Source organism: Platalea leucorodia (assembly GCF_965183815.1).
Source record: "Platalea leucorodia genome assembly, chromosome: 4".
NCBI classification, from domain to species: domain Eukaryota; kingdom Metazoa; phylum Chordata; class Aves; order Pelecaniformes; family Threskiornithidae; genus Platalea; species Platalea leucorodia.
The window spans coordinates 21,915,160-22,035,323 of NC_138826.1; the positions used below are offsets into that span (position 1 = coordinate 21,915,160).

At 41.8% G+C, this 120,164-nt stretch overlaps 5 protein-coding genes and 1 pseudogene across 9 annotated transcripts; 3 read left to right on the top strand and 3 right to left on the bottom strand.

Annotated features, from left to right (window-relative positions):
• Positions 1 to 882: 882 nt before the first annotated feature.
• On the bottom strand, positions 883 to 2,016 carry LOC309590131 (neuropeptide Y receptor type 4-2-like; the record flags this gene model as incomplete). Its single annotated transcript, XM_082311100.1, has 1 exon — positions 883 to 2,016. One exon carries the CDS (start codon positions 2,014 to 2,016, stop codon positions 883 to 885), a length of 1,134 nt encoding a protein of 377 aa, XP_082167226.1.
• A 19,838-nt stretch (positions 2,017 to 21,854) lies between these two features.
• On the top strand, positions 21,855 to 22,220 carry LOC309590213 (elongin-B-like; the record flags this gene model as incomplete). Its single annotated transcript, XM_082311267.1, has 1 exon — positions 21,855 to 22,220. The coding sequence occupies one exon, from the start codon at positions 21,855 to 21,857 to the stop codon at positions 22,218 to 22,220; it is 366 nt and encodes a 121-aa protein (XP_082167393.1).
• Positions 22,221 to 30,373: 8,153 nt separating this feature from the next.
• LOC309588941 (beta-microseminoprotein-like) lies at positions 30,374 to 34,992 on the bottom strand (annotated as a pseudogene). The gene is made up of 4 exons: positions 34,912 to 34,992; positions 33,456 to 33,552; positions 31,219 to 31,324; positions 30,374 to 30,503 (listed from the first exon to the last, which is right to left on the bottom strand). The product of its transcript is annotated as a beta-microseminoprotein-like (transcript).
• A 6,907-nt stretch (positions 34,993 to 41,899) lies between these two features.
• On the bottom strand, positions 41,900 to 43,677 carry LOC309589046 (beta-microseminoprotein-like; the record flags this gene model as incomplete). Its single annotated transcript, XM_082308897.1, has 3 exons — positions 41,900 to 42,029; positions 42,914 to 43,016; positions 43,554 to 43,677. 3 exons carry the CDS (start codon positions 43,675 to 43,677, stop codon positions 41,900 to 41,902), a joined length of 357 nt encoding a protein of 118 aa, XP_082165023.1.
• A 13,079-nt stretch (positions 43,678 to 56,756) lies between these two features.
• On the top strand, positions 56,757 to 95,105 carry WASHC2C (WASH complex subunit 2C). The gene is made up of 31 exons (XM_082310257.1): positions 56,757 to 56,808; positions 56,895 to 57,008; positions 57,536 to 57,700; positions 59,316 to 59,381; positions 60,059 to 60,232; positions 60,909 to 61,002; positions 61,406 to 61,464; positions 62,282 to 62,329; positions 63,682 to 63,786; positions 64,324 to 64,411; positions 65,641 to 65,709; positions 66,078 to 66,190; positions 68,421 to 68,493; positions 69,295 to 69,351; positions 71,396 to 71,557; positions 72,169 to 72,302; positions 73,768 to 73,860; positions 74,378 to 74,482; positions 76,403 to 76,519; positions 77,978 to 78,141; positions 78,584 to 78,695; positions 79,627 to 79,803; positions 80,873 to 81,055; positions 83,432 to 83,560; positions 83,765 to 83,860; positions 84,937 to 85,056; positions 86,674 to 86,736; positions 87,429 to 87,635; positions 89,966 to 90,577; positions 91,177 to 91,351; positions 94,610 to 95,105. The coding sequence occupies exons 1-31, from the start codon at positions 56,764 to 56,766 to the stop codon at positions 94,744 to 94,746; spliced, it is 4,056 nt and encodes a 1,351-aa protein (XP_082166383.1). The 5' UTR covers positions 56,757 to 56,763; the 3' UTR covers positions 94,747 to 95,105.
• A 2,454-nt stretch (positions 95,106 to 97,559) lies between these two features.
• On the top strand, positions 97,560 to 119,930 carry ZFAND4 (zinc finger AN1-type containing 4). 4 transcript variants are annotated; one of them, XM_082310258.1, is made up of 10 exons: positions 97,560 to 97,964; positions 98,761 to 99,063; positions 106,550 to 106,625; positions 106,720 to 106,787; positions 107,333 to 107,519; positions 111,668 to 111,815; positions 112,643 to 113,824; positions 114,448 to 114,502; positions 116,860 to 116,977; positions 119,064 to 119,930. In XM_082310258.1, the coding sequence occupies exons 2-10, from the start codon at positions 98,880 to 98,882 to the stop codon at positions 119,197 to 119,199; spliced, it is 2,154 nt and encodes a 717-aa protein (XP_082166384.1). In that variant the 5' UTR covers positions 97,560 to 97,964; positions 98,761 to 98,879; the 3' UTR covers positions 119,200 to 119,930. The 4 variants fall into 4 exon arrangements, with proteins under 4 accessions (XP_082166384.1, XP_082166387.1, XP_082166385.1 ...); XM_082310261.1 differs by having other exon boundaries at positions 116,863 to 116,977; XM_082310259.1 differs by having other exon boundaries at positions 97,560 to 97,769.
• Positions 119,931 to 120,164: the final 234 nt, after the last annotated feature.

A 120,164-nucleotide genomic window follows, 5' to 3' on the forward strand; every position in this document is an offset into this window, starting at 1 on the left:
CCCAAGACCTGGAACAACTCCAGTAATCCAGCCACCTTGCGCCATCATGGCATGCAGTTTTAGCATTGCAGAGCTTTGTGACTGACAGCATCAGGAATTGCAAAGTTGACCAGACTTGTTTCCATGTAGATCTACAACTGTTTTTCATTTGCTTGAAGATAGTGCTCAGCATCCTCTTAATGTGTTTTAAGAATTTAAATTCATTTTCATTTGCCACCATCCCTCAATAAGTAACGGTCTTTTTCATAGCAGGGTCATTGTTCTGTGTCCCTACTCTCAGAGGCAATGCCTATTCCCAAGCCTATATGATAGCGAGTGAACTTTCATACAAACATCCAGTTGTTTGATGTGAACTAGATCTGCTGAAAGATTACTGTTACCTAATGGGCTGGGAGGGTTGGTAAAGCACAAAAAATCATGTATTTACATATTTCTGTTCCACTGGTGTGTCAGCCATGTGTAAAAAGCTTACTAATACTGAAAAAACTGAGAGAGTCTTCTCTTATGCAGCTTTTAGCAGCCTGCAGTGCTGAAACTGGAAATCTGGGTTTCTACTGCAGCCATGGTAGAGATGTGAGCTTAGCTGACGAACCCCATGTCAGTCTATGTGCGGCCACAGCTTAGTTATTGATCTGTTAGAGCAGCCGTGTATACATCAGGCTAGTCTCCTCAATGTCTGTACCATCTCAATGACATGAACAACTTGTGTACCATAGGAGCTACTGTATACATTTATGACCTTCCCTGCCTGTTCTTCCAAAAATCAGGCAGTAATGGGTTCCTGTTCACATCCCAGCTATGGCATCACCAGGTTTTTTTTATACCTACAGGTAGTAATTGGTGTGTGGTGTCAGTGCACCCCTCTGAAATGTTTTCTACTAGCTAGATAGAGTTATGTCTGCAGTTCAACCCCAGTGAGCCCTTAGAGATTTCAGTCTGCATGGTGGATAAAGGCAAATGATCATATTCTTCCATTGATGCAGTTACTGAATTATGCTGGCAGCTCAGAATCAGTGACTTCACTTCTTTTTTGAAGTTGCTGTTTAGGAAACCATAGATAACGGGGTTGACACAGGTGGAAGCCATAGCTACCAGGTGGCACAATGAGAAGATCAGATTGTGGTGGCAAGGAGAAATTATTTTGTAATTCCAGTCCACAATGGTGTTGAAAACATGCAGTGGTAGCCAGCAAACAGCAAAAGCAGCAACCATGGATGCTAACAAAATATTTATCCTTTTCAGCTGAACTGCTCGGTTGCTGTATTCACTCTTCTCAAACATGTCCTTTCTCTTTTGTAGACGCAAGTAGATGCGCAGGTAGCAAAGTATGATGAAGAACAGTGGGATGCAATATTGCAAGAGCAGTAAAGTGGTAGTGTAGATAAGTCTGTGCTGCTCAGAAGGCCACGAGTCGATGCATATGACTTTGTCGGTGGAAAAATTCATGATGTGTGAGAGTTGCTCATATAAATCATTAGACAAGATAGATGTGGTCAAGAAGGGCAGGGACATGAGACATGCTAAAGTCCAAATTACTCCAATTCCTAGATAGGCTTGGGAGATACTTGGCCTCCAGCCAGTCGGGTTTATGATGAGCTGGTGTCTTTCCAGAGCGATAAGGACAAGGGAAAGAATTGACACTGTCACAGATGTGCACTGAGTGAAAGAGGTCATTTTGCACATGACTTCCCCAAATATCCAGTAGTCCATCATGGTGTAAACAACGGTGAAAGGCAGACAGACAAGACACATAAACATGTCTGAAATTATTAAGTTTGAAATTAGGATATTGGTGACATTGGCCTTTTCCTTCTGTCTGGCGATGACAGCAATCAGACAGATGTTTCCCACAATGCCTAGGACAGTCTCCAAGCTGTAAGAGGTGGCCAGAAAGACAGTAAGGTCAGTGATGTTCCTGCACTGATTAGAAATGTGCACAGGGAAACTTCGGTTTGAGCTCCAGTTCTTACTGTTCAGGAAAGGAAGACCATCATTAACAGCCCTTGTCTTATTCATCCTGAACCCCAAAATATTTATCCAAAAAGGTGATAGTCAAACAGAACCTGGGTCTTCTGGAGCCGGCCTAAAAATGGTTTTATCTGTTCTGTTTGGCTGTGGAAGGTCTGGGTATATCTGCAAAGGAAAGGAAAAAAGATTTCTTAGTTATGCTACAAGAAATCAGTCAAAAGGGGGGGCGGGGGGAGCAGCAAGACAGGGAAGCAAATGCCAGGGATTCTGTGTATATTCTGCAGCTCCCTTTTATACAGTTTATTAGATCAGAAAATGGAAGCCTTTGCTAAACTGTGGTATGGAAGTCTGTGCAACTCTGTTGAATGATGACTGTGTTTAATTGTGTGTAATTCTGGTTTTACAAGGTTCTGATCCAAAACTGAGCAGAAGACACATCATGGGGTTGCATTTATCTTCAGTTGAGCTAAACATCAATGTGAAAAGCAATGCATATTAGGTGCATAAAGCCAACACTAAAATATCATATATATGTGAGTTAATCTGTGAAATGCATTTGTAATTGCAGCCAGAACCCACATTTGCTTGAGATAATCACCATGCAAAAATTCAGGCTCATATCCTTAGAAGCGATAACATGGGACAATTTTGAAAAAGTCTAAAATAATTCAAAATCATTTCAACAATTTTCAGCTTCTATACAGCTGTGATAGGTGATGGGAACTGCAGTCCAAATTCCCTGCTTCCCCATTCTGGATGAACTCCAGTGCCCATGAGGCATTGATGTCTCCCACTGGGTGGCCATTGTGGCCATCACAGGGTTTACCAGAAATATAATCCAGTCTCCTGATTTTGGCTTTAAGAGAGTGATTTTGACAACCTCTCTTAATTCCTTATGAGAAGCTTCCTATTGATTCTTCCTCAGCATAATTTTGCTTTCTTTAACCAAGAGAATTCAAGTGTTGTAACGGTATGTGCTATCTCCTGGATACTGTTTCTGCACAGGCAGATGGGTCTGCTTCTTAGCCACTACTGCAAGCCCTGAGCTGGGATTTTCAATGGGGTTTCAGGGAGCTGAACCCATGGAGGTAATTGGGGCTGCACACTTTTGGAAATCTCATCCATAGGACTGCCTAGACTCTACCCAATGGCTCCTGGGAGGCTGTCGTGATCTGCCGTAGCAGAGCTTGTTTTATAATCCTGGTTCTGGAGTCCAAATCCTCTATGTTCAGGAGTCAAAGAAAAAAAAATTTCACTCTGCTGGGAGTTCTCTTCAGGCCAGAGGCATTTACATGCTCTACAAAGGCTTGTAAAGTAAATTCGAGACAGCCAGCACGGCTTCACCAAGAGCAAGTCCTGTCTGACCAACCTAGTGGCCTTCTATGATGGAGTGATTGCATCAGTGGACAAAGGAAGAGCTATGGATGTCATCTATCTGAAATTCTGCAAGGCCTTTGACACAGTCCCCCACAATATCCTTCACTCTAAATTGGAAGGATATGGATTTGATGGGTGGACTGTACAGTGGATAGCAAACTGGCTGGATGGTCGCAGCCAGAAGGTAGTGGTCAATGGCTCGATGTCCAGATGGAGATCAGTGACAAGTGGTGTCCCTCAGGGGTCCTTACTGGGGCCAGTGCTGTTTAATATCTTCGTCAATGACATAGACAGCGGGATCAAGTGCACCCTCAGCAAGTTTGCAGATGAAACCAAGCTGAGTGGTGCAGTTGACACGCCTGAGGGACGGGATGCCATCCAGAGGGACCTGGACAAGCTGGAGAAATGGGCCTGTGTGAACCTCATGAGGTTCAACAAGGCTAAGTGCCAGTTCCTGCACCTGGGTTGGGGCAATCTCCGGTATCAATACAGGCTGGGGGATGAGGGGATTGAGTGCAGCCCTGAGGAGAAGGACTCAGGGGTACTGGTGGATGAAAAGCTGGACGTGAGCTGGCAATGTGCCCTTGCAGCCCAGAAAGCCAACCATATCCTGGGCTGCATCAAAAGAAGTGTGGCCAGCAGGTCGAGGGAGGTGATTCATAGAATCATAGAATGCTTTGGGATGGAAGGGACCTTTAAAGGTCATCTAGTCCATCCCCCCTGCAATTGGCAGGGACATCTACAACTAGATCAGGTTGCTCAGAGCCCCAACCAGCCTGGCCTTGAATGTTTCCAAGGATGGGGCATCTACCACCTCTCTGGGCAACCCATTCCAGTGTTTCACTACCCTCGTAAAAAATTTCTTCCTTATATCTAGTCTGAATCTGCCCTCTTTTAGTTTAAAACCATTACCCCTTGTCCTATCACTGTTGGCCCTGCTAAAAAGTCTGTCCCCATCTTTCTTATAATCCGCCTTTAAGTACTGGAAGGCTGCAATAAGGTCTCCACGTAGCCTTCTCTTCTCCAGGCTGAACAACCACAACTCTCTCAGCCTTTCCTCATAGCAGAGGTGTTCCATCCCTCTGATCATTTTTGTGGCAGAATCACCTCCCTCGACCTACTGACCATGCTTCTTCTGATGAAGCCCAGGATACGGCTGGCCTTCTGGGCTGCGAGAGCACATTGCCGGCTCATGTCTAGCTTTTCATCTATCAGTACCCCCAAGTCCTTCTTGGCAGGGCTGCACTCTACTCTGCTCTGGTGAGACCCCACCTGGAGTACTGCGTCCAGCTCTGGAGTCCTCAGTACAGGAAAGACATGGACCTGTTGGAGCCGGTACTGAATAAAAAAGTGTCAACCATGCTACAATTTTTTGTTTGCCTTGTCTTTCTCCTTACGAATTGTATTTTATGTTTCTTGAGATGTTGTCTCTCGGGAACTAACAAAAGCAATAGTGTACAGTAAATAAAAAGATGTTTTTGGATTGTTGTTCTGCTTGATTATCAAAAATTAGTACAGTCAATTCTTTTGTTGCTTTGCTAGATCTGTTGATTTATCTATCTGTATCTATTATCCGAGACAGTCAAGACAGTCACATGAGTAAAATACAGTAACCTTTTCTTCCTCTTGTTCTCTCATTTCCTTAGTAGTTTAAATCTTCATTAAAGAGGGTAAAGGAAATTTTCCAAATTGTGGACATAGCTATGACTCTTTCTGCTTGCTCACTTTTGTGTTGTTACTCAACTTGTGTGAACAGATTGCTTTATTTTCTGGAAGTAAGAGAAGAGGTAATGATGATGATGTATGGACTGATCTGAAGGGTTTGTCTTGCTGAAAAACACAGCCTTCCAAACTAAACAAGTATCACTCAGGTTGTCTCAAAGAAAGGAAACCAACTATCACTAGTCAGCTTGAAAGCCTTGTCCTGGAGGGCTATCTTGTATTTCCTGGAAAATATTCCTCAAAGGAAAGGGAATTCTCCAGAGATGAGTCACGGAAGAAAAAGAGACCCTCAGTGGGTTCCAAGGAGACTGTTAGACAATAAGTGGCCCCAAGCAGTTAATGCATAAATGCCCTTTTGAGAGACCTCTGGACTTGAAAACATCCCATGAAAACCTCTATAAAAACTGTATTCCTGGAGGCAGGATAAAGCAAGGCACTACTACTGATGCTGTTCTCTTACATGCTAACCAGAAAAGGGTGGGTCATTCTCACAAAGCTAATCATGATCGTTCCCTCCCTGTAATCAAAAAGCAGTCTCAATAAAGAGGTTTTTGTGATGGAAAGTGTGGATCAATTTCCACATCAGACATAAGCTGAAGAAAAAAAATGTTTGCAGTGTTTGGCTTCATTATCTGGTACTCAGAAGCAATTGCTTATCTAGCTCAGAACGTAATTAGTTGCTCAAGCCATGTTTGCTGCTTTCAGTCCGTAAGTCTTCCTGGGAGAAACAATTCCTAAAGACATGAAGTGATTGTATTATTTAAAGAGTAAATTATCTGGAATAAAGCAGCTATCATCTGCATCTTATAAACTAGAAACAAATGAGCAGTGGAAAGGTTTAACAGAACTCTGAAATTCATATTGCAGATACTAATTGAGGTGGTGGTGACAGACTAACAGTGGTATCCCCTTTTTGCTGGCAGTGACATTATCTCAGTAAAATAGATTTGTCCAGTTTAACCTTACATCTTGAAGAAAGGTTAAAAATCAGTTGGCTATTTTTACAGGTTCCCAGGAAGGCAATACTTAACTAGAAGAAGAAATCTGCCACTGAGTATGCACAGACATCCCACAGCAATGGTAAGTCTATAAGGGATTTGGTACAATGAAATTTAATACTGGACTCTTCATCTTTGTTTAACTCTGTGTTGCAAAAATATTGGGAGCAACTATCTTAGGTCATCGAAGAAGTTATATATGTTAAAAATTTCTAAAACCTGCATAATTAGGGTATAGCACAAGTTGTGTGTATTAATATGTAACAAGTCTATAACATTGGGAGATGGTATAAATTCCCAGGAAAGTGAATATTTTTCTCTCCTCTCACATCTACATGTTTTCAGAAGGAAACCTTTTAGGGGGTATGAACTTACATTATGAGTTAACCTTCTCTGATCCTGCAGAAATCAGGGAAGTTTTATAAAAGCACCTACTCTGCCTTTTTATTTTCTGGTTAAATTCATAACAACCTTACCAAAGACACAGAGCCAGCTCACAAAGGAGGTGGGTAATCCATAAATTATTGTAATGAGCAGCTTAGCAGACAGCCAGCTAGGATACCTGGAGAGTGGCGTAATGTGTACTGCCAGAAACTGCATGGGTTGGATGACAAGGACATAAGAAGTGTTTTTCTGTGACCAGTGGTAACCAGGAAGGCTTTTTGTCACGTCACAAGATGGCAGGGAGCACACCTGAATCCTGAAGATCCCCCAAGAAGTTGCCATCTCCCTCTTGCACCCTGAATAAAAGTAGTCACCTGAGTGGTGGAAAATGCTGGTTCAGTGTACCCACACTCTGTGAACATTCCATAGAGCTGAGAGATGTCCCTTCAAATGCTTTTTCTGAATCTGATGGAGGAGGAAGAACCCAGATAATAATTGGGCTCCATTGGGTTAAACACCAGGTTTTGTATCATCATCTCCTGTACAGTGGCTCAAGCCCTTCGGTTTATTAAAAAAAAGCTTAGGAATTTGTTTCCAATGAAACAATATGTTGCATTCATACCAAACTCACTTTTTTGCATCTGAAAATGACTTCTTTCCCTGTTTCAAAACTATACTTTTAATGTTTTAGCTCAGGCACTGACTGATAAAAGCAATTGTTTGCACAGCCTTAATCAAAGCTGAATGTTAAACAGCAAAGGCCTCCCTTGTTTTTATAACCCTTCTTGCTAAATTATTACCATTAATAATTATATTAATGTTTGTTATGGTGGTATTAAAAAGCTAATTGAGAATAAGTCCTTTTGTGTTTGGTGCTGTACAGGTCTAGAGGAGCAGACAAGTCTCTCTTGACAGAGATGGACAAGAGCTTAAAAAGCATACAAAGAGAACAAAGTATTTATTACTGATTTTTCTTGCCTTGTGACTGAATTCAGAGCATGTTGATTATAGTGGACTTTGGATAAGGTTCACTTAATATTTCTGCCCTTGTTTCTGTATTGTTCTAAAACCATAAAGAAATCTACAACATTTTCATGGAACTGAAGGATGGTGCTAGAATTCTTTGCTTTTAGGAATCCAATATGCACAAAGCCTTTCAATCCATGGCTTCTCTTGAACTTGAATTTCATGTCCCTGTCAATATCAATGGATCGATTTTAGAGTTTAAATGCTAATTGAATTGTTTTCATTATCTCCTGTTTACCTTAATAGTTAAATTATCTGAACTGTTTGTAATCCATATTCTCATGTTCTTGTAAAACTTGTTTCTTTAAATGTTATTAATGTAGCAACTACTCAGTAACTCTCCCTTAAAAATTTCTGATATACAACTCTTGCCTCAGATCTCAGGTTAAATTTCATGTGAATCCTTACTTAACATTTTCTGATTAGAAATCAGGCATTATCCAAACCAGAGGAAGATTTGAGCAGAAAGGGAATTAGCAATGATGGCATCAGCTGTCAGTCACTCAAGTGAAAAGTTGAATGAATTTTTACAATCAAAAGGAATAACTTTAATAAAGACATCTTAGCTCTTATCAGTCTGAAACAGATAATTTAGAAAATTCTTACCTGTTACTGATTAAGAAAATTACTGCTGTTGCTGTACATTTCTGTCTTGGAAGAAAGAAGGAATGTCATAGCAGCAAAGTAAGGTCTTCTGTGTCCTAGCAATCCAGAAAGAAAGCTCTCCTCACTGTTTCTGTAGGTAATTTGGATGGCATCTCTCTCTCTCCCCCCCTCTCTCTTCCCCCCTCCTTCCTTCCCTCCCTTCAGCTTAGCCAATAAATTCTGCTTTATGGTTATGATCTGACTTTGAAATTCTGGCTCCCTCTGCTGTTACATAAATATAGAAATTCTACATATACTGGAGAGGAATAGCAACTTCAGGAAGGAGCTATGAAGCTATGAGAAGCATGACATGCACCCATGCTGTACGCAAGTGTGTACTTGAGTGGAAGCACACTGAAGCAAAGGGGCAAAATGCAGGAACAGAGCCTAATCCTGTTCTCCTTGCTGAGGCAAGGTTTCTGTAAGGCTCAAAGAGAATTTTGCCTCGTACATATGAAAATGTTGCCAGTATCAGCTTTCTCAATTTTTCCTTTCCATCACAGACTGATATTGATATTTTATTTTAGAAGGATCCAGGCTGCAAGACCTTAAATTGTTAAAGGGGAAGAGGTACACTGTTACTCAGGCAAAAAACTCAGAAATGTAAGAGCACAGCGAAAGCTGAAAATAGAGGAAAAGAAGGATTTGCAGAAGTGCCAGTTTTTATTGATTTTTCCCAGGTCTTTCTCATGAAAAAACAAGGCAGAAATCAGAGTTGCAAATTTTCCTCTTGCACTGGGAAAATGCATAGAGTATTTCCAAGGGCTACATCAGAATAACCTAATTTTGGTCTTTACTTAAAGTGGGTTTTAAGCTATGGTCAACTACTTAACTAGTCCTGGGGCCCTTCTCAAGGTGTGATATGTAGTGGTAGCTAATATATGTTTTTGTTTGTAAGCATGTAGTATGTTAACAGAAATCAAACTTTTCAAAATCAAAATAAGTCCAAGCTCTTATCAACTAAACTAACTGTGAAAATAGTTTTTCATTTGTACCATATTCTTTCTTTCATTTTTTCTGGTACCAGCTATTACAGACATGCTCATCAACTTCAAGCACTTAGCTGATATCTTTCATCATTAGAGAAATAATCAAAGCAGAAGCAGGAATGTTTAAGGTCTTTCCAGGGTATTTTGGCATTTCTTATGTCTTATGATGCTGAGAAGCGTAAAACTGGAATCTGTGTAATGAATGGTGTAAGCTGGATTGTTGTCCGTAGTTACTGGTTCTTTCTTCAGGGCATTCCTGAGTTGCTTCTTATTTTGTATTACTTATTTTTCCCAGCCTCCTTTTCAGGAGTTTTATTTACCAGCTAGATTGAACCAGCACCCCACATCCCAGCATTTCCCTTTTACCCAGATGCCTCAGAAGGAGATGACCTCTCTGATCTGGTGAGGGAAGGGGACATGAAGTCTGTGCTCCAGCTGAGAAGGCATCAGCCCACACAGATCTTGAGTCTCTTGCCAGCTCCTTAGGAAGTAGAGGCTTCCTATCTTACTGGAGCCAGAAAAGATGAAATTATTTGTCTAGCTGGCCTGTTCACTTCTGTTTCTTCCTTAATTTACTTATCATATGTTTATTTGTTCTGCTGTACAAAGCATTAAAGAAAGGGGAGGAAAACCACTAGGAAACAGACAGTCCTTTTACTGGGGAATATTTTGATTTGTGAAGCTGTTGTTCTTGTCCCCCTTGGCTTGCAGCATTCCTCAGCCAGCCTTATCTCCACACCTTCCAAGCATTTAAAGATATTCTGTGTCACTTTCATTCTCTCAATTCAGACCTTTGGGCATAGCCTGCAAACTAGCAAATTAGCATCTGCACTCTTCTTAAAGTCAACAGAGAACAGCTGCAGCACTGTTCCTGAAATACTGCTCAGGGCTCTGCCACCCAGGGATCAGGAAATGACTTAAGCACCAATATTTTGCTATGGCATCTGGGGCTTCCTGACAGATTTTTAGGATGAACTGCTGTATCAAGGTTCTGGCCATTTTTTGATGAGGTGAATGGGGCTGCATTAGGGTCCTATTACATGTGTATTCCTTCCACATGGTGTCCAAACTGCAGGGTGAAAATGCTCACTATTAACAAGCTAATGTGGGAGCAGAACTTGGGTCATTCCAATCCGGCACTAGTTCATGTAGCTGGGACTTACAGGCACACAGCAGCCACTGAGTGTAAGCCAAGAGATGTGCTGGGGCTGGAGCTGCCATGCAGTAGCTGTCCAGACTGTAGCATAGAGGGGACAACACTGGAGCTAGCTTGGAGTGAGAACAGCAGCAGCAAGACAAAGATGCTCCTCTCATCCCAAGTGGGTCTTGTAGGCTTGGTTCAGCATCTTGCTGAAAGGGATGCTGGTACCTGAGCAGGCTGGTTTGAATTTGGCCTTGTTTAATTTCACTGTACAATGGGGACTACCGAGCATGTATCTGTGGAGAGTCTCTGTGAGGATCCTGACCCATTTGCTTTTGCAAAATGCACAAGCAGTACTTGTACAAGGGTGCATAAGGGTGGAAATTCCTCTATACACAGGACACTTGCTGGTGGGAAGCAATGTGGAAGTACTGTAGTCCCAACTGTTGCTAGTCATATGCTGGTCAGACTGGCTGTTTCTATTCATATCAGTAGGTTTGCATTGACTCTAGCAACAGACGGACCAGCCGTTTGCTGTTTGTAGGGAATGGAGTAAAGAAACTGTAGCTGGCATGGCATGGGGCTATCCTACTACCCATAGAGCAATAAGAAGGCTTCCTCCCATTCTCTGTCCACAGCATGTGCTCCCGTTACAGGAAGGCACTGGGGAACTGTCCTGTTTTCTCTGCAGTTGATTACATAGGACAGTTGGACTCCACGGAGACAACCTGTTTCAAGGGGGTACAGATGCATGGGGAAATAGTCCTCTCTGCACTGGCCAAATAACTCCTTTCTGCAGATGGTTATGGTGACAGCAAGGCTTCTACTGAGAAACATTCATTGGGTGCAATTAAGCATTTCCCTGGGAGTGACAGGATTGTCACAGCAGTGGGATTACAACTGCACTCTGGATGCTTTGAGGGTCTCTTCCAGTGTGTCAGATATTCAGCCATATCAGCCTTCACTGACAGAGCCCTGAAGCTCTGTCTCTTTCTTTCCTCTGAGCATGCAATTTCAGAGGCCAATTCTCCTACAGTACATTTAGCAAATCTAATTGTGGTCCAGCATCTGGAGTCCTGCTCTCTCTGGCACTGTTAAACAGTAAGCAGTGTCCACAAAGAATAGTACTAGGTATTCAATGACAAAAGCATATGGAGAAAACGTACCATGGAAAAGTACATAGTCCATGTGTATGCCTAGCTTAGCAGGTCTAATACCTTGTAGGTATTTTGCACAAGTTTGGTTTGCTTTGTTTTGTCAGAATCTCTACCTCTCTCTGAAGCAGAATTGATATTTTAAACATTTTCAGCCTTCTCCAATTTGTTCACACCCCTTCTTCCATGGCAGGGAGCTAGTGCAACTGATGTATCTTCCCAGGGATTTTTCTGAACTGCTTAAATGACGTTCACGCCTTCAGGAAAGCCCTGTTACTTCTGCTCTCCTAAGCAGGCCCTTATAAATGCATCTGGTATATAGGAAGCTAATAGCATGATCCCTTTTATATATATATATATGTGTGTGTATATATATATCTATATCTCTCCTTATATAGAGTGCTCAGGTGGCCAAGAGGGCCAATAGCATCCTGGCTTGTATCAGGAATAGTGTGGCCAGCAGGACCAGGGAGGTGATAGTGTCCCTGTACTCGGCACTGGTGAGGCCGCACCTCGAGTACTGTGTTCAGTTTTGGGCCCCTCACTACAAGAAGGACATTGAGGTACTGGAGCGTGTCCAGAGAAGGGCAACGAAGCTGGTGAAGGGTTTAGAGAACAAGGCTTATGAGGAGCGGCTGAGGGAGCTGGGGTTGTTTAGTTTGGAGAAGAGGAGGCTGAGGGGAGACCTTATTGCTCTCTACAACTACCTGAGAGGAGGTTGTAGCGAGGTGGGGATCGGTCTCTTCTCCCTAGTAACAAGCGATAGGATGAGAGGAAATGGCCTGAAGTTGCACCAGGGGAGGTTTAGGTTAGATATTAGTAAAAATTTCTTCACGGAGAGAGTGGTTAGGCATCGGAACAGACTGTCCAGGGAAGTGGTGCAATCACAGTCCCTGGAAGTGTTCAAAAAACCTGTGGATGTGGTGCTTAGGAACACGGTTTAGAGGTGGACCAGGCAGTTAGGTTAACAGGTTGGACTCGATGATCTCAGACATCCTTTCCAACCTTAACGATTCTATGATTCTATGATTCTATGATTCTATATGTATATATGGGTGAAATCCTCTTATTCACCCTCTGCAAGTAGAAAAGTGAGGGCCCCTCTAGCATCTGCTACTTGCAGGTTGGAAGGGTCATAGCCAGCTCCAGTGATGTTCACTCCATTACTCCCGAGAAGGCACAGGTGGATATCGTCAAAGGGAGCTGCTACTAAGCAGTTCTAACTAACCCTGAGGGCCAAAGATTTAAGAAGCTACAACTCCATTTCTCATTTTACCTGCTTCCTGGAATGACCTTAATGACTTTCTGGTAGTACCTGGAGCCACGAATGGGTTTTCTTTTAACCACTGGTAAGCTGTTTTCCTTAGTATGTGCAGGTTTTCTACTCATATACACTCAGCACTGCACTTGAAAACAGCCCATGTGACTGCGGTATTCCACAACAGATATTAAAAAGAAGTTGTTTCCATCAGCTGAAATATTTCATTCTAATACACTTCAGCAAGGTAGAAGAAAGGCAGATGAAGAAAAAACCTATGATCTCAGTGCTGAATAAACTGAACATAATCAAATGATTTATCTGGGCCTTTTAAGCTGTACAGTGCTCTTGTTATAATTGCTCTTAATATTGTCTAAATATGTTTTATAGGATATTTGTCGTATAAATCACCTTCATGGACTTTGTACCAGGCACAGTGTAGTGCCTGAAGTCTACTGGCTAAACATGTTTTATAGTCTAGGTTTTCTGTACAAACAGCTTTCATGGGGTTGTTTGTCAGTGGACTTTGATTCAAACAAGATTATTGCAGGAAATTCTACCTTGGTATGGAAGGCTACAGAGCTATTTATATGGCATTTCTTTGCAGTAGGTTGGACTCTGAGGTATGGGCTTGCTTTTTTTGTAATATACCAGTCATCTCCTGGAGAATATATTCCCTCATGCATCTGCACTAATGTATTGACCTACACAGGGCACCAGGGTAGGGGGAGGCTTTCAAAGGGCTGTTTTCTGCTTTGTTTCATCCCATTCTTCTAGTATACGTGTCCTTGGGGGAATGTCAATGAGCTTAATAGCATAATGAATCTGTTTGCCTGGCAACAATTTATATAACACCTGTTACTCTAAAAGCTAGATGATTTCCAAATCAATAATTAGATTTACAAACACTTACAGACACCGTTAATTCTTCTGTTTTCAACAAGACCAATCAGTGACTACTTAGAAGGAAAAGCAGTGATTTGATGTATGTGAAAATTTATTTAAATCTGGATCCCAACAGGAAAACACTCACAAAATTATCTGTGGTAAAGCTTGGTTACAAATGTGCATGTTATAAGACAAACCACCTAGTGTCAGAAATAAGACAGATGTGTCACAATTAGAGCTGTGAAAGGCATGAGGCGAACCCATTCCTCCTGAAACCATGTTGCTTTGCTGCTTTCCTCTAAAGGAGAGATCCAGAGCATGTTCAATTTCTATGATGGCAGGCACAGAAGAAGAGAAACACATCATGTGGTCTTAACCAACTCCATTGTAGACTTTGCAGCTTATGTCAGGATTAGTCTTCTTCACCACTCGGATGGAACAGCTTTTCTTGTGGAATAGGCCAACACAGTTCACCCTGTCATAGTTCTTGGGGATTAAAACCCTGTCATTGAGAAAGGCAAAGAGAAAATCAGCAGCCAAACATGGACTGAGATAAGGATGCTTACTGAGCCACAGCCATCCTGGAGCGAGCTACATCATGGATTGATTTGGCTCATGGTTTCCATTAATACAAGCGCTATGGATTATCATCGGAGGAATACAGAGCCCTGATCATGGCTGTTAACAGATTAAGTGATTTCCCAATGTTTGTTCTGGTTTAAATGAAGTTCTCACTGGCCATTCTGTTAGGGATTGGTATAAATTCCTGCACGGAGACAAAGTGGGGATTAATTGCCAACTCCCTCCCTGCTATGACTGAGGACAGCCAGGAACATTCCTCACCAACGGTTCCTTGAGTTGTATCCTTCCTCACAGACCCTTTATGGGACTCTTTCTCCATCATCTCAAGAAGAAATTTCCCAGCCTTCTGGGGAGATAATCAGTTCACACCATTATATTCGGGAAGACACAGCTCTCTCTGATGTGTCACCTGCCATCCATGAGACAGGAACACACAAGATTTAGAAAGCAAATTATCAGAGCAGGGCATGTGTGTCTTGTTTTGATAAGCAGGAAGGGTGGGCTCTTGGCAGCATGGAAAGGATGTGGAGCAGCTCTGGCCTGATTAGATGCTTGCAGGCAGGCCACTGGTCTGGTGCAGAGCTGCAGAAGCACCCACGTATTTGTGTTGTGGGGTGTTTAGGTATCTAGAGACAAGCTGCTGAATAGAAGGAGAAAGAAAACTGAGGTTAAAGGGAGTCATACACCCAGTTAGTGTCTGAGTCAAAAGAATGACTAGGTGATGAGGAAGAGCTGTCTGCTTGAAAGACCCTAGCTGTGTTTCATTTTGTTTCTTCTCAAAGAAGTCTATGTGATTGCCAGATTATTCTGCTTGGTCATGATTAGAGCTAACTGGGAAACAGGAAGAGGAATTTTGCTCATGCGAGTATGAAACTCCAATGCACGCTTTCAACGAGTTTTTTTAAGTCTGAACATTTCAACCAGTTCCTGAATAAGCAAAGAATGATTTGGGGGAACTTACAAGCTGCAGCAAATCATTGCAGTCATCTTACACCTGCATTGGTAGCAATCTGCAGTCTTCCACACCGCACCAAAAACATAGAGGTTTCTGTTTGAAAGGCACCCTGCATGCACACACCAGAAAATGATAGTCAGTAGGTCAGTATGAACAGGTATCAATAGACATAGACCACAGTCTTATGTTTGTGGACTGGCAATCAAAGCACTGATTTCCGTTGAGTCACACCAGGGAAGAATCTGACCCAGTGCTCTGCAGAAAGGATACCATGTCTTTGCTCCTGAAGTGTGCATGAGTGTATGATAAGACATGATAAAGTGGTAGCAACCACATACCAGAGAATTACTATTCTGCTATTGCAATGGATCTGAGAAATGCCTTAGCTTATGGCTACGGTAGGATCTTTCTGCCCTTTCTCATATCCAAAATACAGGTCTAGACTTTAATTTCTCCGTCCTCCCTTTTCCCCAGTTCTTGTTAGACTTCAACTCACTCTGCTAAACTGAATTTAAACACCAGTTGTGTTGCCTTTGCTTTGATTTCAGTGTCATGTACCTCACACAGGTTAGTCAACGCTGCTTAAAAGTACATGTTTTTTGCCACATGGGCAAGGACTTCAGCTATACATCAGCCCAGAGGCTAACTATTGAAGAGGATAGCATCTCCCTCTGTGTGTCCAGAGGTGCCCCTAGGTGGGTTGACTCCTGAGTATACAGCTGTTTGGATCATTCCTCAACAAAGAATATGTTATTATATTCCAACATTTCCAAGAAAATAAGGCTTTGAATCTCTGAATTAAAGCTTCAGGGATGTCTGTATATTTGCCTTTCTTACCATATTTGCTGGCTGGTCTAAAGTAACAGCGAGCATCACACAGAGTCCTTGAGAAGAGAAGGATCAAGCAAAAGACCAGCAAGAATTTCTAGAAAAGAAACAAGAATCTTTCTTTAAAATTAGGTGCGTTTTTTCAAAAGTCTAGCAGACTAACTTGCACAGAATTAAGGATGAGTCCTACTACTCCCAATAAAGTCAAATTAAAACACACTTCTAGCGTACATACACACACACATTATAAGCTGCTGACTTACCATACTTGCATGGGCTGCTCACATTTCATAATGAGGAGTAGTGTGTATTTATATACAGTGAGGAAACAATGGTCAGTGCAAAGGGAGGTGATGTAAATGTGAGCACCCTGGGTGCCAATGGACACTCTAACCTGTTCAGATCATCAATCAGAAGGTGACACCTCAAAAAGTCTTGCAACGGCTTTTTTTGTGCACTGACATACATTGGCATCTTGATCTCCATTGTGCTGGTGTAAATCTGAAAAAACTCCAGTAGATACACCAGTTACTCCACATCAGCATTGGTGTCAGTGGACGAGTCTGACCCCCAGAAAACTATGCCTCCAGAACTGGCAGGCCATCAAGGAACAGCAGGGAAAGGGCACATGCTAAGCAAGGCAGCAGGGCACTATTGTTCCGCTGACCTGCCAGAAGGAGATCGCCCCCTGGTATGGAACAGGCCATTCATACAGTGCAGTGGTGTGGAGAGTCCACTGTTCTCAGACTGATTTATTATAATTCAAATTATTTTATATGAGACATGTTATTTTTGTCCATATGTAGGGACCTGCAGGGACTAGCTGTAGTTTTGTGCATCTCAGTTGCTGAAGCAAAGCCAGGCCTACAGGATAGAGGCAGATCACCATGACCAGATAGCACCTTTTTGGCAGCAAAAGTGAGATGAGCTGTGCATTGTCTTAGTCCAGAAGCGAACCTAACAGTCAGGGTGATTGTCACTCATGGATCTCTTCCTGACAGAAACAACAGTGATGCTAAGGACTGGGGGAGGCAAAGAAAGCAAAAGTTCCAGTTTTCTTTCACCATATACATGCCTGCCTCTAACACAGCTGGAATCGGACACAAACAGCGGTGGTGTTTCTGCAACACTAAAATGAGGACATTTGTTTCAATACACATCTTGCGCAGGTGTCCTGATCTTTGTGCAATTAGACTGTTGCAACACATGGTATGTGAGGCTGCATCTCAAAACCAGCCAGGAAAACTAGCACAGATCCCTGTGGCTGCATCAGGGGCTGTAGGGATCCAATGCTTTACTGAATTGGAACACAGGCACAACAAGTTTTAAAAGTTACCAGAGGATTCCCAGCATAATGAGTTGCATTAATTCCATTAGCTTGGCTCTTTCAGCACACCTGGGTTTAATTAGACACCTTGATTGGTATGGCTGAACTTGTTAGCTGCCACTGATTGACAAACAGCTAAGGAAGCAAAGTTGCACTGGAAGTGGTTTGCTGGGTAAAAGGGGCAGTAGCAGAATGAGCTTGGTCTCTTGAGGGATCTGGAGTAAAAGGGCAGTTGTGAAGGAAGTGGCTGCTGTTTGTTGTGACAGAAGATTTGATTTATGTAAGTTCCTTTTGTTTATTTGTTTGTGTGTACTTAGTGAGAAGCTTTAGAGCTTCTGCTGTAGTTTGCTTTTAACTTTGCAGTGCAGCCATCAAGTTTTGTGTTAAGCTTGTGATTTGGGTAGATTATGCTCTCTGTGTGTGGTTCTGCTGCAGGAAACAGTTGTGGTATCTAATGAAGTGCTTTGAGGAAAAACTTCTCCTCTGGTAATACTTAAATAAATGAACTTCTATCTGAAGAGAATAATTTCCTCAAAATGACTTCTTTAACTATGAGAAGCAATAAGGTGAAAATGTAATGTATCTCTTATGCTACTAAGCCTTTAAGTATGTGATATGAATTTGTTCTTATTTTAATTGAAACTATTTGATTAAGGTCTAGTATAACTGGAGGGCTGACCCACTTTTGGCCTGTCCCTGCTGTAACTCTTGACAAATCTTGTGCTATTTGAGGAGGAGTAAGTGTTACGGTGTATGATATCGCTAATAGTTCCATAGTTCCAAGGAAATGTAACAAGTAACTTCTGACTTGAAGGTCATAGTGGATTCTAAATTATTCTCTTACTTAAGATGATTAATTTACTTAATTAGTTAATCATCCTTTCTTCCTTGGAGAGAAATAATTACATTAATAACTTTCTTATAATTCTTGCTGTTTCTCAGATAGACAAATCTATAAAATATACATATAATAATAGGAAAGTGAAGTGTAGTGTGATCAAGGCTATTGCTGCCAGAAATGCCTGGTAGCTCTGCCTCCTTAACCTGAGCTATATATTAAGTATGCTGTGTGCATTTTTTCCTTAAAAAAAAAAAAAAAAGGCAGCTTTTAAAGTATCTTGGATTGCAGACTTGAGAATGAAGAAACCAAATGCTTATGGAAGCCTGTAATATTGAGTGAGTTGTCTCTGGGATCTGTAGTGACACAGAGGCTGAACCTGTCTCCTGCTGACCTGCTTGGACCTCTCCTCTTGAGACAGACAGGGTTTTCCAGGTCAAATGGGTGACAAAGGAGTAGAGAGTATTCTCTGTTGTGCAGATGTAAATGAAGTTACCTTCTGGGGCTACAGTGTTAAGTAAGTGTCCTCTGGGGGTTCCTGGTGTTTAGGGAAGGTTAAGTTGCACTAGCCTAGCTGATGGCTGTGACGGGTGAGAAGGTTGATTACATCTAAGACATGGAGACCATGGCAGCTTGCTGCTTTCCCTCTATACCTTCTCCTTGGGGTCTGTTGTGCTGGAAGGGCTTGCAGCCCAGCTCCAGACATACTGACTTAAGTAAAACAACTTCCTTCACTGGCTGCAGGGGTGTGGCAGCAGTTAATGTATGGGTCTCCTCAGCCTGAGGTCTGTGAAGCGATGAGAGGAACATCCAGCACTGCCTTTCCCTGTTTATCTAGCTCCTGTGTCTGTCAGGAAAGTTGCCAAACTAAACTGGTCAAGTAATGTAGCAACTTGACTAAAATAGTGACTCTGTGCCAACCTAAGGAGGCAATTCTGCCTTGGAAAGCTTTTGCCAATTAGAAGGATTTTGAGTTTTCTGAGGAAATGCCTGGAGTTGGAGGGTCTAGGCTGTGGTCCTTCCTCAAACCAGAGGGGTGCTGGGATGGTGGCTCCAGGTCACCAAGGTTCTGACTAGGGTATCAATTCCATAATTGGATTAAAACTTGCTCACATTGGAAATGTCTCTTTGGCAGCCTTTAGTGGCTTTAGACATGGTCTGCTGGTTGTCTGTTGCTTCACCTGTGTTTCCTGATTCAAAACTATGTCAATATACTGCTTAATTACTAAACACTGTGGTGGGCTTCAAAATTGGATTAAAGCACATGAATAAATCTGACCTGACTTCAAAACTGTTCATGTCCATCTCCTTTAAAGAGAAGCTAGGAAGGGAAACTGATGTTCCTTCCAGCCCTGACAATTAATTGCCTCCCTTTTTAGCTGAACGCATGAGAGTGAGCCTTTAGGTAGGCCCTTAGCTGCATTCATGTGTGTGCAACTCTTGGGAAATCAAATGGACTTCATGAAATTTGATATTTTCCCCAAAAGCACTACCTGTGTGACCTGGCCCTTGTCAGTGAGAATATAGTTTGCTACTTATCAGAAGTGCAGCAGCATCTGTGTGGCCACCACTTGCGGTGGGTAGTACTGTCTTCTCTCTGCAGGAAGGATTCAAGATTGACTTCTTCATGCAAATGCACCCTGCCCACATCTTCTCCCTAATATAAATTTTAAAAAGATATTTCTCTATTAACTCTCCGTTTCTTTCCCCACTTGTCTGGGGCAGATCGCAGTTGGGTCTTCTGTATGTGTGGGGTTTTGTTTATTTTGAACTTGAACTACTGCGAGTTGTTTAGCCTATGTGCATGCTCCCCTTTGTCCAGCTTGGCTGTCTCTGAACACGCTCCCTTTGAGACAAAAATTGAGTTCTCTAACTGCTGGTCATGCAGAAGGCCTGACTTTTTCTTTAAACTGTTCAGTAAAATGACATAACACAAACAGTTTAACATCTCCACTACCTTGAAGAGAGGTAAACATTGCTTTTTCCTTCCTTCAGTACTAGGATTGCGGAGGGGATAGTTTTGGTCTCAATCCACAAATTTATTTAGATCCCAGGATCCTACTTGCCTTCAGCAGGAATTAGCCCTTCTATAAACCCTGAGTCCAGAGCAGGTCCCTCTTGTTTTGCTGGTTATGCTGCACTCGTGACATCTCTCTGCTCCTTTCTTCCCCTCTCCTGGAGAACACACTGCAAAACACAGGGAACTCCAGCTGGAACGGGCATACATGCATGTCTGAGCTGGCATGACATGAAGAGACAGTTAATGGCCATACTTAGACGACAGTGCCCCTGGGTCATGGCTCAGGGATTGATGAACTGGGCTCTGCCAGGCTGGAATAGCAGTGTCTGTCTTCCTGTTAGACAGGAAAAAAATAGTGGAAGAACAGAGTTAATGCATCTGTTACTATCTTTGGTGTAATCTAGCTTGAATGACCATACAAGGGATTAACTCTAGCCTAGGTTTGTCATGGAAAGCTTAGATTTGCCAGTGATATCAAAGTGCAGATGGCAGAGAAAAACAAGGTTAATTTTTTTTTTTTTTCTTTTCCCCCTCTCTCTGACCTAGTGAGCAAGAGCTCTGCCTTCTTTCAGCAGTGCAGGCCTGCAGGTAGCTGACCACTGCTGCTGCTTGCCTTCATCCACAGGAGTGTCTGGCTCCACTTGTTGAATAAGGTCCTGATTGGGGGATAGGGGGAGCAGTAACTGCTCATGAATGTCTGGACCTTGCCCTTCTCATCCCAAAGACAAGAGCAGCCCAAATTCCTGAAGTGCAGATGTTCTTCCAGGGGGGTGGGAATAGGGCTTGGTGTCTGTGGGTACAGGTGGAGCCAGCCCCATGCTGGCCTTGAACTTCTCTGTGGGAACCAATAATGGCAGCTCTGGGAAGATGTTCTTGACTCTCTTGAGCATTTCAGAGCTGAAGTGAGCCTTTAGCCTCTTGGGTGTGTCTTGTTCCACATGTGACAAGTGATGACACTAGCACTACCATAAAGTACCCCTAAAATGGCTGGGCTTTCAACACCTCCCTTTTAAGCTGATGCTACCAGCCCTAATTTCCCCTCCCGCTCTGCTCCTGTGTGAGTGTCTTCCACTCTAGCAAAACTCTGAGAGAGAAGTTACTCCTACGCTGAGTCTCTGCTCTCAGCATTGATGCTAGGCAATGAGCTATTTTGACAACTAACTTTGTGAAACTGGAGTAGGAGGCTAAAATATCTTAACACTATCCATTAGTTTGACTACTCTTGACAGGAAAGTTGATAAATACAAACTGAACCTGTGAAGGAGCCAGGGAAGTTCTTGTGTCTTGCCTGACTAGAAACCAACAAAGCCCAACCACTTTATGTGCTGCATTCTCCTGTGCTCCATCCTTTCTGTACTGAGTGCAGAGTTGCATGTTTGGCTCCTCCTGGGATCTTGGGTAGATGTATGTGGCCCAAAGCAAACTGGGGATGAAACCCTTTCAGGCAAGAAGCTGAAGTAACACAAATGCTCATTAACAGTGTTAAAAGCTCTCTGTTAGATGATATCTAGCTAGGAAGATGAAAGTCATTATGTACTTAATAGCTCTGCTTGTGTAGAGCACGAGGATCTTTGTCTAGCAGAGAAGCTCCCTGTAGGTATTCTTTTTTCCTACCTTCTGGTCCCCATGGGATCGATTCATCTAATGACAGTTCTGTCTTGACTTCAGCTATTCCTGAAAATACAGGTTTCTCACTAAGAGGACTGAAATATCTTTTCCAGTGAAAGAGGACTGCAGGAAGCCCTAGGGTAGTAATGGATGTCTACTTGATGATTTGCCATCACAAGACAACAATCTTCATTGAGGCCAAAGAGATGACAACTGTGCATGAGTTGAAAAAGGTGGTGGAGGGAATACTGAAGAGGTCACTGGAGGAACAGCAGCTCTACAAAGATGACCAGCTGCTGGATGATGATGATAGGACTTTGCTAGACTATGGCTTAAGCAGCCAAAGCTGCTGTCCTCACGTTCCTGCCACAGCGGGCTTGGCTTTATTCAGACCTGGCAATGGAACCTTTGAACCATTGCATATTGACCCCTTCTCAAGCACCCCAGAGCTGCCTGATGTTATGAAGAAACAACAGTCTGGTAGCAGCTCCAGTGAGCAAGCCTTGCACTAAAACCAGTATCTGCTGTTTTGCCTCTTGCAGACAGGGTGCTGGTCTTGCATATGTATCCTGTGTCCGTCCGCACCCTTCCAAATGTGTCTATCTGACCAATAAAGCGTTGCAATTCAATTACATTTTGTCAGTGTGCTGTAGAGTTCAGGCAGCCAACAGAACTGTTTCCTGGGATCCCTCTCTCAAATTAGTGCAAGAGGAGAAGGGTGGTAGCAGCTACATGTGTGCCTCCTGAATTATGAATGGCGTGTTCTGCCACTTGTGTTTCTTCCAGCCAATGCCCATGACCTTATCAGCTCTGAGCTGCTGGGTTTTTTTTTGGGGGGAAGAAGCATTGCCCAGTCTAACTTTGTATACAAGCATTTGTTTCTCTGTCTTCATCTTGACTTCTGACAGTAGTGCCTCTGAGGAGTTTGGCTGGAAATCTTGGGGGACAAGGGTGCAGAAGGAACTTCTAGTCCTGCCTGTAGCAAAATCTTCAGGAAGACTATAACCTTAAGATCTGAGCAGAGGCAAGGTTAGCAAATGGAGCTTATTACCTCCAAAGTTAAGGGACACTGCACTAATACAATGCACAACCATTAATTTCTAGATTTGACATGAAGTATGGTTACTGGCATGGACTGTTGGAAACCTCTATCAACTGGGCAAAGTTGTTTGGTTTGGTTTTTTTTTTTTCCTTCAAATTATTAAGAGTTTACTTTCTGGCATCTGCTCTCTCCATTCTTGAAAGGCAAGAAAAATGCAGTGGAAGAAGGGCAGTATAGCCAGAAACTGATGTAATAAAACTGCAGTTTGAGAGGTCTGTAAGAAAGAAGTTGGTTGCCATAGGCATGAGATCAGTCCTATCAATGCTTCTACTGTTAAGAAAGCTTATGAAGTCACTTCTCTTCCCAAACAGAATTGACCTCAGCGCTATTTTTTTTTTCTATGAACCAGATTCTGTATTTCAGAATTGGTATTAGACTTTCTCTTTCATCCCTAGTGATGATTTCACAAGTCATCACATCTGACTCGACTCACTCTGTGCTGCAAGGGGCAAACTCCTGGTTTTGCTCTGTGTTAACAATTGGGGGTGCTAATGCATCTATTCCCCCAATGAAACTCTGAACTAGTGTTAATGTTAAGTTTTCATTGTCCTGTATCAAGGGTAATTCAGGCAGGCCAGTCTACGTCCAAGTTCAAAAATCACTCTTAAAAGTACTTAGTCCTGTCCATGATATCTCCTTGGAGGTTTCTTTTTGTAGTGATAGACTAAAGACACTTCTAAAATGCTGCTTATATTCTTAAACCTCACTGGAGCAAAAATGGAGCTCAGGTCTGCCAGTTCAATTAGGATCTAGGTTTTTGTGTTCTCTGTAGTGCTGACTTGTCCACGCTCTCCTTCCAGCACAGGAGCACTGTGGCAGAACTAGGATGCCATCTAGTGATTGTAGTGAATTTATGGGAGAGAAAAAAGAACGATACAAACAAACTTCAGCAACAACAGAAGAAAAGTTTCAGAGCTGTCACATGTATAGATGAATACGCTGTGCTAATGTAGCTGGGCTGTATTTAGAGCAATCTGCTTGATCAAGCTTCTGATAATTCCCAATAGGCTTGCTGAAAAACTTAGGTCCTCTCTGAAATTCTTGGCTGGCAGTGAGTACCAAGCAAAGAATACTGGTATGCCACTCTCCATTTCTCATACAATTTTGATTTTTCTAACTTTTAAACTCCTTCTTACTGAAAAAGATAGTCCCCCATTCAGAAGAGATACTTGGAAGAAAGTGAAGGGAGATGTTAATGAGGAATATTGGCTGCTCAACAGAAATTATATCCTAAAAATATAGGCCTGAGGCCACCCATGTAGCCAAACCAGATGCTGAACTTCTGGGTGTTATGCTCACAAATATCTCTGCCAGGATTCATAATAATGCTAGAGTTGACCTTTTATCTAATCCATTTGTATAATTTGCTGTTAATATTAGAGAACAATACTCTATGCTTTGAGTGTACCTGTTCAACAGTCTGCCTTACACACTCAAATACTACAAATAGGAACAAACATCTAAGCTGGAAAAAAGACTTTTATTAAATAATCCAGTCTATGACTTCAGAAGTCTAAAGAATTTTGAGTGAATACTGCACCAAACCAGACCCCTGCTCACCTCTCCTTGACCATCACCTTTGGTGCACAGGACAGCAACCCTTTGTCCAGGAGCAGGGCAAGAGCGGGAGAGCACCCCAATAAAATAAGATCTTGCAGCCCCCAGGAAGCTTCCTCCCTGTGCAGGACCTAGGGAGATTAAGGGATAGCACTGTTAGGAGAGATCAAACAAGTCCCAAAATGGGAACTGAAAAGGGGAGGCAAAGTGCCTCAGGGAGCTGTTGTACTCTAATAAGACTGTAACTTGGCTCAATATAGTGCTTTAGGGAAGCTACATGGTCCCAAGCTGATATTTCAGCCCAGTCCAGCTACCGTGCCCTTTGTACAGTGGACTGGAATGACTTCTGTGTTATACAGTTTAGGGAATGAATTCTTGCACGGTGTCTGAGCCATTATAGTTAGCTGTTAAACAAAACTGCTTGTTTCTGTCTCTGTAGATTTGTCCCATCTTTGGTAGGCCAGGGCAGCAATGGGAGAAACCTCTAGAATTACAGTAGAGAAAATACTGGGATATTTTGAAGGAGGTTATTGTCTCGTGGTGGCAAAGGACTGCAGTTTATCAGTGCTCCATAATAGAGACCTGCTTGAAGTATTGACTATGCAAAAGCACTGAAGCCCTGGAGAAGTGTAAAAAGCACGGGTCAGTGATTGAGACTTACATGCTGAAAGAAATAAAATGTGAAAACAGAATTTTTGGGGGTGGGGAGAAGTGTTAAAGTAACCTGGTCTTGCTGAGTATTTTAGATTGGTCATATGACTTGTGTGTTCCAGAGTTTCATGTAAATACCTATTGTAAAGCCAACCGGTTTGCCCTAAAATAAACCACAGCTTAGTCCAGGGAAACATGCACACAACAATAGATTTCAATAGAAACATTCAGGCTTTCAGAAGGTGCCAAGGCAAACTTTCCTGCATACCAATAGACAAGTTAACTAAGAGCAATGTGAACAAGTGGAATTGTCATTAATTGAATTTATCTAAGTTTTTTAAATTGGCCTGAAGTAGAATGTGAACTGCAAATATCTAGCTTCTTTGGTATGCACAATGTAAATGAGATATGCACTTTCCTTGATTATGATTGTTTAAGTTGGACTTTATTTTTAAGATTGGAGCAAAAATCTTAATGGAAACAAAACATGAATGGGTACTAAACCATTAGATTTTAGGTGATAAACATTGTTTGATAGGAAAACTTCCATCAGATTCATGACATGTGTGTTCTGGTGTTTGGTTTAAAAGAGTTGGTAGTTGGTAAGCTAAGAACTAGATTTTATTTTTAGGGCAAGAACACATTTCCAGTACTCAAAAGACTTGCCTTGAAAAGAATTACTGGGAGTAGAGGGACCAGGGCCAGCTATCTGAAACTGCCTCTCTTTCTAGCAGGGCTAGTGGAAGAGCTGTGTGCTACCAGGTAGAGAAAAGGAAACTGGGGGGAAGAGAGCACACAACCTCTTCTGCTCTGCCCAGGCTGTGTTGCCTCCTAAGGTTCTGTAGAGTCTCTCAAACCTTTAACATGTCAGGATAATTGAGGAAACTCTTATGTGAATGTTGTCCTTCCATTATGTGGAGCTAGTGGTGTTATGATCTAAGGCTTTGGGGGTGTGTGTGTATTCTTTGTATGGGACTGGAGCTGTGTGTGTTGAAATAGTGAAATGCCAAGACAAAACATCACTTAGCAAAAGTGGGAAGAGCAAAGCAGAGCTTTGTATGCTCTGTCTCTGCTTTCTCGACTTTGAAAGTTTTGCCACCCTCCCACAGCTAGACCCCTTGCTACAGAAGGGAGTCAAGTCCCTGCTGTGCTTCTGGTATTCCAAAACTAGATGCACTAGGTAACATCACCTGTTTCCATGTTGAAATTTGGAGCAGACAAGAAGAGCAGACTGCTCCCTGGAGGATTTTTGGATTAGACATGAAATTAATCATTCCTACCTCTGCATAGCAGACAGGGTATATCCACATGTTGTAACAAGACTTGGCAGATGGTAGAGAAAGGTGCTTGGATGGATTTAAAATGTGGTTAAATAGGTCTGGATCATGTAGGAGTGCTGGTAACTCCAGCTTTTCTGGAATTTGGGTGCATAGGTCTGCTTAGCCTTAAAAAGTAAAGTAAATCTTTGGTCACAGCTAAATTAAGACTTCGTGTTCTCTATGGACACGACTTACAATTGAACCTGGAAGTCTCTTGCAGACAGAAAGACATCCATAAATGGTTTGAGTTGGAAGGGCCCTTTAAAGATCATCTAGTTCTGCCCCCCCTGCCATGGGCAGGTACATCTTCCACTAGACCAGGTTGCTCAAAGCCCTGTCCAACCTGACCTTGAACACTTCCAGGGATGGGGCATCCACAACTTCTCTGGGCAACCTGTTCCAGTGTCTCAGGACTCAGCACCCTCATAGTAAATAATTCTTTCCTTGTATCTAATCTGAATGTACCCTCTTTTAGTTTAAAATCTTTACCCTTTGTCCTACCATTACAGGCCTTGGTAAAAAGTCTCCCTCCATCTATGCTGCTACCCTTCTTGTGTCATCTCCTTCGGTGGAAACTAGAAATAGCAACCCTAAAATTCCAATGTATCATGGTGCTGCAGCTTCTCAGAAAGTATTTTCAAGTCCTCTAGCCTCAACCCTGAAGTGCTGGAGTCTGTGCTAGGCATAATGTCATTAGAAGACGCCTTCAAATACACTTTCTTTTAGCATAGGCATGCAAAGGACAGTAAACAGGCTCATGGCCTAGCTGCTAATGGGGATGGTGTCTCCCAAGAAATGTCACTGAATGTAGATAGATTGTTTTGAGAATGGTAAGTCTTGAGCTTTCCAAGCAGGTGAGAGTGGGAAGCAGAAGAAGGAAGGTAGTATTTCTGCTTGCAGTTATGCTGTCAGCCAGTTTTCCCAAGAAACACATGTACTTTGTACTAGGTTAATTGTGATTGTGTGTGCAAGTATGCGGGTGCAGTCCCAAAAGGATTCTAACCCAACTTCAGCATCCTTGGCAGGTGCTGGCAGGGCTGGGTCTGGTCATCCAGAACAATGAGTTGGACCAGAACACTGGAAAACAAAATTTTGGTGCTGGAATAAGGAAGGTGGTAGCTAGAGGCAAGCAGGAAACTAACAGCCTGAACATACACTGGATTAAACTAATTAGGGAGCTGGAGTCTGAGGTAAAGGCAGTTTATTACTGCAGGAACAAATCTAGTAAGAAGATGGGCTCTTTGTGGGTGGGGCTCAAATTGTATTTGCTGCCAGGATGGCAATAACACAGAGAAAAATCTCTCCTTTGTGCGGTATAAAAAAGGCTGCAGACTATTACACAAGCTCCAAAATGATCTGTCCACACTCCATTCCACTACAGCAAATCTTGGCAGGCAAACTTTTTTGCTGCTCTTCATTGGATATTGGGGCAGGCTGTGAATCTGAATGTTCTGCCTGCTGTAAACAGCAAAATTCATGTTTGACAACGTGAATCCTGGCTGTACACGGAAGGCACCTCTAAGATATGGGATAGAATAATGGCTTGTTTTTTAAACTTCCTCTCATGGCCTTGATGGTAGAGTCCATCTGAAATGACTCAGGAGTTGTAACACTCCCAGTCTTTGAACAATTTTCAGACAGTACATAATGGGATGCCTCACCTGCTCTGTCCGAGACTACTCAAACTGGCAAACTTAAGCACACAGCAAGGAGCTCAGGGTAAATGGACTTCAGTGGATTTCACTCCGCTTCAGAGATCAGACTGTGATCTGTAGTAGAAGAGAAAAGATTGGTGCCCTCAGAACAACTGGAGAAAAAGAAATTAGCAGACTTTAGTGATGCAGAAAAGGAATCAACTGAGGAGGGGAGGAAAATGGCAGGAAGAAAAAAAAAAAATAGCCTCCTCTTTTGGAAGATTGCGCAGAACTTGACCTCTTGTATACAGAGACCATAAACGCCAGGCTCAACTTCAGTCAAATGCAGGTCACAATTCCAGACACACACTGTTATGTTCTTAGTCTTTGTATTCTCTAGCTTGTAGTCTTCCTGAATATAATTATGAAGTCTGGATTTTATTTTTGACTGGTTCTATGAAATAGTTCCTTATCACTAAGGGACACCTGATCAAGACAGATACTAGTCATGTGCCTAAATAGTTGGTTACAAAACTTGTTCCATAATGAATTATAATTGACTATCTGCATAAATAAACCATAAGCGGGTCCCAGTAGCTTCCAGATATGGGTAGATGTTGGGGGGGGGGGGGGGACGGACACATGACACCAAACACAAAAAAACCACAAACCCACAAACTAATTCAGCAGTCAGTTTCAGGTGAGTTTAGAGGTAAACTGCATAATAAACAGGTGTTTTAACAGGCAAATTGTCAAGCTAGTTCTGGTAAGTACATGATCAAAATCCCACTGCCTAAAGACAATAAGGGAAGAGGTATTCTTTGTTCTCAAACTAAGGTACTTTGGGTGTTACGGTCTGAACTTCTACATACAGCATCTACCTGGGCTTTTCAGGAACATCAGTTCAGTTACAACCTAATCTTGTGTGTGCTTCTGGGCAGCCTGTTGACACCTGTGTCTTATCTGATGTGGAGCACAAGACCTCAACCAGTGTTGCACATTTTTTGGTAGCCTAGAAAGCAGAAAGTGGGACAGATGCAGCTCAAATCATGCAGAACCCTCTTACCTTTTTCCCAGCAGATGTAATTGTTACCGCTGTTGATGTGCGTGCCTTATGGGCTTTGTGACACCTTTAGTCTATTTGCACAGTGACATTAGCAGCTTTGGCTTGCAAACTGTTGTATAAAGTACATTACTATGGGCCCTCTTCCAAGAGGGCATGTGGCAGGTAATTTAGAAAAAGTGTAACCAACAGGGTTGCCTTCCTGGGGAAGGAGAAAGGGAAGCAGAGGTGGAATAAATCACTGGGGTATAATTCCTAGGGTCCTCTGTTACTGGAGCACATGTGGTCAAGGCTGACAGAAGCTGAGGTTTGCCTTGCCCCTGCAGACAGCAAGACTGAGCCCTGCTGAGAAGGTGTGTGCTTATTCCATAATTTGAAATGTGGAACTATGGAAGCTCTGACACACTCTTTCTGTCACAAGGAAATAGAGCATGGAGACATAGGATGCTCATAGTCACTTGTGGAAAGAGACAACTGAACAAACGTACCCATAAAGATTATGAAGCACCGCCCTGAAGGAGAGCTTATACCAGCATGTGCATCCCTCTCAGTTATTGTTTGTGGATTTGCTGGGCTGCTTCCTTGTTTGAGCCCAGTCCAGATCAGTCTCTCCATCCAGCCACAATTCTGCCCATTGGCCAATTTAGTAACTTGAATTTCTTAAGGGTTAATCTGAATAAAGGACCCTTTCTTTTACCCAAACCCCGGGTTAAAGACTGAGTCTGCTGTGCTCTGGGTGCAATGGAAGTATAGTGCTGGGTTAGACTGGGTAGCTGGTGGCTCTCGCAGTCTATAGGCTGGGGAGGCTCCAGGGAACCATATAAGATAAAAGATTATCATATAAGACAGTGTCTTAGAAAAGAGAGTGTTCAGAAAGATTTTTAAGCTGCTTTTCATTTCTTTCCCATGGTTTTTTGGAATGTTAATCCTTTAGGTTTCCATCTTCAAAGAAAATAAGTCACGTGAATTTCTGATGCTTCATCTGATTTTATTTTAGCTTTAAGATACAGCTGTGCACAGATAACAAAATATACTCCCTGGCACTGAAGTGTGACTGGAGAAGAATTAAAATTAGCAGCTACTGAGGATGCTTAAAAATGTTGGCTTTAATTTCTGCTCTCAAGGAAGGAACAAGTCAGTTCTTTCTTCATAAGGAAGCAGAAGGCAGAGAAACCAAGGGAGTCTTTTGTGAGTAGATATTCAGTTCTATTGTGTGTTAGGTTTTATGAGTAGGTTTCACTCAACAGCTGTATTTTCCAGTGTTTTTTTAATTTGTGAGAGAGAGAACCCTTAAAACGGACAAAAAAGAAATATCCTCCAAATCCAAAATCCTTCTCTTTTAGCCCACCCACCCACGGACTGGGCATTCTTTTGAGTGATCATCTTTCTCCACTACTTTATAAGTGCAGGTCTCCTTGTTGAAAATGCTTACACACTTCTCTTTATCGTAGTCAACTGGTGTTACAAAGCTGTCATTGGGAAAAGAAAGACAAAGAGGTGATGAGACCAAGAAGTAAATGGCTTCCATTTCAGATGGTATCTACACTTTCAATATGAAGAGGCTACACTGAGGAGGTGTTCAGGAGCAGAAAAGGGAGCTCACACAAAGCTCTTGGCTCAAAAGTTACTTAGCCTGCTGCTTAGAGCAGGATTAGGGGACAGTTGTTGTTTACTGATCTGATTTATACCCAAGGGATGTTTGTTGTGTTTATTTACTACTCAAATATTATTGATCTTTCTTTTCAGCCACAACATGGAACAAGAATTGCACCAGTGGTTGGGTGTTGCTATAATAAAAATTACAAGCAGACCAGTGTATCTTGAGCTGCTTCTCAGAGGGCTATGTGTGGCTTTGGGAAGATCTCGATTACGAGCAGTAGAAAATTCTTAAGTAACTATGTGTTGTCTCTTGAATCAGTATCTTGCCTGAAATTTTAGCCCCAAGAAGAATTAAGTACTTTTAAATAAAGAACCTTTTTTTCTTTTTTTAAACATGAGCTATATTGGTCAGAGGAACTTATTGAATGCTCAGTAATGATGGTGTTGGGTTAATGTATAACTTTGTGATATGAAGTGAGTGACAGAAGGGTTGCGGTCATTTCTCAGGAACCCCTGTGTGAAGGGAAGTGCTTTGTGCTGTATCATGGCAGTGGAGAAAAACTCCCACTGCTTCTTTGAACTCACCTGGAGCAGCAGCTGATTGCGTCCCTGGAACAGGAGCAATCATTGCAGTCTGCGCTCCTCCAGCTGGAACCAAATTCATGCAGTTCTCCATTCGAGTCAAGGCAGCCTGAAAACATAGTGCGCAAGCAGCCCTCAGTGTCAGACCTATTGCACTAACAATGCTACTGCTTGTACAAAACGGATATCTTTTTTGGCATTTTACATTGACATCCCTATCTGGCAAACACTGAGGGTCCCCAACAGAGCAGGACTGCTACTATTCTAATGCATGGAGAAGGATATCCTAGGTCCCTCTGTTTACTGTGGTTCTTGGCAGCATCGGGTTTCCCGGAGTAGTTAATCTTTAAGTACAGGAATCGGAACACCCAGCAGAAAGACAACTAGGCACAGACCTGGTCAGAATCAAGAAAAGGCTTTGACTTCCTCCCTTATTAACACCAACTATTGTTGACTCCTCATTTAGAGCAAGACTAAATCTGCCTGGAAAACTTTTCCCAATCCTCAGCTGCAGCAAAGTTCCTGTCCAACAGTCATGGAATTGCAGATGACACCAAGCTGAGTGGTGCAGTTGACACACCTGAGGGACAGGATGCCATCCAGAGGAACCCGGACAAGCTCAAAAAGCAGGCCCATGTGAACTTCATGAGATTCAACAAGGCCAGGTGCAAGGTCCTGCACCTGGGTCAGTGCAACCCCTGTTATCAATACAGGCTGGGGCATGAAAGGATTGAGAGCAACCCTGCAGAGAAGTGGGGTACTGGTGGATGAAAAGCTGAACACGAGCCGGCAATGTGTGCTCACAGCCCAGAAAGTCAACCATATCCTGGGCTGCATCAAAAGAAGCGTGGCCAGCAGGTCGAGGGAGGTGATTCTGCCCCTCTACTCCACTCTGGCGAGACCCCACCTGGGGTCCTGCGTCCAGCTCTTGGGTCCTGCATCCAGCTCTGGGGTCCTCAGCACAGGAAGGACATGGACCTGTTGGAGCAGGTCCAGAGGAGGGCCACAAAAATTATCAGAGACGGAACACCTCTCTTCTGAAGAAAAGCTGAGAGATTTGGGGTTCTTCAGCCTGGAGAAGACAAGGCTCTGGGAAGACCTAATTGCAGCCTTCAGGTACTGGAAGGGGGTTTATAAGAAAGATGGGGACAAACCTTTTAGTAGGGCCTGTTGTCATAGGACAAGGGGTAATGGTTTTAAACTAAAAGAGGGCAGATTTAGACTAGATATAAGGAAGACATTTTTTCACGGTGAGGGTGGTGAAACACTGGAACAGGTTGCCCAGAGAGGTGGTAGATGCCCCATCCCTGGAAACATTCAAGGTCAGGTTGGATGGGGCTCTGAGCAAGCTGATCTAGCTGAAGATGTCAGGTGACCTTTAAAGGTCCCTTCCAACCTGAGCTATTCCGTGATTCTATGAATAGGCTTCCTAAATGAGTGATCTGGAAAGCAGGATTTTATGAGGACAGGACAAGAGAGTGGAGGAATTTGAGGTTCTAGGTTGCATCTTTGCCTATAAATATGTTCTGTTTCTTTGGCAATGCTAACTCATTTTTCTAGTAGGAGCACTAGCTTTCCCAGAAAAAGCTCTATTTTGGGGCACGCGGTTCATTTTTCATACTGGCACGCATCAGTGCTTCTTGTGTCCAAATAATTGCATGTTTCTTTTGAGCACTTATTTTCCTGTAGCTCCACTCATCTGCAGACTGATAGACTACCTGTGTTCAGGAAGAGTAGTCCCAGACTCAAGGGGACAGCCTTTCTGTTCTTAAGAACTGTCCTTGGGATAGGGAAACAACTAATCAGTAAACTGACCAGTGTGCTGAACATCTGTTAATCTGTTTCCTGCTTTATACTGACCACCCGTATAGAGAAAGGTCCTTCTCCTACCTTTTCTGTATTTCTAAACATGCTGCCATAGTAAAAACATTCATTATTACTTCATGCAGATTTATAAACGAATCCCATGTTATTTCCCTGGACAAAATTAATTTGTAATTTGGCCTGTGTGATGCTCCTCAGATTAAACTTTTTTTTTTTATAACATATTATAAATTCCCTGTTCTCCATACTGCATCCCCCCCCCCCCCCCCCCCCCCATTTCCTAGTGCTTTCTCTCCACCGTTTCCACTTATCTCTAAATTGTGATAAATTGCACTGAATGGACAAACCAAATCAGGCACTGTTTGTGGTGATGTCTGTCAAGTTGAGGACAGTCAACTTCTTATTTACAATCTTACCATCAGACATCCCTGGCTTCAATGGCTGCACGAAGCAAGCAGCATTGGACAGTGTCACGCTAATGGCAAGAACAAGAAGGCAGGCCAAGACGGTTTTCTAAACAAGAAAGCAGAATTAATATGAATACTTAAGTAAAGATTAAGATGTCTTGATGATAAATAATACCATTAGAAATAGGAAGATACATTGTGGTTTCAAAATAAACTCCATTGTCTTTTGCAGTTTAGACACTTTAACACACAGTCAGGAATACTGAGCCATTTAGAAGGAGCAGAGGCAGAGCATCATTTGGGAGGGGGGAAAGAAGAGTCTGTCTTTCCAAGCTCTTAAAATCAAGCATTGCCTAATACAAGACTGATAGATACTGTCTGTGAAAGGACAGTGTTATACGCCTTTCTCCTCCCCAGTCATTTTTCTTGTCATTATTTTCTCCATAGGGTTGGTCACTGACCATCTCTGCCACTAACCTCACTCATAGTTGTAAAAACAACTTTTTCACTGGAGTCTGAAGAACCCACTGGATGTTTCACCCTAATATTGAAGGATTAGGAACAAGCTTAAGAACTTTAGCTGAAGTTGAACCCTCAAGATTTGGCCCTGCTTTGGGCAGGAGGTTGGACCAAATGACCTGCAGGTGTCCTCTCCAACCTAGATAATTCTACATTTTGACATTTGTCAGCAGCTTTTTCTGAAAGTTCAGCTTAAATTCCTCAGTGAGTCCCCTATTCTTCAATATTAGTTTGAAATGTTTGAAGGGCTTTCACTGGGGATATGATAAAAATAAGTACAAGAACTCTAGGGTGGAATTAGCTGTGATGTTGGTAAGAGAGGAAAGGTAGACCAGGAATGAACAATGACATATACTCACATGTATATTGTATTTACCATGAGTTTTTTTGACAGAGTAGAACTGGTGACTTATAAAAAGTCCCATCTGAGAGATGGGATGAGGAAAAACTAGCATTTAATTTTGCAGAGGAGAGGTTAAAACCCACAGAATTGCAACAGAGCTGCAAACGAGTAAAAATTAAGATAATGTTTTTGAGTTTAACTAAATGTTCAGACATTATCCAGACTTTTCACAAAAATGAAGGCCAGTTCTAGGTTGAGGCACAACAGAGCTGCTTTCTGCCAGAAAAGAAATTACCTCCAAAAATTATAGGTGAAAACAGGTTATAATAAAAAGCCTTAGCTGGAGTCCTATTAGACCTCTCCTGCCATGTACATGCTGATGTCTTTTACCCAAGGTTCTTACCTGCCTGTGTCTATCTGTCTGACTTTAGCTCAAAACACAGAATTTCTACTTTCTCCAAGTTGCTTAGATCTCTGAGTACTGAGATGAATCCTATAGAACCTCCTTTAAAATGTGTAGCAAAATACCATGGTCTTTCACAGTATAAGATGAAAAGACTTACCATTCTTGCAGAATTATGAGGCCTCTAGTAAGGAGACAACCTGTAAGAAACTCATCTTCTCAGAGAACTTATATAGAGAGGGAATTCATGATACCAGTCCTTGAGCAAACTGAACATGCATGAATAACTCCAATGAGGTTTCTGCAAAATGACCTTATGGGGTGGACATTATTAAAATAAGCCGATTATATACAGGAAGGTTTGGTTCTGAAAGGCATTGAATAAATAGGTGTGGCTTTTGTGCCACACCAGATCTGGAATGCAGTTATGGGAGGTACTTCAAAAGGAATTTCAAGCCTGGAAGGAATATTTAGCACTTGCCCTGAGAAACCCATTAGAGAAGCTGTGGTTGTCACTCACAACAAAATCTGCATGGTTAGTTTGAACCATCTAGGTTTTAAAAGCGAGGAACTTTGAACAATTATTCAGCTCTCTTGTTCATCAACTGAAGATGAAAGAAGGCTCTTGTGGAAAAGGAGTGCTGGTTGGAAGGGTTACATGTAAAGCAGAGTTTCTGTGGAGAGTGCCTGGCATCTGTAGGCCCTTAGAAAAGGGTCCTAGACAACCATTTTCTTCCTTTTTCTGTTTTCCATCATGTAGAAGACCCATACACTCAGGTCCTCTGTGAGCGAGGGAAAAATAGGCATCATGTATTTTCATCCCTGTAGCCAGGGAGAAATGGTCCCCTTTCTGCAGAGGTTGTACATGTCAGGGACAGACATGCTTTCCAAATGCTTAGAACAGTAATTTGATAGCAAAGGAGTCAAGTACAGTCCCGTTTTGCTTAGCTTTGATCTAGTTGGTTCAAACATTGCAAACTGTGTAGCCCTGGTAATAAGGGGAAGACTTCTTCCCTTACCAGGGCTACACAGTTTGCAATGTTTGAACCAACCACCCTGGCTGCCTAATTGCATTGCCTCATTGTGTGGGTTTGAGATGAGGCTGAACCCCAAGCCGGGGAGGCTCTTTGTAACCTTCATGTGCTGAGAAGTAAATATTTCACTTTGGCTGAAAATACCATGGGAAGCACCACAGAGTCCTGTTCAAGGTACTAGCTCCTTCATGTCCTCAGAGGTAGTCTGGAGAAAGTATTCCACGGTAGTTTGGAAGAAAAGGACCTTGACATTACATTGTATTAATTATGTTAATATTACTGAGCCATTTAATTTTTTTCTTCTTGCATGTTGTGGACTTTGCATGCAATATTTTTCTTGACAGGCACCCTGCAGCAGTTTTTATATGTGAACAAATGTCACCAGACACACAGCAATTTGTGATGCTGGTGTACTGGAGTGAGACTTGTGGAATTCGTTACAGTCAAAACCCAGTCAACTTGCTGGTTTGGTGCTGAGTGACAGAGAACACATTTGTTGCTCAACTCCAAAAAAAAAAAAAAAAAAAAAAAAAAAAAAAAATCCAACCAATGCACATGTGTGTTCTCTTAACTTTTCAGACATGCAGTGACTGCCCAGCTATTCCCACTGCAGGACCCTCCCTGTTTTCTAGATGCAAGCTATGCCGGGTATGGAGAGAAGTTCTTGCAAGCAGCTTGCTTTGGAACCCAGCAGGGAGCAACCTGTCTAAGCATGGGCAGTGTCTAGGGACAGCAAAGAAGCTCTTTTTGTGATCTGTGAACTCAGGGGACCCTAACAATGTTCTGTGGTGCTGAAACCACTCAGAACAGGAAACTTTATGTAGATAGCCCATTCATATATTGATGACTGAAGTCATTTGTGGCCCATATTATGTTGTGTTTCTTCACATTTTTTGTGTACAGGATGACAGGTGCCTTACATGTTTCCCACACAAGTATCTCCAACAGACATTGCTCTGTTGAAATTTTGTGTTGCCTTCCCAACTGGTTTATTTCTTACTACAAACATTCTAAGAATATCAGTGCCCTGCCCAGTTCTGTGCCCTCTTTCCACTTACGCTGTTGAACAGAATATTCTATTACTTCCTAAACTGGGGAAAAATCTTGGGGACTTTCTTGAAGATTTAGCTCACTATTTTACTTAGTCATTCTTCAGCTGGGATTTCTGGTTACATCTCACTGATGACCACAGAGATAATGAGAGTAATGCAAGATTATTGGCCTTGGTTTTTTCTGTATCTTTCAGTGCTAGGCAATCAACAGAAATAGAGCGTGATTTCAGAGCAGTAATATTATTTTAAACCAACAAACTACATAATACCTATCAAAAGCATTACTCTATAAACAACTTAAAGCTAGAAGAGATGCACTAGAATGAAAGCAGTCCAGGAACCTTGTTTCTTAACCCAGCATTTCAGTACTACCCTCACATTCTTGAGAGCGATCTGCTTTCAGCAGGAGAGAATAAGTGCAGGAATCCTTATGGAAGGTAAGTTCACGTATCCAGTCATTAAAACTAGTAGGTTGACTGGTACTGCGATTGAGAGGGGGGAAAACAAGAAGAAGCATGAGACCTATCAGCTCACACATCATAAGTAAACACAATTTTATAAATAAATTCCTCTTGACCTTAAACCAACAATGCTGCGTATAATGTACATTGGTTTTACAGTTGTTAAAGTCTGCCAAATTTGCATGTGAGGAAAGGGCAACTGTTTTAAGAAAAAGCACAAGCAAACAGCATTAAAATATATGGTGCACTGCTTGCACAGAAACACGTTGTAAATGTGGTAGAAGGAAGTTTTATCTTGGTGGGAATGTTTTTGTTAACTCTGAGGGTCATATACCCACAAACCTCAAAGCCTATGACCTCAGATCTCTCCTGGTATAGAGGTTAGCAAAGAATTGTATTAATTTTACAGGCAAGGGGCACAGATGGTGTGAGTGACTTGTCCCAGGTAACATGTGGCATAGCAGAAATTTGAATCAAGGTCTCAATTTAAGCTGGGAGGCCCAAGCTGGAGACAACAATGTCATTTCTCCCCTGAGCTGAACACCCCTGTCTCCTTCCGTATGTAGCAGAGTCCCTGGGCCAAATTTCAGTTTTAATTCAGTTCAATTTCAGTGGGATGAGAAACACTTCATTGTTATTTCCCTGTTTAGTTCTGTGGATAAGCAAAGATCCCTCTTCCTAAGGCACAAATGCATTCTTTTAAAGCACATGCTAATTCCTCAGCTAGTCTGGAAAATCCTGTCAGGTCATGATCTCCAAATGAAGGCTCAGTGCTAAGCAAGGGACATAGAGACAGGCAGAAAGATCTAAAGAATCAACCACAAATGCCAGGCTGTGTTTGCAAGGAGGAGACCTCCATCTCTGCAGTGTGGGTAGCACTGAGGAAGATAGCCACAAATGCTGTAGCAGAAAGGGCAAAAGTCCAGAGGCAGTAAAACAGAACGGATAGGAGTGACAGAGCTAGCCAAAAAGAGATCTCCAATTTATAGGAAACACAATATTTCCTACACTTCTAACTTTCAACTCAAGCCACATGGTAACAAAAAGAGCTTAGAAATCCTCAGTGAATCAGAAAATGCCAGAAAAGTTTATTCCAGAAATGAGAGAACACAGTGATTTCAAACACAGCTTGTTATCCTGACCCTGCAGCTGGTTAAGCAAATGAATATCATAAGTCTATGAAAAATAAAATACTTTTTCTGGAGGTGTGACTTAAGGAGTTCGCTATAGGAAGGGTGGCAGATGAGAGCATTGCTGTAGTTCTTGCCACTAGTGCCTCTGGCGTGGTGGAACTTACATGGTGCGACAGTGGACCCTGCTCTGGCTGCACTGATATTGGAAGCACGCCTTTGGTCCTCCAGGTGGTACCAAATTTGTGCAGTCTTCCATCTTTAATACAACCTGTACATGCATGCACAAAATGAAAGGAAGCTTAACTTCAGTTTTATACTGTTGGTTACTTAGTTCAGTGACCTCTGGGCTTTTTTTTTGGGGGGGGGAAGCTCAGTTAATCCTTAGTATACCCCACCTACACTGTATTTCAGCTCTATTTAGAGAGCATGAGCTTGTTTCCATTTTCTGAACTTGTTAGTCACTGATTCCATGAAGATAAAACTTAGCAGTTGTATATTATTGCTGCATGGACTCAGAACAGACTGGGGTGGGGAGGGCAGCCACAGAATGCCCTAGCCAAATCCATGGAATACCTTGGCTGTTGGGATCTTTTCTCTTTTTTCTTCTCTGCTCTTTTCCACTGTAATGTATAAAATCCTGCTTCCTCCCATTTCTGGTTCTACATGCTTCTTGTCTGTTCCTGATGGGCAGCAACTAGAACAGAACAACATAAAGACACTTGTTGTGGCTCTGTCTTGGTTTCGGCTGGGATAGAGTTAATTTTCTTCCTAGTGACTGGTATAGTGCTGTGCTTTGGATTTAGTATGGGAATAATGTTGATAACACACTGATGTTTTAGTTGTTGCTAAGTAGTGCTTACACTAGTCAAGGACTTTTCAGCTTCCCATGCTCTGCCAGGTGCACAAGAAGCTGGGAGGGGGCACAGCCAGGACAGCTGACCCAGACTGGCCAAAGGGCTGTTCCATACCGTATGATGACATGCTCAGTATATAAACTCAGGGGAGTTGGCTGCGGGGGGGCAGTGGTTGCTCCTTGGTGACAGGCTGGGCATCGGTCGGCGGGTGGTGAGTGGTTGCATCACTTGTTTTTCCTGGGTTTTGTTCTTCTTTGTTGTCGTTCTTTTCCTTTTCATTATTATTGTTATCATTATTATTTTATTTTATTTCAATTATTTAACTGTTCTTATCTCAACCCACAAGTTTTCTCACTTTTACCCTTCCAATTCTCTCCCCCATCCCACCAGGAGGGGAGGGTGAGGGTGAGCGAGCAAGCAGCTGTGTGGTGCTTAGTTGCCAGCTGGGATTAAACCATGACAGGCAGGTTTCACCAGAATTACACCTGGCCTGTTTAGTTCATAATAACAGTATGCATTGCATAGCGGTGTCCAAAAGGAAGCCCAGGAAACCCTGCTGTAAAAACCCCACAATGTCTGTGACTACTTCTTGAAAGTATTTTAACAGTTACCGAGAGCATACTTGTGCTAGAAGAATTGCTTTCCCCCTGTTTGAGAAAGCAAACAGGAATCACAGCGCCTGAGAGCAACATCGCCACAAAGGATGAGGAGAAGGCTGAGGTACTTAATGCCTTCTTTGCCTCAGTCTTTAATAGTCAGGCTGGTTATCCTCAGGGTATTCAGCCCCCTGAGCTGGGAGATGGAGATGGGAAGCAGAATAAAGCCCCAATAACCCAAGAGGTAACAGATAGCAACCTGCTACTCCACCTAGATGCCCACAAGTCTATGGGACCAGATGGGATCCACCCGAGGATACTGAGGGAGCTGGTGAAGGAGCTTGCCAAACCACTTTCCATCATTTACCAGCAGTTGTGCTTAACTGGGGAGGTCCCAGCTGAGTGGAAGTTAGCTAATGTGACACCCATCTACAAGAAGGGCCAGAAGGAGGATTCAGGGAACCACAGGCCTGTCAGCCTGACCTGCTGGGGAAGGTCATGGAGCAGATCATCCTGAGGGCCATCACGTGGCACGTGTGGGACAATCAGGGGATCAGGCCCAGCCCGCATGGGTTCATGAAGGGCAGGTCCTGCTTGACCAACCTGATCTCCTTCTATGACAAGGTGACCCACTTAGTGGATGAGGGAAAGGCTGTGGTTGTTGTCTGCCTGGACTTTAGTATGGACTTTAACACTCTTTCCCAGAGCATTCTCCTGGAGAAACTGGCTGCTCGTGGCTTGGATGAGTGCACTCTTCACTGGGTAAAAAACTGGCTGAATAGCCAAGCCCAGAGAGTGGTGGTGAATGAAGTCAAATCCAGTTGGTGACCAGTCACAAGTGGTGTTCCCCAGGGCTCAATACTGGGGCCAGTCCTGTTTATTATATTTATCAATGGTCTGGATGAGGGGATTGAGTGCGCCCTCGGTAAGTTTGCAGACTACACCAAGTTGGGTGGGCGTGTTGATCTGCCTGAAGGTAGAAAGGCTCTACAGAGGGATCTGGACAGGCTGGATCGATGGGCCTAAGCCAACTGTATGAGATTTAACAAGGCTAAGTGCCAGGTCCTGCACTTGGGCCACGACAGCCCCATGCAACGCTACAGGCTTGGGGAAGAGTGGCTGGAGAGCTGCCTGGAAGAAAAGGACCTGGGGGTGTTTGTCAGCAGCCACCTGAATATGAGCCATCAGTGTGCCCAGGTGGCCAAGAAGGCCAATAGCGTCTTGGCTTGTATCAGGAATAGTGTGGCCAGCAGGACCAGGGACGTGATAGTGCCCCTGTACTCGGCACTGGTGAGGTCTCACCTCGAGTACTGTGTTTGATTTTAGGCCCCTCACTACAAGAAGGACATCGAGGTGCTGGAGCGTGTCCAAAGAAGGACAATGAAGCTGGTGAAGGGTCTAGAGAACAAGGCTTATGAGGAGCAGCTGAGGGAGCTGGGGTTGTTTAGTCTGGAGAAGAGAAGGCTGAGGGGAGACCTTATCACTCTCTACAAGTACGTGAAAGGAGGTTGGAGCAACGTGGGTGTTGGTCTCATCTCCCAAGTAAAAAGTGATAGGATGAGAAGAAATGGCCTGAAGTTGCACCAGGGGAGGTTTAGTTTGGATATTAGGAAAACTTCTTCACTGAAAGGGTAGTCAGGCATTGGAACAGGCTGCCCAGGGAAGCAGTTGAGTTCCCATCCCTGGAGGTATTTAAAAGATGTGTAGATGTGGTGCTTAGGGACATGGTTTAGGGGTGGACTTGATGATTTTACAAGTCTTTTCCAACCTAAAAATTCTATGGTTCTATCGTTATTAAGCATTTCTGGATGTTTCATCTGGATTTATTGTATTCAGATAAGCTCAGTGATATCAATGCAAGTAATGACAGAAATGAGACATTGTATCTGATTATACATCTTGTATACTGAATTAGAACAATTAGGAGATTAAAAGTGAGCTGCTGAAGTACTCTCTTTTACAAGACCTCCCACCTCTTTGAGCTTCTCTGTGATGACAAAACATCTGTAGGAAAGGGAGGAATTCCACGGGGCAAAGAGGTTTGGAGCAGGTGGGTTGTTAGCCCACACGAGAATAGACAGGGCACTCCTTTGAGGGGTCACTCTTCTGCACCACGTCATAGTCGCAGCTTTTCTTGTTGAAAACGACTTTACAGTTCTCTTTGTCATAACCAACAGGAGTATGAAAGCTGCAATTGGCAAAGAGAAATCAAATGTTAGACTGAGAGAAATAAAAGATTCAGTGCTATAGTGGTTCAGTGATTATAGCTTGAACTAGTGCTGAGTGGGATACCTCTAAAACTATGGCTAAGACCAGCCTAGCTAGCTTGAGTGCCACACAGCTACAGCTTCCAGGGCCTCAAATGATGCCTTGCTGGACTGCGCTGTGTAGATGCACCATTACGCTCAGCACTAGCATAGGATTTCTAGCACAGCACTCTACAGTGTGACATAAGCATGATCTTCACATGTTTTATCTCTTTTCCATTAATTTTTCATTATTGCCAGTTTGCTTAGAATGTGGTAGATGTTTCCTGACAGATTGAGTGTCACTTGAGCAAAGGCTATGATCTTAATCAAGGCATTTTGGCCCTTTGAGAAGGTTGGATAAGAGGAAAGGAGGATGTTGGAGATAGATACTTCAGAGCAGAGGCTTCTCACTCTAGGCTCAGCATGTTCCCTGGAGAAAAGCATCTCCTGAAATGGATTCAGATCATCACAAACCCTGTAAAGGAGCTTCACTTGTGGAATGAATTCCTTCCTGCCCCCACTTTCCCTGCTAAGGAAAGACTTAACTGCAGTGTAAGAGGGGTCCACAGGTTGCGCAAAATAAAGGCAAGCACCAACTGGATGTGTCTGGAAGGGCTTGTGTCCACTCCCAGTCAGCAGAAAGTGAGCTCAGGTAAACACAGCCAAGGATCCAAATGATCAAGAGCTGTATATGGCTTGCCCTAGCTCTGTGACAGGGGTCAGGAAAGGATCTCTTGTGCCCTTAGGAACTCATTTATTCCCAGTAAATGCAAAGCTGTGGTCTTCCTATGGGCAATGATGCTACCAAAAAGTTAAAACTTACAGGGAGCAGCAACGCATTGATTCTAGGTTGCAGCTGCATCTGAAGCAATTATCTGTCCTTGCGATCTCTCCAAAGGGGTATAGTTTTCCATCCAGGACACAGCCTGCGTAAGACAGCAGCAAAAGAAAACATGTTCTTTAAGCCTCCACATAAGGGCTAAAAAGTTTAAAAGTGATTGCAAGTTTTCTGAAAATGTTTTTCTTGGCAATAGTAAAGTAGAAGTAATTTTGTTCTCCAGGTTATTACCTGGACTATTTTGAGAGCCTGAGCTTGCTTCTTATTCACTTGTTAGACACTGTTTCAGTGTGACAGATCTGGGGTGAACGTGAGCAACCAAAGAGCCAGGTCTGCCGCCTGGCACCACACTTTATTCAAAACTACCCTCAACTCCAGCATCAGCTCCGTATGCTGGAGTAGCAATAGTAACCCACCACCAATAGCAATAATATTGCTGCAACCATACCCAGTCCAGGGGAAGACTTGGTTTTTCCCTACTTTTGGAAACTTGGTGCTGGAACCTCCTATTTGCCTCTTTCTGACATCTCCCGCCCTCCCTTGTATTTTGAGCCCTTCCTGGCAGCTCCACATAGAGCCAAGCTGCCACAGAACACTCAAGTGAGAGGACCTTCCCTGTTCTTACCTTTGCTAGCCTCTCCTGGCTTGCGCATTTTAGAAAAGCAGTATGCATCACCCAGCGTCACTATGATGCCCATTGCAACAAGGAAAGCCAGAAAGCTCTTCTGTAAAAAAGACACAGAGCCCATGGAATGAATTCACTTCCACTTTGATTATCTTTGTTTTCAAAACCTAAATCACTGAACCTGAAGAAAAATTAGAAATAAGCTTATGTGTACATGAAAATGTTGGAAAAGGGCACGCCAGATACTTCACTGCATTGATGACTTTTTCCTTTAGGTTGGAAGAGACAAAATGGTATGACAGAAATGTGTCAGCAGCATCACACTCTGCTGAAGTCCAATCTCTAGAAATCACAAAAAGCTTCAATAGTATTATACACTTGAAAGCCCTGTCAGACTCTTATTAGTGCTTTATTTATTGCCTTTGAGACAGATTTAGCTATTTCTCCAGCAAATCACTGTCTGTTTAGCATCCTATTGCTTCACTTTTGGGTACAGCAATTTCTCCAAATTTGGCAGTGGAGTGGAGATCTCAGACCTAACTATACTCCAGTAAATTTTTTGAAATAGGTGGCTGGGTAGAGAAGAGAGACACAAATTAGCATCTTAGGGGAAAATTCCAGTGCTGTATATTCTGCTTAGCAGCACATGAGCCATCTTGTCAAACTATGCACACACAGGTCTGGACATGTCACTGTACACCTTTCCTTTTGTCTAGTGGTGGCAACAGCTTTTGCCTAGTGGTGACAACAGCTAATCATCTGTAAGAGCTCTTCAGAGATGTCTGTTGGGACCTGCTGAACAACCAGGACTTTTTTTAAAAAGCCTGCATAACGTTGTAATGGCAGTTATACTGGGGTAGAAGAACTGGAGAAGCATGAGAGCACACGGTTATTTTTATGGGTTGCTCAAGCTGGATAACTTAAGGCAAAAGTTTAGGAATGGCCAGAGACTGAGAAGCAGTGGAGGAAGTTATTTAAATTTTCATGATAGCACTTGCAGATTAACATGAAAGGATCATAAAATGAGTAGACCTTTCCAAATTACTGTTCTGAACTCCAGAGGCTCTTGCTACTTGAAACTAGGGTTTAAAATAGCAGTAAGAGGCTTTGTTTTTAGGCAGCTCTGCTGTCTACCTTGGGTTACTTGAATCATGAATGTCAAGACACTGAAAGGTGCTGAACCTTAGGCAGATGGTGAGCCAAGGGGAATCTATGCTGCTGTGGAAAACACTTGCTATTTTAATCCTTGATGTGCTGCTTTCTTACAGGGCTTGGGGACATTTATGGTGTAGTGAAAGAGAGGAGGAGGGTCTATGGAGTGGTCTGGGAAGGGTATAATGCTTAATTTCCATAGTGGTTCTGTGATTTGGAGTTCCTGAGGCTTTGGTGTAGAATAAAGCCAGTGGCCATGCTGAGGACCATGGCCAGAATGAGAAGTTAAGACTGAAACTCTTAAACTGTGCTGTTCTGTAGTCCCTGGCCAAAGGAAAAATTGTCCAAGCAACTCCTGTTCCATGAAGTTGTAGGATGTAACATTGCAGCTGGTCTCTGCTGAGGCTCCATGTGCATTTGGCATGGATCTGTGGGGCTATCTGTGCTGTGCAGCTGTCCGGGGCTTTGTGAGCTCAGAGAATCATGGCTTTCCACAGAGGATCTCAACATGCTTGGGGTATTGCTTGCTGTGTATTAGTCATCCATCTTGAGTTTGGTGGTGGCTTGCCTCCTAACTGGTTCAGGTGTTTGCAACAGCACAGGCCAGTTCTACCAGAGGTCTTACTGCTGTCACCCATGTCTTTATGGAAAGACTAAAATCCTTCTTTTGCTGTGCTGTCTTCTGTGAATTTTTATCCTTTGTTTGCTACAACATTTGTCCTTATCTTGCTATTCCTAGAAATGCCAGTCAGATGAACTTGGGCATGCCCCTCTCTCTAAAGACCAAAGTTCTGGACCTTCCACTGAATCTAAACAGAAATAAAAGGGGAAGTCTGTGTTGTCTAATTGCTGTCTGAACTGGCCCTACGCTGTAACAACCAAAGGATAGGTCAGCTAAGCAACAGATAGCAGTAAAGGGCCCACACATAAGCAGAAGTAGGCTGAGCACAGAGGGTATCAAACAGGTAAGAAAGCACTGGTAGAAACGTAGCCTTTATTAGAAACGGCAGAGATTATTACTGTTATGCTGATGCCAAGGGCTTAGTCAAACATCAGTTGTTTTTCTGGGTGGTCTGTAAGCAAGGCACTTCAAGGAAACTTTTTTTTTTTTTTTCCACTTGGTCATAGAACCGTTAAGGTTGAAAAAGACCTTTGAGATTGTCAAGTCCAACCGTTAACCTAGCACTGCCAAGTCCACCACTAAACCATGTCCCTAAGCACCACATCTACATGTCTTTTAAATACCTCAAGGGATGGGGACTCAACCACTTCCCTGGGCAGCCTGTTCCAGTGTCTGACTACCCTTTCAGTGAAGAATTTTTTCCTAATAATCAACCTAAACTTCCCCTGGTGCAGTTTGAGGCCATTTCCTCTCGTCCTACCGCTTGTTACTTGGGAGAAGAGACCGACCCCCACCTCACTCCAACCTCCTTTCAGGTAGTTGTAGAGAGTGATAAGGTCTCCCCTCAGCCGCCTCTTCTCCAGACTAAACAACCCTTCTCTCATATAGGAGATGCCACCAGCCATCTTGCAGAACAGAATCTTCCAAACTGGATTTAATGGCCTTTGAAAGTGGAATGAGGTACCAGATTGTTTTGTTCAACTAAGTCTTGTCTGGGTGCAGACAAGCCCTCAGGAAAGCTTAGGCAGAGAAAGAAGCAGATGATAATTTCTCCTTTTATTTATGAATCTGCATATATTACAGAAACTACTGCCTCTTCTGCAAAATTTATGCCATTCCTGAGATTCTCATCAAAGGTAGTAATTGATGGCTGTACCTTTGGGGACTACATGAGCGTATATTAGAGGAAAACTGGTCCATAGGGCTTTGTCTATCTATTTAGCATTACCTAACTGCTGATTCAGATTCTGCAAACACATTTGGAAGCTTGAAGAGCTGAAACAGGACACACTTGGTAGATCAAAAGAGAAATGCAGACAGAATACACTGTGTATTACACTTTTAATTGTAAAGGGACTATATTTTAAACTGTTTCACATCTATAGTTTTGAAAGCATGGTCCTAAATGTTCACAAACTTCTGAATATTTTCACAAACGTTTCTGAGAAAAGGATAAGAGCAAGTGAAAGACCAAGAGATATGTGTGTATGGTTTCTTGCAAAGAATTACAAAACAAAGAACAAAATTCACAATAATCTTCACAAAGATGTCTTACTTTCTTTGCATCTTGCAGGTTTTTTTTAATAGAATATATACACATTTAAAAATGCATAACTAGGTGATTCTCTTAAGTATCCTTCTTTTGTAGTTTTAAAGTAAATAACTATCTGTATCCTCATTTAAAAAAAAAAAAAAAAAAAAATCTAGACCTTTGACTTACCATTGTGGAATGCTTGGCTTCCAAAGAGTTCCAAGCCCCCAGAAGAACTCTGCAAGTGCTTTATGTGGAATCTGAGAGCAACTATTTTATGGTGCCTTTATGTTGAGCAATTCAAGTCTAGGGAAAAAAAAGCTTACTCAACTCAAATGCAGTTATGTTGAAATTTCTGAAGAAATCACTGAAATTTCACCAGCTGGCAATGAGAAAATGTTTGATTCTGTAGAGAACTGACCTAGGTAAAAGGTTAACCCGGAACTTTGTATTCCTTGGAAGCATTATGATTAGAAGAAATGCCTTTCTGATGAAATACAAGTATTGATAGCTAAGCTGTAGGCAATATCATGGTTAGGCGATTTTTAGCTGTGGCAGGAAACCACATTGACCATTTCAGCTATCAGTGGGCTGGAATAAGCTTAGAGTAGGGAACTAGGTATTAATAGTTTAGGGAGATTTTGCCAGATCTTTGCATACTCATGTTTAATGCTGCAGTGTGCACTGTAAGATAACCAAAAGTACTTGGACATTACCAGTATTAAAACCTCTTAACATTCAGATCTTAGTCAAAGCTGGATCACATTACAACATTTTTCTTTCCCTTCACCTAAAATAAGGATTTCCTCTCAAATCAAAAGCCTGCTGTTGCTCCTGTGGGACTGTTCAGGCTTTGACCCGAATAACTGTGATAGAGTATATGATCACTTTTACATGCGCAAAATACTTTCACAAGCAGTGACAAATTTCAGAGTGCTAATCAAATACTCTACTTTCTCTTGTTCCTGCAACCTCTTTTTTCAGAATTAAGTAACAGACTGTGGCCCTACCTATGTTTCAAAAAGAAATACTTTGTTACAGATGCTGGCAAGCAATTTGAAACTCGTTCCTGTGGGAGATTTATCACCAGCTACAGGAAATTTGGCTTATGATGTTAAGATTATATTTAGAAACTTTGGACAAATAAATCCAATAAAATTTGGCTCTACTATGAGCTAAATAATTTTGGGCTTATTATTTTTTTAGAGTAAATTAAACAGAGTTGTAAATATTTTGGAATGGTGGCAAGAAAAGTTGTTATTCATTTCCTCCTATGCACTATGTATTCCTGAGTACTAATAATAATTAATTCAGATTTTGGATGTATTCAATCCAAAGAATTCAGCAGGAGTAAAAAAATTTAAATACGTCACATGACATAATTCCATGACCTTCTTGGAAGAAACACTGAAGTTGAAGTCTGTGCAGGTTTGATAATCTTTTAGTAAGAAATACATAATTTATGAAAAGTTACTAAGCATTCAGTTTTACAGACTATACACCTGACTTTTTTTTTTTTGTTCTGATATAACCACTACATGTTTTAAAACTTTCATTTCATGAAAATCATGTTTATGTCATTGAGAAAATTCAATAAATTTCCTTTCTCATCCTTTGTTTACAGCATACTACATAATAGTACTTTATCATCGAAATGTTTCTTTTTTCTGTGTTTACAGAGTGTCAAGTCAGCTTATAACTTCTCTCCGGTGAGTACAGTGTTTTTGGTCTTCAGTTGTGTAGCACAGATTTCCTTTCATTCCTGTAACCCATTTCTGAACAGTCTACAACCTGACAGTATCTCATTTCAAATCTGAGTATAGAACAAGGTATGAAAGCTTGTAAGTGTTGTGGAAATGACCCGATACTATGAAGGACACGATGCCTTTCCTGTACATATATCCAGGGATCACATCTACTGTCTTAAGCACCATATTGTTCTAGATACAAAACATTTGCTTTCCATCCCTAAATTCTTCTCAGGGGCACTGTTGTTAATATCAATTTTATGTTTTACAGACTTCTAAAAAAATTCCTATTCCTACAAAATTTAAAAAAAAAAAATCTAAAGCATGGATCAAGTAAGCACAGTTTATTTCACCATGAAGACGACCTGACTTAGTCATTATTTGTCACATTAAGCGTTGTTTACAAACTCTTTCAGCAATGATTTTACATTTTCTCCCAGATTACTTGATATATGGGTTTCAAACAAGTGTAGAGAAATTATAGATGATGTGCACTAACTGATGGCTTGCACCAGTTTTACAGCATTCCCTTCCTTTCACCTACCATGCCGAGGCTTTCCTATCCCCAGGTCACCCTGGGCTTGACAGGAAATTTTATGCCAGTCCTTTTGTGGTTTTTGATAGAGAGCTCAAAGCAAGAGTGGTTTTGCTTTCAAAGCACTTATTAGGCAGAACACCATATTCTTCTGCCAATGAGTTCTTGAAAAAGATGCTGGAGCCCTGCCAGCTCTGCTGCTGATTGTCTGCTGGTCGGCTGACACTCCTCTGAGTGCCTTTGAACCTCCTGCTTCAGGATATGCAGATCTTGCTTTAAAAGAATTTAATCTCTTCCTAAAGTCTGAGATCTAGCTACATCTCCAGTGAGTTGCTTTTTTAATACACTTATTTTCAAGAATGATTGATTCCATAGCACTGCACTAATTCACTTTTCACCACTTGTCATATAGCATGAAGAGAGACAAAACTGCCTGGCAAGCCCTCCCATGAAAATTGTATCATCCTTGTGATCCGCCCAGCCATTTCTGATCATTTTCAATATTACTATGAAGTTGATAGCTGAATTATGAAAACACACAGCATTGAACGTCTGCCTTTTCTGAATGCAAGACTATTAAAAAGCAGGAAACATTTTAAGGCTTTGTTGGTAGGACAGCGGCTAAGGATTTCATACTTAGACCTTTCCTAGTTTCCCTGTTGATGCTGCTAAATATGTCTGGTCTCTTTCAGCTTCTCAGGAAGCATTTTCCCTGAATTGTTGACACCTGGAGAAATCTCTGAAAAGGTTATCCTGTCCAGCTATTATGGTATTATTTTTGTAGTGGTTAGAAGTACTTTTCTTGGACCTTCTGAAAGGCAGGTTGATTTGCAGTGATGGAAAGGAAGGTGATGCCTTTTACCCTTGTCTTGTCCCCACAATCCCGCTTCATGACCCACTGGCAATTTGCAGCTCAAGGTTATTGTTACCAGGCCATTTGTCAAGTGTGTTTTTAGAGCTGGAGAGAGAAAGAAAAGCCTCATTCCTCTGGCTTCACTTCCAGGTTATTTAAAAATCTTCTGGTTAAATTAATGTAAAACCTAGCAGATGCTCTTCCTTTATTTTAAGCATAGTAAACTTTATGTCAATTTTAAACCTTGCAATAGGTTTAAGTAGTAGTTTGGTAATAGTAGTTTAAGTAAATTCCCTCTCAGCTAAAGATAAACTGCTAGAGAGACTCATTTTAAGTGCAACTAAATGTTTTTGCATTGGCTTAAATAAACCAATTTAAACTCATTACTGTTAAGGAACTCTGGAGTATAAGCAAGAGTTTAGAATAATGTTCTTGGAGAGAAGCACTGTATCATGATCTGCTAGACTAGATTTGCCACTGTTGTCATCAGGAGAGGCTGCTTCTGTGTATCAGGATTGATGGATACTCTGGAGCAGCAGTCCATCAGCAGCAATTAAAGTCATGATCCTTTAATAGCTTTAGAGGCAGTGTTGCTCTTACGGGAATGAATTCTCCGAGCATGAATAAGCATACACAGGACTTAGCAAGAATTCTTTGGTACACCTCTAGAACTGCCCTGCAGCTTTCTTCCCTTTGTAGCTGCCTTCAGCTATTCACCTAAGTATGTATAATTCTGATTTATCCAGTTTCACATAAAAAGGAACATGCTTTTCCTTCCTTTTTAAATGTTCATGTTCAACCACACCAAGCTGAGTGCTGCGGTTGATACTCTAGAGGGAAGGGATGCCGTTTAGATGGCCTATCACAGGCTAGAGAGGTGGGCGCATGCGAACCTCATGAAGTTCAACAAGGCCAAGTGTAAGGTCCTGCACCTGGGTTGGGGCAATCCCAAACATGGGTACAGGCTGTGTGATAAGTGGATTGAAAGCAACCCTGTGGAGAAGGACTTGGGGGTATTTATGGATGAAAAACTGAATATGAGCTGGCAATGTGCACTAGCAGCCCAGAAAGCCAATCGCATCCTGAGCTGAGTCAAAGAAAGTGTGGCCAGCAGGTCGAGGCAGGTGACTCTCCTCCTCTACTCCACTCTTGTGAGACCCCCACCTGGAGTACTGTGTTCAGCTCTGGGTCTCCCAGCATAAGAAAGAGATGGACCTGCTCGAGCAGGTCCAGAGGAGGGCCACAAAGATGATCAGGGGGCTGGAGCACCTCCTGTATGAGGACAGGCTGAGAGAGCTGGGGTTGTTTAGCCTAGAGAAGAAAAGGCTCCATGGAGACCGTACAGCAGCCTTCCAGTACTCAAAGGGGGCCTAGAGGAAAGATGAGGAGGGACCCTTTATCAGGGAGTGTAGTGATAGGACGAGGGGTAACGGTACTAAACTGAGAGAGGGTAGATTTAGATTAGATATAAGGAAGAAATTCTTTACTGTGAGGGTGGTGAGGCACTGGAACAGATTGCCCAGTGAAGTTGTTGATGCCCCCTCCCTGGAAGTATTCAATGCCAGGTTGGACAGGGCTTTGATCAACCTGATCTAGTGGACGGTGTCGCTGCCCATGGCAGGGGGGTTGGAACTAGATGATCTTTAAGGTCCCTTCCAACCCAAATCATTCTATGATTCTATGTTCTTACTTCCCATCAAAAAAGCTTTGCCTTTCAGATCCTGCACAGCCAGAGGGCAGATGACCTCGTGGTGGGTTAATGCTCGATGAGAGAACAAGTATTCTGCAAAGTTCACTCCTGATTCCGCAGAACATACATATATCATGCAGATAAATATTTGCACATAAGTCACGCAGATAACTAAAGCTCACATACATTGGAAATATAATCTTTAGCTTAAATAGATTCGAAGCCTACTGAGGGAAGTTGGAAAGCTCCCATTAATTTCTGCAGCCTTCAGATTAGATCTTAGGGCTTGGATCAAGAAAAGAACTTAATTATGTCCTTAGCTTTAGCCATGTGGGTAGTTCCATTGTCTCCAGTGTACCTGGAGGCTACTTCTGCGGGCTTCAGGCTCCTGTGCTGGTCCAGTGACAGCATGTGTACTTATTTCTAGCTATAGGCACTCTTTTCTACACTGTGTGCCAGAGACTGAGGCATCTTCAAGCCCTGACTTCACTTGTCACCCCCAAATCCTTTTGCAGCCTGTAGAAAATGCAGGAGCTGGGACTACCTCTTGGAAGCTGGGGGGCTCTGATAATTGCAGGTTTTGGACAACCACATCTCTCCATGTCTGTACCAAGCCATAAACACAACCTGGGCATGAGAACAAGGAGTGGCAGGGAAAATGAAGAACAATGCACAAACTGCGTTGAGGTTCTTTCTTGTGATACAGAAGTTTATCTTTTAATTGTAACTTGACTTTTTCTTTTGTTTGCATCCTGTTCTAAAGTTACAAAAACTTATTTACTTTCTGTTAGCTATTGGGGAAAGGTGGCTGTGGTACTCTCTTTAATGTTTTACCTTGTAAATATTTGTGAGTTTAACCAAGTGCTGTGTCTAAGCTTTTGTTAGCACTTCCAGTGTAATGCAACAGAAAGCAGTACTGCTGCCAAAGTTTTTACCCACAGGGAAAAAAAAATTACCCAGGCTAGCTATATGGCATATCATTACCGAAATTATCAAGAAGAGAGAATTATATTTAGATTTATATTGAATGTCATGTCAAGACTCTAAGTCTTTGTCCACTGTAAGCTGTAATTTCTTCACGGACAAATGCTAGTAGGAACTTACTAGCCACTTCACAAAAACAGTTTAAAAAAAAAAAAGTAAAAGAGAAAAATCAGATCCCCCTAATAATCCTGTATGAATAAAGAATATCTCTTGTTATTTCATAATCTGTGTACGTGTGTTAGAAATCATTCTGTCTTTAAGAGAGTTGCATATGGCCTACCAATGAATGGGTACAGCAAACACAATACCTCCCTTAAAGCTGGTCATGTTGTTTATAGGGATATTTTCTGGACAAAACAATCTACTGCTTGGTTTGAGAGTAGTCAGGATCCACTCCAAATGAAAATGTTTGCTTTCAGCTCTGTAGAAGTTATGAAGAGACAGTAAGCTGTGACCATACATAACACGCACACAATACTGGCCTCCAAATTACTTTCAAGGTTGCACCATCTTGCCTTTAGCCTTCTACAGCCATTCTTCAGCTGCTAAAAGTTCTGTGCAGTCCTATGGGCCTGTGGAAATTATTGTGCGTACCCACTGGGGACCAGGTCCATGGAAAGGAATAGGTGTCAGCTTGTGCATGAGTGTAAATACTGGATTTCCTCCTTTGCTTTGAATTGCTTCTTTTGCCGATGTTCACAGATGTTTCTTTGTGGACATAAAGAACCAGCTTTGAGGCTAACACAACCTATGCTTAAACTGATGCATTAAGGAGTCCTACTGTGCTCTTCTGTCTGGATAACTCCAACTGTTCGTAGTACCCCTCCCACCACTTTTTGTCCCTGTTCCATGCCTTGGTTTTACAGTAAGGAAGCTTAGGGATCTAAGCCAAGAGAAAGCCATCCAGATTGCTATAGCACAGAATCCCTAAGTGTGCCAGGATCAGCCCCCACTGCTCAATCCAAACTCTGCTAATTTCATTACCACATTGAGGAGACAAACTACAGACACACATTTATGTCTGTATCCCCAGCTCAGTTGGGAAATCCCAGAGCCAGCTGTAATTTCAGGCACATCCCTGATGCCAGGTCTGTATTTCTGTATTGCAAGCTTTCACACTAGAGCAACAAATTTTCATCACTATTGTCTCCAGTTTTAAGTGTGGGATTATCAGAACTAACCAGAGGATTTATGGTCTGGCAGCAGTCTAGGGTAGTAAATTTTTAGACAGAGCTAACAAGCAATTTCAGGAGAGGCAGTGGCTTTTTCCACCATGGAGCAACACTGCAGAAAATAGACTGAAGTAGGACCAGGAAGAGATCCATAAAGGTTTGTTTCCTCTTGCACCATGTCTGCATAACTATGGCATCCCATTATATTGTGGTAGTTCTTCTCCAGAAACTGGAGGCAGAAGAAAGCAGCAACTGGAGTATGTGCTGTTTCTCAAATCTGTCTTGTGTACATTTTCTTGGGTATAATTACTCTGGCCCACCTCTGCAATCCACAGGGGCCTCCCAATAACGTCCTGACTGCCTGACCCCACCTTAAACACTTTCACTGCAGCCTTTCAGGGCCCTGTCAAAAGACCTCTAGCTCATTTCACGCTGCTGCAAATGCACAAGGCTGAGCAGTTGCATGGGACTGGCAGAATTACAAGGAACACCAGTCTGCTGTAACTTCTGTCTTTGTGGCCATGCAGGAAAGAACTTGTCCCCCAGACTGGAGGACTCTGGAAGGTTCTAGGGAATATGAGCTGCACAGGCACAGATCTCAGGGCCACATGCAAGTAGCAAGTGATGCCACAGAGTTAAGGCGTGCCTGTGAGCATGGATATCAGAGAGCTCAGCTCTATGCAGTCTTACACGTTCTGTTTCTTAATATGCAAATTAGTCCCCGATGAATTATGGGATTTTTGATACCTTTACATTCCATATTCATTTGGAAAGTTCTGAGGGGAACAGCAAGTGATTTTTCTTGTTGCTATCTTCTCTCTAACCTTTAAAAGGAACCTGTCTAAATTCCTCTCTAAAAGGAATTTTAGGACTGAAATGCTTTTTTGGGACCCTGACAGTAATGTTTAGGTTGGGACTTCTAGAAAGCAGATTTTTATTGTGCCATTCATAGTCCTCTCTGCTCAGAGACTGGCATATGTACCACAAATAAACAATTTCCCCTAAGGGAACATTCGGGTTCCATGTTACTGTCTTTTTTTATTTTTTTTAATGGAAACTAATCTGCAAGACCCCCAGACCTGAAGCTGCCTGATGGTAAGACTCCATATTTTTCAGCATCAGTACACATAGAGCATATAGACCTCACATTTTGTAATGCACGAAGTTCTGTGCCAGTAGAACTTTGTATTGTCAACAAAGGACTTGTTGGATTTTTTTTTCCACACGTCAGTGAATATGTAAAGCAACTAAAGGCAAATTTTTCTGGTTTTTGCAGTGTTGCAGAGGAAGGAACTATGGCAAAACGCTAAAAGCCTAGGGGAATAATTTTAGATTAATCCCATCTGTGTGTTTTTTAACAATCTTGTTCAAGACATTGTTGTGAAACTAGCCTAGGCTAATGTTTTTCTACTTGTACTTCATTAGTTTCTGCTTTATTATCGGTATATTAAAATTCTTTAAATTCTACTAGGGTTGAAGGTCTGAGCCAGTTCAGTAATGGTACCTGGTTACAGAATCACAGAAAAATAGAATCGAAAGGAATACGATGATACTTTGCTTTTAGAAGTTCCTATGGCCCTAATCTAGCAATATCCTTCAGGTATCTGGATGTAGACATTAAAATCAATATATGAGAACTTGGAGATCTTGGGCATTTTTTCTTATTTAAACTGAGAAGCCACATAAGAAGTAAATGACCCAGTGCCCTGGTTCCTCACAAGGTCTTCTGTAGTATCAGTGTAGCCAAGTGCAATAAATAAATAAACTCCATGTGCTCATATCAAGGGTTGATCTAAATTGACTGTTTCCAATGAATTATTTAGTTACCAGCTGAAAGAACACATGATTTTATTGTCATTTCCTGTGTTGTTGATTCACTTGTAATAAAGAACATACGAAATACGGCGGTATGACAACGTTTCTTAATCCATTGGAAAAAAATTACTTAGAAAGTGGGAAGTTAGAGTGGGTGCTTGACCTGTAAAGGCCCAGGAATAATTGGCTGTGAATCTCAGTTTGGCAATTTGCACTGTATATTTATTTATTTATGTTAGCGTATATAGTATTTTCTTCTATCAAATCCTGGAATTCCGCTGTGGGTTTATTAAGACTAATCCAGTTTAAATCAAAGGAGATTTTACCTGACTTGTAAGGTAAGTCTTACACTTACTTTTGTAAGAAAAATAGGAGGAAGGGGTCCCTCTCTATTTGTAAGGCCAGTCATTGGCATACCCCGTTGCAGTGCTGCAGCGGGGAATGCTGCTGTGCTGCAGACGTGCTGCCATGACCTGCTACTCCTGCCACCCTCGACTTTGTTCCTGGTGCAGAGTAGGGCCCCTCTGTGCACGCGTCCCTTACAAGCCATGAACGGTCTCTCAGTCAAGGGTGTCAGACCCCTGCAGCAGCTGCCGTGGTCGAAGCCATCTCCCGTCTGGTTCTTCATCCCCCTCGCCTGGGAGATACGGTCCTCACAACCCGCAGAAAGGATGGCGCGAGCATCCCTCACCCAGCTGGGAGCAAGCTCAGCCAGCTCAGCCCAGCCGCCCCCCGGGCGGTAGGCGGTGGCGGCTGGTTCAGGGCCGGGTGGGTGCCCGGGTGGGTCCTCTGCCCCTCCCGGGCCGCCGGGCTGGGCTGTTCCCGGCAGGGGTTGGCCTCCGGCGGCCACAGCCCCGTACAGAAGGCGTCGCGCGTCTCTGCCTTCGGGTCTGCGCTCGGCCAGCCGCGGCCTTGGCGTCCGCCCGAGGCGCGGGAACGGCCCGGCCGCGCGCGCGCTTGCCTGCGTCGCCTCGCGCTCTGCCCGGCCTTCCGCGCGCGGCGGCGCCCCCTGCCGCCCTGCCCGCAGGGACGCCGCGCGGGGCGGGGCCGGCCGGTGGGTCACGTGACGGCGCTCAGCTGACCGGCGGGCGGGCGGGCGGCGCGGCGGATGGCGCCGGTGGGCGCGGGGGGAGCAGCGCGGCCCGCGGTCACGGTGAGCGCCGGGGCGGCCGGGCGGGAGGGCCCGGAGCGGGTACGGCTGCGGCACCGGCTTCGCGGCTCACTGCCCTTCTCCCGCAGATGAACGGGGCCCCGCGGGACGCGGCGGAGCCGGCGCCGGTGTGGGAGCGGCCCTGGTCGCTGGAGGAGATCCGTAAGGGCAGCCAGAGCTGGTCCTTGGCCTCGGACGCCGGGGTGAGCGGCGCGGCCGGGACCGGGCCTGGGTCTGGAGGGTGAGCGGGCCGCGGCTGCCCCAGCCCCCCCGGGGGCCCCCTGACCCCCGCGGGGCTTGGGGGGCGTCGGGCGGGGCCGTGTGCGGGGCGCTGCTGCCGCCCGCTGGCCCGAGCAGTGGCCGGGGGTCGGCCTGCCTGCCTGCCTCGGGAAGGGCGCCGCGGTAGCAGCCCTCCGGGGCGTCGCCGGGCGGAAGGCGGGGAGGGCAGCCCCAGCCAGGGCCCGGCGCTCGGCAGGCTCTCCTGTTGCTGTAGTCCTCCGGTCCGGGCGAGAAAACTAAAATGAGGAGTTGGCCCGAAAAGAAATGCAGAATCAAGTGTAAACACAGAAGGATGAGACTGGGTCCCGGGCATGCGTGCGGGTGCTTTAGTCTAAACTGTGTTTATTTTGATGCTCGGTTGAAGTGTATGATCAACTCTCCCTGTCTCGTTAACGGTGCCAAAAGAAAAAGGACTTGGGTGCTGACTATTGCTTTCCTCTGTTGTAAACAGCTTCTGCATTTTCTACAAGAATTCTCACAGCAAACCATTTCCAGGACTCATGAAATCAAAAAGCAAGTAGATGGATTGATTAGTGAAACAAAAGCTACAGACTGTCGCCTTCATAATGTCTTCAATGACTTTCTTATGTTGTCCAATACACAGTTCATAGAGAACGTGAGTATGTTCTTGTATGCATCAAGCTTGTACTTCAAACAACAATGGTGTTGTCCCTTACTGTCATGTGGAGAAGCGATTTGACTTTTTGGCAAGTCTGATGTTAATTTAGAGATGAAGTGGCTTTTAATCAGTTTCTGTTAAATAGCATCCTAATTCTTTTCTGAGTGATTTACTATCCAATATCAGCAGATTCCCTTTTGCCTCTTCTAAGGTACCTTCCTTCTTTGATTATATGTGACATGGAGATCAGAGTTTCATTTTTAGGACTATGAATGAGTAGGGATCTCTGGGATGTCTTGATATATCTTTACAGGTAGCATGAATGTAGCATTTGGCTGTCTAAATACGAAGAATGTTATATGATGCTGTAAATTTGCTCAGTGGTGTCATTTTACACTAAAAGCAGTTGGTATTAAAGGTGTTGGACTGCAGGCAGTTGTCTGTTATGTTTGGTCATGATGAGCATATTTGTTAGTTAATGTTCCCAATTTATGAATATTACTATTTTAGAAAGGTAAAAGCTAGACTTAAAAGCCTGTTACAATATTGTATTGCTAGGAGCATGTGTATAAGTAAAATGTAGAGCTTTAAAAGTCTTTCAGATTTGTGGAGGGTTATTTAGTACTGTGAGTTTTATTGGGTATTTTGCTTTGATCAACATTGTTCTCAGGCCATGCATGTCTCACCTGAAGCCATGATGCTATTATTGGAAAGATGCTGGCAGAGGACAAGATGATGGAAATCTGGATTTCTGTTGTGAGAGTTTTTGGTGGTGGTGGTGGTTTTGTTTCAGAGCTGCAATGTCTTTTCTGGCCTACCTTTGCTGTTCAGCGTAATGATTCTCCTGAGAACAGTTTGTACCAAATGTCTTAAATCTTGGATGCTTGAAGCTGTTTGTTCCCAAATTTAAGTGCACAGAAATAGGTCCTCATTTCTAGTTCTCAATTTAGTTAATGTGAGAGATCTGTCTCTTCCCAGGGGATAACTGCAGCTGTGTTTGAGAGATGTGGATTTAGGTTTGCAGGTTCAAGGGAGACTTTTTATTCTCCTGTGTCTCCTTGTAGCTGATCTTACAAAAGAGTTCTAAAAGAGCTGGATGGGAAGGATCATGAGAACAAACTGAAGGCTGAGGGAGGATGTGAACCTTCTCTGTAAGTGCAGGGGAAGCATAAATGCTAAAGAAGGAAAGCTACTAAATGACAGAAAACAAAAGGAAAATAGACAGCCCATGAGTAAACTTAGGTTCGACTTTGAAGCTTTCTAGAATAGCTTTATGTTAGGGGGGGTTAAAACAGTGCTTTTTTTTAACATATTCAGGTCAATCTGGGAACAGGGTCGACTTTTCTTAATACTGCAGTGACATTTGCAGTCTTGAATTACCTCAGTTGGGTTGAGAGGCTGCCTGATGGCTTCAGGATGATGACTTCAATGCATGAAGGAGGCTATGAAGATGTTTGACATCATCCATGGCTTCTTTTTTTAAATGTATAATGAATTAATGTGTAATTAATTACACATTAACGGTGTATTTTATTTTGTTGGTGGTGCCTATGGTTTAGTCCCTGCAGCAGTACGTTGTTCTTACTTGAATTAATTTTGCTTGACTTTTTAGAGAGTATATGATGAAGAAGTGGAAGAGCCTATTCCCAAAGCTGACGTTGGAGACAAAACAGAGCAGGTAGTTAACTTAAGCTGCCTTGAGTGCTGGCAATATGTTTGCAGCTGTGGTCTACCTTCTCATTTTCAAACTTAGTTTGCAGACATTTACAGCATACAAACCAAACTGTTTCCTTTCTCCTTGAAGTCTCTCTGTTGGATAGCATATGTCATTCAAACATAAAGTTCACAGTAACATTGGAGGCTGCTACAGTATATGATAATCTGTTAGGGCCTCCCCAAGTTCAATACTATGTCCAGTAGACAAGACTTATGCATTGATTTTTAAAATGGCTATGCATGTTTTTTCAGCAAGAGAACTGAGGCCTTGGGCCTTCTTTACTGGATTCAGAGGTAGTGAATTGAGGAAGCAGAATCTAACTGCAATTCCCAGGGATAAAAACTCAGCTTTTTATATATCTTACAGTCTAGGTGTATTATACCATAAATGTTCCCTTGATGGGCCAGGAGCACAAATAAGATAGTAGTGTGCTGGCGTGGATGTTTAGAACATTTCTGTTTCTGGCAGTGATAAAGATGAATTAAGTCAAGCAAAAAAGGGTTCTGAAGGTCTTTCTCTTACATATAGTGAAAAAGCTTTCATTGTACTAATTTGAAGTTAAAATTTTGCATGCGTGTTGCAGTGAGATTGAGTCTTTGGTAAAATGCAATGAGAATGTGTTGTTCCTGTTACTAAAGGAAAAGACACGGGAACAGAAAGAAGCTGATCTGATCCCCAAAATCCAAGAAGCAGTGAATTATGGGTTGCAAGTTCTGGACAGTGCGTTTGAACAGCTAGACATCAAAGCAGGCAACTCTGACTCAGAAGAGGAAGAAAGTAATGAAAGGGTGGAACTGATACTTGAGCCAAAGGTACAGACATGTGTTCTTGCTGGGAGCATGCGTTTGTGTTTGGCTTCGTCGGGCTTGCTCTTTGCTTCTGTCAGCACTATCGCTGTGTTGGTATAAAATTGGTATTCGTTACCTAAAAAGAGGATTTGATGACTATATCTGAAGGAGGAGTGCTCCTTGCTGACATATTCCTTGTGTAAGCTGCTTGTCTTGCAGTTGGGTTAGTATTAAGGTATGGCATCCTAAAAGGAGTTAGTTTAATGGCAGTGAACTTGGAAAGGGAAGCCTCAATTCTGGATGGAGTGGAACCTTCAAATTTCATGCTTTTTAGGTACAAACCGTATCTTCATAGGTGGTTTTTACTCTTCCGGTAATTAAGAACCCTAGATGCAGGATTTGGGATAAGACTGATGCCTGGAAGTCTTTGCAAGGATATTCTTCTGTTAGATGACACCTAGAAAACAAGCTGGGACCACACAAATAGAAGTAGCCCCCTTCTTTGACAGTATTAAAAAGGAATAAACCTCAGATGGCCCACCCAGTTGCATGCTGACTTGAAGGATGTGTCTGGTAGGACTCTGTTTAAACAAGCTTGTATCTTCCTTGAGTTAAAACAAGGGCTGTAAGTCTTCTGTCTTCATCAGCAGTGTAGAGCTGTTCCTAAATGTCAGAAAGACCTGATGTTGTCTCTTTCCAGGATCTCTATATTGACAGGCCGTTGCCTTACTTGATTGGCTCTCAGCAGTTTATGGAACAAGATGATGTTGGCCTTGGAGACCTCTCTAGTGAAGGTATGTGCTGGCATGACCTTTTATTCCTATGTGAGTAACTAGTTCCTAATCTGAGACTTTGGTGTGTTTTAACTCACAGCTTGGGTTATACTGTGTAGCATTCTTGCATGTTTAGATGCATGCTGTAACTACCTGGCGAAAAAAATGTGCATCATGCTGTAACAACCACTTTTCTGGTATGCAAGGCAGTAACTTCTGAGTAACTTGTGCTCTGTGTATTAGAAACGCAAAGTGCTGAAATTTCAGCAGCCTTCAAAGCTCTTGCAAACCACTCTCTTTTCCACCTGATTTTTAGTTCTCTTCACAAAGCCTTTAAAGTTGCTGTCGATGTGTCTAGTGACCACATTGCTCTGCATACAGATATCATGTCTGATCTTAACTTTTCTGTTTTCATTTAAAATAGAAGGATCAGTAGACAGCGATCGTGGAAGTGTAATTGACAGTGAAGAGAAGGATGAAGAGGTAAGTGACAAGTGACAGAGTACCAACTACTTTGCAGAAGCATTCATGTGTCTTTGGTTGTGTGTAAGGCCATTAACTACTTTGCTTTTTCATGTGGGGTCTCAAGATAATATTGCACAATGTCTGTTCCCTATGTCGGTGGTGGTAAATGTGCTTTTCATTATTATTCTTATGCAGTAGTTTCCTTGGCAGCTTTTCAGAGGAGCAATAAAGTGGTACTGGCTCTAGCTGCGATTATAGTAGAATATTTCAAACTGAATTATTTTATTCCAGTCGAATTTCACTTTGTGAAGCAAATCAGATTCGTTTCAAGAATTGCATTTATGGAGAACAAATCTGTTGTAAATTACAGTTACAAAGAATGGGATGGAGACAACCAGGAGCAAGTTTAAAGGTTAAGTAGGTGTCAGTAATGCACCTCCAGGCTTTGCCTCATAAATCTGCTGCATTGGACTATCAATTTCTGATATGTTTTACTTGCCTTTGCTGGGATGTCTCTGCTTTGTAACTGTGCTATGGAAGCACTCCCTTTTTGCTGAGGAGTTTGCTTTTGGTATCTTTGCTCAGTTAGAGTTAAATCCCTTTTGAGTTACTCAAACGCACTGTCAGATGGAGCTTGCTGTCTTTGCTAAATTAATGACTTTCTAGTGAGCTCTGTTCATAAAGATGGTCAATGGTGGGGAAACAATTCCTTGGTCAGGTCATGGTGAGGAGATTTGTATGTCCAAATGTAAGCAAGTCCAGAGCTTCTGAACTCTCTCTTGACCACTGGACAAAAATAATGTGTGATAATTGTCTTGGGTCTCTTGTGTTCTAGGAATCAGATGATGAATTTGGAAACCCTAGTGAAGATGACCAAAAGACGGTATGGTTATACACCCTGGTACAACCTGAAATACTTTCCATTTGTGATACAGTGAGGATGCAAGAAAGAGGAGATAAGAGCTCTAGACGATTAACTATTAAAAACTTTGGTTAAGCCTGATTTGTAAAATTTTGAATGGGAAGGTTGTCCTGGCCAGATGGCACCGTGTTGTGAAAGTGAACCTGGATTGGGTTTAAAGGCATGCTTGCAAGCCATCATTAGATGCAAAGCATATGTGGGATGGCATTGCCTGATATGTGTTTTCCCCAGGAATAATTTTGGAGTCATGAGAGTTCAAAGAATCTACCCCAGGAAAATGAGGCTCCTGTAGGATAATTTGGTCTGTAATTAAAATTCTAAACTTGCTATGCAGGAAGTGAGGAACAGTGCAGTTTGGGTATGACATGAAATCAAAGATATGAATGGTATTTAACGTTTGAAAAGTATGTCCATTTGGATAATGAATGAAAAGGGAAAAGAAACGTTTAGATTGAAAAATTCGAGCCTGACTTTAGTCATTGGTAGAAGGTGGTAGCAGGAGAAGGAATCTTACCCACGTTTAGGTGTGCCACTGCAAAAGACATTTATGCTGGGGATCCTCAGTCTGAAATGGTTTAGTGCCAAAAGAACAATGTTTCAAAAAGCAACCCTTATTTTAATCTATGGGTTGATAAAACAATGTTACAAAAGCACTCAGATGTTACATTAAGCTGTACTGACCTTCATAGGGTAACTTTGTATGCCTGATGTATTTTAAGATGAGCAAGCATCTTTGGGTTGTTCGTGATTTAGCTCACTTATGGGCACTTGTCTGTGCCAGCCCCCAGCTCACAATTCACTTCATATTTTTCATCCTCTTTTTCTTATTGACGTGACTGAAGCAAAGATGTGGGCATGTATTGTCTGTCATTCTGCTATCCACCTTAGGAATAGCTCAAGATGATATAATTATTTACTAGCTGATCACAATGTTCCTGAGTTAAGGCTAAATACTAGGTCTTTAATGGAGAGGAGTTCGTAAACTAAGGGAAGCAGCACAGCCAAAAAGTTCAGGCTTGTGTATAGTAGTGGTACACTCCTTGTGAGGAGAGCCTTGGTGTCCTCAGTTCCGTCTCTGGTCAGGAAATGTTTGGTGACACAGCACAGGGGTGTACTAGAGAATGCAGCAACTTGCTTGGAGCTACAGGCACTCCTTCCTTACCTCTCAAAAGCTGTGAAGTACCCCAAACTGGCTGAATGTTTCCCTCCTTTCAGTAAGTTTGCTTTGAATATTTTATCTAAGCAGGTGTAGTTTTGTGCTTGTTTTGTATGCCAACTTCAGGAGAACACAACGGGGTATTATTGTTTTTTAGAGAACAGCACAGATGAGTGATGATGATGATGATGATGGCTGTGATCTCTTTGACTCTGAAAAAGAGGAAGATGAGGATGGAGACTTAGATGAAAGCACAAGGCCTGTAAGTAATTGTTACCTCCCTGGAGAGAGAGATTTGACATCCCTCATGAAAAATCTGTCCTTACAGAGATCATAATGGTAGCTCTTAATTACCTGGTATGGGATCTGTAGAGAGAGCCTCTAAAAATCCCGAATGGTTTTTCAATATGATTGTTCAGGCTTTAACTCTTTAAACTAGGGGACTCCTGCACCCTAAGCTACATCAAAGCTGTCTTTGAAGGTCATTGAGAAATTACTTGTTGCATTTGAGTGTGGTAAATGCTTTTTCTTGTCCTGCTTCCAGAACGAGGTGACGTTAAAAAATTATGTGATCATAAGGGACTAGAAATGGCTTTTTTTTCCTCTTGATGCACACACAATCTCTTAATTGCTTTCTTAATAGAAAGCTGCATTGCCTCTTCTGAGCACTTCAGTCAAAGTCTAGACAGGATATTGTACAAGTGAGGCTGTAGAATACAGTATTTATAATTGCAATTGCATCAAGTTGGTAACCGGATTGTATATAAGGAATATGTTGTTGTTTGTCCCTACTCCTCAGAAAAAGAAGAGGCCAACATCATTTGCAGATGAGCTGGCAGCCCGAATCAAAGGAGAAGTACCAGTCAAACAGGACGAAGAGCGTTCGTGTAAGTTAATTCTTTAGCTTTGATAAGCACTTGTGAGATAGTGGGGGGACTCGTGAGAGAGTTGGACAGGGGATTCTGTGTAACAGAAGTTTTGCAGATCTGTTATTTGAATATGTATTAGGTGAAAGCTCAATAAGAGGAATTAAAGATGCTATTTTGTGTTCTGAGAAACTTTTTGACGATAACTTACAGGAATGAATAGGAATCCACTGATTGTTGTAGTGGAAAACGCATTGCTTTCAGGTGAGACAGGTCACTCTCCAAGCACACAAATTATTGGAAAGGTTTTCTCTCCAATCTGATTCTCCCTCTGCTTGTAAAACTGCATGTTTGACCACATGTTCTTCCCCCTGTTTCAGGTAAGAATGCAGAAGCCACTGGTTGCTGTAGTCTTGCTGTGAGCTCTACAGAAGAAAACCCCTCAAGCAGTAGATTTGTTTTCGGGGGGTGTAGGTTGTTTGTTTTTTCCTCTCTGTGGCTTAAATATGCTCTGTTTTGAGGAACTTTTTCCTTGCTACTGTTTTCAGTGATATTTTAGACTAAATACTGCATTTACTTTTGCATCGCTTTCAAAGGGAGAGACCTCTCAAGTAGTTATTCTTGCAGCAAAGCAGCAGTTGAAAATAGCTGACTGAAATTGAGGTGGCAAGTGCTTGTGAGCCTGCTTTTGTCCTGTAATTCTGAGAGGATGAACTGACACGAACAGTGTGTGTGTGTCCTTGTGTGGTTCAAACAATCAAGCTAGGTCTATGGGTATCAGAGTATAAAACCTACCAGCTTACCTTGTTCAGTTGCAGGGAAATCTTCTTTTCATTGAGATAACCTTGAGATAGTAAGGCCAGAGGGAATAAAACTCTGGCTTTGCCTTAGGTAACTGAATCAAGGATAATATCTGGAGCCATTTGAGATGCTCAGGTTCTGCATGCTCTGTGTGGGATCTGCACCATCTGGAATGCTGTGTTGCTCTCTGGCATCCCAGGTGACACTAGTCTGTGTGTGGGCAACTGTGTTGAACCCACAGTATCTGACAGAATGATGCTATTACAATTTTAAGTGCCATTTTTAGAACCTGTACTTCATAGAATTACTTCAGTGGGCTGATTCATATGAAAACGTATAGGTCAGCTTGGTTAGCTTATTTTTTTTACGTTCTCTTTATCATAGATTGATCACAGGCTACAAGTAAAGATGGATTATTTTATTTATGCTTTGAAATTTTCTTCTTAAAGCCCTGTCACCAGAGACCAAACCAAGGAAAACTCTGAAAGAGAAGAAAGAAGTGAGAATTTCATCGGATGGTAGGATTTCCTCCTCTCTTGTTTCTAAATTGTGGGCTGGAATGTAAGACACTGCTTAGGAAACCGCAGCAACTACTCTAGAAACTGGGTGGGATATCAGTGAGCATCCTTCAAGGTGAGTGTGTACACAAATCTAGGTTGTGATGTGCATGTAAAATAAGGCTAGAAACAGGCCTAGTGAGAGTTCCTCCTTAAATGCGGTCTTGTGGAGCAACCATATGCAACCCAATCTGACTACAGCAGCTTCTCTGTATGTGTCATGAGAGAAACAGGATGGAATCAAACCAGTTTTTATTTTGGCTCTCTTTAATTCCCTTTCCTGAAACTTGGTCAGTTGCATCACAGCTCTTGGCTCTTGTGCTTTCTAGATGAAGATGATGACATCTTCAAGCCTCCTAAGTTGACTGATGAAGACTTCACACCCTTTGGGTCTAGGGGTGGCCTCTTCAGTGGTGGAACAGGTCTCTTTGACGATGAAGAGGTGAGAATGCTGGAGAGGAGAGAAATGGAGTGTGTGTGTGTGTCCCTTGTGAAAACAAAACAAAAGATCCTGACAAATTCTCACCTCTGGAAGGCAGGGAGGGGAAACACTACTTTGTTCCTTGGTAACATTCAAGCATAGTGGAACAGTGTAGCTTTCCAGTGGAGAAAGAGAACTACACAAGTGAGGTACTTGGGTTCCCCGTGGCACAAAGCACTCTCTTCTGCAGTAGTGCTTCTAGAGATGCAAGTGGGGTCCTATCATTACATTAGACAGGTTCTAATTCCATCAGAGCTTACTCAGCACCTACCTCACTTTTATCTGTGGAGATAAACCAAATGCCATACAGTTTGTTATTTTGAAACAGATTTCTAGTAAGATGCCTGTGAGAATACTGAATTTTGTCATTCTCACTTTCTCCCTGGGTATGGGAGAAGTTTGAGAGGAAAGAACATGATGTCCTTCCCATTTTATTTTTCACAAACCATATCCGGACAGTGGTGCTGTTGGGTTTCTCTGTCTCTGTGCTGTTAAAATTTCCCTATTGCAATTATGTTATGTTCTTTCATCTAGTTATTGTACAATTCCTGGTACCTGCACTGGCAAGAAAAGTTCACCTTAAGTTTTCTCTTGTGCTATGTACCTATAGCTGACTTAATGAAGAAATGGCACAAAGTGCATTTCTGACCTATTTTAGCATCATTTATGCACGTGAAGGGGGAGAGAACCCCAATGTCAGGGATACTCAAGATTTAAGAATCTCACAGTGCAGCTGTGATGATTGCCTCTGATTTTATCACGTAGCTGATACTGGTAACAGTCAAGCATAGTCTAGAATAGTAGCCAAACTATTGCCTTTGTGGAATGTTGTGTTCCTCATTGCAACTAGAACAAAAGTAGGTGTTCCTTGGAGCTGAGGACGCTATTAGACTGAAATTTGGAAGGAGACCTCATGTACAGCTGACCTCGAGCTTACCATGCCAATCTGGTAGAATATAGCCAACAAGCACCAGACAGGGGCATTGTGTGAAGGGAAGAGGATAGTTCCGTGCAGTGCTTTCCACTCAAACGCAGCCTTTATTGGAAAAATATTAATGTGCTTTAAGAGGCAGCCAACAGCTTTAAAAAAAAAAATTAAGAAAAAATCCGATAGTGCAAGCCAGCTTTGTGTCAGTGCAAATTCAGATGAAGCTATCATTAGAGCTTCTTGGTTACTTATTGCTAAGACTACTTTCCTCATCCTGTAGACACAGGACAGCCAAGCAGATTTGTCTGATTGTTGCCTGCCTGCATACATTTGTTCTTGGCTTTCTGTTACCTGAAAGTTAATCACCTGGGAAGGGTAACTTATCTTCACTTATCTTGCGCAATGGAGGAGGCCTTACTGTACCACAAGGCAGCTGCAGTAGATCAACAGGCAAATAGTAACTGACAAATGTGCAATAACTTACTGACATTCCTCCTGCAGCCCTGTGCTCCCCTACTCTTTCCTAAGTATTGCTGCCTTCTTTCCACAAAGCTTTATACAAAGACCATGCATTTTGAGTCTCTAGGGAGGCAACCTCTAATACCCAACTTCCTGGAAGAGGGAGGCTTTCAAGAAATTAAGTGGTCAGTACTCACAAGATCTAGAGGTTTCCTGGAAATATAGGCTGTGACTCTTGGGGAGGATTGGCACAGGGCAACTACAGCCTGGACAGGACTTTTGTTGGAGTGTCCTGCAATGCTTTTGAACTATATCTCTGCACCATACTGGTGTCTTAGAGTCTCCTTAGCAACAATATAAGTTGTTCACCTTAACCATGTGAAGTTCAGGAGTATTTTTATGCTTGTCTGACTTGAATTCTTCCTTCAAACCTTACTGTACAAGCTTCAATAGGAAAGCTTAGAAGGGTGTAATCAGGACCTAAACAGCTGTAGATTAATTAGTATAAGCCCTTGAAGATGTGCAAATAAAAGGCCATTCCTTCTCTTCAGTAAACAGACTGATAATTAGTGTAAATTAAGTTTTAGAAGACAGCTGCTCTTCTGAATGTATGCACTCAAGTTAACACTTGAGTACCTAGGTTTAAGTCTATATGTGCAGACATCTTTTTGAGAAGGGAGTGGTGTTTACCTCCTCTGTCTTGACTTAGAAGTGGATATTCCACATGGAAAAATCAGCAGCTGTCTTTTGCTACAAAAAACAAATTCACCACTTCTTCCCCTTTGTATTTGCATCTACAATCAGAGTGATCTTTTTGCTGAAGCACCAAAAGGAGAAGAATCAAACGAGAGAGAGGAGAGAGTCCCAGTAAGTGAAGGTAAGAACCAATTGTTCCCTCCTGTAGTCCTGTCTATGCTGTGATTTATCACCACTAGCAGCTAGACTGTTTTGTTTCCAAACTAGGAAGTCTAGAGTAGCAATTGCTGGCAAATCTCTTCTCCTCCCCAGTCTTAATAGAGAACAGCTGTGTTTTCCTTGAATTTTAAACGTGTTTGTTCACTACGATCTCTTACATGTACCTACCCTCCTGGAGCTGAAAGAATGTCTTTACTGATGTTGGCAGAGCTCTCTGCATGTACGGGGTTCCTGCTGCTGAAGAGTACTTTGCAGGATCCAGTTGTGGGTTTGAGTGGAGTAAAGATTTCTTGCAGATTAATGCACGTCTGAGTTTCCCATTAGCTGCTAGAAGTCTGAGCACACATTCTGTACTAGAGCAGTTTTTACTGAAGTGGTGTATTTGATGAATTTTCAGATACAAGTTGGGAGGCTAAGCCATTTTGTTTTGAGTGTATTGTATGGAAGTGGTTTTGAGTGTGTGAATGTAAACTCTTGTAAATAATGCTATGTGTAAATGTATATAATGTTCAAAAGCTTCAGTTTAGCAGAGCTGTTTTGTGGAGTTTTAATGGAGAAAAAATAGCTAGAGTGTTTTATATATATTATACCTGCAAAAAACCTAGAAGTTCAAAGAGAACGTCTAAAGAGTTCTAAGTTGTTGAGGGGAAAAAAAATGGAGCTCAGAAGACTTCTCAGATTCCTATTTCTATGGTAGAGTTCTGAAGACTTTGACAGCATAAAACAAGTGCATCCATTTGTATTGTACTTCCTATGATTTCAGTGTCCTCTACAAAGTCCTTAAGGAAAGTTCCTGCAGGTGCAGTATCTCTGTTCCCAGGTATGATTCATTCAATAGCAAATTGCTTCGTGCACAAAATGCTCTTTTCTTTAAAACCTACTGGGGAGGTTTTAAAGAAGAAAACGATCCAAATACAGCAGCACTGCATTGCTTGATCATGTGCTTAATGACACATACAGGTGCTTCTACCATGCTAAGCCTAAACTGCAGCATGCTTTATGGATAATCAAGATTCTATAGGAGCTCTGAAGGTAAATATCATTGATGGCAGATATTAACAGCTGTCAGCTTCCAGTGTTGTGCTATGCACTTTTAAGGATGTGTGTTACTTTAACTGATATTATACAGTTTAAGTCTGCAGTGCATGCAGTCACACCTTCCCTCTATACTCTGAGAAGGAAATGCATTTTGAACTTGCAGGTTTGATCATGTTCCTTTAGGTTAGCAGAACAGTTTAAACATCAAGTTCCTATATTTTTGTGGCACAGGTAAATCTTGTTCTCTGGTTTTGTTTAGGAGTATCTGCATACATGGGGAAGGACCAGGTCTGTAACTCAGAGCTAGAAAAAAAAGAATTGTATTAAGATCCCTGTTCCATATCAGACTTCAAGCTGAGCAATGAAAAGAAATGTATGTCACCAGTCGCTTTGAGTCAACTGACTTTGATTTCTGTCTCTGTATAGGGTCTTCACCTGATTGAGTTACCTTAATTTTAAGTTTTGCCCTTTATTAAGACAGGCCTATTTTAAGACTATGGCTTCAGTTAACTGAGCCCTCAGTCAGCATGATTTTTAGAGTAGGACGGATGCAAATACAGCCTTTTTACTCCAGGATCAAAGATATACATCAGCAATGGTCATTCTACATAATTATAAGGCTTGGTAGCAAAGTTTAAAACAGCAGATTGAGGTTTTCTTTATCCTTCAATCTTTCTTGGAGGTACTGTTGCGTAAGCAGTGAACTTCCCATCATTCTAACAGTGTCCCATTCTAGTTCATCAGGAATTAAGTTATATGTAGCATTTATTCAAAGTCTTCTGTTGCTCCCCCTCAGTAACTTGTAGACAGGCTAAAATCACCAGAGAAAAACCAAGATTGAGGCTCCTTTGCTGTTCACAATTGCTTGATGAACACATTCCCAGTGAACAGTTTGTTTAGGAACTTGAGAATGTTTAAAAATTAATTCAACTTTGTGGCTGTATTCCTGTCAATCCTGTGGCACTTTCTAATGGTGTGATACACATTTTTTTATAATAAGCTGCTGTTGTGCTGGTTAAAATTCATGCAGTCTGCTGACTTTTAACCAAATAGCAGGTGTTCTACTTTCTGCCAACCTTTCAATTAAAGTATCTTCCCCCCTCCCCCCCAACTGTTTCCAAGCATCTATATATAAGGAACAAAAAGACAGGCTTAGAACCAGGCTGCCTATTTTTACCAAAAACGCTAAAAGTGTTTGCAGACAATCTATTGACATGCACGTATCGCTGAAGCAGGATGTTTCCACACCAGACGTAGAAGAAACAGTTGTTACCAGCTTATTCTAGTTGATCACTGCCATAGCTGAAGGACACAGGAATCTCAGGACCAAACTCAGCCTCATACTGCAGTACTCCTGCTGGTCTTGCATGACAAGAGAACCGGGAGAACTCAGTCACCTGTCCTCCCCTCTTCTCAAGCATCTTCCTACTTTTATTTGTCCATAGTGGTGTGGCTTACTGGTTAGTAAAGTAGGATTCTGGTTTGGGAAGTCCATAGGGACAACAGTGTGGGACTGCTGGGTTTTCTAGCTTTAACATGGAACCTAGCTGCTCTTCCCAGGGGAGATGAGCAGGTTTGAGGAAGAAGTGATTGCAGTGAGAGTGAGTGGCCATCTGTCTGCGACTTGGCTTTATCAGGAAGTTTCTAGCTAATGCTTTTCATGTGGCATTGTTGCAGGAGCGCATTAAAAGTTGCTGTGATGGAAACTCTGCCTGCCTAATATGGCACAAGTTCAGCTTTTTGGTAACTCTGGCAATGATCTCTATGTGGTTTTTTTTTTTTTGTTTCCCTCCTTCCTTCCCTGCTGCCCCCCATCTGACCTGCAGGAGGAAGTGATGTGTTTAGTTCTGCAGTAATTGTGGAAAAAGACAAGAAACCTGCAGCACAGAGCACAGAGAAAACTCCTAAACAGCCTGGGAAAGTTGTTCTGTTTGATGATGATGATGATGACTTCTTTGTGGGAGTAACTAAAAAGCCTCCAGATTCAGGTACCTCTATATGTGTGCAGTGGAAGATTAAACATTAAAGGTCATCAAAATTCAAGCTGGTAGGAACCAATGAGTTACAAAATTCAAACCTGCATCACTGTTACTTCTGCATGGTTTTTTGGGGTTTGGGTTTGGGTTTTTTTTTTTTTGTATTGGCATTTCTTTTCCTCAGAGTGGTGTGGGACTGGTTTATTTGTACATGCTCTCCACTGACTTCCCTCTCTTAGGATGCTCCTTCTACTGCTAGGGCAGTATCTAGACTTCAATCAGGGAAACGGTACAGATTTTATTTACACAGTCTGGAGTCCCTGTGCCCAACACTCCCTATTGGCAGGCTCTAGGCGTTAGAGGTGCCAAGCCAACATAAAACACTGCCTTTAGAGGTGCTAACTGACTCTACCCCAATGCTTGTTGACTGCACACTTACCAGTGCTCTCAGGGAAGTGGTATTTCACTTTGAGAGCTTGTCTAGCTTTTTCTCTTAAAGACTCCTGATGTTGGTCATCTTTAAAAAGGAAGCATGGTATCTTTTGAGACTCTGGTATCTTCTCTTGTTCAGTAGTGACTGTTCTGTTCTCATCATCCTGTGTTTGTTTTGTCTCTTAATGCAGTCAAGTCCACAGCTGACCTATTTGATGATGATGAAGAAGGTGACTTATTCAAGGAAAAACCTGCCATTCCTCCTGTGGTTGCTGGCACAACTAAAGAAACAGAAAGCCGAAGGGAGACAGTCATGGAAAAAAAGGTAATGGCATACATCTATCGTATGGCTAAGGTTTTAGGAAAAAGTTACTACTGCAGCTGAAGTAGTCTTTCCATGTACAATACTATGGAAGTGCCATATTTGTGAAACAGAACTAGGTTCATAGGGTCTTCCATGACCTGAGTGCTTTGGGTGTCCTTAAATGCCTTTTGCCTCTCAAACTTCGGGCTTATTTGAGGTTTGGTTTTGTGTGGGCAGTGACTGGGAGAATCTTATTATGGCAGGACTGAAATGAGAGCAAAATGAGAAGCCTCTGATAATAAAAAATATTTATGAAGTTCATGGCTGAAATGAAACCAGCCTGACTTAAGAACCTTTGATGTCATAGTTCTGTGCTGCAGAGTTTGCACTTATACCAACTGCTGATAGCAACTTAACTGGTAACCCATTGCTTGTGTATGTTGTGGGAGAGGAAGGTGGATGTCACAGTTCTGCCTAAGCATATACAATACTTGGAGTGTTTAAAAAGCTGTTTTTCAGCTGAAAACTCTTAAGTTTTAGAAAGCTCTAAATGCTGTCCTGAGGACACATGTACAGAGTTATGAGAGCATCCTAATGCCCACTCCACTTTCGTTTTCAGAGCAGTGTCTTGAGGAAAGTAGTAATGCTCTTTGTTTCTATGGCAGAGATTGTATATATTAATTTTATACATATTCGCTCTCCAAGGAGTATTTGAACATAATGAGCTACAGTGGCTCTTCTCCCCTCTGGACTGAGAGGCGTACAGTGTTGGGGACGTCTCATGCAAATTGCTGTAGGACTTTCTCCATATTGCCTTATGAGAAGCACCTGAGCATAAGGGCCAAAGCCAGCTTCTATTTCTGGTGCAGTGCAAGAGTATCCACGGTCAGTGGAGCAGGAGTGGTGGTGGGAGGTCATCCAATGCCATTGCTCTGAGCTCATAGCACTTGGCTTTTCTGGAGGAGAGTATGAGAACTGCTTCAGCAGCACCATTCCTGCTGTCAGGAAGTGAGGGCTCTTTTATACCCCAAGCTTGCTGACAGTAGTGCTTGGGTCTGGACTAATTCCGAGTTTAATGGCAATATAGCTGGTGACAGGCTGGGGCTGTGCTGTGCTAATGCAGGAAATAATGGCTGGTGCAAACTGCCCTCCTTTACGAAACACAGCTTGTTAAAAAAAACATTTTTGTTTAACTCATGAGGGGGTCTGGCATGAGTTGCTACATACATTTTTCTGCTGAGAAGGATGGTGGTGGGAGGGGAGGCCTGTGGTAAGACCTGCAAGTTACTCGTGCATAGCTCTGGATGCACATGAGGAACTCAGCACATGAGTTTTGGACTTCAGCCGATGGGTGACAAGCTTGTGTTCTGTCCCTTCAGCTGCTGGGACGCTGCCAGCAGCATGCCTCTTAGAAAGGGTCATATGATGTGCATGCCCATACTGAATCTAAATGGGTGCTGATGCACTGTCTTTATTTGTCCTAAAGAGTCAACCATCTGCAGGTGAGGACTTCAAGCCTTTGTCTGAAACGCCTCCAAGAAAACAGAGGGGCCTGTTCTCTGATGAGGAGGATTCTGAAGTGAGTATCTCTTTAATAAATCCCTACAGAAATCCTTGGGATCTGAATCACCCTGACTTCAGCCCACTCGTATCTGGAGACTACTTATTTATCTGTAGGATTAGGAACTCTGATATCCGTGCATCTACTCCAAGCCATCCTGAAAGTACCTTCTTGGTCCAAGAGTGAAATCTCTGGGAATGTTTTCCCTGTCTTCAGAGAGTTAAACTTGTGTGGTATGCACAGGCATAAATTGAAAGCCTGAAGAGGGGAAAGATCAGCAAATCAAGAGCAAGAATCATGAAAGACTGCATATGTTTAATCTTGTGTCCTCAGCTTCCAGATAGCAATTAATCTGTAAAGCTGAGGGAAATCCCTGTGAAGTTGCAGGTTATTGGTACATCTGAGTAAGACAATCTTTCCCTACTTCACAGGCACACTAAACACTTTTTTTAAAAGGAAAAACATGAATTTCCAATTTAGAGTTCTTAAACGTATAGCATTGCTTTGCAAAGTAATGTTTTTTTGGTTTGCACAGGACTTGTTTTCATCAAGTAAAACTGTGAAGTCCAAAGCTACATCTCTCCCCACCAGCAAGTCCATGACAAAAGCTCCACTCTCCTTGTTTGATGATGATGAAGAGGTAAGTACCACTTCCTGATACCGCCTGTGTATGGGAAACCTCCTGCACAGCCTGTTGCAAATGCAGCAGTAAATATTCAGCTTACAACACTAAGCTTGTAAATGGAGCACTAAATTAGAGCACTAAATCGGTCTTGCATTGTGTAGCAGTTCTGAGCATGTAGACAGCATCATGGAGGAGAATGGTAGCAGGGACTTTTGAGAGTTCTTGGTGTTTGTTTAGTATTTTGCAGTCAGTACATATCATCTCTGAACCTAAACATGAAGGACGTTATCCCTCTGATTGATAGGACTAGAGAACACTGAGCAATAGAATGGTGTCCTGGTTTCAGCTGGGATAGAGTTAATTTTCTTCCTAGTAGCTGTTATAGTGCTGTGCTTTGGATTTAGTATGGGAATAATGTTGATAACACACTGATGTTTTAGTTGTTGCTAAGCAGTGCTTACACTAGTCAAGGACTTTTCAGCTTCCCATGCTCTGCCAGGTGCACAAGAAGCTGGGAGGGGGCACAGCCAGGACAGCTGACCCAGACTGGCCAAAGGGCTGTTCCATGCCATATGATGTCATGCTCAATATATAAACTGGGGGGAGTTGGCCATGGGGCAGCAGTCACTGCTCGGGGGAAGGCTGGGCATCGGTTAGTGAATGGTGAGCGGTTGCATCGTGCATCACTTTTGTATATTCTTTCATCGTTATTATTTTCTCTTCCTCTGCTGTCCTATTAAACTGTCTTTATCTCAGCCCACAGGTTTTACTTTTTTTTTTCTGACTCTCTCCCCCATCCCACTGCAGGGTCAGGGAGAATGAGCAAGCAGCTGTGTGGTGCTCAGTTGCTGACTGGGGTTAAACCACAACAAACAGATATGAGCTTCAAGAAGCTGTTTTATCTTGGCCTGTGGTATTTAGCCACATGGATGGCTTCTTGCTTCTCTTGTGTCATGGATGGTGAATTCCTTTTTTCTTGCCTTTCAGTGTGTAAGAATTGTGGCTGCTAGTGTAGAAACTGAGATCAGAGCACTGTTTGTGCAAGAAACTTAACAAAATTGAATTAGTGTGTGCTTTTCTTATCTTTTTTTTTAACCCTCTTGCCTTCCCACACACCCTCCAAAGAGCTTTCAACTCTGGGCCTGCAGCCTTCATGGTGAGTTAACTTACCTCATAGTCTTAACCTGAGGCAAATAGGAGGCCTGCTCAGAGCCATAAGATAGGGGACTTCTGTGAACTCAAGATAAAGGTTTGCTGTTCAAGAGGGGGCTGCCTCCAGCTCACCTTTCTGAATAGGGGCTGTTCAGAAGCAACTGTCAGGATAGTGAAACATTTTGTAATGTGGTAAGGTCTCTGGTATTTGCCATGAAGGTTGTGTTATGGAACTGAAGTTCAAGTTGAGTGGAGAAAAGCATAAATAAGTGTTAGGTGGTGAAGTCAACATATGCTTTTGTATTTTCTGGTGCCTATGTAATAATCTGCATGAGTGTCTTCAGGTCTTGGTTCTTGCCCAGTAGTAGTGGTTCAGCTTGCCTATTGCCTGTCCTCTCAGAATAGGACTCATTCTCTATTTCATTATGTAGATGTAGAAACAGTGCCCTATTGTGTTAGCTGCTGTGCAACAGAATTGCCGTGTGGTGGTTTTTGGCTGCCAGTCAAGCCTTATGGTGGAGAATCTGTGGGCCAAAAGCAGGCTGTGTGCTTACAAGTTTCTGGTCTATCAAGTGCTGTGTGCATAGCATTCCCTGTACCAGAATACTGTATCGCACTTGAAATTGTCTTCAAAAAGGGCTTACAAAACACCATTTCTCTATCCTACTCATCTGAGAAGTGGATGGCAACAGTGTCTTGCATGCTGATGACTTCTCTGTGAGCTTTTCATTGTGGTTTTGGCTTTTGATTTTTTTGAATATTCTTTTTCTTATTTATTTTAAGGATCTCTTTGCTGTGGTACCTGCCAAGAAGCAACAGGAAAAACCCCTGGAAGAGAAAGCAAAACAGTCAGAGCCACTCAAGAAAGCCTCCAGCTTATTGTTCAGCAGTGATGAGGAGGTACTGAGGAGTAAGATTTGTTTGAAAGGAGTTACTGGGCTTTATGCTGGGCAAAGCATAAAATTGTTGAGATGGGAACCACAGTTAAACTCTGCTGTGTCTACATGCCATGCCTACCCCAATCCTGCGACTTGTTTGCAGCTGAGGAAGCTGTCTGATACTTGGCTCAAATTATCTCAGGACCTAAGTAACAGAAGTCATGTGGAAGAGAAAAGTCAGTATTTTCAATGTAATATACAGAAAGATTGATAGCAAATGGAGGCTGCTGCCAACAAATCTGACTTAAAAATACTAAAACAGAAAAATAAGTTTGCTCTTACTGCTTTGATTGTTATAAGGAAAATTTAGCAGTTCTAGATAGATATGTGGTGAGTTTTTCTTTGTTTTGGGTTGGGCTTTTTTTTGTGTGTGGTGGTGGTTGTTGGGATTTTTTGTTTGCTTGGGGGAGGTGTTTATTGTTTGTTTTTTAAAATCTAGAGGTGGGAAAAATGAAACATAAATGACTAGGCTTCCCAGAGAGCAGCTGTCTTCTAGGGATGGAGTAGGTGTTGTCCTGCATCTTAAATGAAAGCCAGAGATACTAAGCAAATTAAAAACTTGTGTGGAAAGTCTCTGAATTAACTCACATGAATAGGATCCAGACTCTTCTTAGCCCTCCCACCTCCCAAAATTACTCTTTTGTGTAGACTTGATTTTTTTACTTGTCCTGTAATTGCTTGTTTGGTGGATACTAGCAATATCTGTAGATGCATTTTTATCTTAATGTAGAATAAACCAAGTTCATACTTCAACATGCCTGTAGTCCCTTTCAGAAAGAGGATGAACAGAGGTGAGGAACAGGGCAAACCACTTGAAATGCTTGGAATAACAAAACACACAAGCCAGAAAACTCTCCCAACACTAGAAATGTTTCCGTCTAATGTAGAGCTTTGACTTGTTCAATGGGTAGGCTTGATTAAATGCCAGCTCTGGGGTGGGGGGGAAAGTACTGTGGTTGAAAGTTGAGGAAATAAGAAATGCAACATCATGCACTCTAGTAATGAGGTGTCTTGGGTGTGGGTGTTGTGGTTTTTCTTGTTGTTTGTTTATTTTTTTGTCTTTTGGTTTTTGCCCTGTGCATCAAACTTGCTAATTATTTAAGTGGCTCAAATCACATTCTACTGGGTGACCTTACTCCTGTGACTACAGTCGACACTGACCTCAGTTGTCAAGAGTAACTATAATAGTAAAGTGTGTGTACCCTATTTTGCTGGGTAAATACTGTATGCCAAAAGGTGGCCAGGCCCTGTGCAAAGCCTGAGCAATGTCAGATTACAGTGGCTAACACAAAGGCAGGAAAATAAACTAGTAGAGAGACGCAAGGACTGCCAAGATGCTGAGGTGTTTCTGCTTATAAAGAAGATGGGAAAGTGGCTTTGACCAAGACAAAAGAAAACTTAACCATTCCTTATTTTTAAGGAACACTGGAACGTCTCCAAGCCAGCTAAACTTCCTTCTGAAGATGACAGAAAAGAGGACCCTGCAAAAGCAGCTAGTGCTGTCAGTCAGGCTAAATCTGTGAAGAAGACGAGCCTCTTTGAGGAAGAGGATGAGGAGGATTTATTTGCAATCACTAAAGAGAGGTGACCGTCCTGGGAGGGGAGAGGGGGGGCAGAACAGCCCAGCAGTGCCCTCAAAACCAGATGGACTCAGGCATATTGCAAATGGTGTCCCTTGCTACTGCTGCTGAGGAGGAAGTAGAGGTGTGTGAGTGGGAATGGGCAGGGCTGGGCTTTACCTCATTTGTATCTGTGGCGGATGATTCTCTTTGCCACCACTGAACTGGGCATTTCCCTGCCAGCAATATAAAATCCTCTTGACCTCTTTTTATCTTCACTTCTGCAGAAAGCTGTGCAGACAAAAAGGGAGGGTGGTAGAATTGTTGAGACAGTGAGGAAGCCAAGTCCTGTATCTGGGACCACTTGCTGCAGATGACGATCCTAAGTTATACTTTCAAACAGATGCAGTGCATGGCCTCTGAAACTTTGCACTGAATCTTCCACTTTCTCCTCTCTCTCATTGCAGCCAAAGAAAGCCACAGAAGGTATCGTTGTTATTTGAAGATGATGCTATTAATGGAGAATCGCTCTTCAGCCCCCAATCAACGCTACTTCCTTCAGCTGCTAAGGCTGCAGTGGTACCTCCTTTTTCTTTTAAAACTAACGTGGAACACTTAGTCTTTTTATAGTGATCTTCCTTGTTAGGTACTGAATGTAAATCTAACTTGTTTTAGGCAATGGTAGTTCTAGCAAATTGGGAATGGGAACAGGGTGGATTAAACTCTTACATGTAAAACGTCTTACTACCATCAGCCTAATAGAGATTTCAAAATTTTCTTGACCACTAACCCTAAATTTGTTTGGTTTATCCTAAAAGCCCTTCCTGAGGATGTTTTGAGAGCTCTCAACCATAAAATACCGTTAAAAGGAACAGATGGCTTACTGCTGACTGTGAAGTTAGTGCTTCACTCTCTGTGTCACCTCAACCCAAGCTGGTTCAGATGCGTCTACAGGCTTCTTACTGGCCCTCTGTTGAGGCTGCTTATGCCATCCTCTGTCTTATGAGCTTAGTCCATAGTGTTCTGCCTGTCTGGTTGTCCTTTGGAATTGAGAATAGGAGTTGCAAAAGCTTAACACAGCTGTGTCTGTAGTGGGAATGCCTGCACATGTGTGTGTGCCACCGTCGCTCCCCCCCTTGCCTTTCTGCTTACCAGGAAAGCAGTTTTCATGGCCCATAAAGACAATAGGCTTAGCAATAGAAGAAGAAACAGGCAAGCCACAGTCTAGCTGCTGGCAGTCACAGGAAACGGTGCACCAACCAGACAAGATTCCCAGGCCGTCTGCTCTAAGCTTGCACCCGCTTCCTGGCACTCTTCAGCCAGACTCTATACTAAAAATCGAAAGTCACAAACCAGAATGTCCCATGGAAGGACAGTAGGAGAAGTCAAGCATGTTGCCAGTGTCCTAGTCCACTGCAGAAGGCAAACTGAGACTCTGCTATCCCACAGCAGCGTATGCTTCTTATATACCCACCAATTTTGTGTCAATAACATTCTCTTAACTTTGCAGGAGAAAGTAAAACCAGTACCAGCACCACCTTTCTTTAATGAAGAAGAAAAGGAAGATCTGCCAGATAGAGCAGCAAGGTCTAACCAGGTAGAAGATACATTGTGGTGTTTAGAAGAACCTGGAGCAGTTCCTGTGCCTAGAGGAACAGATGTTGCAGGGCAGCAAACAAAGGAAAAAGTGAGGAATTTTCTTACATTAATCGGAAGTTTGGTAAAGGTTCAGTTTAAAAACAAACAATCAATCAATCAAACAGTGCTGCTGCTCTGGGACAGAATTCTTTTTCTGGATTTCCTCTTCTATTGCCAAGGAGAGAATAACTGTCTCCATTTAGCAAAATACTTGTCAGTCAAACAGCAAATTGATTAAATGGCATTTAAAGGTGTTTTAAACTGACATACATAAGGCATTTATACTGAAATACATGAGAGAATTGTTTGGGGTTTTTTTGGGGGGGCGAGGGGAGGAATCTGTTTCGTTTTTCCTCCAGAGTGGGTTGGGTAATCTTTATTCACATGAACAGAGCTTTCCTATAAAAGATAGCCTATACTAATGTGTAGGCTTTGCTTCAAGCTCAGTAACTTTGTTTTAACATACTCTGAGTTATAAATGGTGTTGGTAGTTGTGGCTTTCAGGATTGTGAATTTCTACTGGGCAGCACAGTTACAGAACAGTATTGGCATGTATTATTGAAGGAGCTTCAGCAGAACTTAATCTTGGCCATGGTCTTACTGAGTGATTGTTGGGGAATTACCAGCTGATGAATTTTCAGAGTAGTTATCATGCTCTGCACTTTCCTGAGCACATTCAAGGTTCAGGTAGTGCTGCCCACTCTGAAGAATCCCAAGTTGCATGAACTAGCTACCTCAGAGATAATGGCAAAGCTGTTTAATAAAGCCTTGTGGTGCACATGCAACCTGACATATGGTTGAGAAGGAAACTTTATGCAGGAAGCAGCTTATCAACAGCGCTACAGTGTAGGGCACAGGAGGAAACTTGTGTTCCCTTCAGAGCCATGAATTGTGTTCTTTATTTTTTTTTTTTAATCTACTGTCTCTTGCTAATCTGCATGTTGCTATTCTGTCTACTTAGGAAGGATGTGTTGAATAGAGTTGTCTGCTTGGTAATGGATTGCAGAACTGTGACCACTGCTGGCATTTAACCAAGAAAGCTTAGTGAGTTTTTGGGCAAACCTGAACTAAATAACAGGCTGATATGTTGGTGTTTTTTTTTTTTTTTTTTTGTGGAGCCTTTTGCAGCAGCATCCTCAGAACCAGCCAGCAGTTCAGATCTGTTTGCAACATCACCACCAGCTCTGGAGAAGGATGTCAAGACCCAAGCTAAGAAAGTGTTAAGCTTGTTTGAGGAGGAGGAAGAGGAGAGACTGGAAGATGATGATAGCATTAAAAATGCACAGAAAGGCATTGGTGTGGTGAGTCTAGGGAAGTTCTTGAACACTAGGAAATAGTATTTCTACCTTTCTACCTCTACTATTCTAGCCAAGGTTTTGATTTTACCCTTCCCTCTCTTCATGTCATGGAGGCTAATCTTTCTCTATTTCTAAACTTCCAGATTCTTGGGTGAGAAGTTATTCCTGCTCTTCCCCATGATTCTGAACTTCTTTGTAAATTTTTTCCATCCCACTAACTCAAAAGCAATTGCCTGCATGCTAGTATGAAAAGAAATGCTGTACAGATGTTTTGGTGAAGCTATTTGATGTCTGCTGTACAGAACTGATTCCTCAGTTACCCCTCAAGGTCAGAGGTACTAGGAAGTAGAAGGATGTGGAATTTGAAGTCTTGTGGTTTATCCCTTTATTTTCTTTATATTGTTGCAGTTTGCTTGGTGGATATATGCCTGCAGACTTAGCTTCAGCAAGAATCATCTTAATTATATGTTTACTTCTGGTTTTCAAGCATGTGTGTTCACTTTTTTAAAGAAGCCTCCAGTTGCCATATTCTTGCTGTCTGGCTTTCCTGATACAGCATATACCATCAAGAGGCAGACTTTGGATCTTCAGCAGCAATATCATTGAATCCATGGCAATGTTCTTGTTTCTACTTGGTACAGATGTAGCAAAGTCTTTTTCTATAAACTTGAAGTCATGTCAGGAAGTACATACTGTATACTACAGTATATCACAAGGTTTTGTCATCTTAGTGTGACCATGTAAAGTAAGTTGTCAATCCTAAAGGCTATACACACCTTATTCGGAAGTCCTTGGAGCTGAATGAAATAGATGGCTCTTGGAGAAAAATCCCTGTTTGTAGCTGCTTCTGAGTTAAAATGCTTATTTATCTGTTGTAAATGTATCCTGTGTTTGTTTCTGGGTTTTTTTGGGGGGGGGGGGGGGGAACGACAGGAAATGACATTGTGAGATGATTGCAAGAAGCCACATCTTTCCTATGAATTTGGGAAGATATAAATCCTTTCAAATCTTTCGTTCAAAGCCCTCAGCTGTCAGCATGTAACAGTCACGAAGTGATTAAGGTGCTGAAATGCATATTCATGCAAAAATCAGAATAGGTAATTTAGGAACTTAATCTTTTTGATAGGCAAATCTGAAAGGCGCTACTATTTTCCTTGCTTATCTCGGCTTAATATGCATTTCATGTGTGGATACCACTAGATGTGCATTAGGTTTTCATGTATCTGGGCATAAACAGCAGTTCTAGTGCTCTAAGAATGTGACCTGGCTTTTGATATCAAATTAAAGCTGGTGCACAGAGAGACTGAGAATGGAGCAGTAATAAAAATCATAGGACAGAGTGTATGGACCAAAAATGGTGTACTGCAAACTAGCTTAAGTAGGCAGCCCTTTGGGGCTCCTGGAGACTTGGGAAAGGGAGAATCAGGCTTTATTCTTATGACTACTGCTCCTGCTGCTTGGATTTGGAGTCTGATGTTACGCTACTGGACATTCAGTCATGCTCTTAAGAGGCATCCTTTCATTGGCGTAGGTCCTGAAGAGACAGCTGGATGGTGAAACATAGATACTGGCCTTTTCCTAGACCTTCAGTGGGGCCTTTGCCTTTTGAAAGACAGACCTGGGTGCATACAGTGACCATGACTATAGAAAGGCATTGGTTTTGGTGTCCAAGCAGCTGATACTGGTTGGTTTGCCAGATAGTGGAGGGCTGATAAAGTGATATGTTTCACTGTCAACTTTCCCCACCACCAGCAAATTTGAAAGTACAAGTTCTTGCCAAAGGCAGACAATATGTTCTGTTCTTCATTGTGGGAGTGTGTTTGCTTTAACAGGAGGAGAACAGGGAATCTAGCAACACTAATAGCTTTACAGGCCTTCAACTTTGGGTTTTTTGTGTTTTGTTTTTTTTTTTTTTTTTTATTGTTTTATTATTCTCTAAAAGGTAGCTTAGGAAGATAATTAACCAGATTCTCTTCCTCTCACTTCTCTGTCCTCAGCTGAAAAATTCAAGGCATAAAAGTCTTACTAAAATATAAACCTTACTGTACACTCATGATAACATAGTGAAAACTTTTTTTTTTTTTCCTTCCTCCTAAGGAAGCCTTACAGGTAAATAGTAGCATCTGGATCTCAGGTCAGCAGACACATACATTTTGGTTAATATCTTCTCATCAAATTGAACTGTGAATACAAATATTTACATTGTAAGTTTTGCAAATTTGGTCAAAGTGAAATATGTAACTGGCAGTTAAAGTTGTATTTTTGTTACCAGGGTTGTCGTGTAGCCTCAGGTGAATTGTAACCTCTCTTATCACTAGGCAAATAACCTCCTTAAGGAGGGAGTTTCTCACTGTGTGGACCTTTCTCCTGTCCTTCCAGGCTTCTGAGAAAAGTACTCGGCCCAAAAGCACCGGAGTCTTTCAAGACGAAGAGCTCCTCTTCAGTCACAAACTTCAGAAGGACAATGATCCAGATGTCGACCTCTTTGCCAGCCCCAAGAAGTCAATGGTGAGTTAAAAGTCCTTTTCTGAACCTGCTATTTAAAAACGGTCTTTAAAGTGTGCGCCTTACCAGTGTTCCTTGTTTGAACACAGCTTAGGATTCACTGATTTCCAGGGAGGGCCAAGTGCTAATATCAGTTCAGGCATCACGGGCCAAAGGAGATGTGCTTTTATCTGTGATACATCTTTTCTTTATTCTTTGTCTCTTTAGTCTGCAAACCGTATCCTGAAGCCATCATCTGGAGGAGGGCTTTTTGGGGATGACGATGAGGATGATCTCTTCAGTACTGCCAAAACAAACCTTCCGGTATCTGTTCCTTTACAGTAAATGGCTTATATAAAAGACATTGGAAAGAAGCGTATGGAAGGGATTTTTTCCATATGTATTCCAGCAAGAAATGAAGTGACTTCTCAGATCTTTTTGAGAGAATAGAAATGGCCATTGTGACCCCGAAGACACAGGGAACAAACACATCCATTAAGTATCCCAAAATTGGGATGAGAGGATTGCATTCTTTTTCTTTTTTGTGTACCACTGGGACTGGCTTAGATGTAAGAGAACACACCTGAGCAGAAATCAGAGTAGTAGAGTTTGTATTGTTTAATTGTTTTATCATTTAACTTGCTAATATTACTTCCCTGTAGTTCATGCATGACTGTTGAGTCTTGCTCTATGACTTATGTAATTGAAGTCTCTGCAGGTTGGTTTGATTTAAGGTAATGAATGTGGTATTAAAATCCTTGTGATTACTGGATTGTTTTTAGAGGGTGAGCAGCTGCAGTATTGAACAAGACTGCATTACAGGTGGTCTGAGGTCAAAGTCCTAACATGCATTCTAAACTGCTACTCTAAATGTATTTAGCTTAATTAAATTGAAGCCGTCTTTTACTTTAGTGTATTTTCACATCTATAGCTGGAAGTTAGGCTAGAAAACTGGCAATAGTTCCTGGAAACAGTTTCTTTGAGGACTGCAGAAGAGGTGGTCTTAAGTAATTAGCGCTTGGCAGCTATATATGGAGCCTGTTTGCTTGAAAACATAAAAATAGCAGTGTTCCTTAGCTAGCTTTGTGCTTTTATTTTCCCTGCTGTCCTGTTCATGAGGAAATACATATGCATTTGGAAGTTTATTGAAACTCTCGTTATTTATCGTTAGTGTAGACAGCAAAGGCTGAGGTAGGTTAAAGGAATGGAGTGGAAGGCCCTTGGCATTGCAGAGCCAAAAGGCAATGCCTGCAATGCATTGCAGAGTCAAAAGACATGGCAGGTTTTCTGTTCAGATAGAAGCAAGATTTTTAAAAGCTTTGCTTGTTTTAGTTTGTTTTTAATCTGCAGACCATGCTTTTTACCCAATTCATGTTGACTTGTGCTCTTAATGCTTTCAGAAAATAGCTGAGAAGAAAACACTTAAGGCCAGTACTGGCCCTTCCTCGGAGAGCAGTAACCTTCTAGAACATGGTTTAAGTGCCAAACAAGATGAAGCTCTGAAGGCAGTAACTACAGAGGCAAGTACCTAAATCTTATGCCTTGAACAGCATGCAAAGAAAAAGGAGATGCATCATTTTATTTTAAATAAGTCTCTTGAAAAGATCAAAACTAATGTCTGGATTCACTGTCTGCAAAGCAGCAACGGGTGGCCAAACTTTTCTCTGCTTATCAGCAGTGCACTGTTACTAGCAAGAAGTTTAAATGCTATTGATACAGTGTTTTATTCATTACCCACACACTTAAAAGGGCAAAGTACAAGGCAGTGAAGAACTACACTTCAGGTCCAGTTGGATTGAAAATGGGTTGTTGTTCATTCTTCTCTGAAGTGCCAGTATCTGTTGGAGTGAATGTGATCTTTAAAGTAGAGGTAGGCTTTCTCAGAAAGGAGATCAGGGCATGCAGCACAAATCTGTAGCTGTTGAGAATCTTAGGTTGGAGACTTTATGATGAGCAAACAAGACTCCTACTCCTGTCCTTAATCTTGCAGAACCAAGGGTCTCTGGGAGAGGCAGTCTGGATCTGAATTCTGGCTTGTGCCTCACCAGAGCTGCTTGTTGGATTTCCATCTGCAGGAGATTAGCTTTTCATTGTGGGGGTGGGTGTTGGTTTTTTTCCCCTGGGCTGAGGAACACAGAGCAAGTCTGTAGGGCTAGTAATTAGCTTGTCTTCCCTTATGGTGAAGTATTCCTTGAAGTGTAGAACCATGCTCATCTTCCCTTTTTTGTAGCTACTGACAGCCTGGTATAGGAATGATCTCAGCCTGTCTGAGGTTCAGCTGAACACCACATGCATTTAAGTGGAGAACGATCTCCTCAGACACTGGGATTCCTCTGTCATGCTATGAAGACCCCCAAACCAGTGTCCTAACCCTTGCAAACCCTTAGTTACTTCAACCTAGCTGAAGGGGCTCTGACTGCCTGGTCACACCAACAGTAGTACAGCCTAGCTCACAGAACCATGGTAGACTACAAACTTGTGGAGAGCAAGCCCTGGGAAGAGCACCTTAGCTGGTTTGGTTCATCCTTGAGTCCTAGAATTGACCCAAGTCTTCAGACCAAAAAGGTGCTCTTGCTCTTTTAGTCTAGTCTTATTTCTGGCACTGATGGCCTGCTTTCTGTAGAGGAGCACTCACTTCTCTGAAGCTCTTTTCCTTGCAGGCTGAGAGGTACAATGTTATAGCCCTCTTGGCTTCCATGTGGGCTTCATTGAAGTCTGTGGCCCTATTATATCACAAAGAGAAAAGTTAGTTACATCATGATCTTGCAACATGGCTTCAGAGGGTCTTAGGGGAGGGAATAAGCAAGGAGGGAGGGTAGCTGTCACAGTTTGATTTGACTGGTGGTGTGTGTGACCCGGAGAAGATGCAAGTTGTTGGGTTACTATGGCAAAGTATAATATTGGGTAGAAGGAGGGTGGAATGGAATGTGATAATGAAGATGGGGCTATGGTATGTGGGGAACTGAAGCTGAAAATGGAGTGACTGTAGCTCTGATGGTAGAATGTGATGATAACAAGGTATCTTCCGAATAAATTGTTAAGCAGTGAGCTGCTTTCTATAGATGTATTAAAATGAAAACTATGGTCTGGTTGACAACAACTTGTCCACTTGTTTAATCCAGTGTAATTTTGTGCAGAAATCTACAGGTCCTGTTCCCATTAAAACCAAAGAGCCCTCATCTCGGATTGGAAAGCTACAAGTAATTAACTTTACTGGCATTTTGACTTTCAAAAAAAAAAAAATCTTCCTTGCCTCACTGATGGCTCTCCCTGAAACAAAATCTTTTTACTTCCTTACCTTACTCTTGCAATTTTATTTTTTTTTTCAGATGGCGCATTTTCTATTACTTTTTTCTGTATTGCATGTTTAATATTATTTCCCCCTCCCTTTTCACACTTGATTCTGAGCAGCACTATTTACCCTATTTGGGGGGCAGAGGGTGGGCTCGTCTTTGACCTCTTATTCTTCTCAGCCCTACTTTAAGTATGTTCAGAGACTCTTAGGGGTTTGGGGTTTTGGTTATGTCCCTCTTCTGACATGAAATGACTAATAACGGTCTATATTACAGTATCACTCTTAATGTCAGAACCATTGTTGTCCTCAGACAGGATACTGAGCTACATAGGCGTTTGGTCTGACATAATGTGGCTGTGCTGTTCCTGAAGCTTTTGCACAGAATAATAGTGTTAAGCACTCCACAGGTTTAGTGAGACAAAGGATGTGGGAGATACAGAAGTGTGTAGGTGTGAGAAAGGCCAGGCACTTGCAGAAGTAGAACTTGAATGCCTACATACACTAGTTCTCACTGCTTCTCTGGAGCCATGCTTGCTCTTGAGCAGTATTAACGTGATCTTTTTTTGTGTGTATGTTTTTGTTTTCTTTGTTTTGTAGGCTAACTTGGCTATTAACCCTGCAGCCTTACTACCTGGTGCAATGCCTAAGGTCTCCAATGTAAAGTCCCCCTTACCAGTTCTGGACTTGCATGAGCCCAAGGATGTACAGAACAGCGAAGCCTTCTCTGCCGCAGGAAACAATGAAGAATTAGGTGTAAGCTTTGATCAGCCTATGCAGGCGGATACCTTGCACAGCGCCAATAAGGTAACCTTGGTATTTAGGAGGATAGAAAGGGGGATTAAAAATGCAGCCTGTCCTCATACGGGAATTTGTGGTTTGGTATGCAAGTTCTGCTAACAGTGTGATCTATGTGAATCTAAGTGGAGATGTGGAAATCTAATCCCCTCTCACTTCCATGGACCACTGAAGAGGAAGTCAAGCCTACTACGTTCTTAGCTCTGTAAGGGGCTTATGCATATGCCTAATTCTGTGCCTTTTTAAGGTACATGTGTACGTTCCCCAAATACAGTGGTTTTCCCTATAGGTTAAAGGTATTTTAGCATAACATCTTGTCCTGTCTCAGGAGATGCCAGAAACCTGAAAACCAGAAAAAAGGTATCTCTCTAGGCTAACTATAAAATACGTTATGGACAGCTGCTGTGGCAAGATATTAAGAACACATCACTGCTGTATGTTGACCTTTACCTCCTCTGTGGATAAAAATGTCATGTTGTTCTGAACTGTCACTCCTAATTCTTTTTCAAACAAAAACTTTGTTTTTAAAGAAAAAACCCACACAAAACCAAAACAAAAAAAGTGTTACAGCTTTTGACATGGTAGATCTCTGCCTTCTGACTCACTTGTTTTTTATTCATACCTTTTACTTTATGGACTGCAAAAGGCATATTCTAATTAAAGATTTAGTGGTTCTTTTTGTTAAAAAAAAAAAAGCTTGAACCATGTAGTTAAGATTTGGCCTGGGTGCTTATGATTTTATAAGTCTCTTGGGTCTTCTGAGAGCAGCGATTTGAATAAGATAACTGAGGATCTTAGCTTTGATTCTTTGCTTAATGCTGCTGGGGCTGTTCGTTACTAGATGAGCAGCAGAGATGACTTAGGAAGATGTAGCAGTTATCACCACAATGGCTGACATGACCCCTTAGTGTCAAATGGGTTTGAAGCTTGTACATCAGACTAATGCATTACCATGTAGGCATAGTTGTTTCCAATAGCAGCGTGTCCTGCACAACAGACAAAACCCTCTATCATGATACTTTTAAATAGATAGACATGCAAAAGAATAGAGCTCCTGCAGCTGCATATGGTCAACCTTGAATGTTCATTTTAGCATAGTGATGATGCATGTTTGTTTACAGAATTAATCTGAGAAGCATCATCTCAGTAACTATACAGCGAATGTTTTTGTGGCTCAGGTTACATATTTTAATTTTGGTGTATCATTGCTTCTTGAACCTTTCAAGTTTAAGTTTAAGCTGTAAATATATGCAGCCAAATGCACTTTTTTCTAAAGGCTGGAACAAAGCAACCTACCCAGCTTTCTGTCTGTCCTTTTAAAGAACAGTGCGTGGGGCAGGGATCAGTTTATTTCAAGTGCATCTCCCTTCCATCATAATTTTCCTGTTTTTCAGCCATGCTCTGATAAATACAGCCCCACACTCTGAAGGCAGATGTGCTTCTACAATGATTCTGACAAAAGCACATGGCTCCTTTAAGCTGTGTTATAGCATATCCATCCAGATTGTCCTTCTACTTCAACACAGGAATTAACAAAAGGGAAGAGGAGGTTGTACTGATCTGTTTCCTACCTGTGTGAATACTCCTGTCCATGTGAGATATGGCAGAGGCTATAACGGAAACTTGCAGGGGGGCTTTTTTAAAAGCAGCAGAGGAACGAACTGCAGCGGGCTATGCATAAAATGAAACTAAATGGAAAACATAATTAGTCATAACTTGGACAGACTAACTGCTCTGCAGAAGCCCCTGGATTAGCAAGCTGTTAGACTGACTAAGGTATTACCTAAAGCCGGCGGGCTAGAGCAGCTTGCTGACCTGTGTTGTGACTCTCTACTTGTGAGTGCTGTTGCTTTTGTAGCCCAATTACACCTGCTGTGGAATGACCAGAGGGCAAAAAATCAAAAGTCCTGGGTTATTTTTTCTGAACCTTGCTGCAAACTACTCCAAGCTTGAATGTCCCATTTGTCCATTTTCCCCTTTCTGAAAAATGGGGAGAATGGATGATGCTGAGCTGATGATGCATGGTTCCTGCTGCTTCTCCCTGTAACCTAAATCAGTGTCTGCTCAGCATTCCTTGCTCAAGATTCTCAACTGAGCATTTGTTTAAATGTACGTGTAGGTGTTTAAGTTACTTCAACCAGAGCTGTGAGCAGAACTTGTAGCTAATTCAGTTTCAGTGTGCTAGTATGAAATGGGTAATGCATGTTAATTGCAGTGTTGTGAAGGCAGACAAAGTGCTACAAGGAAACATAATAGGAATCCTAACCTGTCTTCTGTGAATTGTCTCTTTTTTTTTTCCTCCTATATAACCCTGCTCTGCTTTTACTCCTTTCTTGCAGACCAGGATCAAGGTTACAGGAAAACGAAGACCTCCTAGCAGAATGGCCCGCCGTCTAGCTGCCCAAGAATCTGAAGAGAGTGAGGAGGTGGACAGTGCTAAAGAATCACAATTCTCTCTACCAAAACAGATGTCAGCAATAGTGAACATAAAGGAGCCTCTTGCTATTGAAACAGAGTCCAAGGAAAACGGCTTTCTCTCTGGCTTGTCACTACCAGCTCATGGCAGTGTTTTGTCTGCTGGGACAAACAAACTCCTTCCTCCAGAATCCACAGACCAAGAGGATGATCTGTTTGAATCAGAAGACCTTTTTGCAAGCAGCTCAACATCCAGACCAGCTGCACAATCAAAGTTAAAGGAGAGAATGCCAGACAGCGTGGCTAACAAACCCATTGAGGGCAGGGAGAAAAAGCCTGATCTGTCTGTTCTGGGTCATCAGGACAGTAATGATCTCTTTCAGCCTATACAGCAAAAATCGTCAACAAAAAGCAGCCCTATGCCTTTTTTGGAGGAAGAGGAAGACTCTCTCTTCACCTGTCAGAAAACTGGAAAAAAGGAGCTGAAATCTTCTGTCTGGCAAGCTGTTGAGCCTACTGCCCAAGATATCTTTGAGGTAATCATTAAGCCTGCTACCTTGGCCTTTTTGATCCCCAGGGCCTTATGCAGACCCCTTTACTTAGACACAGGCTCAATGGAGGCTGCTGAGTCGGGTGGGGTGCGCAGGATAGGTAATGAAGTAAACTGGCAGTCATGCTCTGCTACTCGGTAATAGAAACCCTTTCTTTGGATGTTCACCCCCTTATTAGCAGGAGTGGATTAAAAGGTGGAGCCTTAACATAGAGCAGGCATGTCACTGAATGTGCTGTGACTATATCTATGATTATGATCTTTTTCAGAGTAATAAAGTATTTGGTTCTTATCTGTTAGCTGTCTGTTCAACACACAGCAGCTTAAATAAGTCTTTTAAAAAAGGAATAAAGTTGGCAGGCTGGGCAGCTGATACAAGCCTCTGTATGCTGTACTTGACCTGTGCACAATCCCACACTAAGGCACTTCTCCCCAGTCCTCCATGGGAAGAAGGGACTCAAAATTCTCGGGTTTGAGAAGCCCAAGGCTGTCAGTCTTCTAAACATCTCAGCTGCTGTGTACAGATAATTTGACTATTTTCTTGAAGTGTGTTGTGTATTGATGATCTTTGTGCTTTGCTCCAAGGATGATATATTTGCTACTGAGGCAATTAAACCAATGGACAAAGCAAAAGAGAAAATGCCAGAGACTAACCTGTTCGACGATAACATTGATATTTTTGCGGATCTCACCATAAAACCAAAAGAAAAGAAGACAAAGAAAAAGGTGGAACAAAAATCCATATTTGATGATGATATGGGTAAGTGTCTAATGTCTTGTTGCTAATTTAATAATATTGTCCTGAGTTGCTTTCATCAAAGATGTTTTAGAACCCTTTGCTTTCTTTTAAATTTTCAACTGCTCTGAAATCCCTGGTCATCCTTGGATTTTAGCGTTGGATGAGAACTTCCTAGATTTGTAGAGCTAGCATGGCATTTAAATGGTTTAGGAGAGTGTATAAAATTCTTCTGAGAGAAGGAATAGTTTAGTTCCTGTAGGGATTTTCTCACCTGTGGGAATTAGAACTAAGTTCTCTTGTCTGGAGTAAAAGACTAATCTCATGTTGTTATGGCTCTAAGAGATACATTCTCTGTTTCAATTTACACAGCTTTTTGTATCGTACTTCCAGGTGAATCACTGATATGAGGAAATTAGCATCTCTTCCCACCCCACCTTAACTATTGTGTTGACTACCTTGGAGACCATAAGATTTTGTTTACAGCCATGTATACCCAGAACAATTTACAAATACTACACCTGAGAGCAACAGTTTGCCCTGTATAATTTGTTGAAAAAGCAGCATCTAGTAATGTGAAATGATGCAAAGCATGCTCCTTTCTTGTTTTCCATCAATGGAGGTATCAAAAGTCATTTGATCCCAGACTGTGTGTTTGTTCTCAGGCTCTTCATGTTTATAGCTCTTCTTTGGGATTGCATGTATTTCTTTTCCTCTAAGACAAAAAAATTCCCTTCTCCTCTAGCTTTGATTCTTGTCAGTCTTCATTCTTTCTAACCTATTCAAACTGAATCTGGCTTATCACTGTTTTGCTTGGACTGCTGTTAAGCATTCCAGCCTGATGGAATGACCTGGCTGAAGTCTGTAAATGTGTTAGAAAACTTGCCAGAGAATGAACATCTTGAGATTTCAAAACCTTCTCAATTGATATAAAAAAGAAGACTTAAACGTTTGTGGGCAAGGTATTTGAAATATGTATTGGATGATTAAAATATCTTATTTTAATAATTTACATTTTTTTCATGTAGCCTATAGCAAATGAAAGAATTTCCCAAACAGCTACTCCTTCCAAATACTTCGGCACAAAAATCCAGACCTCGTGTTGAAAAAACCAGTTGTACAGTGCCACTTGAAAGTATTTTGGAAAATCAGCCACATCAGAACCTGTCGTTTGCACTTCCACTTTTGACATCTGCTCTAGTGCTAGAGCTTGTTGTTTGATGTCACATCTGATCTTGATACCTATAGCATCTACAGCACCCTGTATCTGATAGACTTCCTCTTCCTCTAGAGCATTGACTGTTTTGTGGTGCAGCCATAGGTATGCGGCTACTTTGTGCCCAAAGCTATGGAGCTCCAGAACACCAACAGGAGTGTAGGGAAGATCCCCGAGGGTGAGGATGCCCTGCTGGCACTAGAGTGGTAGGAACTGGCACTTGCCTATGCTTCAGGTTAAGGGTTGGCTTGAGTGATCATGGTAGCACTTTATCAGGGCTGTATATTGTTGCCTTAGGAGATCCCTTCTGCTGCAAATAAAATAGTAAGTGGGTGCAGTGGGGGTGGAGGCTGCAAGCTCCTTTCCTTCTTTGTCCTACCACGGCTTCTAGTCACTATTTACTACATTTGTGTTAGGCTTGTGGTGGCAGTATCAGAAAAAAACTCTTTCTCAGGTCTTTATCCTCCTAGCCTCCTCAGTGGCCTTATGGCTGATGACACAAACATCTTGGTGTCACTTCTGCCTGTCTGGCAGAGTCTGCAAAATGGTGACAGAGGTTTCTTGTGCATTGACAAATACTGTTTTCCATGGCCAAAACTTTCCTATTCCTTAAGCCTTGTCATAAAACAGGAGTGATACCTCTACTGCTGATGGCACTCACTGTACTTCCTCTCTGCTGTGAAGCTAATCCATGGGATAGCTTCTTGCTTTGGAGTGATGCCAGCAGGGGATTATTCTGTTTTACCACCTTTCTAAACTGTTCTTGTGCTGAAATGCTGTCCTGGATTATTCCCGTGTAATCCCTGTGATCAGCACAGTAGCAGACGTGCTGGAGTGGAAGAAGTAGTGAGAAGAGAAAGGCAAGCACATTGTGACAGGCCACTCCATGCTTGGCCTCTGCTTAAGATTAAGATGCATGCTGAAGGCTGAAATGCTAGTTTTTATACTCTGGACCAGAAAACAGCTATTAACCTCTGTATAAGACCTGTGTTTTCTTAACAGGGATTCAAGACCAGTTATGTGCTGCTTATACTGGCCTTGTGAATCACTAATGATCCATGTATCTCAGTCTTGTAGATTTTTTTTTTTTTTTTAATCCCCTCGTAGTTCAACTGCATAATCTGAGTATCCTATATTTAAAATCTTAGTGTATAGGAAGAGATCCACTGTTGTGTGTGCCCAGGAAACCTCAGGGCAACACTTCAGCAGATGTATGGTAGCAGCTCCATCTCTTTCTAGGAGCACAGTCCTAAACATGAGCAGCACTAGCCACACCACGAACTGCATGTCTGTGACCTCTGCTGCTAGCACAGGGTATCCAGATTGGAGGGTTTCATTTCTACCTGTTGTTATTCTTCAGGAGAGAACTCTGTCTTAATAGCAACATGATATTTCTCTGCTTTGTGGTCCTAGTTATTCATATCAGAAATGCTTGTATTGAGGAAGGTGGTGGGACATCTTGATTCAGGACAGTAGATAGACTTTTTGACTGTTCAGCAGGATAGCAGTTGTAGATGTCTGCCTCCTTACATCTTAACTGTGCTCTGTTCTCAAGTGACTTATGCTGTGTTCTTATTGTGCTGTAGATTAAAGACTCGTATGGCTACTGGATATCACAACAGTAGTCGCTAGCAAGTACCATCTTTTCCTCTTCTGATTTTCTTTGGCAACAATCTCACAGGTCTTGGATTTCTTGGGTTCCTCAGACGCTAATTTTCTACATAAGAGGGATGTTATTTGGCACTTGAATATATTGTGGAGGCTTAATTTATTAGTACTTCTCAAGTGCTTATGAGAACTTGAACATGTTATAAAATACAAGTATTAGTCTGCTCTACTGACAAGAAAAAATATTCTTAATTTGACTTACAGCTAACAGCTCCCACGTATGTCCTTACAAATGCATCTAGAATCGGAAGCAGCAGGAAAGCATTTGTTTATCACAGAACGTCCTTGGCAGCCACTGCTGTGTGCCGGAGACTCTTATGTACATGTTACTTCTGTTTGGCGGTCACTTCACATTAAAATCTATCTTTTTTTTTTTCTTTTCCTCCCCCCCTCTTTAGATGATATTTTTTCTAGCAGCCAAGTCAAGATGCCTACTCCCAAAAGCAGATCTTCCCAAGCAGCTTCAGAAGCAAAATCTGAAAGCAAGACATTGAGCACATTTGATGACCCGCTGAATGCCTTTGGAGGCCAGTAGCCAAGGGGAATGTGTTCCAGAGAGGAGGCTGTCCTTATGCCCTGTCCAGTACTAATACTCTGGATTCTCTAATCCAGTAGAGCTGAAATGAGATGGCTGTGGATATTTAAATGAGATTATCCATTTGAAATGGTTAGTATTCTCTTGTGCTGGGTCTAATTGTGCTAAATGATATATTTTGAAAAAAGACAGTAACCTCCTGCTATCCTGTTTCCACGGTGCCCAGATGAATATAGCCTGTGCAATACCTGCAATGAAGTAATCTATTATACAAAGTATAGTTTGTTTTATTGAACAGATCTATAGAGAAAATAATTGGTAAATAGCAAATGGAGTCTGTTAAACCAGATCTATCTCTGTGTCTTACTTTCCTCTTTACCGCTTGCTAAGGACGTCTGCATCATGACTTGAAAATAACCAAAACCACTACCATGCCTTGTCTGGGTCAGCTGCCAATCTACTGAGCTAATGTTAGAGTAAGTCTGGGTTCTGTTATCAGGGACAGCTTCTCTTATGTAATCAAACAGTTAACAAATCTTAGTGCAGGGCTTGACCTTAGATAGAGATAAGGTATTTCATATCGGCAGCTAATGTGGTCTATAAAAATAACAACGGTTAAAACTTCTCTGTCAGAAAGAGTGTGTTACAGATGAGCACCTAGTGCTCCATGAAAACAACAGAAACCTAACATTCTCTTCTGTTCAAGTTGTAAGCCAGTAAATGAGATTTTTCACCTGCCTGGATTTGCCAAAGTTTTGCAAATAACACTTGTCAAGAAGTCCATCTGTACTGAGCATGCTTGGTCACTTCCAGGTTAACAAGCCTATGCGCATACCGTAGTGCAGAGGCTCACTTGTGCCCAAAGGCTTACTGTCTGCTTTCCTTTCTCATCTGTAACACATCATAGGCTGTTTACAGGAGGTTGCTATTTTGTGGAATCCCTTTAACTGTCCAATGCATTTGGCTTAACCTTCTTGCTTCCTGTATTTTCTAAATTGCCCTTCTGGAACTTCTGCCATTAATCATCCTTGATGCCCAATGGCAGACACTTGCTCTCCTGCATGCATATAAACAGAGCAAATGCATAAATGCAGAAGGATCAAATGTTTCTCTTACTTTACCAGTGACTGCCTGCAATTCTGACTTTAAAACTAGATGCGTTGTTTTTATGATAGCAATGTATTACTTTATCTTCAACTCATAAGACTGTTCTGCCCTCTGTGAATTTAAAGCATGTGCTCAGAGGACTTCTTTGAGAGCAATTCCCACTTTCACTGAAGCCCATGTTCTGAGACATCTGCTTCAGTCTCTTGTTTCTCAAGTTGGATTTACTTTATCAGGCACAGTAAATACTACAGCCAAAGCATCTAGCACTAATGAGGGTAAAGCAGAAGGGAAGATTGGAAGGGATAAAGGAGAAACATTGTGTATTGATTTGCCCCATAGGTGGGCCTGGCAATGATTCACGTTAAGTGGGGGGTAAGTTGGGAGTAGCAGCTTGGAAAAGAATGCGGGAGCTATTTGCAAATGGGTGTCTACAGTGAGAGCGCTTGCACTTTATTTATAGGCATTGCATCTGCTGCATATGCCTCATACATGATTTGGACTGCTTCTTTACTTCTTTCTCCTGCGCTTAGAAGCGCTTCAAAGGCATACCGGGCGAGAGAGGAAAAAGATGGTGAATATTCTTCTATTTCTTTTCTGCATCCTCCTTCCTTCTTGGCCCTTCACATTAATAACTTCTATTAGCATTGCAAAAAGTGCTGTTTGCAAGCCAAGAACCCTGGGGGCCAAAAGCTGTTGGAGTAGGAGAAAAAAAAGCTCCTGCCTTAAAGTGTTTCTTAAACTTTAATGTGAAAGCTCAGTAGAGAAGAGCTCTTGATATCAACTTACACCATGACACAGATATAACCTTTTGTCCCCCTAAGTCTTTCTAAACTGGCACAGGGAGAGTCTCTTCCCGCTATTAAAATATATGGTTCTCAATTAACTCCCCCTAACAGACTGCAAATCCTGACCTAGGCACTTCACTTTTGGGAGGGCTTAGTCTGAGCAGTGGGTGTTTTAACTGAATTTTGGCTTGGTGTGTCTTTTTTTGCAAATTTGATAAAACTATGGCTGCATTTTCTGGGAAGGGCAGGGCTGGAGACTCAGTGTCACCGTACCCAGGACGTGCTCAGTGCTCTTTGTCAGAGGCCTCCCACACCTGCTCTGTGCACGTGAAAAACCAGTGTTTGTGCCCGGTGTTTTAACTGTGGCTGAAACCTAACAGCTAGAGTCAGGGTAGGTCTTGAGTAATTTAAAACCTAAATGGAAAGTAAAGTGGTTAATGTAAATAAGCCTCCTAATAAGCTAAGCTTGTTTCCTCTAGTATTTTGCTGGAAGACTGTGATCGGCTGAGGGAAGCACTGCTCCCGGAGATGGGCCTGGCTGCCTTACGTTGAAGTGGGAACGGAGGGGAGCGCTGACCTCGAGTAAAGGCGCCCAAGAGCAGCCCTTCTCCTCCCTCTCGCGCTCGAACTGGGCCCAGCGCTGCACTGGCACGCGTTAGCAATCCCCGGGCACCTCTCGGGTTGCAGTTGAGGCGTAAATGATGTTTTTGCACAGACCAACGGTGCACATGCAGCGCTCGGGCCAGGGCGAGCCGCCGCCCCCGCACCTCAGCCCGTCCCTGCCCTGCCTGCCCCCCGCGCCCGAGGCGGGAGGTGGCCGGGCCGCTGTCCGCCCCGCCCCCGCTAGACTACATGTCCCAGGAGGCATCGCGGCCTCCCGGGCGGCTGTCACGTGGCCGCCGTTGTTAGCGGCGGGGGCGCTGCATCCGGGTCCTTCCCCGCGCACGCTCCGCCGCCCCACGCCTTAACGACCACAACAAGCGAGAGCAGCGCGCCGCGGCCCGGCGGACACCCGCCCCCGAGGGCGCCCGGAGCACCGCCCCTCCAGGGAGCTGATTGGGCGAGCCGCATGCGAACGGGCGTCGCATTGGCCCGTAGGGGGGCGGCTGGCGGGGATGTCATAAAGGCTAGGTAGGCGCGGAGGCTGCCGGGGAGCGAGCGGCGGCGCGGGCGGCTCCCGGGTCGTACACCTCTCCCGCGGCGGCGGCTCCCCCGCCCGCTGCGTGAGGCTGGCCGGGGCTGGCGAGCTCCTGTGAGGCGCGGTGGGCGGGGCTGCGCGGGGGGAGAGGAGCCTCATCTCCCCCCGAGCGGGCCCGGCGGCGGCAGGTGAGATGAGACCCCACCCTCCCTCCTCCCGTCGCGGACCGGCTCGGCGGTCCCCGAGCCCTCGGGGGTGCTGCTCCCTCAGGGCCCCTGCGGCGGGAGCGCCGACCGGGGCGGGGGCAGAGGGCCAGTGCTCTAACGCCTTCCCTCCCCGGCCCCGCCGGCGTGAGAGGCGTCCCTGGAGGGAAGCGGGGGAGGTTCTCCCGAGGGCGGGCCGGGGGCACGGCTGGCACGGGCGGCGGGGTCCCGCGTCCTGTCGGGGCTGTGAGGCCGCCCCGAGGCGCGGCGGCGGTGGGGTGGGCAGCTGCTCTCGCTCCTTTGTTTGCGGGCGCTCCGCTCTGCTGGCCTGGGTCCGGCCTGCCGCCCCGCTGCGGGGGCTGCACCGGCCGGCGGGAGCGCCGCGCTGCCCGGGCGGCACAGCTGCCCTCTCCTCCGCCGCCTTCCCCGAGCCCGGCCGAGTCCCTGGGTTTACGTCTTTCTGGAGTTTTTCTCCAGCTCTGACCCTGCTGAGGGCTCGGCCCTTGGCAGGAGGCTTTGGGCATTAATATCGCAGGTCGGGTTGTCGTGTCGTTCGTGAAAACAAAAATAAAAAGGTGGCAGGTAGGACCTGAAATGCTGACTGGAACTAGAGTCCTAAAACTATGATGTTCCTGATACTGTTTGTGATTATCTGCTGCACGACCCAGATACTACTTTACTGCTTCTTAATAGCTATTTTATTGTTCATCAAGAATAAATTGAAACTCTCTTTAACAGCTGCGTTCAGATGTTGTTAGAACTATGCTTGTTTGCTTTATAGGTGAAAAGTCCCAAACATGAACAGCAATGCACCACACCTGTCCTCAAAGCTGACTTGGCTAGAAGTGGAATGTAGTTTCCTGACAGATCTTCTTACAAAGAAGTTGTAAATCCTTTGTAATGGCCAACAAGAAAGAGCCTCCTTTTTTCAATGAAGATAATATGGGACCCTTTCACTACAAGCTTCCTTTTTATGACACTATGGAGCTCTTCATTGAAACGCTTACAGGAACATGCTTTGAACTGCGCGTTTCCCCCTTTGAAACGGTTCTTTCTGTGAAAGCTAAAATTCAAAGACTGGAAGGTACTATTCTCTCTTATTTCAGTGTCAACTTCATTGCTTTAGAGGAAGTCTTGTTTTACAAATTATAATTGCTAAAATCAAACCAGTTAATTTAAATGACTTGTTCAGTAATACATATAAGCTAGGCGCTCAGTTCATGGCTTAGGTTTAATTGGAATTGGGTTGTTTTTCTGTTCTTTTCCTATCAGTTTATGGCTTAGGCTTCACTGGAATTGGTATTTTTGCTTGCTTTTTTTTTTTTTTTGTGTCATTATTAAAATCTTTAAAAGGCTACAGTAAATCATTAATTGTTATGGTATTGTATGGGATATAGTATTTTTGGTGTTGAAAGGATTCTCTGACATAAGTTTTTAACCTTGCTAATTAAGAAACAACTTGAGTCTCACAGCGTGTCTACATTGCAACTGTCTGAACATGCTTTAAACTAGGTGCTATGGCTGTTGCTTCTTAGGTTAGTCAGTTTGCGGTTTGTTTATGATACTGCAGTCACAAGAGCAACTGCAGTGCAGGCAAATCCCAAAGACAGCTTAAAGTTACTGATTTGAATTTTGTTTAGGTGACTGATCTTGTGCTGGTAGAGGTCTGGCTGAGCAATGCTTTGTCTTAAAGTGATGAACTTGGCACGTCTTGCAAAGTAAAAACCTCCTTTAAGTTATGAGGCCAGTCCTGGTGCTAATGCAAGGCGAAAAGATGTAGGTTAGTCCTCTCTCACCCATTTCCCTCTAGGATGGGAATGATCCTGTATGAAAGAACGTGATTTGAAATATGTATGTATACATACTTTAGCTTTTTTGCAGCATTGCATCTTCTTCCGTGCTTTGGAGGAGTTAAGGAACTGTGTAGCTGCACAAGCTGAGAGTACCGAGTTGATAATTTTAAGAAAAGGGATCCCCTCTTTTCCCCAGTATACCTGTACATTTTTTTCATGCTTCTGTCTGTGTTGAACCAACCCTCTGGGAGATGTAATATGATGCTTTAGATTTGAATCTAAGATACTCTCCTCTTATCTGCGCTAATGGATGGGAAAAAAAAAGTAGCTGGCACGAGTCTTAAAACACAGAAGCATTGCAACAATAGGGGTGACTTTTTGCTAGTAAGGTCACTTAGTGGAAGCTCCACCGTGCAGATAACTAGAGTTTACGTTAGTGTAGCTACATTAGTGCAGCTATGTGGTTATGCTGTTGTTTCCTGCGGACAGGGCCATAATTAATCACAAGTCAGAGAACACGTTGAGGTGCTCCTTTTCTTGTTTCACCTCTAGCCTCCAGGAAAGGGTTTTACTTCTCCATCATTGAATATAGGCATGGGAGAGATGCAAGCAGATATGTGACAGAATGCTAAATAAGAGTGAATTAAGAGGGAGCGTAGCCTGCCTTCTCCTGTACTCTATTGCCTATCTGGACAGTATAGATGAAGGAGCAAGCTTTAAAGGATGCATGAATAGACCAGTGGGAGATGTGAGGAAGAGGAATTTGAATTTCTTGTAGTCCAAAACAGGAGATTGTGAACAGACATATTGAATTATACCTACAGCTTATTATTGTAGGCTGACTGTGCTTAGCTTACAAAGTATCATAAGTTCTTTTTAGAAGAACAGCTCAGTAATAAAGTTATAATATTGCTTATTCAGAATTTTGTTCACATGTTGTAGTTCATAGTAACGGATAAAGTAATAAATGGCTTAGGTGCCTGCTGTATAGACTTAATAAGTAAATTTCATTAAAACACAGAAGACAAGAGTTCACTGGTGCTTATTATTGAATTGTTAGAAGTCAATTGTAATACCTTGATTCTCCAGAACAGAGTTAAAAATATCTGTAACGTCCAGAGTAATATGATTTATGGGAGGCAGAGTGAAAACAGGTTGATCAGCTATGTGTGAAGGGGATAGACAATGACACATTAATTTTATGTTGCATTTGGGGTTGCTATTGCATGTAAAAAAAATAATTAACAACTTTTCAGTGACAAAGTTCCTATTACAGTGCACAAGTTCAAGCAATGAATCACCTAGGTGGACTGAAAATCCTTAAGTAATTTTGCTGTTGTGATTTAGCATGGGAAGCAGAAAGCTTACATCTGTTTCTGCTGCTGTTTTTCACTTTTTGTTATTGTATCGTGTCAACTTTCATGGGATGCAAACCTGTCTCATTTAAGCTGCACTTCTGGCTGGAGAATGTCTCCTACACTGTTGAGAGACTATATAGGGTCCCTAGTATGTGTATTGTCTCCGTGGGCTCATTTGGCTGTTGAGGATGATGGTATGTAAGCATACAAAAGGACAGGTTTTGGGAAAATGATCTGAGACCTGAGATCTCCAAGAACAAAATCTAGAATTGTATCAGAAGTTAACAAATTTGTTCAAATGTCACCAATGCCTCTAATTATACGAGGCTAATAATAAAACTAGATCAAGATGAACTGATCTTTGTCAACAACTGGAATATCAATAGGTGTAGACTGAACTGTAATAAGAAAGGATAATATGGATGGCGTGTTAGGAATTTTGTATACTTCTGATACTGTTTGTCATTCTTGGTGCCTGTTTAATGATCTGATGTGGAAAGGTTTTGTTTAGACAGCTGTGGTAGACTTTGATAGCTCACTAAGAAAGAGCTCCAGATCTCCAGCCTTCTGTTTCCAGTTGGTTTTAGTCAGTAAAGAATGTGGGTAAAAATTTATTAATGGGTTCTAATGCATCTGAAATTTCAGTGCAAGTCTACTCATAAATTGAAGTTAAAGAAGATCTGATGTGTGTTTGGGTCAGATCCAGGCATTTGTCCTCAAATACGTTCCATGCGAAGTAAGTACTTGGTATCCAAAAATTTAGGTTTGTTATAATGTTGACTTTGGAGCCACGTGGGGTAAATTGCTCCTAGTCTCAGATTTACTGAATGAGCCTTTTAAAATGGTACACTGGAGAAGAAATAGCTCCCTTTGTCTGTACTGGTGGCATAAAAGCTAGAATACACACAGCCAGCAGCATAGCATAGTGTTGCCAGCAGTGGTACCTACTCCCTTGGTTTTACTTGTTGATTATTTGTATTTGAAAGCAGGATCATGTGTTGATGGACATGGATCGGATGGTATCTGAGTTTCAAGGTGACATGAAAGACTGAGCTTTAACACATGAATGGTACTTAAAAGCAGCAGGATTTCATTGACGGAGGAAATGGCTTCTTTTTTCTTTTTAATCTGGAAAGATCTCTTCTTGCTTCCTCCATTGAACAAGTCTTTGTAGCTGCTGAGCTGGACATAGTGTAGTATTCTTCATTAGGAAACACCAATTATTATATTGAATTTTATAGAAGGAACATTCAGATAGTGTATTCCTAGAGGTGGTTAATTCTATCATTAATTCTATCATCTGTTAAAGATACAGATAATACCTGTAAACATGTTTGTTCAGTAGGATAGGATTGAGTCTTAAGTGAGGAGATGGGGTTTGGGATTTGGTGTTGGTGGTTTATATTATTTATAATTATTATTATTAACAACTTGCAGGAATTAATTTCCATTCTGCAGTATGGAGTGTTAAGTCCTTCCTTTACGTAGCCAGCTTTAAAATAAGAAAAACCAACTCAGTCATGGTTTGTTCAGTGTCTGCTTGCAATTGAATTTTATGATCTGTGAATGTGGAAACATCTACCTTTTTAGATTAAAATGTAGGTGTTCTCTTGTTCTTGTATTATTGTAAAGGGAAAAAACAGAACTAGCTTTCAGAGTACATCTTAATTTGGAATGCTTGTGTTCAGCAGGGAACGACAGATGCAACAATAATTTTGTTGTTGTACGTGTGTGTACTCTCAATTCATCATGAGAGTTGTTATTTTTCTTTGGTCTTTTTGCTGTCATTTTGCTGTCTATGTACAGCAGCTGCACCTGAAGTGAAAGGAACTGGATGAATATCAAGCAGACTTCTTCTAGATGTTCCATTTCTTTCAATATTCTGTGAATTCAGAGTATGTCATAGTGATATTTATTACTAATTGCATTAGAGAAAATAGCTATGCTTCAGTCAGGATTGGAGTAAGTGGATTGCGGAAGTGTAAAGAGTTTTTAAGAGAACCAATCTTTTCTTCTGTCTACTACTTTTCCTCTATGTCTCCTGTTTGCTTTGTCATTTGCCTGTTTACTGTGCTGATAGAGACTAGAAGTTCATGAAGCTTTTTTTTGTGCCTTGTCTGAGCTGGGAAAACATTCCTGCAAATGCAAGCCTGTGCCCAGATCAGATGGTTAGAGCAGCATCTGGAAGGTGTAAATAAGGTCACCTTTGTCAGGAAATTTTGTGGGCCTGTATTCAATTACTGGTGACTTGCTGTTGTTAGTCTCCTCTTTGTCAGTCCCTAGGATAAAGAGTAGGTCAGTACTGACCACCATTTACACCAGTGTAGCTTATTATCATGCAAATGAAAGCTGGAGGGGTTGACCATTATGAAAAAACGGTCCTGCTGCTGTAAGTTGTGAACCTTTGCACCTCTTCCCCAGTATAGCTAGTTGGTGGGGGAAAATGAGGCTGTCAGCCCAGCCTCTCTGTAAGCAGGAACAAAAAGTAAATGTTTAAGAAACTCTCTGGCAATTTCAACATTGGATGAAAGAGAAGGATACTGTTTGAACTTTGATTTAGAAATGTTTGTGGTGTTTTTAGACATAGTAACCTTCTACCTACAACATAAAATCAGCTCTGTTCTGAAATCTGCGGGGTTTTTTTTTTCTGGGTCAGACTTCACCACATCAGTTTCTCTGGTGAGCCTACTTAGCATGCTAGAAAGAAGAGTAAAGGAGTGACGCTTAAGGGTGTATCTGATACACCGATTCAGAGACAGGGTAGAGTACCTACTTCTCTCCTTCCCGCATTTCAGTAGGTCAGATTGTCAGCACGCCTGCAGCCATTTCAGTAGGCAGTCTGTAGGCTCTTCTCCTATAGCATCACCTGGCTAGCCCACTTGCATTTGGGTGTTGAGATTTAGCTTATTGCCCTACTTTCCCCTCAGTACCGATTTAGAGCAGGCCAGTCATACAGTCACGTGCTGCTTAGGGAGAGGAGATAGTGGACGGGTATCTCGGAGTTCTCATTATTGTTGCCAATTTTACATGCTGATCTCATGCAAATGTCTCCCCAAGAAAGCCTTGCTATAATCCAGAAAAGGGACAGCTGATGCGAATTTTCCTGCACCTGAACCTATAAAGCACATACCATTTCTTCCGTGTATAAATACAGAATTCCTAGAAAGCAGCATAAAAGGGAATTAGTAATAAAGACTTGTCTGTTTCCCATTACAGCAGAGTACAGTCATTTCATCTGTTCATTTAATCAAAAAATACATTGTCATTGTTAAATGAACAAAAACATGTTTCACTGCAATACTGCCAGTTACAAGCCAGCCTTTTTAACAAATACTCTCTCAGTTTATCAAAGTAATTGGAAATTGCTCCTTGGAGGCTGCTGAAACCATAACAAATGCAGACAGTAATGACTGTTTGTAATCAGAAGACTGCAAAACAACACAGAAAAGAACTTCAGTGTAGACTCGCTGGCTGCTGCCAGCTTGTTCTTGTTTTGCTTACGCTGCAGACTTGAAACATAACCAATACCCAGTTATTAAATAGCTGGCAGTGTAGTAACAATTATGTTAGTCTACTATATGAACATATTCCCCTCATAAATGTCTTATATCCTCTGAAGTCCACAAGATTCACGTTAAATGCCTCCAAGTGGAGTAAAGTTGTGTTGGTCGTTCATAAAAGAGAAGATCTAGATGTGAGCTGTGGTGAGAAAAGAAGATTGTCATCTTCTCTAAAAGTTAAATAATAACAATGACAGTTATGAGCAGACTCCAAAGTGCACTCTCTCTTCTGCACAGGGATGTCCACTTAGCATATCTCCTACTTGCCTGTTGAATCTGCTTGGACTTCCACCTGAATCTGGTCCTCTTTTCTTCCTTGCTGGTGATGGGTGTTGGTAGCTTTGTGCTCTTCCTCCAGCAGGGAAGGGGCTCCTTAACCAACCTTTCATCACAGCTTGCTAAGCACTCTTGCAAGCCTTGGGAAGCTGAGATGTTTTTGGAAACCACCTGGAAGACTCTGATCTTTGTGTTCCCCTCCCGCCAGATGTATTTTGGGAAGTCTTACTGCGTAGCATTAGTACTTACATCTCCTTTTAAGTATCTGAACATACAATGAATAAAAGTGTAAGATAAGGTTACTTTAATGTAACCTTTTGGAAAATATATAGCTTTTGCTGCTTAGTCTAGACCTTTTTAGTTTAGACCTTTTTTGAAAAAGTAGTTCTTGGCCTCTATAGATTTTCATTTTAATTGCAATTTGTCAGGAATGCACAGTGAGATCTTTATTACCTGGGTTTCGCTAGACATTGAACAGCAGTACTTCTTTTTGATGCTGAAGGGAAGCTTTTTTTTCAAAGGCAAAAAAAGACAGCTATTCATCTTCCTATTAGCCTTAATTTTTTTTTTTTATTATTTATTTTTTTTTGTGATCCGAGATGTCTTATCCTTTCTTAACTGTCCTGGTTTGTACTGTATCCAAAATTTGGAAAGTGGCAGCATTCTAGTAAAAATGTGTGAGGACCTTTGGTTGTACCAGCTTATGTTTATTATCTTTAATGTGTATTACATTTGTATCTAAATGAGTTGACTATGCAGGCAAAAAGAAACAAAGTTAATTGTTATGTAGAATATGGATTTTTAATATGGAACAAATACTCAGTATGCTTACTTCCTTTTAACAAAAAATAGTTAGCCAAATCTGTCCCAGAACTTGAGTTGAAAATGTGTATTACTGGATATAAGTAATGAAATGTTCTGATGGCCTAAAAGAACACCCACAACAAAATAAAAGTGTTTGTAGTACAAAGTTGGACTAACTGCTATGGTACTATATTGTACATGTGAACTTTCAGGTTCCAAACCAAGCAGTGATAAAAACACATATACAGTTGTCGCCACTGTAATAGAGGTGCCACCAGTTACCTTAATGCAACCTTGTCTTCACTGTGAGTAATACAGAATATCAGTCTGTGATTAAACTATTCAGCAGTTCTGTAGTTAGAAGTTTTATCCTGTTTTTTCTGTCAGTGGACGTAAAGCTCTTGAGGTACGGATAACAGGGAAAAAAACTCCCTCATCTGATGACTGGAAAAGAGCAAGTATTCAATAAGCCTGAAGCAATCGAATACTTCTGTAGACCTGTTGTTGAGCCAAAAGATTGAATTCTGAGTGTGAGCACAAGCCTGCTGAAAACCTTAACTTTGTTCCTAATAACTATTTGGGAGGTTGGATATCATGACTGAAGGCTGCTCAAGTGCCTGTCCTTGTCCTGCTTCCTTTCTTCTTTCCCCTGTGATCCCCATTTCTCACCTCTCCTCCATTACCCCCACATTCTTCAAAAAGCAAAACTCCCCAGAAGTCCTACCACCAAGCTCCAATTTTAATACTCTTCCCCCTCCCCCCCCATTTGTTTTCTTTAGGTATTCCTGTTTCTCAGCAGCACTTAATTTGGAATAATACGGAGCTGAAGGATGACTATTGTTTGAATGATTATAAGTAAGTATAGAATAAAACTGCAATGAATGTTTCTAAATTATTGTTAGCATAAGCAATAGATAATGCTACAAAATTTATTTATTGTTATTTACAGCATTTCAGAAGGCTGCACTCTGAAGTTAGTTCTGGCTATGCGAGGTGGACCTATTAATACTAGAAGAGGTAGGTGTTAACTCAGTTAAAAAATAATGGTTTTCATGCAACATCTTATAACTGTAAACAGCTTCTCTTAGCTAAGCATTTTAGATGAGCAGACTTCAGTTCCAAATTAATTGGAAAAATACTTAACAAAAAAGGAGGGGTTTTTTTCCATCTTTTCTTCCTTAGCATACCAAGTGCACCATCCTTTTCATTTTCTTTACCCTGAGTTTAACAAGTATCTTGGTATGTACAGAATCATCAAGTCTCAAAATCAGCAATCCTTCACCTGCAGAAAAAATGATACTGTAATGTCATTATACAAATAGTTTTTAAAGTCTGGTTAGTAATAATCAGGCATTGGTTCAGTCTGATGATAAACTTGTTTATGTGGATCATCTATAGAGGAATGAAAATGGAGAAATCCCCTTGATAATTTTCACTTGGAAAACACTCAGCATATCTTCTAGGTTGGGAATTCCCATTGTAAACTGAGCTGAGCTCTCAAAGGTGATTAAAACTATAATAATAATAATAATTTGGTTTTATTCTGTTTTTTCTCTTTGTAGTTCCTGTGGAAGACCCTATCAGGGAAATGGCTGAATACATGGATCCCAGTAGAGATGAGATCTGGGAGAAAGGGCCATCCAACAAACAAGTTACCTTCTTAGTATATCGAGAAGGAGATCAGTTGAATTTCTTCCGTGTAGTAGATAGGGGAGATGGCACTTTAACACCGTTATCTGAATCTTTGAGGTAAAGTTGGTTTTAATCTTTGTATTATTCTTCAAAAGGGGGATGCTGTATAACTTTCAGCTTTATTTGTTGACTTTGTCAAAAGAATATCTGGAATATAACTGGAATATTGCAAGAATTGTTCCCTAAGGGCTACTAAAATGCTGTAACTGGGTGGCCTAACAATACAGTAGTACTTTGTGGTCAGTGCTCATGCTGACAGTCGTCTGTCGCTGTGTGTGTCAATAGAGTGAGATAAAGCTGACCTTGTGCTTGAGGCAATTCTCAACATTCCAGCCCTTTCTAAAAGCAAACGTTTTCCAGGAAAGTCAATTTGGCAAGAAAGATATTAAAAACTTTTGTTAAGTACTTTCTCTTCCATCTTAAGGCATTTGTTTAGTTTTATAAACGTTACCCTGTTCACAGCATAAACTTTCTTTTTCATGTGGATATGACTTGGCCAAATGATTAGTCAGGAAGATAGCAAATTGGCAGTGCAAAATCTTGAGGGGGTTTGTCTGAAGTTTCAGAGAAACTGGGGGGGTTTGGGGCTTTTGTTTGGTTTTTGGGTTTTGTTTTGGGGGTTGTGTTTTGTTTTGTTTTTTTAAATATACTGAAATAACTACCAATAGAGCAAGCCTTTGGATAATTAGGCCTCAGATTAGCTACTGTTGAGGTACCAAACAGATTACTAGTCTTTTTCCTAAAACTATCAAAATCGGTAATATCTATTAAAAATTATTAGGTTCTGTCTTTATGCTGCAGCTTTTGGGTAGGGTTTTTTATCCCCTGAAGAACTTAAATATTAGTACAACTGTAAGGAAAGGAATCGTATTCTGGAGATTAGCTGCATTTTCTCCGAGGCTAAGGCTTACACTGTTTTAAGTAACTATTCTTGTTCCTGTTCTTCTTCCAAGCAAGAGCTTTGTACTGGGTTTATATTCAGTGTGATTCAGTGGGTTCAGAGTGATATTATTCTTAGAAACTTTTGTAAGAGATCAGTACTTAAAAACTACAGGCTGAATGAAATATCAAGGTTGAATTCCCACATAGTTACACAGAGTAGAAAGAGCTAGTGTTTGATATACAATTACTGGAGGGAATGAAGAGGAAAGATACAAGTATTTTAGCTCTGTGATCTTATCTTTCAGCCCCTACACTCTTTTTCAGTAAATGGCCACATATGGTATTGTGTGTAGATTTGAAATAGGTAAAAACCACCATCATCAGTAAGAACTGAGAACCTTGCTGCTGCATTGGCGTGGATACACTTCTGGAAAGAGGAGCAAACAGATGTAATTCCTGTTCTCACCGATACCCTGCCTATTACTGAATTATTCCCTTTTACCTTTTAAATCCAAAGAACATCCACACTAATCCAAAGCTAGGACTGTGGATGCTATACTGTGAGTTGATGCAAGAAGTTGTCAGAAGGAGCTTGAACTTCATTTTTTTTTCAGTATAAAGGGATCCCTGGTATCTGCCTACATGTTCAAATTCTTGTCTGTGTGTGACGATTTTTTTTTCCCCCCATTTAAAACTAACATGGACAATTGTCTGAAATTCTTAGTACTTCTCAATTAGGTAATCCTAGTGTATAGATTGTCTAAATGTAGCACACTGGAGGAATAAACCATGCTGTTTTGGCTCTTGCAAGGCATCTTGGTAAGCCTTTCAAAGCACAACAGCATGTATAAAAGTCAAATACATTATGGTTAAGAAATGTGCTGTCACTGGTCAAATGATCCAGTTAGGTTGGAAGCCACCTGAGTTGAAAACATTCAGCTTGAGCTGTTTCTCTTCCTCTGTGCTTTCTATGGGAGTTAATTTATTAGCTTTTTTACTAAGGCAGACAGTAATTTGGTGTGGGGGCAGAATTTTAATTTTTGAATTTGTTGTTATGGCTGGGTCAGACTTTGTGGGAAATGGAAAAAAGTAGCAAAGGGAGGAGATAATGGAAACAGATCAGACCTTTTCATTTGATCTTTATAGAGAAAGGCTATGAATCACTCTGAATACTAGTGTTTTCCACACTGACAGTTAAATGTGTTTATATGTGTGGGTATACTGGTGACTGAGCGTTTTGAGGCACTTGTTTATCAGCTTTTCTCACATTGCTTATGTGCAGAGCAGAATTTAGTGACTGCAATTTAGAAATGAGACATTGGTTTGGGTTTTGTTTTATAGTTCTCCAGATCATTTTATTTTATCTGTGCTTACGTTAATGGTTAAAACTTGACAAGGTGTAAATACTTACAATGATTATTGTCTCTGGATTAAAATAAAGTTGGTGAAGTTGTACTAGAGGACTGGCAGGCACTGATGGCAAAAGCGTTTCAACAGGCTACTGATCATTTTTGAGGCATGCATTTTACAAGCAAGATCTCAGGAATGTTGACACCTGTGGACAAAGTAAATTTGAAATTTACTCACTGGAAAATGGGCTAAAAATATCATCAAGAACAAAGCTCCCTGTCTAACTTTTATAATTTTACACTCACATTAAAGCAAAAAATCCATTTTGTTACTCCTTTTTTTTTAGTGTTTTTGGCTCCTATTTAGTTAGAAAATGCAAGAAAAAGGATAACAATTCTTTTTGTGTAAAAAAAAAAAAAAAAAAAAAAACCAAACCAAACAAACAAAAACAAAAAAAACCAAAAATCAAACCACAAACCCAAAACAAAAACCTGAAAACCTAACAAAACAAAACAAAACAAAAAAAACCAAAACCCAAACAAACAAAAACCACAACCAAACGTGTGAGACATCACTTTTCTTTTTGTCTTTACATTGGAGGAAGGGAAGTTCAAAGACTTGTGTAGAGTTGGTGACTGAAGTCTTTGCAGAGTTAAAATTCTGAAATGATTCTTTAGTGTTGAATCTTTACCAGGAGAGGTATGTAATACGTATGTTGACTGTCCCCATATGGAGATGTTCAGTTTTTGCTAAGAAATGGCTGGACTATTTTGCTGACTCTTGCTTTGAATTTGCTGCCATCTTGCTCTTAAAGATCTGTCTCCCAGCTGTGTTGCCTTTGGAATTTTGCTACGTTTTAGGAAATGGATTTGGAGAGTCAGTGCAAAAATACTGGCTCTTGACTAAGGGCAGCAGAATATTTCCAAGAATCAGGTAAGATGCCAGCTCTAATTAGTGAAAACTTTGTTTGTTTTTTTTTGTTGTACTGACTTTCTTATGTCCTTTAGTTCTTCCTTGGTCTCTTTTGGAGAGTAAAAACTTTAGTTCAATCTGCTAGGACATTTGTATGAACACAAGGGAATTTCCTGATTGCCATGATTCCTAGATGCTGACAGCCTAATGGAAGAATTAAAACACTCTTTAAAATGTACTATATACAGTGTTGAAAGTGCATCAATTTGTAATGAATTGGACACTCCTAATGGTTCGTTCATTTCACTGTCAAATGTTGGATGTGTGTTAGTGGTTAATGCTTCATAGGAAAAACAAGTCAGATACTGACTTTAAAACATTGAGTTTTTGCATTCTGTTTGAATACAGAATGGAAAAAGGCAATGTGATGCTACAAATTTCCAGTGACTACTGAGTTAAAATATTTTGTCTTGGGTCTAGCAATTCTAATCTGTTTATTTTTTCCAAATGTGAGACTCTTGGAAACCTAAACTGATCCTTTTTTATTTTTTTTTTTATTTTGAAAAGGAGAAATAGAATATCACATCCACATGGGTGACCCCTCCATTTCCATTTATGGTGAGAACACCCCTCAGGATGGATAGAAATTGGGACTTTCCTTCCATGCCAGTGTCTGGTTAAATGGAAAACTGATCAGCTTGTTGTCTGAGTCACACAGTTAACAGCTTTGGCCATACCTTCAGGAGACATTTGTGGAACTGGATATCCCCTCTGTGGGGAAAATATATAGTGAGTGTGAACCAACTGTATATGGTATAACAACTTCCCAGAAGCGTGGCTATGTTGTGATTTCAGCATCATCACTTTGCGTGAGCATCTAATAAGGAATGCTTATGTGCTAAAATAAATGGATTTGAAATGTCTTTGCATACAATTTTACATAATGCTTTGTCAACAGATCAACTACGGATATGACTTTCTAGTTGTGAGAATACTCTACATTGAAAACATAATTAAATTACTTGATTAGAGGGTGAGCACAAACTTTCTTTTCTTTTCAGTGGTGGTTCAGTGTTTAACTTATATGCTGATGATGAAGATGAGACAGAGGCATCACCTTCTGGACAACAGATAATTGAGAATTCAATTACTATGAATAAAATGAAACTACTCAAGGCAAAGATGGAGAACATGAATTTGAGTAAAAAGGTGAAGTTGTGATTTCAATTTTTCTATTGTAAAATGGCTTGCACTTTCCTAGTGCTGGCTTTTCTAAAAAGCAGGTCAGATACTTTGCTGTCTTGGGAAGTGAAGTGATCAAGGGTAGATGATTTCTTATCTATTGTTTAAGTAAATGCTATTGTACAAATGTTCTGCTGTTGAGGCATTGGCTTTACTTGGATCTACCTGTCCAAATTGAAAGAATTCACTACTGGTCCTGGATTTATTTGTGTGGGTGGCTTTTTTGGGTGTGTGGTTTTTTTGGTATTTTTGGTTTTTCTTCTTAAGTAGCGTTGGTTTGCAGTACTGCTCTGGTAAAAATCAATGTTTCTCTTAAATGAAACTTCATTAGAAATACTGTAACTGAAAAGCCTATAAAGTTAAATATGAGAATGAGATTACCTAGAAGATAAAACATTACATTGGTTTTCATGTCTGTGTAGGTTACCTAGATGTAAAATGAAGATGATATACTTTCTTTCATTGTTCATCTCGTTTGAGACTCTAAGCTCTTCTGGATAACTTTGATGGCATTCTGGCTTCCCTTTTCTATTCTTCTGACATGCGGTCTATTTACTAAAAAGCCTGTTCTGATTATAATCTTTGATTTTATTATTGAGATGTTGGGGTGAAGTCTTGATGGCTAGTAACAGATGAGGGAGTAGAAAAAATGATTTGGTCCTTTCTGGCCTTACACCGTCTGAATTCCTGGGAATATGATCTCAGTCAGGTCTTTGAATGCAACCATAATTCAAATACTAATTGTTGCTCTATGTGTTTTTTTTGGGTTTTTTTTGTTTTTGTTTTTTTAATAGCCTAAGAAAACTGTCAAGGTGAAACCTCGTCCTCCAATGGCTCCTCGACCATCTAGTGGCTCAGTGGCTGCTGCTCGTCACCGCTTTTTAAGAGTGCTCCCCCATATTGGACAGTCCTGCCTACCTCCTCCTGGGAATTCATATCCCTCAGAGTCTTCCCAAAATGCACTTTCAGCATTGGCTACTTTGGCCACTGCTGGCAGAACAATGCCATCCACAACTAATGACTTTCTTAAGGAAGATGACACTTGGCAGAGCAACTCTTGGTCTCAGTCAGTTAGTAGCATCAGGTTACCACCGAAAATATCTCGCGTTGAACTAGAAAATGCAAAACTACCTACAAATAGTATTCTGACTCCTGTTTCATCTCTGTCTGCAAATTCAGAAAAAGCATCTGAAAATGTGACCTCAACAAGTGAGGAGGATGCTGTTTTGTTTCCGAATATAACGAATGTAGAACTATATGGAACAGAAGAAAAACTTCTACCTGAAACAGATGCTTTTGCTTTGTTAACAGAAGCAAGCACCACTGAACAGTGTAGTGAGATATATGACATAGGAAAGGTGAACCCAGAACTTGAACTGTCTGATGGAGATGAAGAATCTAAGGTTGTAGAGCAGCATAGGAAACCTATTAGCAAAGTGCTGAGCACTGCAGCAATGGGGGCTGGTCTTCTCAGTACTCGTGAATTAAGTCCACAGAAAAATCTGCTTTTGTCACCTCTTCGGTATTCAGCGCAAGTGGCACGTCACAGTTCTCTGAAACCACAAACACAACCCAAATGCTTTGAGGCTGGTAACTTGAGATCTACAGCCTCCTCAAACGTGCTTCGATCATTGGAAGTCCGTAGTATAGCAGACTCCTCTTTTTCTAGGACTACTAGATTTCGTAGCATGAAAGTAGAGTCACTTGGCAAAAGACCTGATGTAATTTCTAAAGCAGAGGCTAGGGACATCACAGATGGGGCTAACAAGGCATCCAAAGAACCTGTGAGTTCTGTAAGTAACTTAGGATTTCTGGCTTCGCTGGCCCGAAGCACAAACAAGGAAAGTTTACAGAGTTCCTGTGGGACAGGCAGGTTTCGGACTTCTGGTATTGCACTACCTACAAACCTTCAGCATTTTCAGGAAGAAAGCTTTAGGAAAACTGCTCCTCCAAATGAAGCTGCTGAATATATTCTAGTGAGTACTAATGCTTCCAAAGAAATCAAAGTTTTCCTGTCTTTTCTGGTACTGGCGTTATGAAAACTACTTTCATGTGTGTGTCTGTGTCTTTTTAGGGAAGGCAGATGGGGAGGGGGAGGTGTCCTTAAATCCCTCATAGTCTTAAACTTTTCTGAATTCCTGTTCATATCTTAACTGCCTGTTTATCTAAACAGGTCCTAGAAGTAATTTTTCATAACAATTAAAGTGGCTCTTCAGTTCACAACTAAAATTATTAGTTATTGTAATGATAGAATTACGAGTGTCTGTGTTTGAAGTGTCATCTGACTTCTACTGCTCACTAATTGTCATTTATTCCAAAGTTTGCCCTGTGACTGGCACCATATATGCCTAGCTTCAGATCTCTAATGTACTTTGTTGTTTTGGTGTGTTGTGAAGTATGGGGAGACTATTAAATAGTAATTTCGAGTAAGGCTTTATATTGCGGAATTTTAATTTTTTGTACAGAAGTCTTCTTGGACTCTTCATAGGTACATTGATTGGTACAACATTGATTTCAAATAAGCTGATACCAGACTGCCTAACTTTTCATTTAATTTCCATCTGCTAGTAATTTCCTTGTGGAAATTTTTTTTTTTTAGTCTGCGCATGGGCTTGGAATGAATGGAAGTATTGCAGCTGTAGGGAAAAGAGTAGGTAAGTAATGTGACTTAAATAATAATTGAAGATGACTCTTTAGTCTTTCCTGATATATCACATGTATAGAGGACAAGAATCATTTATCTTTGTAAGGCATATGTCTTTCAAAGTCTTTGCTGTATTACACATGGTATAACTTTTAACATTTTAAGCAATTCTTTAACATACAGATGTCATCCAGATTTTAGGTAGACATAACTGTGACGCTTTCCTAGCTTTTTTAAATACTTAATGAATCCTGCGTGTCATCTGTAGACATAAACATGACTTTCTGCTCTGAAGTTTCCAAAAGGTCAGTTCTGTGAATACTTCTGAGGGTACTAAAATGAGAACAAAATTTATCGGTAGCATTGTCTTTAGGACTACAGCCTGAGCCAGAAGGATTTGTCAAAAGAAAAGTAGGCAGGAAGCAATAAGGGCATGGATGCTGAAGATTACTGATATCGTGCAGATTTTTCTCTTATTTTTTGTGATAGGCATCATTCTTTCTATCCTAGTCTTGGTAACTCTGGAGTGCTTAATGCTTGACATCTACTGAAAATGGATGTGTTGTGCCTAAGTATTAAGTTCTTATGTGATTAATTCTTTTGGGAGGGGTGGAATTGTCTAGATTAGTACTTTTAAAACTATTGGGGCAGTGAGCTAAAGATTCTCAGCACAATCGACTTTTCTTCTTCACATCTTTAACTTGCAGTTCGCAGGTTTTCTTTTCTTTCTGTATCACCTTAGGAAAAGAGAGGCAGGCATGTATTCCAGGATTTTAAGATCGAGGTATAGAGAATGAGCTAGAAGATAGATCTTCAAATAGCAGCTGCAACAGGAAAAATGATGTAACGATGTGGGAGCAAAAGCTGCTAAAATAGCGTATTGTGCCTTTGTTTCACAAAGTGCAGCTTTGAATTGACAGCCAATAAATATATTAACAGGTCTGTCCTTACCTACTCCATGGTAAAAGAGGTGATACCCTAATAGCCATGTCTGCGTGACGGGAAAGCCTACTATCATCTGTGCCATTTTGGATAGCACTATGAAGATGAAACTCCTCTGGTGTATCTTAAGTCGGACAAAAGTGTGTTTTCCAACAGGTTGCAGGCGTAAGAAAGACAAAGTTGATGTCGTTATGTCATGTAGGTTCTTGAGAGAGAGATGGCTGGTAATGATCTGTTGTATAACTGGCCAAAGGACAGATTCAGTTTGTTATCGAAGGCCTTCATTTACATTAATTGCTGTAGGGACCATAAATGTGAGGACAGGTGTATTGTTTTTTCTGTTTAAGTGTGGTCCACAGGAGGGGCTGTCTTCGAGCTTTGTCTTTTTCACAGACTGGGCTAACTGATGTTCCTGAAATAGTATGCTTTTAGATGATGAAACTGATAGCATGGACAAGCATTGCCTGGAAGTTTCCGTGCTAGATAGCAATGAGATAGCACTGGTTGGTAGTGATGACTGTAATGTGTAGTTAACTGCTTGGTGTTGCTATTGAATGTAGCCTGCTGTATCTCAGCTGAGAAATGACTGTTAGGATCAAAGGCGCACTGGACAGAAAGTACTTCTGAACTCATGGGGTCACTTTTTGGGAGCATCCTGACAATATAGAGCTAGAAGCGCTGAAATGAACGTTTGCGTGGCTCACTTTCACTGTCCTAGCATATGGTAAATATGCATAAGCAAGTTGTGGATGAAGACCTTACTTCTACAGAGGGAAGGAAGATGCCTTTTCTTTACGTGCTCTCCAGTTATAAAGCAACAGCCAAGAATTAAGGGCAAAAAGTCAAAGGAAATTTTTAAGTACAGAAATTTTACAAACATCTGCAAAGTGCCTTATGAAACCATATAGCTAAATAGAGGCCTGTAGTCTAATAACTTACTCTTTCTTCCAATTATGGAGTACCAGCAAGATTTTAAAATGTTGCAGTATTTATTTGGCAAACTTGAGTTATTAGCTACTGAATATACTAGATGCTGGATACTTAAATGCCCAACTGATTCTTTGGAAAGCCATTGTGTGCAGTACTTTCCCAATCACATTGTGTTTTCCTTTTCCATTTGGGAAGATGTGTTTCTTGATTTCTTCTGTAACTTCTTGCTTATGTGAACTTTTAACAGGTGTTAAAAATAATGGGTCTAAGTCCCACATTGTGCTGCCTCTTCCAAAGGTGTTCATAGGCTTGAGGTGTGTGTTTTTTGTTTTGGCTTTTGGGGTTTTTTTCCCTCTGTTTAGGCTTTGGGGTTTCCACCTGAAGTATCCTAAGAAATGCAAAATGAATCTGCATTTCAAAAGATAACATATAACTAGTTTGTGATCAGCAATAAGTAAAAATAAAATGTCTTTGCTGTCTTTCTACCTCTGAAAGCAGGTGAAGCAACCCATCTTCCACCTGTGAATGGCTCAATTCAAGCAAAAAAGAAAATTACAAAGCATTGCTTTCTTTGTGGCAAGAAAACTGGATTGGCAACCAGCTATGAGTGCAGGTAGGCTGAGCGTATAACCAGCTGTTGTTTAAAATTGATAGCTGGGTTAACCAAAAGGTTTTCTATGCTGCATGGTATTCCTTAAGCGTAGCAAATCAAAAGGCAACCTTCAAAAAAAGTTGCAATTCTCAGTTCAGTAAAACTCCAGGAATTGAAATTCAGGAATGTTGTACCTGTTCTGCTGTTGAAGTGGATGTTCTTCCAGGAAAATCAAGAAATGCAAGGTATCAGAGTGCAAGATATCAGGAAATAAAGAACATGGTTACAAAAAAAATGTTATACTGGTGTGGGGAGAACTTGCTACAGATTTGTGTTCTGCAAAGTTTCTCAATAATAATTATATCATTAACAACTTGAGGAAAAACTGATTTTGTTACAATTTTTCAGATAATCTCCCTCAGATTTGGCCCTATTACAACACATCTGCACAGTTTGTGAATTTATACAAATTTACGTTTGACACCTTTTTGATTTTTACACGTGTTCTGTTTCTTGTGAGACTTCAGTCACCTTTGAGCATCTAGAGCACCTCAAAAGCAGAACGCTAGACTGCTGGTACCCCAAATCATGACTTGCAGACAACACAATGAGACCTGGAGCTTGGTGGTGATCACTACAAACTTTAAAAACAAAAACCCCTCACTTTCTCTGTTGATCTTGATTCTCAAAGTATTGCTTCCCACAAGATACTCTTTTCTCAGTATCATTTCCCATGAGCTAGTCATGGTTGGGAACTGCTGCACTGCGAGGGCTACATTTGAAGCTGATCTTGGTTCATGCCATTCAACAGCAAAATGAACAAGACTTCTGCCATTGGGGAATTGTGTTGGAGGGTTTCAGGGTGAGGAACTGCCTCCTTACTGACTCTTCAGTCTTTGATTTGGAAACAGTTTTGGACACTGCACACTTTCCTGCTGAGCAAATAGCTGCAAGCTCTTCTAGAAGTAACTAAGCAGCTTGCTTAAGGTTAAAAATGAAGCACAGAAAAAGGGGGGAAATCATGCATCTCCAAGAATAGCATTCGTTCTAGTTTCAAAAGGAGCAACCATATGACCTTTTAGTAGAATGGAACATGAACCAAATAGAGCATACAGTCGTATGAGAGAACTGATGATTAAGGGATCAAGAACCAAAGAAAAGCAAATTTATTACCAGGCACACAAAGCCTCAGGAACAGCTGCAGAGTTTATTATGAACCCAGATAGACAGACAGATAAATAGAGGATTATAGTCTAATAGTGAGACAGTAAGGTGGACAAGTAATGCTTAATCCATTTCAAGAGAATTCTGATTTTGAATGATATCATTGTTTAACTCTCAAGAAGCAACTTTATCAAATAATTAGGCAACAGGACAGTCTCCACTTAAAGCACTTGTTCAGATCAGATACAACATCCAGAGTATGCTTTTCTCCTGTTAGTCTTAGCTGCTAAGGTGTCAAGTTTGAAGGCAAAAATCATAATCTTAATTCATTGAAATTGCAACTGATATTGGAAAGATTCACCCTTATCCAGTCATGTAGGAAGTCATGTTCCCTATAGTTAGTCTGTCTGATGTCTTTAGAGCTGACTAAATCTGTGTTTGTTAATCTCAAATAACTAATTTGAGTTTATACCAGGCAGAAGTTGTGCTGAACTGAACATCTGTTTTGGTGGTCTGAATCATGCGGTGTTTCTGAATTGAAATGCATTATGTGGATTTCACCTGATGCCATTATTTCAGTTCCATGGTTTTGTCCTCTGAATTCTACGAACTGATGTTGTGTGAGGTCTTTAAAAAGAAATAAAAGAAATCGAAGTCCATCATTCTTAATTTATAAGTGTGTTTGATCCTTGCTAGCTGGTTCCAGGAGTACTGATCTTGCTTAACTTCCCAGCTGAAGAGACTGTTGGGTCAAAACTGTAACATTCAGTTACAAAAATGTCATTTTGATTACCCCATCAGTTAATGTTATCAGTCAAGGATGATTACAATCCAAGCAGTTATGTCAAATAAATGAGACATGATTAAGCCAAAGGGCTCCCAGCGTGTCAGAAAGTTAAAAGCTTCTAAAAGCTTGTAACTTCTAATATTCTTGATTCTTCAGATGTGGAAACAACTTCTGTGCAACGCACCGCTATGCAGAGACTCACACCTGCACCTACGACTATAAGAGTGCAGGGCGAAGGTATTTGCAGGAGACCAATCCCGTCGTTAGTGCACCAAAGCTTCCCAAAATCTAACATGGTTGTGCTGCATGTGGCCGTTCTGCCATTGAAGAATTGTATTACATTGAGAGAAGCACTTGCTTAAACTGCATAATTTTGCCATGCTCCATATTTAAAGATTTGCCAAGTAACAAAAGCACATGAGGATGCATCCTATTGAAGAATAATGTGAACACTACTGCAGTTAAAACTTTTCTTCTTTAGTGAATGAAAAGTAAAGATTAGTTTTTAAAAACTTACACTATGATTTAACTGTTACTGCACGTCTTGTGTTGTGTTTCATATTTGGAAAAGCTATTTCACTAGACAAGTCTTTAAAAGATGCACTTTACTAACTTTATTTACTGTATAACCAGACTTGAGGGGGTGTTGTAATGAGGGTGTCATGTAATGTCTTCTGTACTCTTGCGTTTTTTGTCCATTGCGTGGTATCTTCTAAGTTATTTCACTGGAAAGATCCTCCTCCCTCCCCTTTCTTCAAACAGCCTATTTTGAGATTTTAAGGGGGTAGTGTGTTCCACCCCTCTGTTCCATTCAGATTGGTATTCATACACTGTGTATCCATTCTGAAAATTACATATCATGTTAATCACATATACTGTTTATATGACAAGTTTGTTTTTAAATAGAAAATTCCCCCTTTGTTGCCATTAAATATAAGGAACAACTTATTTTAACTTTTTTTGTAATCCTAGATTTTTTTAAAACTTCACAGCTTGGTTTGTTAAGATGTTGAATGCTGTTACTGGAAGAAATTCTAATAAATATTAAATTTTAAATATTAAATTTTATTCTGGTTTATAAATGTACAAAATAACTTTTCCTATGTTACAGCATGCTCCTAAATTAAAAGCTGGGCTTTGTTATGGGGGGGAGGGGATTTTTTTTTTTTCTTCCCCCAGAAGCACTGGCTCATATCTGTTCCTGCTGAAGTCAGTGGGACTTTTCCCACCAGCTTCATTAGGAATAGTGTGACCTAC

What these genes read in the sequence shown, in the direction of transcription:
- WASHC2C (XM_082310257.1), top strand. Translation starts at nt 56,764, where the DNA reads ATGGCGCCGGTGGGCGCGGGGGGAGCAGCGCGGCCCGCGGTCACG. An exon ending in TAAAAAGCCTCCAGATTCAG is followed by an intron (nt 71,558 to 72,168) that starts GTACCTCTATAT and finishes CTCTTAATGCAG; the next exon opens with TCAAGTCCACAGCTGACCTA. An exon ending in CTGATGAGGAGGATTCTGAA is followed by an intron (nt 73,861 to 74,377) that starts GTGAGTATCTCT and finishes TGGTTTGCACAG; the next exon opens with GACTTGTTTTCATCAAGTAA.
- ZFAND4 (XM_082310258.1), top strand. Translation starts at nt 98,880, where the DNA reads ATGGCCAACAAGAAAGAGCCTCCTTTTTTCAATGAAGATAATATGGGA. An exon ending in CCGTTATCTGAATCTTTGAG is followed by an intron (nt 107,520 to 111,667) that starts GTAAAGTTGGTT and finishes TTTTCTTTTCAG; the next exon opens with TGGTGGTTCAGTGTTTAACT. An exon ending in GCAACCAGCTATGAGTGCAG is followed by an intron (nt 116,978 to 119,063) that starts GTAGGCTGAGCG and finishes TTGATTCTTCAG; the next exon opens with ATGTGGAAACAACTTCTGTG.